General features: G+C 45.6%; 3 protein-coding genes and 2 long non-coding RNA genes across 25 annotated transcripts; 2 read left to right on the top strand and 3 right to left on the bottom strand.

The window, feature by feature from the left end:
- Positions 1 to 806: 806 nt before the first annotated feature.
- On the bottom strand, positions 807 to 85,192 carry Cuedc1 (CUE domain containing 1). 6 transcript variants are annotated; one of them, XM_074046148.1, is made up of 13 exons: positions 84,503 to 84,569; positions 27,191 to 27,829; positions 22,995 to 23,122; positions 17,444 to 17,570; positions 16,576 to 16,768; positions 15,586 to 15,669; positions 13,871 to 13,942; positions 12,922 to 13,015; positions 12,241 to 12,299; positions 11,426 to 11,496; positions 9,948 to 10,001; positions 7,129 to 9,288; positions 807 to 1,303 (listed from the first exon to the last, which is right to left on the bottom strand). In XM_074046148.1, exons 2-10 carry the CDS (start codon positions 27,542 to 27,544, stop codon positions 11,429 to 11,431), a joined length of 1,179 nt encoding a protein of 392 aa, XP_073902249.1. In that variant the 5' UTR covers positions 27,545 to 27,829; positions 84,503 to 84,569; the 3' UTR covers positions 807 to 1,303; positions 7,129 to 9,288; positions 9,948 to 10,001; positions 11,426 to 11,428. The 6 variants fall into 6 exon arrangements, with proteins under 6 accessions (XP_073902249.1, XP_020036149.2, XP_073902245.1 ...); XM_020180560.2 differs by lacking the exons at positions 9,948 to 10,001; positions 84,503 to 84,569 and adding an exon at positions 84,898 to 85,192; XM_074046144.1 differs by lacking the exon at positions 9,948 to 10,001.
- LOC141413764 (uncharacterized) lies at positions 46,222 to 50,744 on the top strand. The gene is made up of 3 exons (XR_012438639.1): positions 46,222 to 46,356; positions 46,840 to 46,960; positions 50,167 to 50,744. It is a non-coding gene; the product is annotated as an uncharacterized lncRNA (long non-coding RNA).
- A 14,069-nt stretch (positions 85,193 to 99,261) lies between the features above and the next one.
- On the bottom strand, positions 99,262 to 114,508 carry Vezf1 (vascular endothelial zinc finger 1). Of its 2 annotated transcripts, none has more exons than XM_020180563.2 (6): positions 114,324 to 114,508; positions 108,740 to 109,434; positions 107,916 to 107,979; positions 106,486 to 106,687; positions 104,892 to 105,047; positions 99,262 to 101,428 (listed from the first exon to the last, which is right to left on the bottom strand). In XM_020180563.2, exons 1-6 carry the CDS (start codon positions 114,354 to 114,356, stop codon positions 101,001 to 101,003), a joined length of 1,578 nt encoding a protein of 525 aa, XP_020036152.1. In that variant the 5' UTR covers positions 114,357 to 114,508; the 3' UTR covers positions 99,262 to 101,000. The 2 variants fall into 2 exon arrangements, with proteins under 2 accessions (XP_020036152.1, XP_020036153.1); XM_020180564.2 differs by having other exon boundaries at positions 106,486 to 106,669; positions 114,324 to 114,505.
- A 764-nt stretch (positions 114,509 to 115,272) lies between these two features.
- Positions 115,273 to 133,635, bottom strand: Srsf1 (serine and arginine rich splicing factor 1). Of its 15 annotated transcripts, none has more exons than XM_074046163.1 (7): positions 133,302 to 133,635; positions 132,702 to 132,886; positions 132,169 to 132,341; positions 131,286 to 131,968; positions 125,607 to 130,366; positions 115,820 to 117,264; positions 115,273 to 115,506 (listed from the first exon to the last, which is right to left on the bottom strand). In XM_074046163.1, exons 1-4 carry the CDS (start codon positions 133,493 to 133,495, stop codon positions 131,774 to 131,776), a joined length of 747 nt encoding a protein of 248 aa, XP_073902264.1. In that variant the 5' UTR covers positions 133,496 to 133,635; the 3' UTR covers positions 115,273 to 115,506; positions 115,820 to 117,264; positions 125,607 to 130,366; positions 131,286 to 131,773. The 15 variants fall into 15 exon arrangements, with proteins under 15 accessions (XP_073902264.1, XP_073902261.1, XP_073902263.1 ...); XM_074046160.1 differs by having other exon boundaries at positions 125,607 to 126,536; positions 128,189 to 131,968; XM_074046162.1 differs by having other exon boundaries at positions 115,820 to 115,964; positions 125,607 to 125,694; positions 126,397 to 131,968.
- A 58-nt stretch (positions 133,636 to 133,693) lies between these two features.
- LOC141413765 (uncharacterized) lies at positions 133,694 to 138,545 on the top strand. Its single transcript, XR_012438641.1, has 2 exons — positions 133,694 to 134,688; positions 137,996 to 138,545. It is a non-coding gene; the product is annotated as an uncharacterized lncRNA (long non-coding RNA).
- The last annotated feature ends 4,244 nt before the right edge of the window (positions 138,546 to 142,789 follow it).

The following is a 142,789-nucleotide window of genomic DNA, read 5'->3' on the forward strand; positions in this document are numbered from 1 at the left end:
CTCTCTCTTTGGCAGTACTAAGGTTTGAACTCAGGGCTTCCTGCTTGCTAGGAGGTTCTCTACTGCTTAAGCCACTGCACCAGCCCTTTTTGTGTTGGATATTTTCGAGATAGGGTCTCATGAACCATTTGCCTGGGCTGACTTCGAACCTCGATCCTCCTGATCTCTGCCTCCTGTGTAGCTAGGATTACAGGCATGAGCCACTGGCACCTGGCCCCTTTCTCTTTTGAGTCTTTTAAATTTCCCTGTCCAGCATCATATGTAATGCTTATGTAGGGAGAGCAGAATGTTGGTGGGCAGTGTGGGAAGAACTTGGAGCTGTGGGAGCATGGATTAATCAGAAGCCCTCTGAGCACCCCCACCAGGAAGTTCACACCCAAGAAATGTTTATTCTTAATATACAGGAGGAAGTTGTTGGGCAGCTGGGAAGAGAAAGAATGACCATTTTGTCTTCTTTGGTAGGGACTTCAACCTCTTGAGGCTGAAAGGAGCTGGGCACGTAATGCTGTGAGCAATAGTCACAACTTACAGCAGCACAGTTGCTATCCACCCATGGCCACCTGGGAATGCAGCATGTTAATGATGTTTCATAGACTGAGTTACTGTTTTATTTTCTTGAAAACTTATCCATTCTTTCCACAAGGATTTCAGTACCTGCCTGACTCTGCTGAGTCCTGGAGACATCAACTGTCCAAGTCAGGGAGATGGACAGGCAAATATGTAACTGATAATTGATGTGCTAAAGAGCTTGTTGAATACATTAGGTTTGTTGGGTCTGTTGCCATAACAACGCATCACACACCAGGTGGCTAAAACAACAGAAATTTATTTTCTCACAATCCTGGAGGCCAGAAGTCCAAAATCAAGTTGTTTATTGTAAGGCTGGTTATTTTTCAGGCCTTGCTCCTTGCCTTGTAGATAACTGTCTTCTCCCTGGGACTTCACATGGTCTTTCCATTGTGAGTGAAGGTATGTGCCCTAGTCTTTTATGAGGACACTGGTCATATTGGACTAGGGACCATCCTTCTGACCTCATTTCAATGTACTTACCTCTTTAAAGACCCCCATCTCCAAATACAGTCACAGTCTGAGGTACTAGGGGTTAAGACTTCAATATATGAAATTTGGAGGACACAGTTCAGTCCAGAACATTAAATAGCACCCATTTGCCCACAGATCCATGTCCACCGTCTTCCATTCTTCAGCTTTCTTTATGCCAGGGAGCCTGACTTCTGCAAGTGCATCCTCCAACCCATTAATTTCTGCTTCCAGCTGGATTCACTTGGTAGTGCAGTGGGAAGCACTGGCAGGGGAATAGAAGGAAGGAGGAAAGTGGAGTCAGTCTTCATCTCAACTCCCTCCCTGCACACTCCAAGAACATGAGGTCACAGCCCATGATGGGCAGCTCTTTATACAACATTGTCTCTCATACTAGATTCAGCTCACAAACTGTGCCCCTCTGTCACTAGCCTTAGGGTCTAAGCCACCTATCCCATGTAGCTTCCCTAAATTCTGCCCACATCTTTGTAAATTGTGTCCTTATTTAAATAGTGCATGGGAGTTTGTCAGGCAAAAGAGAAGAGCATCTCAGTAGTGGAACAGCTTTGGTAAGTGAAAATGCAAGCATATTGATGAAATCATGGGGACTGCTAATCATATATGGCAAAGAGCTAGGGACCAAACTAGGAACAATTAGCTAGTTGCTTTAAAAGGGAGGAAAGCAATAGCATATATTCAATACACAGTATAAGAATTATAGGGTTGGGCCTACTGAATCCCAGGACAAGAGGTTGATGGCAAGGAAGGAGGGGCTAAAGGAAGAAGCAGAGTGCCTTTTCTTTTCTCCAGGCAGTTGGGCCCTGGCTCCCTCTTCTGGCTGAGCACTGTCCTTAGGACACCCACACCTGCAGCTTTCTGCACATTCGGTCAGACTGGGTGAGTACCTTGACCTACTCTCCCCCTCCTGAAACTTCTCTCTCACACACAGCTCTGTTCTGTTTACTTGTCTGTGTCTGCCTAACTGGGCCTCTTTTATGGAAGGAACTGGGCCTCTTTTCTCTGCCTGCCCACATCCAGGGTGGTGCTTGGCCCACAGCTTGTTCTTAGAGTTTTCCAGTGAACAGCATGGATGAAGAGAAAGCCAAGATAGGACAAATGAGGTTGCAGGGACCGCAACAGTCTCTTGGCTGTCTGCCCACATCTGGCCCTCCTTCTTGGACCTAGCTTTCTCTTGAGGCCTTCCCCTTCCATGTCACCGGTAGGGACAGTGATGTGGTTGGGTGGAAATACTCCCCCACCCCACCATGTACTGGGCATCCTGGTCATTTCTGCCTCGGGCTGTCCTTTGTGTCTCACTGATGGACAGATATTTGTTATAATCTTCTGGGCCTTAACTTTGTCATCTATAAAATGGGATAATCAGGGCATCTAGCAGAAAGTCTTGTTGCTGGGTGTGATGGTGCATGCCTATAATTCCAGCACTTGGAATACAGAGGCAGAAGGCTCTTGAGTGAGTTCAAGGCCATATTGGGCTACACAGGGAGAGCCTGTCAAAAAAGAAAAAAGGAAGTGATAGGGTGCTTGTATGGCAATCTTGAGGCCCTGAGTTCAAACCTCAGTGCTGCCAAAAGATAAATTAATAAATACAAAGGGAAGGCTTGTGAGAAGTCAGTGTTTAACACCTACATAGTACTTAAAATTGTCCCTGTGTATCAACTTGTATAAAAACTTCATACTAAAAAATTTCCCCTAATGTAAATAATAAATATTTATGAAGTAGTTATTTTTAAAATTTTTATCGTGTTTAATTCTGGCTTCCTCTGAAGTCCACTGTGGTTTCAGCCATGTCTGTAATTACCGCTGTACATAAGCAAAGACGACTGGAGAAGAAGAGCCATAGTTGTGAGCAGTTTGCTGCAAGCTGACTGAACTGCAGTGCCCAAACGTGTGGGGAGAGAACCCTAGCAGTTGGAAGGAAAGCAAGGCAGTTTAACTAGAGTTTAGGATTGGAAGTTATTTGTTTGTTACCTATTTTGTTTCTGTAAATTTCTCTGACTTTTACTAAAAGGACATGTAGGTTCCATGAAAGTGAAAAAAAACATACTGTAGCATTTTGTGTTTATATTGTTTTATTTCTACAAATTGTTCATTGATATTGTGCTTTAAGGCTGAAATGAAGTATATTATGAATTTTTTTAAAGAAAACATCAAATTTCAGGGTATCACAAAACGTTATTATATTACTATACTGGCCACTATTTATTATATGTTATAGATATCTGAAAGGTAAACCAAATATTTTATTTTTAATGTAAAAAACATCAAATTTAACTTTATTAGCATATTTTAGTGACTTTGGAATAACTATGGACTTTTACTTGATTTTGAAGTCATCACAATTTGAGCCCATGCTATGGATATCTTGAATGCTAGAATATGGGCTTTGAACCCAGTTCAAATATATTAACAGAAAATGTGATTTTCTTTTACTGAGAAGCTAATTGACATTATGAATTTGTCATATTTTAAAAACATTATATGGTTACAGAAATGCAGTTTTCGGCCATGATGTTAGACTGAAAATCAGTGGAAATGGAGTGGACCTTTTTAAAGTGCAGGATATTATTACCCTCCTTGTTCTAGAGGCCAGAATTTTTCTATCCCTGCAAAAAAAAAATAATAACATCTGTGTTGAGATATGTGGTTTTTGTTTTACTAATTTGAGCTTATTCTAAAAACTTTATACAGTATTTTCACAAATACACCAATTAGTGCTTTTGGGAGAGGGATGAGGGATGGGGGAACTGCAAAATAAAGATTATTGGCTATTTCATAAAAAAAAAAAAAAAAATAACACCTACATAGTACTTAAAATTGTCCCTGTGTATAGTAACTGTTCAGTAAATACCGTGATAACAATTTCTGACCACTACACACTTAAGGGCAACAAGTCCTAGTTAAATCTTGTCTAACAATTTGCGAGACACTTTCACGTGCTGACCACTCTTTTTCACTAAACAGTGGATTGCCCCTAAGCAGACTCCAGTTCAGGCAGAGGAGACATCAACACTTTGTGCCCTGGGAGGTCTGTATACATTTTGACTCCTTTCTATAGCCAAGGAACAGGAGCCAGATGGGCCTCGAGCAACAATATGGCCTTTTACTGTTGGAATTGAAGGCCAGTTAGATTCACTCTGTGGGGTCTTGTGACCCAACAAAAATAAGACCCCTCCTAGACAGATATTTCAGGGCTGTATGGGCCCTTCTGTTCCTGAGGATGTCAGAGCAACTCCAAGATATAAACTGGATCCTCCTGGAGAGCTTGAGAAACAGATTCTGACTCAGTAAGTGGGATGAAGCCTGAAAATGTGTTTCCAATAAGCTTCTGGGTTGATGACAGTCAGTCTGCAAGTCTGTAGATAGAGTAATCAACTCACTCAAGTTTGCATTGAGAGTTTGAATGGACTTTCTTGGTTTTACCTTTGACATTTCTGCATCTGTGCCACATTTTGAATAGCGAGGTCATAATAAGGCAGGTTTGTGCTGACTTTATTCTGAGCTTCACAGCTTCCCACTCCAGAGTCCCTGGAAAATCCTCTCGACATGAAAAGAACAGTGACTCAGGACTGGAGGTGTAGCTCAGTAGAGCACTTGCCTAGCATGCATGAGGCCCTGAACTGGGGATGGCCCCAGTTCTGCCAAAAAAAAAATGATAAATAGACAAAACTTAGAAAAAATGAACAGTGACTCTACTCTCTAGAAATGACATCTGACTTCAGGCCTCATCTCTCTAGGCTTGGTAACATTTTTGGGGGGACCTGAAGCTTATATAGTCTTAGTCTTATATAGTCTTTAAGTTAAATAATCTTTGTTTTGAAAAACTTACAAAACATGACCACATGAACAAATTCCCTTCTGTCTGTCTGGCTTGTGGCCAAACAGGTGCTCACATCTTCCTTCTGGGAAAACGATGTTCTGTTTCTCTGTGGACAGTGACTACCAATTTTGCAAGATGACCACCAGGTGGTAGTAGATTCACACAGCCCCTTTCAATACCCCTCATCTCCAGAAATTTCCAGCTGGCCCAGCCCACTAACCCAACAAATTAATCTATGCTGTGATAATAGTCAAAAAAAGCTCATGTGCTTCTCTCTCAATAACATATTTGCCATTTAATGGGTAGGCTAAGAGATTGTTTTTAAAACCAGATAAAGAATGCTAATGGGGGAGTTTCAGGCACACTGCTGAATCACAAATCACTGTAGAGATAGTTTAGAGTAGGTGGACCCTTTCCGTTCTCTACAAATTGCATCCAGGCAAAGGTCCTGGGTCTTATCACCTGTTCCTCAACTAGCCACAACAGATAGCTTAGCATTTAGGCATCAGCTCTGGAATTCAAATCCAGGTACTTACTGCAGATGGATGTTGAATAAGGAGCTCAGCATCTCCATGCCTCCGTTTCCTGATATATGTGTGTGTGTATGTAAAATGGGAATAATACTGATTTCATATTGTTGTTGTGATTGGGTACAATAATGTATGTAAATCACAGCAGAAGAGAATTTGTATACAACGAAATCTCCATAAAAAGCTAGCATCCTCATCGTCCCATACTTTGCCTGCCTCCTCTGCTCTTTGGACCAAGTTCTCCTGTTATTTTCCAACCCCTACTTTCTACCCCCAAGCAGCTGCTTCAAAAGAACAGAGTTCAGACTCCAACCTGGCAATAATCAGGCCAGTTCTTTTTGTTTGTTTGTTTTGGCAATACTGGGGTTTGAACTCAGGGATCTGTGCTGGCTAGGCAGGTGCTCTACCACTTGAACCATACTTCCCATAGTTCTTCTGAGCAGTGTTTTCCAGACCCTATGATCTCCTCCCTTACAAGTAGAGGCCAAACCCCAAGGACACCAAAGTATATGAAAAGTCAGGGGCACTGGCAGGACCAGACTCCAGAGAATGTGGCCCCACATTTCTCAGGAGATTAATTTGTATCACCTTGTGGCTACCAGGAGCCACAAATGTTGATTTGCAAATAAGCATGATGTGTAAGGGTAGATGGCTAGGGCAGTGGTCGGGACCATCCACTCCTGGGTCCTGTCCACACTCTTAACCTGGTAATCTCCTCTTCTCTCTCCTCCCTCTCCCTTTCCCTCTCCTCTGTTCTGTTTAAAATCACCTCAGTCTCACCTACACAAATAGACTAAGTGGTGTCTGGTTCTCAAGTTTTGCTACATATTAGAACAACTGAGATTTTATAATCTAACTCCCAGGCTAAATACCAAGTCAATCAGACTGGGGTATCTGGGAATGGGATCCACTCATGAGAAATGATTCTAATGTACAGCAAGTCTGAGACGTGTTCTAGAGTTTCCCAAGCTGTGGTGTTATACAAGTTGTCTAGAGAGTTGTTGAAATACATATTCTGGGTTAGTAGCACTAGGGCAAAATCTGAGATTCTGTGTTTCTAACAAGCTCTTAGATCACACTGCTACTGTTGGATGCTAGACCAAATTTGAGTAGCCAGGTTGTGACTCTCAAATTTGTGCCATCTGCAAATGCTGTGGCTACATGGAGCACACTTTGAACAGGTGGGGAATAGAGGATGCAACAGGCCTGGGAGTCAGGCAGCCTGGGCCCCGTTTTTTGGCTTAATACAGTTCTATCTTTGTGATCTTGAGTAAGTTACTTAACCTCTCTGAATTGTCATTTCTGTAGCTGTCAGTGAATAACTGAAAAATGTGCAGAGCCAGGGTTGAAGGAGAATCTTGTTTTGCCTAGCACAGCAGACGTGGAGTATCACCAGCTGTCTCCGGTATGCCAATACACAAGCCCACCTGCCTACCCTGACGGATGGAGGACTCTCTTTGTAGGGAGAGCAAGAGGAACAGTTGTTTGTCCCAGAGCAGGAGAACGTGGCATCAGGGGAAAAGAGGGCAGCCTTGGCCCGGATGACCCAGAGCCCAAGAACAAGATGTGTCCTTGGAAGCCACAAGGAATAAATTTTAACCTTGAGAATTTCCCTGTCTGGAGATGGCATCCACTTCCTCTTTTGGCAGCCAGCTTCCTGTCCCGGGGAGGGGCGGGGAGGGCAGTCCAGCGGAGCTGGGGAGTAGGGGAAGCTAAAGATACCTTAACTGGAAGATCGCTGCTTTCCCTTTGAAGTCAGATAGCACATCCCTTTAGTCTCCACGCTGTTAATCCAGAAGCTTTCCGTTTATTTAGGGAGGTGTCGATCTGGAGCTTTAGCAACAGGCTGGCTTTCCCCATGTTGTTTCCTTCGCCTATCAGTAAGCAGGTAACTTTCCCCGGCACATAGGAAAGCATAGCATTGGGCAAAGCCAGCAGGTCAGCGAGGTCGCGGGAGCAGGTGTAACTTCGTGAGTGCAGCGAGGAATGTGCCAGAGCCCCTTGGGCCCTAGATATACCCTGCGGGTTAATGGGGGCGGACGAGGCAGGTGTCCCAAGGTATCTCCAGAAGCCAAACCCTGTCCCCGACCGAGAGGGAGAAGAAAAAGGGAGTCTCCAGCCTACGCCACCGGCCACATCTGAGCACCAAGAGAACACCAAGTCTTTATTACAGGAATTCCTATGAAACAGCTCCAAGAAAAAACCCACACATCGGAAGGGGAAAAAAAAAAAATTAACAAAGCAACACACAGACATGGGACTGGGGTTTTCCCGCGTGCGCCTGGCCCTGGCGCGGGGAGGGACCAGGGTCTTAGCCCAGGCCCTCTCCTTTGCCCCTCGGGGTCAGACCAGTCTGGAGCCCCGGCTAGCGGCCCAGGGGAGTCCCCCTCTCTGCAGGGTCCACCCGCCTGGCCTGAGATCAGTGGAGGGCGGCCGGCCTCTCTCAGCCGGCGGCAGGGCGCCAGAGCCCCAGCACAGCGCACGCTTCCAAACTTGGTCACGCTCCGCCGCGCGCGCCGCTCTCCCAAGCCAGGGGCAGCTCGGCCGCCCAGAGTCCGGATGGGGCCGCGGGGGGGGGTGCGTGGAATGGGAGAAGTAGACGCGATTGCGGTCTCGCTTCCGTCATGCAACCATTATGTCCCCGACCGTGGCTGCCACCAGCCCCCCCCCCGCCCCCAACCCGCGCCGAGAAGCTGGACTGGACCAGGCTAGGCTGGTCCCACTCTCCGGGAGCTCCCGTGCCTGCCCAGGATTCCGGGCTTCCCGGAAAGGTCAGCGCGTTCCCATGTCAGGCTCCCGCGGAAGAGACGCGCATGGCCTTCCTCCCATTGGCAGTGGTTGGTGCGGGTTAAGAGTTCGTAGAATCAGAGTTTTACTCCTTAGATCACCTGACTCTCCGCAAGGGGCATCCACCAAGCCCTTATCCCTGGCGCTACCACCCGGGATGGCAGCCTCTTCACCTTTGTCTTCGGCACTGCACTTCTCAATGGGGTCACTCCTGAGTCTCCCGCTGTCCTCCACCCTTAGAAGCCAGCAGGACTAGTCCAGCTAGACAGTCAGTGCTCCCAAGAGTCCCCATGTGGTGCGAACTCACAACTGGCTTTTGTCTTCTGCCATTCTAAAGACCCTATCTAAACAGAGTCCTCCAGCTCCAGGGAGCTGCCCTCCCCATCCCTGCTGGGTGAATGGAGGCTGCTGGGGACTCTCCCAGCTCCTAACAAGCAGCCTAATGAACCCGACAGGGCACGCAGCACATTCCTGCTTGTGGTGCCCAAGATTCTCCCTTCTGGAACTCTGCGACAGGTTGAGAAAAGGGTCAGCAGCGAGGGTGAGGAGTGGGTGCACGGATGGACATCGAGTTGCAGGACACCTTGGGAAGAAAGGGCATGGGGTGTCCAGGGGATGCTGGAGATGGGGTGAATTCAGGCAGTCTATGGCCCACTGGGAGAGGGGGGATGGGAGGCAGGCGTTCCTCTTTCAGGCCAAAGAGCTTCTGGTAGGATCATCCTGTCCTTTTCCCAAACGCCAACCTTTGCCTCTTTCTGGGACTTTTTTTTTTTTTTTTAAGAAGGGAGAGGGGTGGTTCCTGCATTTCTGCTCATTGCTCATTGCCCCTAGAAAAGCCTGGCTACAAAAGGGGATGTGACTGGCTGCTGCCTCTAGGGGCCCCAGGTTCCTCCTCCAATCACCAGATGGCAACTCTGAAGTCCTAAGTCCTGGAAAGTGGCAGTGGTTGGGCTGGACTGTGGCCGGAGAACCCTGGGCCCAGATATGCAAGCACCATCTGCCCGGCGCAGCTGGGCCCTTCAGCTGGTGCCGGTGTTGCTGTCCGGTTGCTCCCACCGGGTCAGAGCATCTCTGGCGAGGTGGAGCTGCTGGCATCTGTCAGTAAAAAGACAGGGGTAAAGTCTTTCAAAGGAGCCCCCTGGCCTTTTCTGCTCACTGGTTCTTGGAGAGATTTTGGGGTAGAAGCTACCAAAGAAAGAACTCCACCCTCCCTCCCTCCGGCCTTTCTCCAGGGGCTCTAGATCACTGTGGGAACTCCTGCTTGGGATCATCACCCCATCCAAGCTCCTAAAAACCTGCAGCAGGAGATGGGTGGGAGAATGGGATGGGGAGGAAGCACAGGAAGGGCTCACAAGTGGGAAACTGCCTGGTACACTCTGTAGTATGGCTGGTAGTTCAGATAAGGTAGACCAAGGGGAACTAGAAGGACAGAAAAGTAAATTGGGGCCAGAATTTGGTGGGCCCCAAGCTGAAGGATTCATAAGGCTTGCACTCGAAGAGCAAGGGAGAGGTGGGACTAACATGGTGTTTTGGTGAGGAGATGAAGAGAGGTGGAGCAGCAGAGATTAGGGCTACTAACTAAGGTGTCAGGTTGGTCGGTGTTGTGTTGAAGGAATAGGGAAGAGAAACAATGAGGAAGTCAGGAGGCGAGAGTGGCTGGCTTTCAGTGAACCCACATCCAGGTCTGGAAAGACAATCATGGGTGCAGCTGGGGATCTGGAGCCCATCTGGAGGAGTAACTGCTGGGGACTCACATTGGAGCCAACTGCTCAGAAGTATTGCTGATGCTGTGAAGGAAGATGCTGGTGCTGCCAAAGAGAGAGGAGGGAGAAGACAGAGAAGGTCAAGGGCAGAGCAATGAGTGGGTACTTAGGGAATGGAAGGAACAACAGGAGCCTGGGAGGGAGGAAGCAGAACCAGGGCTCCTAGTGTCACAGGAGCCAGGGGAGGGGTTTGAGGAAGGATATGGGGACATCTCATGTGGAAGGGAACACCAGAAGTCAGGACAGGATGGGGGCCTGGAGCTGGCGGATGATCTCCTTCAGACGGTCCCTCCTGGAAGCTGCCAGCTTGCAGCGGTTGGAGGAGGATATCAGTCTCGTTAGTTGGGTGGTAAAGGAACCATTAAAGACTCCTGGGTTTTACCACAGGGAGAAGGAGGAGGTAAACTTGAGGATCTGGGAAGGAAAAAGCTAGAGGACTCAGGAGAGAAAGAAATGAGCAAGGCTCTGAGATGGGTGGCTTGTGGTAGGATCAATCTTCCAGGGTACCAGTGGGAAAGAGGAGGGGGCTGGAGATGGCAGGGACAACGAGTGGAAGTGAAGGTGTTTCCTAGCTTTATTTGGATAGCCCAGACAAATGGGAGGGAGGTGCAACTTTGTGAGTGAGGAAAGCCTGGGGAGAATGGGAGGGGGATGGAAGCACCTGGGGAGGGATAGGGTAGAGGAACAGCTAGAGGGGAGGAAAGGGGTGGTTGTATTTATTGGCTGTACCCTCTACAACCTTCCTTTTCTCTCCTCCACTACAACTATCCTGAGGGAAGCAAGGATTTCTCCTGAAATCTGAAACAGGGCCACAGCTCAATAAAGCCTGGTAGATGCTGCACCTGGGGGCAGGGTAGGTAGCTTCCTGATGGCAGAAGAAGAGCTGGAAGAGGAACAGGTGTGTTTGGGTCCTGCAGAAGCTGTCAGCATTCCTTATCTGTCCTTCCCTCCATCCCCGAAAAAGTGCACAAGAAGACAGGAAGAAAGGTAGCCTAGTGCTGGGCACCAGCCAGAAGCAATCTTTCCCTTGTCTGCTGTGGCAGATCCCACCCAGACCACTCATCCTAAGCAGAGAACTGGACACAGGTTTGTGTGTGCATAGCCACTTCTGTTTTGTTTAAATTATCCTTAAGTGTGCTATATGTGTCCTGGACTATAGTATTCTCAACAGGGCTATAAACTTCTCAAGGTCAAAAGTTGATTTTGTTTTCCTTTTCCCAGAATCTGTCAAAGGCAGGTGTGATTATCTTTTCTCAAATGAATAAATAGCCAAATATAATAAATGCAAAAGACTGGTTTGCATGCAGAAGCCCACGTCCCTTGCCACAACCATAAGGGAAGAGACTCAGGATCTTCTCTATTCTGATGCCTGAGCCCAGCATTCTGCACCCTTGGGGAAGACACATAGGGTATGGCAGACCCTGCCCTGCTCTGGGCAGCCCTTGGGCAGCTGTGACTCTAAGCCTTACCTCTTACTGTCCTTCCCTTAGGGTTTCCTCCACCTTGGGCACCTCCTGCCGCCTTCCCCGGGAGTCTTCATCTGAAAGGCAGAGGGAAGCTGCTTCATCTTCCACCCTGCAGGGCTTTACTTAGGCATGTCCCCAGACTGGACAAAAGAGCTGCCCAACTTACTCCGCCCCTTCATTTGATGGGGGTACATACTGATCCTCAGGTGGCAATGCACAGGTCTGGTGAGAGAGGCAATGGAACCTGAATGCTGGCCTGGCTCCATCATTGAGCTCTGAGGCCTTGGACAAGCTCTTCTGTCTTGTTTGGGCCTCAATTTCCTTATCTATAAAGTGGGATGGGGATGTAGGGCTATGCAGGTGCCTTCCAAGACCCTCTAGTCCTTGTTTTTGGATTTCCTCTGATCCTAGAAGGACCCAGCTGTGTGTCCTCTAGTAAGGTGTAAGGCTGAGTCTTCTGGCCTCAGTGGCCTTTAGAAGGAACTGGGTGAAAGTTGAAAGCCCCTGGGCCCTCAGACTGAAGCTTCTCAGCATGTGGGAGGCCTGGGAACACTGCCCAGGAATGGTGCCTAGCCCTCTGTGCTACAGGTAGAGATCTGAGTGGAGGTGGGGCTCAGCCCCCTTTTGGGTACTGCAAGAAAGGGCAGGAACTGGGCACCAAGTGAGGAAAGTCCAAATTTCTTTGGGTTGCCTATCCCATCAACCATTGGTATGGCCCCCTAGTTGGGTGCCCTCTCCCTGACACAAAACACCTAGGACTTCCCCTTGGAGGGTCACCCACAGGCAAGCTGGAACTCAGGGTCCCCTCCCTGCCTCACCACAAGCATGGCCCTCTACGTCGTCCAGGAGGTTGGCTGTTGATGCTGCAGCCCCTAGCCTACACAGCCATTCAGGAAAACTGTGCCAGAGATGAACAGGCACTGTCACAGCCTGTCCCACTTCTGTCTCCCAAGCTCAGCCAGGCTCCTTTCTTGGGGACAGTTAAGCAGCCAGGCCCTAACCCCTTCATTTTTCCCTATCTCTGGGGACAGGAGAGTGACTTTCTCCCTTTGGCTGTTCAGCTTTTTAACAGCCTTGTCCCTGTTGGACAAGCACAGATGGGAGTTTGGGCACAAGTGTGGAAAACTGTCTTTGTACAAGGAACTGAAAGGGGAAGGCAGACCTCGACATAAGGCTGCAGAAGACCCATGGACCAGTTCAACTAGGGCCATTAGGGGAAATTTTGCTAATTTCAATGGAAGGACAAATTTTTCTCCCAAGATGCAGATTATCCCAGACCAAAAAAAAAAAAAAGAAAACCGTTGTAAGGACAATTTTACTTCCCACTCCCCATGCCTGGTCTCTGGTGTTCCTAGAGAGGATGGGCTGGCAGGCTAGTCTCACAGAACAGAGTGGAGGGAGCAGAACTGGGTTCCACTCGAACATTAGTAAATCCAGTTGGGGTCTTGATCCCGGCCCTTGGCATCCACCACCCCACCCAGTGCCAGGCGGAAGGATACGACTGATGCTTCGGCAAGTGCTTCCTCTTTGACTTCCTCATTTTGGTCTTCTCTGAGAAGGCCCGGGCCAGTTCAAATAGCTTCCTCCGGGTGGCTGGGGCAGAGAGACCTGTGAGCTCTTCATTCTCTTGACAGCCAGAGCACCAGATGGCTTCCCCCCCTCCCCCACCCAGGTCTGGCGTGGGAGCCAGGGAGAGGGAGGTGACAAGACCGGCACACCTCGGGAGGTAGGCTGCCATCCCACATCGGCCTGAAGGGGCAGCACAGGCCACAACTGCCAGGCCCAGGCCAGCAGCCCAAGATCCGGGTATTCCTTCCCCAGCTACGACAGACAGCCACACATCTTGGCTTGCTTTCCCGTCTGCCCGTCACCATATTCCCGCCCCTCCCCTGGCCACCTCCAGAGTTGGTCCTGGGATTTCCATGACTAATCCGAGATTTTCCCTGAAATGGAGCCTGAAAGGACTGCAGCCTCATTCACACTGGTTGTGGGTCTGTGTGGCGGGCAGCGGAAGGCAACGGGAAAGGGACAGTCCAGGCTGGCAGGACTTTGTAGGAAGAGATCCCCAACCCTGAAGGCCTCCCTCCTTTACAGAAAGTGAGGGCTTAGCAAGAATCTCCCAACATGGAACCAGCCAAGCCCTCAAGCCACAGAGAATGTGAACACTGACACTGGAGCAAGGGGATGCCCAAACATTATTTTTCTGCAGACAGCTGGCTTAAGAGGCTTTAAACTTAATTTGTATCCAGACTCCGCTGTAGAGGGAAGTGAGGCAGGAAGGTTGAGGGAGCCAGCCTGTGATTAAAATGTCACATTGGTTTACCAAGAGTCAGTGGCATTAAAACTTCTTGGCGGGTGGTGGAGGGGGTTGCTCCTTCCCTCCCATGAGGCCGCAGGGTCTATGATGCAGAAGAGCTGGGAAGGAGAGGGGACATGAGCTGGACTCACATTTTCCCATGTGTTTTAACTTGTCCCTGAATAAGGCATCTTCGGACACGGCAGGGTTGGGCTCGCTCGTTCCTGGAAAAAGGAGGCACCTGCTAAGGGACAGAACCGCTTGGATCTCTGAGGTCCCACTACAGAGGAAGAGCAAGCAGCTGCCACTCTTCGCATTTGAGCAAGAGTGAAGGCTTCTTCCCCAGCCAGAGGGAGTTTAAAACAAGAACGACACTGGGGTTCTAGGAACAGTTCTTTCCCATTGCAAGCCAAGTTTTTCTTTGTAAAAATGGGGACGTCTTAAGGTCTGTGTGAAGAGCCTGCTGGCATGGAGTCCCAACTGTCTTCTTCTCTGACCAAGTCCATGTTCTGCAAAGTCATCTTGGCCATTTAAAGTGAGCTGTGGTGGGGGTATTTACACCATGGAAGTCACCAGGCACCACAAATTGTTCTTCTCTCTCACCCAGAGCAGGTTGCTAACCATTTGCCAACACATCCCTCCCTGTATCCTGACATGGGTGAGTCAAAGCAGGAAAGGCACAGAGCAGGGAACACCAGAGAGATCCCCTTCTTCCTTCCAGGGTCAGCCCCTCCCACACTCCTTCTCAGACAATGAGCAGAAATAAGAATGGGCTAAGCCAAGAGTCAGAAAGCCAGCCAGCACCGCCTCCCAGCAACCTCTTCAGCACTGCTTGGGTCTCTCACTGCCCTTCTAAAGCTGCTGCTCTCCACCCTGCAACTTGGCTAATCCCGAGTCACCTTGCCTACTAAGTCCCCTTTGAGTCATTCTGATCCATCTCAGCAGCCCTGGTGTCTGATTAATTCGGGATCAAGGACAAGAGGCTCTGTGAAAACTCCCAGATGTGCATCTGGTGGGGCCTAAGCTCCCAACCCATTGCTTATGAATCAGTTCCGCAGGATTTTCTCTCTCCGAGCTGGGATCAGTGGGCTCTCCACCCTTCTGCTCCTGCATACCCAACTCTGCTGCAGATGGAGGGGCTGTTCCAGGCAAAGCTGCTGAGCCTCTCTGTGTTTGTGTGTGGGGGAGGGGGCAGTGGCTGACTAGAAGTGATATGCCCACACAGGCACAGGGCCTCTGCCCCACATTCCCAGCCCCACGTCAACCCTGTGGTCCATGCATCCCAATGGCACTCCGGCCCATGCCCTGACCCCGCCTCAGCCACTAGGGCTCCTGAGAGAAAGGGTCTGGTCCTCTTGAGGCAATTCTTGCTTCTCACCACTTCGTACTCAATGCTCCAAGTTTCTCTTCCTTCAATACACAGGGTAGAGCCTGGTATTCCCCAGTATTTAATACATGAGTGGAAGAATGCTTCCCAGATTCACCCTGTCCTCCCCCTCTCCATGCATTTGCTATAGTCAATGAGTGTGTTCTTGGCTTTGCTGATTTGCTCTACCCATTTCTTGCACATACCTCTTTACAATACCATAAGCTCCTCCAGGGCAGAGACCAAGCCAACAAGTCTCTGAGTCCTTCCCACCCCACATTTGTTACCAAGGGACATTATGTGGTGTAACGTGTGTTCTCTGGAAGCCTGAGTACCAGGCACAGGTTGGGAGTTCAGCCCAACCTGAACTCAGGGCTGCTCAGCGAAGGGCTATCTCACTCCACAAGACCCATCCCCTCCTCAAGCCCCCACCCTTAGTGTGTTTCTTCAGCCTATCCCAAACTCCAAATATGCAGGGTAAAGTTGGGAAGGCAAGGTTACCTGGGACAGAGGAGGAAAAGCCAAAGTCATTTCCGACAGCCACACTGCTGGATTTGGATTTCTGGGACTCATACTTCAATCGATCTGGAAAAGGAGCACATTTCTGTAAGGGGAATGGGCTCCTGGGCTGCTAGGGGCATGCTGCAGGTTGCTGAATGTTGAACCCTAGAATTCCACACAAATACACACATACACACAAAATATGCAAAGACACACTATCCATTAGCTCTTGAAGAACCAGTGGTAACAGAAATTACAGCCTGATAGCCATCTGGAATGTCAGAATGTCCAAGTTAAAGGTCCCTGAGAGACCATAAAGTCCAACTCCCTTACTTTAAAGGAGAAGACTAGCATCTTTGCTGTGCTGCACAGCGGGACTGGCCTGGATCCCTCGCCCTCTATTCTAGCATTCTCACTACACAGTTTGCTCATCCCTGACCAACACATACCAGTGTCTGTCTCTCTATCTGTCTCTCTCCCTTATAAACCAACCTCCCCAGCTCTCTCTCACCCCATACAGCACCCCATCCTGAAGGGGAAAGGCAGCCATGTGGGGAGTAGGGTACCCCATCCAAACACCACCCAAATACCTTGCCCCATTGTCCTCCATTCAGAGAGCCTCCCACTCTGGCACCTGTGGAGAGCCAGTCATTCTGTTCTGGGGTTTCGAGACACATGTCTGCCTTGTAGCTGGAGCTATGCTCTTATCCTTGTTGCCCCAGGGCCAAGGCCCATGCTGAGCACAGAGCAGATATGTAGGGGAAGAGAGAGGGCCTAAGTGGGCAAGCCCTCTCCCTCTGAGAGCAGAGGTGCCCCTGGTCCCCACCAGGAGAATTCCTAGGCTCCCCCAGGATAACCTGGTGAGGGCCATGCCTCAACAGGACAGATAGCACCTGGTACCTCAGCCTCCAGCAAAACCCTCTTCCGAGCCCTAAAAGCTAAAGCCCATGCCTTCCTCTTCTTCAGCCACAGGGCCTGCTGGGCGCCCACCTCTCTCCAGAGCAAGGAGAAAGTCACGGTTGCGCTGCAGTTCCTTCATGAACTCCTCATTCTGCAGAAAGAGTGCGATCCTCTCGTCCTCTAGGTATTGCTTCCAGCGGCTGTCCTGTTCGGGGGTCACGGGCCCCAGTGCAGGAGGTGGGCCTCCCTCTCCACTCAGAGGCTTGGAACTCCTGGGGTTACCCTGAGGAGAGGCAAGCATGCTGAAAGCCTTTCCCAGGATCTTCTAGCCCCACTTTGAACACCACACCTCCCGAAGGGACCCAGTCGTCAGCCAAAATCCACATTAACAGGTCAGAACCCTCTCTGCTGAGGAAGCAGCAAAGGTCTAAAAACTATTTTTCCTCCTAACCTTGGACCACCTCACTCCTTCATCTACGACCTCAATAGTCCTGAAAAGAGACTTGCAATGGGCTCAGTAGTGTGCATGTGAACTCCCAAACCCACACCTCTCCCTGTACCAGCTGCCTCAGGGTGAGACACACGCCCCAGAGGAGCACTTTGGGACATGGCAACATATGGGGAGAAGCTGCCCCTGGCCCTTTCCAAGGGAGAAGATGGAGGTACCCTTGCCCTCTGCCCTTGGCTGCCCCATGCCCTCTCCCTCCAGCCTGAGGTGATAATAGTGACTATAGAGCCTCCTCCAGTTGTCACCTTTCCTGGGTCAAACAGGAAACCTCCAGGTCCAGACAGGAAGTAAGGCTTTTGGTTCAGTGTTCTTTTCCTACAAACCCAGGGCACAGAAATAGCTCAGCCTTGGCTTATAAACTGGGAAGCAACACTGGGTGGCACCAATTGTGTGGGCAAAGAGAGATGCTGGACAGGCAGGTGGGCATGGAAGGTGGGGAACAGCCATTACCTGTATGCTGTCCAGCTGCTGGGGCAGGATGCGGAGAAAGTCATCAGGGAGCTTGCCCAGCAGGGGTGGGTTCCAGTTCCGATAGCGCCTCTGGTTTGCAAGGGGTCCAGAGCTCAGGACATCAGTCCTGAGGGTGGGAAGTGATGAGGAGATGATAGTCGGGCCCAACCACAGATCTGCTGGCCCATCACACCAGCTCCTTAGGCAAAGGCACAGCCCTCTCTCTCATCACCAGGGGCTCTTCTCAGTAAGTCTCTGCTAGCGCCCCAGTATTGACCTTGGGCTAGGTCTGACAGTCATTGCTCTCCCATCACTCAGGTCTCTAGAACTCTGCTCACAGTGTTAATGTTGATGTAATAGATCTTCACAGATGTTGTGAATATTCCCTACAGACAGGTAAGTCCCTGGCACCTAGCACTGTGCTGAGCTCGTGGTGCTGAGTAACAGATATAGTCCAAAGAAGAGACGCATAATCTGCCAACAGCCCCTCTTGTCTGCACATAGATTTGTTGATGAGGGGAGATGCCAGGGCTCCTAAAGAGAATAAAGGAGATCTGGGCTCCCATTCTGCCTCAGCCACAGCCAGGAGGGTGGTCTTGGGAAGGCCTTGTTCCCCTGCGGGACTCAGTTTCCTCTTCTACACTTTGCCACCTCCCTGTCAAGATGTGGGGAACCCCTCACGAGCTGCATCTTGGAACAGCCTTCTAACAAGGGGGCTGTCGTTCGGAAGGGTGCTCAGGGGCCAGTCTTCCCAGGCAAGGTGTGTGGTAAGAGGCCTGGGCCAAGGTAGAGGCCATCCTCAAGGCACAACCAAGAGAGGAAAAGCGGGGAGGCGGCTGCTCTGACACTTACAGGCTCCCCATTCCACACCCAAGCCTGAGGGCAGCCTGGAGCCCAGCCAAGAGCTCCCCACAGCTCCTCGGCAGCCTGCAGCGTGGCAACCGCAGGACACGTGTTCTGCTGAATCAGGGAAATGACACACTGAGAAGGCATCCAGGCTGGGGGCGGTGGGGGCCACTCTCGTGCTCAGCCTGGCTTTGATTTGGCCTCCAGCTCCAGGAATCCCGCCCGCCCCCTCACTGGAGGGGAGCTTTTCCCGGCTGCCGGCTGACTGTGGAAATAACTTCCTTTCCTTTTCTATTTTGGGCCAGAGGCTGGGTGGGGGCGAGGGGAGGCGGGGGCAGCAGCAGCCGGAAAACCATCTGTTAAGTGCACCCTGCATGGTGGGAGCTCAGCTCACAGCCTGGAGCCAAGGGAACCCCCCATGCACGTGGGCCACCCTGTGGCTATACAAACAAGGAACCATCGGAGAAGGACTCCTGCTTATAAGCCAGGTTTCCTTCACACTGCTCTGTGTCCCTGGGGGAGGCTTCCTTTTCTTCCCAAAGCCTGAGAGGCAGGGAAGAGGGTGCCCCCATCTCTTAGGGCCTCCAAGACAACCTCCAGCCACAGTGGGGAGAAATCCTCCCCAGCATCATTATTCTTCCTTGGGCCTAAGAGCCTTCATCTGGGACACAGGTACCACCTCTAACTCAGCTGCACCTTGGAGCCACCCAGGAAAGCTGGAGAGGGGGAGTCTAGGGAGCTTAGACTTGCACTTGGACCCCTCCAGCCACTTTATTCCTGAGATGTCCAAATGGGACAGCCAAGGTGGAGGGCATTTTTCTCCTCGGAGTTTCTCTTGACTCTGAGCTGGGGTCCTGGAGGAAAGACAGGCCCATCCCCCTGCAGGCCCTGGCCCTGGCAGAGATGAGGTCACTCACAGCTGCTGGAGCTGGAGGGGGTGGGGGCAGCCAAGCCCAGGCAACTCCATTGTGGTCAGAAAGGAATGTCAGAAATGAGGTGAGAGGCAAATAAAAAACTTCCAAGGCTGTAATTTCAACGGAAAAACAGCAGGCGGCCTGCACGTGTGGAGGGGTCCCCTGGGCTTCGGAGGCTCAGACAGATGGAGGGGAGGGAAGGGTGGAGGAGGAGAAGGAGATGGAAACTGGGAAGAAGCCCCAAGCCTGAGGCTTCTGGAACCGCAAACTAGAGCTTCAAGCTTCATCGGACCCCCAGATTTACTTGCAGAATGTCAGACCTGGCTGGAAAGCATTTCAGAGACAGGCTTTCCCGCAAGACTTTTGATGGAGATGGGACATTGAGGTCCAGGCCCTGTCCCAGGGCACACAGATAGATTATTCAGGCAACACCGGGGTGCAGGGAAGGCCCTGACTCTCTGGGCCCAGCAGGGAGATGTCGAATCTCTGAAACTCTGCCCCATCACAGGCTCTCAGATTCTCCAGTGACAAGGTGGCAGAAGGGGGTCAGCCATTGTTCCTATCAAATCTGACCTGCCTCAGCAGCAGAGGTAGATTCCTAAAACACTAACCTGATGGTGCCACTTTCCAGCTTAAAGCCCTTCAGCAGGGTGAGATGGATGCTCCTTGGAAGGCCAAGCGGCCCTGTGACCTCCTTACCTCTCCAGCATGAGGTCAGGAGCTCCCCTCAGTGCGCCCCCTTTCCTGCTGCCAGGCCTTTGCACATGGTGTTTCCTTTGCCCCAAACACCCCCATAATGTCAATGTGTGTGTCACAGCTTGGATAGCACCTTCCCTTCCCCACGTTTGTGGCTCCCCTGATGTCTGATCTCCAGGAGAAAAGGCAGTGCTGTTCGTCTCTGTACCATACGTATGGTTCAGCACCTGCCTGTATGCTGCAGGAGAATCAAGAAAGCTGAAAATGGATGTTCTGGATGCAGATATTAAGTGAGGCCCTGGAGATGGCCCAGGGGGTATCTGGGTCTAGCTGGGCATCAGGGGCAGACCCTATCTCTGGTGAATGCTGGCCTGGGAGGCCTCGTAACTGGTCTCAACATTCAGGGTCAGAGCTGAACCTGGAGGCCAGCCAGCCAGAGCAGCTGGGGGCAGGAAGGAGCAGTAAACCACTGATTATAGGTCTGCTCTTTCCCTGGCACTGTGCTAAGAGCTCCACATGCAGCATTTCATCCAGTCCTCATTATGGTGCTGAAATGCAAATTAGTGATTCCATTTCACAGATGAGGTAAACAAAGTTCAGAGAGGTTAAATAATAAGCCAAAGGCCACACAGCAAAGAATCCCACTCAATCAGAAGTGAGGCAGTTAGGGGTGGGGAAAGCAGTCTGCCCCGTCTGACTCCACAAGTCCAGTTCTCTGTAGTGTATCCACATGTCCACTCCCAGTCTAGCAAAGCCTGTATTTCCAACTCAGGCAAGGCCGACAACTTGACTGAGGTCCACAGAGTCTAAACAAAGTTTCCTGAGCCTTGGCCTAGTGTAGTGCTGAGGTCACCTTGTCTTCTAGTGGGGCTCCCATCAGTGGGATGCACTGCCCCTCCCCCACAGCCCCACCCCAGCCACAGCAAACTGAATACCACACTGGCCGGAGCTGGGGAGGAAGGATGAGGCTGGGTACCCGCACCACATCTGTGCCGGCACTCTCTCTCATAGCCTCAGCTCTCCCTTAGGCAGCACCACTCTGCTAAACAGAAACTGAAGGGATTTTCTTTGCAAAGCATCTTGAGATATTATAAAACAAACAAACAAAAAATCGAGGACAAAATCATCTATCCCCTGGCCATAAGAACCCTTCCAGGCTGCACATCCTGCCAGGTCTCACCCAATCCCACCCACTGATCTCCACCTCCAACTACAACACAGCCTGCACCCCCTGTACCACTCGGGATAGGCCTGTCCTGTTCTTTCCTGGGCAAAACTCAAGACACTGCCCACTCTCTAGAACTCTAACAGCTTTCTAAAACACAGTCAGATTTCTGGTTTAGCCAGGCACCGGTGGCTCATGCCTGTAATCCTAGCTACTCAGTAGACAGAGATCAGAAGGATCATGGTTTGAAGCCAGCCTGGGTAAATAGCTTGTAAGACCCTATTCTCAAAAAACCCTTCACAAAAATAGGGCTGGTAGAGTGGCTCAAGGTGAAGGCTGTGAGTTCAAGCCCCAGTACCACCAAAAAAAAAAAAAAAAAAAAAAAAGAACTTCTGTTTTTTTGGGTTTTTTTGGCAGTACTAGGGATTGAACCCAGGGCCTCCTTCATGCTAGGCAGATGCTCTACTGGTTGAGCCATGCCCTCAGTTTTTTGTTTTTATTTTGTTTTTGAGATAGGTTCTTGCTGACATTTCCTGGGCTGGCCATGAACTTGAGATCCTTCTGCTTCAGCCTTCCCAAGAGAGCATCTGGGATTACAAGGCATGGTTCACAGTCAGAGACTTCTAAGAAGGGAGGTAACAGGACAGGGAGTGAAGAGTAAGCAGCTCTGAAGTCAGAATGACCTGGGTTTAAATCCCAGCTCTTAGTCTTGGGGAGGTCATTAATGATGGGCCTCCTTGAGGCTCAGTTTCTTCATCTATAAGATGGGGCAGTGACAGTGCCCACCTCATAAATTGAGAACCTTGTCAATTTCTGGCATTTGAAGGGTGCTTGGTAAAAGGCAGGTGTTCTTCCTGGCTATCCCTGTATAATACAGTTCTCCATCACTGCTCCAGGTCTCCAGAGGGGAAGAGCCATTGGTGCAAGTCCCCCGTTTTACCATCACCCTACTCCACCTGAGTCATTCTAACGAACAGATGCTCAAGTTCAAAGAGACAACACTGGGGCTCCAACAGCCCACCACAAACATGGATCCCAGAAAAACAAGCACTTCACTGACCTATGGGACCCTGTAGACCGCCAGCTTCCTTTTAAGCTTCCAAATTACAGAGTCCCTAACCTGGAAAAAAAATCTTCAGAGACCTTATAGTCCACTCTCCTGCCTCCAGTTATCAAACTATCCCAATGGGAGACTTGCTCCCATTGCTTAAAATGGAGCAACAACAACCCAACAGGGCTGGGTGTGGTGGTTCACACCTGTAATCCCAGCTACTCAGGAGGTGGAGTTAGGAGGGTTACCATCTGAGGCCAGTCTGTGCAAAAGCACAAGACCCTATCTGAAAACAAAACTAAACCAAAAAGGGTTAGGGGTGTGGCTCAAGCAGTAGGACACCTGCCTAGTAACTGAGGGGCACTGAGTTCAAACCCCAGTACCGCCAAAAGAAAATCCCTCCAACATCCCTAGCTCAGAGATGACAAATAGATGACCATTTCATCAGTTACTGGTGACTCTCTGGGAGGGCTGCATTGAGGGGGATTCTGAGGTCTGGTCTTGACTCAGCAGAAAAGGGCACAGTGAGTAATTAGTAAGGCTTCTATGGACTCAGAAGAGGATGTGTTAGTACACATTCCATGTACTCATCCTTGCTACTGGGGTATCTCCATTGACTATTAGCTCCCAGAAAGCAAAGGCTGTGCCACACTTAACTGTGTGCCAGGTAGCATGGGACATACTACCCAGCCTAGAGTAGGAATTTTCTCTTATAATCCTTACATTTTCAAAGTTCTCTTTGGCATCTAGCTAAAATGTCTCTTGCTGCAATAGAAGCCTGTTCTTGGTGGAATAATATACTGAGATGCCCAGCCAAGTTTCCCCGTTTCTTTCCTACACCCCTGCACACCTGGGCTCTGCAACAAGATGGATTCTTACCTGGGAGGTGGAGTCGGGGGAGCCAGAGGATAAGGCCTATCAAACACGTGCATGTGGTAGGCTGGCGGCGAGTACACAGGCGGGGGCTCTTCATCGGAACTGTCAGGTTCTAAAGTCCTTTCCAAGATCTAGATCAGAGACAATAAAGGAATATCAATAATCTATCCTTGAATTTAAATGGCATGCAGACAAAACCCAGTGCAGATGAGCATGTGTAATAAGGAACTCTGGGCATTGCTGGTGAGAGTGTAAATTGATACAACCACTCCTTTGGAAAGCTGGTCTTATCTACTAACGCTAAACACAAGCTACCTCTGCCCCTGCTGTTCCAGTGTACCCAGCAGCCAGAGCGTGCATGTTCCCACAGGAATGCTCATAGCAGCCCTAGCCATCCAAGTAAGGTTCAAGAACAGGCCAAACAAACAGGGCCAGAAATCAGAGCAGTGTGGGCGCTGCAGGGTGGGTAAAGAAGGGAAGGGGCCCAGGAGACCCCAGGATGTTTCTTGATGTGGGTGTTGACAGAGTGGTGTGTTCACTCTGTGAGATTTCACTGGGCTATGAATTGTGTGCTTCCTTGCCACCCTCTTCAAATTACTTCCACATCTGTTATCTCAAACAGCCTGGCAAGGTAGAACATGGATCATCGCACTCGTTTTACAGATGAGGAAACTGAGGCCAAAGTTGATGAAGTGACGTGGCAAAGGTTATCTACTGGTTTTAGAACAGAGTATTCAACTTGGACTGTGATCTCCACAGCCAGGGACCCTCTTCCAGGTGCAATGCCTGCATACCCAGGTTGAATTCTCAGGGGGAATACAGCCTGCTGTCCCTTCTGGACTCTTCTCTTCACCCAGGAGAGGCCCAGGCTGGACAAAGGCAGGGTTCCTGTTACAGAGGTCTGCAGAGGCATCTGGGATTGGAAATCCCTCCTCACACACCTTAACTTCTTGCTCTTCTCCACTCCTCCCTAATGCTCTGCTTCCATCTCCTCCAAGACTGAAGAACAGGGCAGACCTTAAAAGCTATGAATTGGCCCCACATGTAATTCTGAATGAGTTTGTAGAAGCCATGGCTAAAGCTGCCTTTCTGCTTCTGCCTCTGCAAGTCTGGACTGAGAGCTGCACTGGCACATCTCTCTCTAGACCAGCCGTACCCAGCACTAGGGACACCTTGTCAGTGAGCACACACACACACACACACACACACCACACACACACACACACACACACACACACACACCACACACACACACACACACACACCACACACACACACACACACACACACACACACACACCACACACACACACACCACACACACACACACACACACCACACACACACACACACACACACCACACACACACACACACACACACACACACACACAAAATCCAGCCCGGCCCAAGGAGGCCTCCTGCTCTGGAATGCACTGACATTCTTTCCTTTGAGGCGGAAAGTATTTAAACAGATGCTTCTGCGGGAAAAGAAGAATGTAGCTGCTTTTCAGGCCACTGCTCTGCTTACCCTACATTTCCACAAGAAATGGGAAAGGCAGAGAGACAGAGAGAGCACTAAGTGCTATTCGTCTTCACTGGTGACTCCCTGATGATGCCTCATTTAGGGCAGCAATTCAACAAAAACCCGGGGCCACAGAGGACTGGCTGCTACCACTCACATACTCATAGCCCCATTTTCCAGACCCCTCTGCTCTGAAGGACAGGGTCCCAGGCTGGGGCTGGCCTGGTGAGATGGGAAGGAGAACTCAGGAGGACCTATTCCTAGAGGAACAGCTTGGGCTTCCTTTGACCGTGGCCTGAGGTGTCAGTTTCACAAACTCAGCCCTCCAAACCCCTTCCCTCCACAGCACGGCCTCCTGGGGTCAGCAAGCCCAGCTGTCCAGAGGCTTCTGCAGAGGAATGGGAAAATGGCAAGGGGGAGCAGAGTAGCAGGTGAGCTCCAGAAAGGCAGATCCCCAGTTCCAGGGAGAGGAAACCCAAGACTTGCCAGTCTCCCTGGCCTCTCCTCCCCCACCAGCCACAAGGAGCATGTGCTTCTGGCTCTACTCTAAAGGTGCTGGAGGTGCTGGAGGCTCTGTGGCCTCCTGGCTTACCTCACTGTGGGTGATGGATGCCTGCCAGGTGCTCTGGGGAGGGGGGGAAGGGTCTGAACCATTTATCTGCCAAGAGACATTTCTCTGTAGCAAGGATACCCCTCAGGCCAGCCCACCATCCATCAGTCCCCCAGAGAAGGGGCTTTTTCCAGTCAGCAGTTATTGTCATTCCAGCTGCTGCTCATAAATTTTCCGCTGGCTCAGGAGCTGTCTGCTGATGAGCCCAGGCAGGACTCCAAAAGTGGGGGGAGGGGAGGGCCAAGGGGGTGAAGGGTGCTGAGAAGGGTCCAACCCAGAGACCAAGATCCCTAGGCAAACAGGTGCATACACAGTGCAGGCAATCTAGGGCTGGGGAAGCCTTGCAGGGGCTCACGGGGTTGTGGGCACCATACATGAAGGAGAAAATATCCTACCTGCTGAGACTATAGAGACAAATGGGGCTATAGAAAGGGTTGGTGCTTGCAGGGAACTTCTCAGTTCACACTGAAAGAATGGATCTATGCACGCGCGCGTGTGTGTGTGCATGCACACCTTTCCAATGGCTAATACAGGCAGGTCAAAGGTATGATCCTGAAGAGAAAAGGGTGACATAAAACTGCAAAGACAGCCACACCATTTATTCAGTCAACAAGCATTCCCTGAGTGCCTGCTGTGCTGTAGGCAACACAGGGATGAGCCAGATTGTCATTGTCCACACAGCTTCTCTTCCACTGAAGAGAGAATTCGGGGGTGGCGGTGGGGGGGAGGCGGGGGAGGTTAGGAGGCTTTTTCCTGCAGGATGGCTGTGACTGGGTCTAAGTTTCTCACTGTAAAGGGGGAATAAGAATGTTTGTCACAAAGTGTGTGAAGAGCAAGGTATTTCTCAGGCACTTAGGATGGTGCCTGGCACAGACTGGGACTCAGGAAAGAATGGAGTTTAAGCCCACCTGCTGTCCTTGTGCCATCCATGGCTGAGTGTCTCAGAGGCTCTGCAGACAGTGACACTGTCATAGATAGACTGTATACTTTGCTCCTTCTGCACTGAGAACACAGGTCCTTCAGAGACTGGGGGCCAGATGTGCACTAAACTCTTGGGTGGGGCTGGAGAAGTCCAGCCCCACCCCTACAGGTGAGCCTTGATGCAGTGTGGCAGTCCTCTCTCCCCCACCTCTTTTCTGGAGAGCAGAATGGCTTGGGCATAGCTCACTACCACTCCCCACTCCTGACTCCTGTCTCAGAGCTAGGGCCTTGCCACCTTGCTGTTCTTTTCTACTCTAGGATTCTAACACAGGGTGCTGGGGCCAGTTCCCTAACACTCGTACACAACCTCTGAGGCTTTGCACAACCGTTCCTTGGACTGTTATCCTTTCTGAGCTCTTTGCTTCCTCTGGGTCTCAGCTTGAGAGGGCTATCCCCTCCTCCATCCTGCTTGCATCTCTCCCACTCTGGATGGCCAGTACCTAAACTCTTGCCTCCAGTCCACACTGCTCCAGATGGGCAAAAACCTTGTCAGACTTGACTAAGGTGGACACCATGAGGTTCAAGAGCCTTTCTTAACTAGAGGAGTCCAAGCCTGGAATTGGGACTCAGTGTGTGGGAGTGGAGCCTTGGCACTTTTTTTTTTTTTTTTGTGGGACTGGGATTTGATCTCAGAGCTTTGGGCAGGTGCTCTTCCACTTGAGCCACACACACCCAGGCCATTTTGCTCTGGTTATTATGGAGATGGGGGTCTCAAGAACTATTTGCCTGGGCTGGACTTGATCCTCCCAATCTCAACTTCCCAAGTATCTAGGATTACAGGTATGAGCCACTAGTACCAGGTGCACCTGAACTTTTAACAAGCACCTTGATTCTGATAACCCAGACTCAGGGTCTAGCTAGTACTTATGCCTGCCTGACACACCACTGAGTGAGTGCTCAGTGTTTGTTGAATGACTGCATAATTTCTGCCCATAACCTAAGGCCAGTGACAGATCATGCGTTTTCCTAGAGGCACAAGGGCTGCTTAACTGGTTAGAACCTAGTCAGCAGAGTAACCCAGAGCCTCCAAGAGGTCAACTGAGGTTTGAGCTCTTGGTGAATTGTAAGGGCCAAGCTCCCCTACCTCCGGTGGGATGCTGTCCTCGGAGTCCGAACTGTCCTCATAGGCGCTACCGCTTCCAGCCTCCAGGTTCATCTGCAAGAGCTGGTCAATGGTGGCATCCACCGCGCCGCTGTTGGCGCGCAGCACACACTCGATGATGTCGTAATCCATGTTGGGGAACATGGTTTTGAAGTCGTCCATGGCCTGGTTGAACTCGAGGCGTCGCACCTGGCGAGCTGGCCGGCTGTTGTTGAGTTCCTGCGGGGCGGCGCCGCCATCCCCGGCCCCTGTCCCGGTCCCGGTCCCGGCTCCACGTGCCCCGGCGGCGCCGCTCCCGCCGCTGCCGCTGCTGCTCCGGCGGAACAGGCTGGTCATTTTGCCGAGCCGCTTGGGGAAAATGGTTCCGAGCCGCCGCGAAGCGCCGTGCCCCGGGGCCCTGGCTTGCTCCGCGGCCTCGGGGAGCTCACCCCTGCGCCGCCCCAGCGCCCGGGTGGCCAGGCCGGGTCAGGACACTGTGCGCGCCGGGCCCCAGGCGGCCCTCCGGGAGCGGGTCTTGCGGGGCGGCGGCATGCGGACCTCCTCCGGCAATACTAGGGCTGGACCGCAGGTCATCCACACCCCCGGAGCATCCTGCCTCCGGCTCCAACGCACGGGTTCCACCTGAAACGAGGGATACTGAGTCAGGGTCCAGGCAAACAAACAGGAGCTCATGAAACATGGGCAGGAAGGGGAGACCCCCTACCCAGCCCCAGGGAGATCCACTTCTTTTTTTGCAGCTGTCATGCGTAGACAGCCAACCCCTCCCCAGTGCTGGGATTGAACCCAGGGTCTTGCACATGCTAAGCAAGCGCTCTACTTTACCATTTAGCTACCACGCCCCCTCCCCTAGCCAGTCAGTTCTTTACCAATAAGCCAAAGCTGAAGTTAGCAAAGATCTTCCTCTGTGCCAGATGCCACCCTAAGCAGTTGATGTGGACTGACTCATAACGCTCAGGAGGGAGCTACTACCCCCATTTTGCAGGTGGAAAAACTGAAACAGAGTCAAAGCACTCAAAGAAAATAGAAGAGCTAGGATTTGAACCCAGAAAGCATGCTCCCTCCCTACCCCAATACACACCCAGCCACTGGTCTCAACTGCTACACAGACTACACATACTGTCAAGGTCTCCTGAGGATGTGGTTGAGATAAAAGAGGCTCTGTACAGGTGTCCTGTCCCTCTAGTCACTAGCCCCATCCAGACCCTGCTTTGAACATCTTCCTATATGACTACATCACATTGTGATGTCCACCTTGTGCAGAGCCCCAGTGAATCCGGGACACTCCCCAATGTCACCAGGAACTTTCCAACTGAGAGAGGAAACACCCTGAAGGGCCATCCTTGAAGGACCTGTAACTGATGGGGAGGCCCAGCCCCCACTCTTGTAAAGCTCATGTCAGGCTCTAAAATAGAGAGGAAGCAGAGCACTTGCTTCATTTTCCCTAACCCAGTGTTAGGCTGACAAGTTATATTTATATCAGGACAAAGATTTGTTTTTATGGGACACTAAGTGCTCCTGCATATTTAAAAAAAAAGTCCTATTAGTTTCTTCTCAAAAGTGTCTTTTTGGCAGTACTAGAGTTTGAACTCAGAACCTTATGCTTTCTAGGCAGGTACTCTAGCACTTAAGCCACACCCCCAGGCCTCAAAGTTGTCTTAAAGAACCACTTACATCTTAAGTTCTGCTCTTATTCCCACCAAACCAGTCTCCCTGCCCCAGACAACCAGGCCCCATCCTCCAATGCCAGAACAGTGTCCCTGACGTTGTGCATAGATGAAATGGAAAATCAAGCAAGCACAATCGGGAGCTGAAATCTGTAACAGACAACGTGCAGCCCCCTCAGAGCCCGGTATGGAGATCACCACCAAGATTGCAGCTCTGTTAGAGCAGACAAGAAGGAGCAGAATGTGACTAAAAACACCAACTTGTGATTTTCCCTGGCCTACTCCAAGATTTATAGTAATTTTGTTAATTGCAGAAAAGTGACAGCTGTATTTTAAAGAACTGTTCATCAAAGGATATTTTTTCTTTCTTTTCTTTGGCATTACTGAGCTTTGAACTCAGGACCTCACACTTGCTTGGTAGGCGCTCTACCCGTTGAGCTATGGCCCCAGCCCAAGGATATTAAGTTTGATGAAACAAGTGGAAACCCTCTTTTCTAGGATTGGGCATGAAAGCTTAACAGCTGACGGACAAACATCCTGTGAGCAAATCAGTGGGGTTTTTCTTGTCTCCATCAGAGCAGTCAAATGCCTAATGGTGTGAGAAAGACAGGACCAGAAGTGTGTGGGGAGGTGCAGTGGAAGGGACTCCCCACCCAGGGTCATGATTCTCTGTCCCTTTACATCAGTCCCCTCATGGTTCATTGTGACTTCATACGCCCACAAGAGCTTCAAGTGCCACCATGCTGAGTTCCAACCCCCTTAGCACCTCTACCTCCTTGGAGGGATGTGGAAATTGTCAAGGATTCCCATTCTGGGACGTGCTGGCTGTCTGCCTAGTCCCAGAGAGGGGAGTTGGATTTGAAAGTGGGAAACTAGATGCACATGGGTTCTACATAGCCAGCGGACATCCCCTGGCTATTAGGACAGAGCTAACATCCCTTCCAGCCCTGGGAGAACTTATTAACATGATATTGTGTCTACGTGTAGACATGTGTTCTTTGCATATACTACTACAAGTGTGAATTAATTTTACTAAAATTACCATAAGTTCTCCTATGCCATTAGATTTTCTACTTAGCAGTATATTGTGGCCACCTTCCCATGTTCAGAACACAGAGACATACTTCCTCACATTTAATGCTTGAGTGTATTCTGTTGACTGGGTGAAGCATGATTTATTATCTAATTCCCTCTATTGCATCTCTGCCCAGAGAAGCAAGTCACAGCCCAGAGACCAAAGCCATTTCACAAGGAGAAACAGAGGGACAACCTTAAAATTCAGTCCAGTGATTTGGTTATGAGAATTGAACACAGGAAGGTAGCCAAGTATGTTACGGCAGGGCCAAAGCATACTTGCCATAACACCCTCCAAGCAGGGCTCCAATTTGGCAGCTGCTTTTGCCCTGGACCCTAGTATTGGCACACATAGGGTTCAGAGCCTGTGTTAAGGTTGTCTAGAATAAAGCCACCATCTCCCTGCCCCTCTGGTAATTCAGTAAGAACGATGGGAACCTGGCTCTTACCTTGCCATGAACAAGCCTGGGCCACCCCCCGGGGAGGAAGAAGAAAAATGGTGAGGCCTACGTTTTTCCCCCTGGACAGGTCCCTTGGGCTCTAGGCCTGAGGTCTGAGAGGGCCAAGAGGCATTCTGGGACTCCACCATGGACAGTGAACATGCACTGGGTCAGAACCAGGCTGTTGTTTAAGCTCTGCCCCTCCCCACCGGCAGGACCTGAGCAAGCCAAAGTCTCCTCTGCAGGTGTCCCTCGTGCAGGTCAGCGCAGCTGAAACAAGACGCCCCTCAGTGCAGTGCCTGGAATGTGGTTAGCTGCATTCTTGTTGGCTCCACCAGGGCCTGGTGAAGAGCTTGGAGCAGGGGGTGCACTGGCCAAGCTGCTCCTTGGGTGGATGGAAGGGATCTGGGGACTCTCTCCCAGCATCTGCATATGAGCCCCTGGGATTCCTTCAGCTCTCTAGAAGGAAATGAAACGCTGATGCTCCTACTCACAGGGGAAGCTGGCCTGCGCCACGGAGACAACCCAGCTCAAGTAGCCTCTTCCACCCCAGTGCAAAGCCTTGAACATCATTTCTTGTGTATGTCACGACATGAAACCATTTACATGTTATCCATTAACAAGGCTAATCCAGTGCCATCGCCTGCTCCACAGATGAAGAGGGAACTGTCCAAGAATACAGAGTGAAAATGACAAAGTCTAACCTTTCCACCAAAGGCAGTTCTGTGGATGAGAACAGTGGCTAAGAAACAGTGATGAGGAGTGGGGCATGGTTTCATGCCTATAATCCCAGCTACTCAGGAAGTGCAGATGGGACCATTGCCATTTGAGGCGAGCCCAAGCAAAAAGTTAGTGAGACCCCATCTCAACAAACAAGTTTGGTGTGGTGGTATGCACCTGTGGCCCCAGCTACTTGTAAGGCAGAAGAAGGAGGACTGGAAGCTGGGGGTGGGGAGACCCCATCTGAAAAACAAACTAAAAGCAAAAGGACTGGTGGTGTGCCTCAAGTGGGAGAGCATTTGCCTGGGAAGGAGGGAAGGGAGGGTGGAAAGGAAGACAGGAGGGAGGGACTTGGGGGACCCAGGGAGATAGAACTGATGTACAAAACCACCGTTTTCACAGGGCTCTACAAGGGCTGCGGGCTCCTGAAAACACCAGGTGGGGTTTTGAGGGCCCTCTGCTCTCAGAGGACTGTTCCCTTCCCTGCTGGCTACGCCTAAACTGAGGTATGGCCAGCAGTGGGGGAAGATCAGGCTGCCTTTTGCAACTACTATAAGGAAAAGCAGTTTAAAACCCCTGCAAGAATGAAGCATGTAGCTGACTTAGGTTTATGAGCATGTGCCACATTTAATCTTTATTACAACCCCTATGATCTTTCTTACAACTCCCCTGCCTATCTCCCCGTCTCCATTTTACAGCTGTGGAAACTGGTTCAGAGAAGTTAGGCTACTTGCCCAAAGTCACAGAGCTAGTGTGTAGAGAGATCAGAAGTAAGCAACCTACTTCCTAAGAGTCAAAAATGCCAAGTAAGGCTTGCAGGGCTAAGAGCCAAGGAGCCTGAGACATGCAGCCATGAGTGCCCCAGGCTGGGGACATTCCATCAGAGGAAACGTGACCCAGACAGCAGCGGGGAGGGGCGCCTGTTGGCATTGTCCCAGACCTGGCTCTGTGACCTTGGAGAAATCACACCCTCTCTCTGAACCCTACTGCTGAGCACTGGCAGAGAAACAGAGGGAGATAACCCCTGACTGGCATGGATAGAGGAAATGGATATAACCTGCTGAGCCCGTTAGACCTCTCCCTGAAAGCAGGGTATGGGTGACCTGAGGACCTGGAAGCGGAAACCCTATACCTGTTCTCCCCCAGGTCCCAGAGGGCCAGGCCCAGGGTGGGTCTCCACCCACCAACCCCAAAAGGAATCCAGGCTTGGGAGGGGGAGGCATGTAGCCAACCTCCTAGTGTTAGTAGCAGCCAAGGCCTGAGTCACTCTGAGCCTGGCCCAGGGAGGCAGGCAGGCTGCCCTAGTGTGGTCCACCCAGCCTTGTCCAAGCTCAACCCAGCTGGCCTCCTGCTTTAAGAATGGCTGTCCATCAAGGCCAGGACAGGTTTGCACAGCAGCTGGGAGAACCTGGGAGCAAGAGGCCTCAGTTTACATTCTGACCTTAGTAAGGCTGTGTGACTTAGGAAAATTATTTCACTTCTCTGATTCTCAGCTTCCTTGTTGGTAGAAAGAGGGAAAATACCTACCTGAAAGGAATGCTGTGATGGGTCTACCTGTGTCCCTGGAGCGGAGGAAGCACCTAATGAGACAGATTGAGGGGACTTGGGCACAAGCCTTGGACCATTTCCTAGGCTATACTCACTTCCTGAGTACGCATGTCTGTGTGCATGGCTTTACACACTGGCTCCCATACTTACTTCTCTTGCATTTTCTGATCTCTGCTGCTGGGGACCCTGCTCTCAACTCTGTAGCTGTGCAGCCAACCTGCTGCCTCCACATGAATGTCCAACAGCAGCTCCAACAAAGTGGGTCTGTCTGGCTCATGAAGTCCTCCACCCCTGCCTGCTGCTCCCTGTCTTCCTCCACTCTCTGTTCATGGCAGCTCCATGGCTCAGGCCAAAGCTCTGTAGTCATCATTGAGCATCCTCATGGTCTTACACCCTCCATCCAGTCCACAGCAAGTCCTATTTTCCCTGCCTTCAAAGTGACTTCAGGGCTAGGAGTCTGACTCTATGGTAAAGGGCCTGCCTAGCATGCACAGGCCCTGGCCTGGGTTCGATCCTCAGCACCAAAAAAAACCAGACTTCAGAACCCGGCTACTCCTCACCACCTGCAGGGCTACCACTCCTGCCATCTTCCTGCCTAACCCCTCACCTTCCTATAGACTATGTGCATGATGGCATTCCTCAGCTCCACACGCCCCCCCCACCATGTCCTCATAACACAATTCAGAGCTTTACTGAGGCCCACTAGACCCCCCATGGTCCTGTACCCACCTCCTCTTTGACTCTATCATCAAATATACATGAGTGCACACAAAGGTACACATGCAGACACGTACCCAGACAGAACTTCATTCTCTCCAACCACCCTGTGTCCTGCCAGGCCACCAACGAGTCAAGCATACTCCCATTGGGGGCTTCTGGCCCTACTCTGTCCAATGCCTGCTGGGTTCTTCTCATCTCCCAGCACTCCCTGGCCTTTGCTTGGCTTTGTTTTCCTCTGTTATAGACATTTCAGATGACACATTTGTCACTGACCATCTTCTCCAGTAGATGTGAGCTCCAGGATGGCAAGACTTTAGGGTATTCACTGGGAAATCCCAGAATGGCCAGCACCATCAGTAGATGGTCATCGAGTAGACTAGTAAAGGCAGGAAGGCAGTAGCTGTGGGTTTTCTAAGCCTTTTCTCCCCACTACACTCTCCTACACCCCACCACAAACTTGTAAGGTATAGAGGAGTACAAGTATCCCAGTCCCAAAGTGACTGAGGCCAAGGCAGTTCTACAACAGGGCTCAGCTCCCATGAGCTTTCTGCAGTTTGCCTCAGGGCCTCCTCCCTGACACATAGGCTGATGACAGGCTGGTCCCCTTTCTATACCAGCATCAGGTCTGGGGGCAGAAAACAGTCCTATTCCCAGAGCTGACCTAAGAAGGATGCCTGGAGAAGGAGAAGGATCAACCATGAGGGATGGGGATTGGCACAGGAGACCACAGAGGGAGATGAGTCCTCCTCTTTTTCTTTGGTGGGACTGGGGTTTGAACTCAGGGCTTCATACTTGCAAAGCAGGTACTCTACCACTTAAGCCACACCTCCAGCCCATTTTTCTCTGCCTATTTTGGAAATGGGGTCTCGTGAACAATTTGCCCAGGCTGCCTTGAACTGAGATCTTCCCAGTCTCAGCGTCTCAAATAGCTAGGATTATAGGCGTGAGCCCCTGGTGCCTGGTGAGTCCTCCTCTTGATGCACTCTGCCCCACCACTTGTCCTAATGGAGGCCAGTGCCATACCACCTCTGTCCCTGGCACGCCCACCCCATACTCCCCTTCTGACAATCTCAAAGAATAAACCCTAGATTCCCTGCTTCTCCGGAATCTGGGATCCCTGCCTTCAGGAGGACTCACTTCTTGCTTAAAATCTGGGACCAGCCCAGTGGCACCACCAGGCCAGGCCACTAGGTGGAGTTCTGTGGCTCTGGGTCCAGCTGTACCAGGGAAAGGACCTGCCCCAACCCCACCTTGGGACCCACAGAAGGAGAGAAGAACCACTTGACCACCCCAGGGTCTTAGAACACAAGGTGGAAACTATGGGACACTCATGCCACCAGTTTTTACCCTTCATCCTTGGCAGACATCACTAATCCATCAGGAGTTTTATCCCACACAACCCACCCAACCTCAGGACCTCTGCCACACAGAGCTCTGGGCAATCACAAGCCATTAGACCTGATGTGAGACAGCACTGCTGGCCCTTCCTTTCCTGTGGGGGAAGCTGAGGCCCAAGCTGACTTTGTCTCCTCTGGAGTCCAGGATGAAAAGCTGGGGTGGGGGGGCAGCACAGAATGAGGTCATATAACCCCTGGAAGCTTTGTGTAACCATGGTTAAGTCCCAGGAAACCTCAAGTGGGTAATGGCAGTGTGAACGGAGAGGCTGCTGGGCCTGGGCAGCTGTATCCTCTTCCCATTGTCACCTCAGGCACGATGGGGTGGGGTGCAGGGCAGTCTGCCAAGCCTCTTGGCTTCTGGGCTGAGGAGGCCCCAAAAAGGGGAGGAAGGGAAGGGAGAGAGCAAGAAGCAAAGAGAGGCTCTCAGGATCTGTGTGTGTGTGTGTGTGTGTGTGTGTGTGTGTGTGTGCCCAGGGGGAGGAGGAGGGACAGCTCTGACAGAGCTGCCTTGTCCTCCTGCCCCTGTACAGGCTTGTTTTCTTCCCAAGCTATTAATGTCGCTGCAGCTTCAAAAGCCGGGTGACCTTTAAATGCCGAGCCTTCTGCTCCTGCCCAAGGCACGGAAATGGCTTAATGGATACTTGGCCCAAGCAGCTGGGGCTGCCACAAAGCCAGTCTCATTCCTGAGGTCCCCAAAGCTGCTGGGCAGCCACACCTGTGCCCACCCCCAGAGCAGCAAGAAAGGACACTGAGGACCCTCAGTGTAATCATTGGAGAAAGAGCCATTGGCCCTCTCATAGTCATGAAAGGAGACGGAGAAGGAAAAACAGGAGAGACACAATTCTGCCATGCCCTGTCTTGTAACCTTGGGCTGGTCCCTTACCTCTCTAGACCTCTCATTATTCTTTTCTTTTCAGTACTGGGGTTTGAACATGGGGACTCACATTCACTTGTCTCTTCTTCAGCTGTTAATATGAGGATCTGATAAAAAGGACTCCCAATCTCTTTGTTAGGAAGAAGAGACACAGAAGCAGGACACATGGCTTCTGTGCCCATCCAGCCCAACAGCTGGCAGGGTGAGAGGTTGCAGGAGAGTACCTGCCTTCCCAGGGCTACCACAAGCAGCTGCATAGGCTGCGTACTTCACAACTCCCAGACACCGCCACCCCACCACCCCCTATCATTTAACCAGATTTGTAAGGCATTCAAAAAATTTAGGTTTTGCTAGGTGTGATGAGATGGTACACACACTTATAATCCTAACACTCAGGAGGCAGAGGCAGGGGGATTAAGAGTTTGAAGCCTACATTGCAAGTTCAAGCCCAGCATGAGCTATAGTAAGACCTTGTCTCGGAAAAAAAAAAAAAAAAAACCAAACAACAAAGGCTGGGGATATAGCTCAGTGGTAGAGCACTTGCCTGGCATGCACAAGCCCTGGGTTTAGTACTGTCAAAAACAATTCTTTTGTTCTAAATCCTTTTAAAAATCTGAAGGAAAGAACTTTTATTTCCTCCTGCACCAAACCTGTGGCCAGGTTTGTGCAGTAGGGACTAGGTTAAAAGGCTTCAAAGGTTAATGTTCCTCCCCCACAGGCAAATTGGCCCCAGATCCTCATCTGTGCACCTGAAGCTTGGCTACCATAAAAGATGCAGTCAGAAAGCCAATTGTGCCTTCCACTTGAAAAGGTCCAAGATGAAGCTCCTTGGGCATGTGTAACACAGGTCATTTGTGTAGTTGCTCTTGGTAAAACAATGGTGGCCCATGTCTGCAATCCCAGCACTTAGGGAGGGTGAGGCAGGAGGACTGCCAATGCAAGGCCAGCCTGAGCTACTTATTGAGACCCTGTCTCAAACAAACAAACAAAAAGACAACGGTAACACTAGTAATAATGATAAAGCTAACACAGTCTGCCTGCTTCCTTCCGTACCAGGCATTGCTAAATGCCTCCTATGCGTTAACCCTCTTCATTCTCTCTGTAGCCTGTGAGATACATATTACTGCTGTCCTTCCCACTTTGTAGGAAGAAAAAATGAGTCCCAGAGAGTAGAGTAACTTGTTCAAGGTCAGACAGCTAAGTGGAAAGCTGAAATTTGAACCCAGGCAGTTTGAGTCCAGATTAAACACTGCACCCACCAGGCTTGAGTGCAGCTCTGAGTTCCTGGGCATAGAGCACAGAGCAGGCCTACGGCAAGAGCTCTGTAACTGGAGGTTGCATGAAATTGTAAGGGGCAAGTTTCCCCTGAAAGGCTGGAGGGGTAGGGGTGTGGGGGAATCCCCCTCCAGTCCAGGAAGCAAGGGAGGAGGAGTCTGCAGTAAAGCCTTGTCCAGAAGAGAAACAGAAGCCTTACAAAAACCAGTTTTCCTTATAAAACCCTCTTCCCCACCCTGCCAAAGTTGTCAAGTTGCCTGAGCAACAAGCTGTTTAACAGCACAACCTACCGTTAGGGACTATTTCCACAGCAGTCCCTCCCTCCATCAAAGAACCCCGCCAGCTCAGCCAACAGTTCAACAGGAGGAGATCAAACCCCAGTGGGTGGAGAGATGCTGCTCCCCCACTGCCCTTCCCACCTAGGTGTCACAGCTCTAGGCGAGCCCCACTATTCTAACAGGACCATGTTTGTACCAGGACCACGTGAAACAGCCTAGGCTGAGGGAAGGGGACAGCAGCAGCTCAGGTGCAGTCCAGGAAGCTGGGCTGCCTCCAGGTGTAAACTCATGCTGGCCCAGGCCCAGGTGCTTGGGAACGAGGGGCTGGTTTCCCTCCCTGGGCCTCTGCTGCCGGCTGACAGGCAGGCCTAAGGCCCTTCCACTGCTGGGACCTGCAGGGTCTAGAGCTGAGCTCTGAAATCTGCACAGCGACAGGAGACACTTCTGGGTCCGTAGGGTTGGGTGGGCAGTTGACACCCCATAATTAAGGATCTGAGCATGCCTGGGGAATGTGGGCTAAGGAACCTAAGATCAGGAGTGTTGCTCGATGCGCAGAGGAAGTCCTGGGAACAGAAGTCCCCACCTCTGCCCCTCCCGGCACACTAACACACTCTGTGCTCCTACTCACTGACTTGGGAACTCTACTTTCATGGGGTTTACTTTCAGATCTATTTGCACACGTGCCCAGCATGTAAGTAGGATATGCCTTGCAATAATGTCACAGCAGAAGATTGGAAACACTATAAATACATGTCCACCAATAGGAGACTGGTGAAACTATGGAATATTATCATCTTCATAGATATAATGGAATATTATTTAACAGTCAACAAAAGTGAGGCATTTCAATATGTCTTTTTTTTTCAAGACCTAAAGTAATAATGCAAGGCACAAGACAGTAGAATCACTGCACTGTAGTGCACTTGGGGGTGGGTGGATGTTGGGGGTGTGTGTGTGTGTGTGTGTGTGTGTGTGTGTGTTTGCATACATACAGAGAGAACACTCTACTGAAAGGAATCATAAGAAAACTGGGCTGGGGGTGGGGTTCAAATGGTAGCTGGCTTGATTAGCAAGTGTAAAGCCCTGAGTTCCAACCCCAACACTGCAAAAGGCCAAATTAATTTTAAAAAATTGCAACCTTTAACCACCCCCTCCCCAAACCTCTCCTGCCTCAATTGCCCAGGCAGACTACCTTGCACTCCCTGCATTGCCTTTCGGAGGCTTGGCTACATATGCCCCTGCCTGCTTCTACCAGTTTTGTTGCAGGTCAGGTCAGCTTGACCCCACCAGCACTGTAAACACCATTACAGGCACAGAATGGGGTGAGAAAGGGAGGGATCTTGGGCCTCATGTGGCTCTGCTTTCAGCCTGGTGAAAGGAGAGGCTTTCAGGGTGGCTATCTGTCTTGTCAGTGTGCCCTCTGTGTGTGGGGTGGGGGAAGGCTGAGGGAGAGTGACTCTTTAAAACCCATTTTCAGAGTTGGTTGAGAAGAGGAGTGGATTGAGTACCTGGGCTGGATGGGAAGGTTCAGAAGAACCCTGAAGAAGGCATCAGTGTCTATGGCTGTGAGGGCTGGGATGAGCACGTAGCATGTATGAGTTAGCTGGTATCTGTGGCAGCATGGGAGCTTATAAGCACAGGCAGGCCCACAAGCTGTGTGGGAGAATGTGCTGGTGTGCACGCCCACACAGGGGTCTCAGGGTTTGGGTTTGAATCCTAGCTCTCCAGTCACTGCATGCTGTGACCTTTGGCTATCATCTGTAGCATCTAGAAATGAGGACATGAGGTTGTTCCCACCTCCCTAACCACAAGACTCTATAGTGCGTGTGTGGGCACGTGAGGATGTGGGTGAGTGAGGGCATAAGGTGAGGAGGGGACACCTGGCAGCTGGCCCCTGGGTACCCCTAGCTGTGGAAGAGGAGCACTCTGCTACAGGACCAGGGCAGGAGAGGAGGAGGAAGCAGTCATGGCTGGGGGCTAAATGCTTAAACAATCCCATCTGCTGTCTGTGCTGGGCCCTCTCACTCTGGGTGGAATTTCTGACAGTGTCCTGGCTGTGGATGGGGTGGCCCTCCCAGCTGCAGCTGCTGCTGCTCCTTTGAAACTCAGCCTTGGCCCAGCTACCCCCTCTCCTAGCTTCTGCTCCCCAGCCTCAGCCCACATTCCTCAACTGCCAGAGCAGCACTTCTAAGAGACTACTCTGCCTGTGTTCCTGCTCCCCAGGGCAGGGGTGCCCCTCTCAGGCCCAACTGGGAGCCACCTCCTGTCCCAGTAGGAGTGGGAGACTTGGCCTTCCCAGGCCCAGTAATAGTTCATCACATCTCTTGGAAAATTCACCCAGGACAGGTCAGAGGGGTTGTTGGCCCAGCTCCTTGCTCATCCTCAAGGACTCCAGAGCCCCCCAGCCTGAGGCCTTTGTGCTGTGCACTGTCCCCTGCAGGGCTGGATTCAGATCCCATCCTTGGCTTGACTCTACTCCTGACAACTGAAGGGCCTTTTGGGATGTGAAGGGCCTATGCCAGTCTTACAACTGCCCCCAGCTGTGGGGCAAGGTGCATGTCCTCGGGAGTCCCATTTGAGAGGGTATAAAGTGTTCTTGTTTTATAGACAAAGAAGCTTGCAGCAAGAAGCCCCAGTTTCCAGTTAGCTGCATAATCAGGAAGTCTGTCTGCCTGAGCCCCATTTTTTTTAAGGTACTGGGAACTGAACTCAGGGTGGCAAGCGCTCTACCACTTGAGCCATACCCCCAGTTCTTTTGCTTTTTAGTTTGTTATTCAGATAGGCTCTCAAGCTAACTTTGCCCAGGGTGACCTTGGGGCAAGGCCATAGGCCATCAACCCTGGTAGCCCTGGCCTTCAAATCTAACAGGAGAAGGGACAGGAGCTGCCAGGGCTCCCATACCAGCCTCAGTCTCCACCTCTAGAAAGTAGAGAGCAACCAGTCCCTATTTTGTCTGATCACTGAAATTCTCTGGGGATGTGTGGATGTGTGTGGGGTGGGGGATAGACCAGGGCCAGAGAAAGGCACCAGTGTGCTAGGTACAAACCACAATGACAACTCTGCAGAAGGTGGCTGCATCCCAGCTCCTCAGGGCTGGAAGGACCTGCACACTTTCTTAGCTACAGAACCAGACTCCATTCCCTCAAGTGAACCCCTCAGTGGAAGTCCATTATTAAAGGCATTATCAGAAACCTGCTCTTACTCACTCCCCGCCATTATGCATAATGGAGAACCTGGTATTGCCTGGGTGCTAGGCCAAGTGTCTTTTATGCCCCAGCTCATTTAATCCTCCTGATAGTGTAGTCCAGTAGATTATTACGTCCTACCATTATAATAGCCATTTTACAGATGGAACACTGAGTCATACATTATCTAGAGGTTGGTTGTCCCTCACTGTGCCAGATCAAGCCTCCAGACACACCAGAGTCACCTGGTTTTAACCCCTCCTGCTCTCCTAAAACATACATACTGCACACACACACACACACACACACACACACACACACACGATTAAATGAGAACCTCTGAGGGTAAGGCCGTATAATCTGTATTTTAACACGCTCTCCTAGTCATCCTGATGCACAGTAAAGTATGTGGACCACTATCTTATAGGTGGATGCAAGAGACCTGGATACTGGTTTTCGCTCTGCCACTAACCAGCCAAATGACCTTAGCCAAATCCATTTACCTCCTGGACCCTCAGGTTCCACTCTGGAAAATGGGCAAGGATGAATAAATGAGTTCCATGACTCCTCCACATCTTTGTGTCTGTTTTGAGTCCCCAGATAGTCCAACACATGTAGGAGCTGAGTTCCAAGGACCACTAGGTGAACATAGTCTGTAGGCACATTACAAAGAGTTCCTGTCTTGTTGATTTAGGAAAATTTGCAGAAATACCTTATCTCTGGCTCTAGGCCCTAAACAAATGGCTTTTGGATTATCCACGCCACCTCCCTCCTCCCCTGAACATCTATTTTCTTCATTTGAGCTTCAGCCCTGAGCCAACCAGGATTCTGTAAACACTGGGTCTGAACACCTGGGCTAAGTCAACAGTCATCAAACAAAGGCACTGCCAAATCACCTCACATGCCCCAACTTGCACCAGCTCTGTCTCTCACGGGAAGCAGCCAGCCTGGGATGTGTGGACAGTTAATTCCCTCCCACCTGGCACAAGATGAGCATGAGGGGCTGAGCCTGATAGAATGGTCCCAGCCTACAAAAGGGTTGCAAGTTTACCCAGATTGAAGAGAGGCAGAGACAGCACGAGCAGTCAGCAGTTGCTAGAAGCTTCGAGAAGCAGCTAGACATTTCTTAGTCCTTGGCTTCTTCCATGATCACTGTTACAACATGATGTATTCAGCTAGTACTCAAACATTGCCCGCTGGTGACAAACCTATGACTGACTCATCTTTCCAGGTCTATATATCCTTGACAGTGGAGCTGCGAAGATTATCAGTCCCACCACCTGGACATGAGGTGAATTCAGATTCACGCTGCCTTTGCCTATAGTGAACCTATACTCACAAAATAAAGGGAAGGACAAACAGGAAGAAGTTCCTAAGCCCTTTCCATCAGCCAGGCTCCAAGCCAGGCCTTTCTCTACACAGCATCTTAACTACCAACCGTGGAGGTACAAACAGTTACTCTGCTCATGGTGAAATGCAGGTGCATGTTTTAATAACTAGCCCAAGGTTTCACAGATAGGAAGTGACAGGACAGGACTCTACCCCAATGCCCACACTCCCAACACTCACCACACTGTCACCCCACTAATAATAGTGAACCTCTGTACCTCTGCCCGGAGCAAAGAGGGAGACTTACCCAGAAGGGCTGGACACATGAGTTAAGCCTATAAAGATCTCCTCTCCAGGGAACTGAGTGTGTGGTTGCAGTGAACAGAGAGATTAGGAAAGAAGGGTCCTGGAAGAGAAATCAGGGTGGGTGCCCCAGCTCAGAACTGAAGAGGCCAGCTCTGCCACAGAGGTTTGAGGCTCCACTGCTACCTCAGCAGGGCATCCGGTCCTTCTCTGGGCTCTCTTCATATATTTCTATCATAGCCACCCCAGCAGCCATCAGGGTGAGTCAGGCCAGGCAAGAGGAAGCGGCCACACTTGAAAATCATTAACATGCTGGGCTGAGCTTGCAGCCTTTGTTCTTAAGCAAGGACTGTAGCATTTCACTTTCAGGAAGGAGCTGGGAGGGTGGGGCAGGCTCAGAATTGTGCAACCAAAAGCACATGCTCTGACACATATAAGTTGCTTGTAGAAGTTCACTTGGACATGCCACCTCCAAAGTATCGGCAGGCCAGGCACAGTGGTTCATGTCTGTAATCTCAGTACTCAGGAATCGGAGGCAGGAAGATATGAGTTTAAGACCAGCCTGGGCTACACACCAGACCCTCTGTCTAAAAACCAAGGGGGGCGCTGGTGGAGTGGCTCAAGTGGTAGAGGGCTTGCCTAGCAAGCGTGAGGCCTTGAGTTTGAATCCCAATACCACCAAAAAAAAAAAAAATCTAAACACTAAGGGCTGGCGATGTAGCTTAATGGCAGAGTGCTTGCCTAGCATGCACAAGACCCTGAGTTCAATCCCCAGTACTGCAAAAATAAAGTGCAGGAAAACCATAGCCCCTCATATATAGCAGGTGTGGAAGGGTGTAAATCCTCCAAATCAGGGAGGCCAAGCCAGGGGGGTAGCACCCCCAGAGGGAGCCCTTCATCTGGGACAGGAGAACACTCCCTCATCTCCCAGCCCTAGGAAGACTGCCTGCCTGCACCCCAAAAGATAACCTCCCTCTTCCAATTATGCAGGTGTCACACATCCCCTACTCCAGTGCACCAAGTGAGTGGAAAACACCCACAACAGTCCTTACAGGCACCCCAACAGCCCTGGAGCACTGCAGCTAGGGCAACTTGTCAGGCTGTAGCTGCTCCTGAGTCACCTCTCAGACACCAAGAGTGGCGGGAGAGGCTATGAAGTGAATTAGTTAATTCTAGGGGAAGGAGGATGAAGGCTGGGGAGGTGAAAGGGAGGGAAGGGAATATGGTTACTAGGGGAGAAAAGCCAGTCACCAAGGAAAAAAAATCTGTTTCTAAAAATATAATGCAAACAGCAATAAAACAGGCTTTGAGCAAACCCTGTAAGTCCTTGGACTCAGAACTGTCCCCAGCTGGCAGGGAACAGCTACTCCTCTCCCTACCTCCCCACCCCATCTTGCAGGGGGTCCACAAGAGGCTAACATTTTACTCTGTCTCCCTCCAGCACCTCTTTAGGCCCTCTAGGAAATTAGGAGAAATGGGACTCTTGCTTTGTCAATCACAAAGTAAACAGTGCTCTAAAGGATTGCCTTCTTTTGTGGGGAGGGGGTGGGTCTCACTCTCAGACACCCCCTGGACTTGCTCCCACCCTTCCTGGCCTCTGCTGGATGGCAGCAAAGAGAGGTGGCAAGGAATGGGCTTGTTTAGGGACGTTGTTCCCTCCTTGCTCTGGGAGGCCTGGCCTGAGCAGGCCACCCACCAAATCCCACTCAGCCCTGTCAAAGTGGCTCTGTTTGTAAAGGGCTTTCGGGGACAGGAAGCAATAAACAGAGTCAAGCAGCCAAGACGCAGGGGCTGATTGTGCAGTTTATGGATTTTCCAGGCCTCTGTGTACTCTCCCACCAGCTGCCTGGGGCTTTGCAGAAAAGGTGCTGGCCAAAGACTGGCGGGCCCCTGGCTTCACAGGTGGCCTTTTGCCAGGCCTAACTGGGTCTTTGCGAGCATGTGAGGGGACTGTGGCCCTCCTTCAAAAGGAAGTTCATAGCTCAGTTTAGCTTCACTGCACCAGGAGTGGAGAGCAATTTGGAAAAAACTGAGACTGTGGGCAGGTGGTTCTGGGCTACTGGCATCCCTAGTGCAAGGCTCAGCTGGCACTGCATCCCCTAAACAGGCTGTGATCTACTGAAATGAGAGGTACCCAGGTGCACACCACTGTAAATACAGAGTGGTTTGGGAAACTCAAAAAGGCGAAATCACCCACTTATCTTTCAATGCCAGTAATCAATAAATAACACAGTGTACCTCCCCACGCAGCTGTAACCTGGCATTATTTCTATAGTTAAAATTAAGGATTTAAAAAAGCTAAGAGCATCGTTGGCAGGAATGTAAAATGGTTCAGCCACGGGGAAAAGGCTGGAGGTTCTTCAAAAAGTGAGACACAGAATTCTCATGTGATCTGGTAATTCCACTCATAAGTATGTGCCCAAAAGAACTGAAAGCAGAGGCTCAAACAGATAATCATGCACCAGTGTATCATACAGGACAGTCCACAACAGCCCACAGGTAGAAAGAAGGCAGGTGCCCATCAACAGGTGAGTGGATAGACAAAATGTAGTGCATATATTTGGAACAATGGAATATTAGTCACAAAAAGGAGTGACATTCTGATGCATGCTGTAATATGCATGAACCCTGAAAATATTATGAAAACATTATGCTAAGTAAAATAAGCCAGACCCCAAAGAGCAAATACTGTATGATTCCATTTATATGAAGTTATCTCCGATAAGCAAATTCATAAGGCCAAAAAGTAGAATAAAGGTTTCCAGGGGCTAGAGGAGCAGGGAACAGGGAGCTATTGTTTAATGAGCACAGAGTATTTCTTTGGAATGATAAAAAAAATGTTCTGGAAATGGATTTTGGTTATGGTTAATGTGAATGCTCTAATGTGGCATTTTAAAAAATGGTTAAAATGGTAGGTATTATATTGGGTACATTTTACAGGGAAGGGGAGGGAGGGAGGCAGAGGAAGAGTTAAGGAGGGAGAGGTAGAGGGAAGGAGGGAGAAGGGAGGAATAAAGGGAAGGAAGGGAGGGAAGGAGGGAGAGAGAAAGAAAGAAGGAAGGAAAGAAGGAAGGAAGGAAGGGAGAGAGGGAGGGAGGGAGGGAGGGAGGGAGAGGAAGGAAGCTGGACACATAATTAAGGCAGGATGAGGCACTGGATTGTAGAGGACACTGAGAACCATGGGCAGAAGAGGGCACTACTTGGGCAGTTCAGAGAGAGGCAGCCAGAGCACAGGAAATCCTGGCCTACACAGAAGGGCTCTGTCCCCATCTGCATGGAGTGGGTCGAGACACAATGACACCCCTGTTGATGAGGACTGTTCACATGGCCTGCAGAGTCACACATGTGACAGAGCTGGTGGAGATGACAGTGTAGAGACACTTTCTCAACATTTGGAATCATTGAGTTTTGATGCACTAGGAAATTTAAAGGGTTAGTGTGTTAGAAAAGAAGCATGCATCTGAGATCCTCAGATAGAGATAGGGGGAGCAAGATCTTGGGGTGTAGAGAAAAGGATAGGAGTTCCGTGTGAGAGGGAAAGCCGAGTCTGCCTAGAGGGACAGGTTCTGCAGACAAGGACAATGCTCCCGGGCCCTAGGCAGTGGGAAAGTGGGGAGTGGGAGAATAAGAGGACTAATCCATCTGATAAATATAGACGCACCTCACCTTACAGTGGGGTTATGTCCTAATAATCCTACTGCAACTTAAAAACATAGTAAGTCTAAAATGCAATTAGCCTACCAAACACCATAACTTGGCCCAGCTCTCCCTAAACATGCTCAGTACACTTACATTAGCCTATAATTGGGCAAAGCCATTAATACAAAGTCTGTTTTATAGCAAAGTGTAACTCATGTAACTCACTAAATACTGCACTGAAAGTGAAAAACAAAAGTTGTAGTATGCTTTCAGTCCATCATGAACTAGAAAAATCCTAAGTGGAGCTATCATAAACCAGGGACCATCTATACTTCTTCAGGACCCCCACAACTTTTCTTGTTCCAAAATATATACATATATAAAACCTGAAAGAGCTGCCCTCCCATCCCCACAGTCTTGCAGAAGGCCAAAGTCCCTCTAACTCGAGGCTAGACCATTGGATCCAGAATGAGAAATGAGATACAATTGGCAGTATTGCTGAGAACCCTTGTGCTGGACCTCACACAAGTGTGTATGTCACTGTTCGTCCTTCCCAGGGGTGGGGACAAACAAGAATGGATGCCAGGTTCTGAGGCCTGGGACTGCCCAATGCAGTTCTTGGAGCAGTTTCCTGAGTTTTTTTACCCTACTTATCTCCATCACACAAGGACAAAGAGAAGCAGTGTATGGGGCATGTCTGTGGTAAGTGGCAGCTCTGTCTCACGTGAGATGAGTTTCAATAGTGGACTTTCTACAAGAGGACATATCCAGGAGTTTCCTAAAACACACCAGGTATTATTCTTTCCTGTGTGTGAGTCTTTGTGTGTGTGTTACACACATAAGGACAAGGAGGGCAGGTAGTTCTGGAAGATCCTGACAGGACACACTTCTAGAACTGTACTGTCAGGGCTGGGGATGTAGTTCAGTAGTTGAGTGTTTGCCTAGCATGCACAAGATTCTGGGTTTGATCCCCAGTACTTTAAAATAAGTAAATAGAACTGTACTGTCCAAAAAGGCAACCACTAGTCAATAAAACTTTAATTTTAATTGAAATTAAATAAGACTAAAAATGCACTGTCTCAGTCAGACTACCACATTTCAAGTGTTCTCAGTTGCCATAGCCATCACGATGAACAGTGCAGACTGTAAAACATTCCCAGCATGGCTGGATGTTCTGTCTGATAGTTCTTTTCTAGAATCCTGAGGAGCACCCTCCTCCTACGAGGAGCGAAGCCTTGATTTACAGTACCTGCAAGTGCTTTATTATGATCATCAGAGGAAGATGAGGACTGTGGATAGACCCAAGGTGAGGTCTGTGCCCTTTCACCACTGGTGACCTCAGCCTCATCCCAGATCAAAGCATTGCCTGTTCCCTGTGAAACCTAACACCCTGGGGCAGTGGGAAGCAGAAGTCCAGCAGGGAGCCAGGGCCTCCCAGATAGCCGTGTGTGTGTGTGTGTGTGTGTGTGTGTGTGTGTGTGTGTGTGTGTGTGTGTGTGTGTGTGTGTTGGGGGTGGGGGTGTAGGGTGTTCTTATTTCTTATCTACTGTTCCCTCTCCTGGGTATGTTCATGTGTTACCCTGGAACTGCCTTTTGGGGCTTCTCCAGTGCAGTAGGAAGGAAGGAATCAGAGAAAAAGGGCAGCTGAGAAGGGGTATGGGGCATCAGGATCAGGTAAGTGCTTATTAGAATAAAAACCCTGTTTCAAGAAATCCATGATCAGGAGAAGGAAGTGAACATAAAGAGGTTTTCACAAGGCCAGACTAGAACTGATTGTTTGGCCCTGTATTTCTGAACTAAGCAAAGAGAAAAAGAGATGAGGCCACTCCCACCTAGGCAACATGCACACAACGTCCAGTGATGAACTGATGTCCTAGACACCATCGGCTGACTTAACAGTCTCCGCGAGATTTCCCCCATCTGATTCAAAGCGGCCTCACTATCATTCCCTAATTTGTCCCTGTTTGGCCCTGAATATCAACCAAAATGACCTGGAAATCTGCAAATTGAGGGATGGGGGCCAAGCAGACAACACTCAGTGTGGGCATGACTGGAATGGAGGCCCTGAGGGGGAACCCTGTGAGTCTGGCTCTGCTCATGGATCCTGAAGCAGTTTCCTTTTTCAATTCAACGTTTTTAAAATTAAACAAAATAGATACAGAAAACATGTCAGCTTAATGAATTCTCCTAAGGCAAACTTTTTAACCCTTTCTCCCTCCCTCCCTTCTTTCTCTTTCCTTTTTTTTTTTTCTTTTGGCAGTACTGAGATTTGAACTCAGGGCCTCACACTTGCTAGGCAGGTGCTCTACCACTCCTTTTCTTTTTTGACAATATATGTTAATCTTGCCCATTGCTTGTCTTTTAAATATATGTCAATCTGCATCATCCTCTCCATCCCTTTTGTTTTGTTTTAAAATAGTCTTGTCATGTAACCTCCAACTTGCAATCCTCCTGCCTCAGTCTCCTGACTACTAGGATTATAGTATACACCACCACATCCAGCTCCCCTCCATCCCTTTTTGTCCTTAGAATTTATAAATTGAAGTACCCAGGCTGTTTTACTATAGCTTTCCCCCAAGTCTGAAAGTCATGAAGCAAATTTCCTGTACTGAACCTCAGTTACCTGCCTTGCCATCTCACAAGGCTCCTGTGACAATAAAAAGAGACAGCGAAACTGGGCTCCAGTGGCTCACACCTATAATCCTAGCTACTTGGGAGGCTGAGATCAGGAGGATCACAGTTTGAGGCCAGCCTAGGCAAAAGTTCTTGAGAACACATCTTAACCCATACTTGGGTGTCGCAGCTCATGCTTGTCATCCCAGCTACAGAGGAGGCTGAGATGGGGAGGATTGTGGTCCCAGACTAGCAAGGGGTGGGGGGAGGGGGTTGTTTTAGGAAGGTGGTGAGACTCCATCTCAACAGAGAAAATCTGTGTGTGGTGGCCCAGCCTGTCATCCCAGCAAAAGCAGAAATCTTAAATCCAAGTTGGTCTAGACAGAAGGCATCATCATATTGTCAAAATAATCAGAGCAAAAAGGACTGGAGGCATGGACTCAAGTGGTAGAGCCCCTGCCTCACAAGCATGAAGCTATGAGTTCACACCCCAGTACCACCAAAAAAAAAAAAAAAAAGAAAGAAAGAAAACAGTGAGCCTGAAATCACATAGGAAAAATGTTTAACATATTTTGTTAAGCAGAGAATGAAGGATGCAAATTGATATAAATGGCATGCTTTCAATCACATAAAGAAAAAAACAGAAGGAAAAGAGACCAGAAAGACATGTGTCAACATATCAATAATTGATATGAATTCTACCACCCAGGTGGAATTCTATATAGAAATCATGTTTTTCCACAAGTAGCATATTATAGAGTGATCCAGAGAGTCCAAGTCATTTTTAAGTATCCTAAAGAAAGGATGCCAAATAACCCAAGCATTGCATGCACATATGAATAATAAAAAAAGAAAGAAAGGATGCCAGGTGTGTTCTTTTTTTGTGACGGGACTGTCACCTTGCACTCTTTTGTTTATTTTACTTTTATTTGTTTATTTTTGGTGAGACTGAGGTTTGAACTCAGGGCTTCACACTTGCAAAGCAGGTGCTCTACTGATTGAGCCACACCTCCAGTCCACCAGGTGTGTTCTTAAAGTGTGGCACAGAGCTAATGTGTTACCATGCTTGCCCATTCTCCCTTCACAGTACCTCCCATTCTGCTCTGGGTTTCCACAGTCACCAAGAATTCAGCCATGTCCCTTGGCATCTCAAGCCTGCTTCTTTGATGCCTCCTTGGAGACCTCCCTGCCCCCTCCCCTCCCATCACTTCCCATCATCCCTTCCTATACATCACCCTCAGGGCTTATTAAACATGCATTGCTAGGTTCTATCCTCAGGGCTCTGATTCCCCAAGTTTGGGGTGGGGCTCAAGAATGTGCACATCTAACAAGTTCTCAGGGGCTGCTGCCACCACTGGCCCAGGGTCTACCTCTTGAGAACACTTGATTGAGCCTCTGCTGCCTTCCTAAACAAGCTCTGTCCAAGTTGGGCCAGTTTTGGTCTCTCTGCACCCCTCCTCCATCCCAGCACTGAGAGGTGGTCTGATGGAGGGAGCGAGCCCTAAGGGGAGGGAAGGAGTGAGCACTTGATCGCCATTGTCTTACAGGGTGGGTTCCACTTCTATCAGCTCCTAAGGGCCAAGACTGGGACAGATACTTCTTCAGTGGCCCCACCTCATCCTAGATGCATTCCTCAGGTTCTGAGGGGAAGTAAATTCTGTCTCCCACACAGGCTCCCAGTGACATCGCACACTGACTTCTAATTATTCCACTTACTCAGAACCTCCTGTATGCCAAAACTAAAATCTCTTTTTGGACTTGGGATGTAGCACAGTGGTAGAGCACTTACTGGAAGCACAAGACCCTGAGTTTCATGCCCAGCACCACAAAAAAATAAATAAAAAGTAATTTAAAAATTTTTAAATACATTTTTTAAAAAAAATTCTCTTTTCTTCACAGAGACCAGGTTTACAGCATGAGTTCTGGCACGAGTCTACAGAAAGCACATGGTGAAAAATCCTTCCAACAGCAGTCCACCAGTCCCCACCCTCTGCCCCAGAGACTGCAATGCACACACCACCCTGGCCCCAGATGCAGGTGTTGGTGCCCACCAACAAGCGCACACAATATGGCCACACCCTCGGGTAACCATGGTGAGGATTTGGGCACCCATTGTTTGCCTAGCTAAACCGCCCTGGACTGCAGGACAGGATTTACAGGCAGACATTGTTAGCAGAAAGATATCCAGGCAAGCAGGCAGTGCAACTGGGAACAATGGCTGTGAATGCAGAGGCCTGGAACCCACTGAAGGAAGGCAGGGAGACGCTGACCCTTAATAAAAAAAGTGGTGACTGTCTAGAAGTAGATCCTGTCCCATTTCTTCACACATCTGGGGGTTTAGACTTAAGCCTGTGGCCCAAAAAGGCATTTTGAGCAGGCTGAAGAGATTATGAATTCTGGAAAGTAGAGATTAGTTTCTTCTTGACTTTGGACAACTTTCACTTTCTGTGCATAAGTTTTACTATTTATTACTAATATTTACTGCTAAAGGAAAAAAATGAGATGATAAAGATTCCCTTTGGTAGAATAAAAGGAGAGATTAAAAGAACAAACAATAATACCGTTGTATAAAAGTAAAAGAAACTACAAAACAGCCTCGGTAGGAAAGTTCTATCAATGTCTCTTAGGGGAAGCCCTACCATGTACGGGCCTTCCTGGAGTAGTGTTTCCCAACTGTGGGGTGCATCAGGATCTCTGGGGACCCCCATAGCTCCCTCCAGAATCAGAATCTCCTGAGGTATACCTGATCCCTGACCCCCAAACTGCAAACAAGTCAAAAAGGCTCTGGGGTATTCTAGGGTGCTCTACTGAAGAAATATCACCCCAGAAGTAAGGTCTATTAGGTAGCAGGTCCTCATCTAAGAACAGTGCAAAGGATACAGGGGCAGTAAAACATGGATAGAGCCCAGAGGCCAGCTGGGGAGAAGCAATGTCAATACTGAGAGACCCCTTATTTCTGCCCCTGATCCCATATCTGTTTCTAGACAGGAAATAGCGTCCTCCCCATATAAGTTAACCAGTTCTCTTAGGACCTGCTGCTCTAGTCAATGCATGCTTGAGTCCCAGGCCATAACTACTTCTGGCCACTGGCCCATCCTAGCATGTTGGCCTGGTCCTAAGCCCTAACTCCTCAGCTGGTAGCCTCACCCTAACTGAGACTCTTTATTTCAAGATGTAATCATCCACCTTCTCCTCCAGGAAGTCTTCCCTCATGTACTCTTGGCTCATTCCCACACAGCCTTGGCCTGTTAGACCCCTCTCCTCTGCCATCATACACATGGCATCGCGAGAGTCAGTGGCCATAACAGATAGTTTTCTACCTAGAAAGTGGTCTCCTTCAACTCCCTGTCCCCAGCGCCCAGCTCAGAGCAGACAAATAATATGTGTATTTACGTTGATCCAAAGAAAGACAGCAGAAGAAATTTAAAATCAAGCATCTCCACTAGACACATTTTTTTGAAACTAGGGAAATTATTTTATTAGCACTTCTTGTGTATCAGACTGAAGACGGGGTAAAAGTGTCACGTGGCATTCCTGGTTCAAAGGAAAAAAGAGTAAAACCTGGGAAAACATGGCTACCTCAAATCCCTATACTCTGTGGCTTAGTGGTCACAGTAACCCCATAACTTCACCCTTTGGATGAAGTACAGATCCAGGTTGCTGACACAGAAGTAGGAGTGATTTGTCTCTGCGGAAAGTCCTCTGGATGAGGTAGCAGGGATACTGGTACATGCATCTGGGAGGCTTGGGAGTCAGCATTCCCCACTGGGAGCTCCAAGAAGTCAATCTAGAAATAGGGGCAGGGATAATGCTATGCCAGCCTTGGTGGGAGAGGACTTTTCTCTCCAGACAAAGACTCCCAGGGGAAGAAGAAGTGTTCTAGACTCCTAGCCCAGGTTGGGGACAGCAGAGGGCTGAGGGGTAAGGCCTGCACCTGCCCTATCTGGCCTCTGTAGACCCAGGGATAGTCCAGTGAAGAGGACATCCCACTAGCCCAGGTGCCTTACTCAAGAGAGGCCATGAAGAAAAACAGGAGCCCTGAATGGCATAAAAGTAGGCAGGAAATAAAATTTACACACACTCAACAGGAGTAATTGAAAATGAACCATATGCCAGCACTTGGCAAGGTGCATCCACACAGTCTTTATTTGATTTTCACACCAACTCAATGAGGCAGCTACTATTCTCCTTGTTTTACCAACAGGAAGCTCAGACATTGTTCTGCTAGGAGGGAAGGCAGCCCTCAAACATTGGGTATGTTTGGTCTAGGCTGAAGAGAGATTTAAGTATCTTTGAGTAAAGTATTACAGGTACTTGTTCTTTGTTGCCCATCTTTCTTGAAGACAGAACAAAATAAAAGGGCATTTAGGTTAGATTCCAGAAGAAACATTTTGACTGTAAAGAAGTGTTACGGAGGTAAGTTCACTTCACAGGATAGATCTGTGAAAGCTGCAGCTGTATCAAGTGGCTATTCTGCAGACAGAGGACTGGACAACTTGGTCTTTACCATCATGTGGGTACCACCTACCATGCTCAGAGCTCTTTTTAGGCAATGTGGCTCTACCTCCAGTTTCAAGGGAGGCTTTTGGACAATGCAAAATCTGAGGTCACACACATCCTTTGCTAAACTTAACAAGTAGATGGGCCAAGAATTTAGATATTAAAATGAAGCCTTTTTTTTTTTAAGGGTTTGGTGTTTGCTAATGTCACACTAATGGGGTTAGTGTGACTACATTAAAGTTAGCACATGTATTATTGCTGAAAGCTGACCGTTGTCCCTGTTGGGTAGTGAAGATCATCAAACTAGTAGTGACAGAGATGACAGGCAGGCAAACAGCTCAAGCAGAAAGCTGCTGGCTGCTTTAAGAAGCCCCTCCCTGCCTGCTGTCCTCCCCACTCCTGATGAGCAGGGAGGACCTCTGGTCACAAAGCAGATCTGCTGCTGCCAGGGGCTGCTTAGGCCAGCATTTGTGCTTTGGCCCAGAACAGAGAGCTCCTGATATGTTGTCATTAGCTAGGAAGGCAGAACACCCTGGGGGGAGAAAGGGGCTGCATTATAAGTAAGACCTCCTCCTGAATGTTTCATTTCCAACTGGTAGCTCACTGGTTTGAATCTAACACAGAATTTACTATCGATCTATAGAATTATAGAGCAACCATAGGACACTACAGTGTTTACCCACATGTGGATTTTCCTTAAGGTAAAAGGAGTCCCATCACCAAAGCCTGTTCTAAACCTCTCCAATCTCTCAGGAGAAGCTAGGTCTTGGAAAGGTCAAAGGCCTTGCCCTCAAGGTTGTGCCAAAGAAGCAGAGTTGGTGCTAGTTCACTGACCCCTACCAAGCAACCATCCCAGGTGGCCAGCAGCTGCCTCTGAGAATACAGTGGGCAGAGGGGGGTTGCAGGCATTTATAAATCACTGCACACCCTGCTCCATCCCAATGACCTCATGATGTGGAGGCAAGACCACAAAGGGCATGCCAGGTCAGGAGCCACGCTGTGGGATCCTAGCCTAGAGGACTAAGCCCCACCTCCCAGGCCACCACAAGGCCTCCTGTCAGTCTCTGTGATGAACCCACCTCCCCCTTTGGATCCCAAAGGGGAGGGGGTAGGGAGCACCGATTTGCCCAGAGCAAAGGCAACACAAAGGCTGCACCTGTTGCCATGGAGACACATTGGGGAAAGCAAAGGAACAAAACAGAGGAAGAAACACAAGCCTGTCACCACCTTCCGGGCCAGAGTGATCGATGTTGGCGGGCCAGAGCCCCGACAGGAAGACAGCGGAAGGATGAAAGGTAATCAGCAGATCTAGAAGCCACACGGGGAGCCCTTTCAGTTGGCAGAAAGGAGACAGGCTTGGCCTCACTCTGCCAGCAGGCCTACAAACTCTCCTGCAGGGCCCCACTCTTGAGAAAAATCTTGAACAAAAAATTCCTGAACAGAAATCCAAAGTGACTGATTATTCATATCACAGGGATTCTTTGCTTGACAAAGGGATTCCTGGAAGTACCCCAGGGTGGTTTGAAGCTTTTGTTTTGTCTCATTACTTCTCTGAGGCTGAGGAGAGAGCCAAGAGAGTAACTTCCAGAGGCAAGTTTGTAAGAAAAGTCCACAAAACACCCAAGGGAAAGGGATGGAGGAGGGGGGATAGGACTCTGCTTATAAAACATCTGCTGGGAGAGGCCCACAAGAAAACTGGGAGGGTATGGCCTTGAAACAGAAGGGTAAGTGATGGAGGTCATCTGACAGAAAGGACACAGGGACCAAAGAAAGAACAGGGGAAATTGGTCAGCAACAGGTGTCCACCAAGGACCCTCGGGTGACCACAGAGGGGGTCATGGACACTTTCCAAGCCATTAGGCTGAGAGAAAATGTGAAGAGCAGCCCTAAGCTCCCAAGGGGCCACAAGAAAGCAAGAGGCTTGAAATGTCTCCGAGTGAAGGCCAGCAGAAGATGCCAACAGAATGTTCAGCAGATGGCAGGGACTTAAGGGCAGTCATAAGAGCCTCTTGGCTTGCTCTTGACATTCATCAGGTGACACGTATTAAGCACCTCTTCACACATGTCATCTTGGAAAGAGGACAAGGCCAGGCACAAGCACACTCTGCCCTTGGAGTCTCACCAGGACTTCAATGCACTGGGTCTTTTCCTGCATATAATTCCTACAGAGAGTAAAAACCAAGGAGAGCAACAGTTATATTTACACAGCATGCTGTGTGGGCCAGACACTAAGATATCATAGTCTCCTTCATCCTTTAGGCCACCCCAGGAAGAAGATACCATTCTTTTCTCACGAACCGGGAGATGGGCGCAGGGAAGTAGTAACTCGTCCAAGGTTATGCAATTGGCAAGTAGCAAAGCCTGGCTTCAAACACAGCTCTGCCCAGCTTCAAAGCCTGTGAACACTACGCCAAACACCTGCCATGTGAGCCCCACTTAACAGACAGAGGATGAGACAGTGCAAGTGAAGAGTACAGAGGGAGAGGTTGAGGATGGATCCCGAAGGGCAGCTCTCCTAACCCTCCTCAAGGTATTTTTGTCTTATGATGCCTTCCCTGGGAAAGCCAGCTGGTTAGGGCACATGAACTGCTCTGTGGCCACAAAGCACTCTCCCATTCTGAACCTCAGTTTGCCCCTCTGTAACATGGAGGCGTGATTCTAGGGTAAACCCACTCTAGGACAAGCTCTAGAATGAGCAGTGGAATATATACAGGACAAAGCCCTGAGCAGCATCTCCAGGCCTGTCATTCAATGGTTTTCCCACCAGGTACATTTGGAGAACTTGGTGACTTCCAGAGGTATTCAGACCTAGATGGCTTTCAGGAAATCAATTTCTACCTGAACTCTTTCCTAAAACTGATCTATCTGCTGGATACCCCCTGGGTCTGCAGGTTCTTTCTCTCTTCACAACAGCCCTCTAAAACGTCCCAAAAGAGGGCTGGTGAGTGGCTCAAGTGGTAGAGTACCTGCCTAGCAAGCATGAGGCCCTATGTTCAAACCCCAGTGCCACCAAAACAAAAAAGCTTCCCAAAAGAAGCGCCCACTCCAGCCACCCAACTTTATGCCATTCCTTGCCCTGAGGGGTAAAAGCCACCAAAGAGCCAACCAGAGAATGCTGTCCTCTAGGGAAAGTCCCAAGAGGACAAAGGGTTTCCTTATGTCACTGAGAAGGCTGCTGGCTTTATTTTTGTCTCTATTTTATCTAGCCATCTGCTAAGGATTAGACTTAGGAAGCATGGACTCTAATACAGCGATACCCATTTAACACAATTCCTTGAGTAAAAAAAATGGAGTCAGTTTTTCTGACCCAAAGTATGACTGACTGACTGGTTTCACCACAAGATCCATTTTTTCCCACTAGGCTAGGAATTATGGCAGACAATTTCCATCACTACCTGGGCTGAGTCTGTAGTGCTAAGGCTTTGACAAGAATATATTTCAAGCAAGTATAGGACATATAACAAGCCTGGAAATAGTCTACTTAAAGTTATGATAAAAAATGTGTATGTCAGTCTTAAAATGTATGAAGGAATCCATGGTTTTTCAAAATTCTTTTGATGGGGTAGGAGCAAAAGAAGTTTGAGTCTGTTGCTTTACCTCCCTGGAGTTATGCTCAAGGGCTCTAGCCCCCTCTCTGACAGACCTGCTGCACATGAACACAGTAGGTTCTTGAGAGGAGACAGCTGCTGTGCATACAACAAACACCAGACCTTCATCCTAGATGTATTTTCACTTCTGCTGCTTCTTAGCTATGTGGACCTAAGTCACCAAACCTCTCCGGGTACATGGGTAGAATGCCATACAAGGCATTTTCAAAATCCTGATGATGATGATGATGACAACGATGATATCAATGACATTAAATGAATAATAGAGGAGTCTATCATCACAAACAGCCCCAAACAGTAGCCAAGCAACGAGCATTTTCTGTTTGGCTTAGACCACTTTATGCTATTTGTCTCTAGATAATAACAGTAGCTAATATTTATGTTGCCCAGCACTGGACTGAATACTTCATAGGCCCCAGCTCCTTTTGTTTTTATAGCAATCCCATGTGTCAGGTGCCATTCTTATCCCTGACTCACAAGCAGAGAAAGCTGGTGTACTGAGCTAGCAACTACTGGCCCAGTGGGTGTGTTTTATTCTACAGCCCAATTTCTCAAAACCCTCCCTCCTCATAGTGCAACCTTCGAACAGCAGCATCCGTATCAACTCATTAGCAAAAGCAGGATCCCAGGACCTGGTCCAAACCTACTGAATTAGAACTTGCATTTTAGTAAAATCTATGAAGGATCCATATGTACATCTGGGTTTGAGAATCACTGCTCTAAACCACCAGTCTGGCTCTTTAATCATCCTGATTTTATCCGGCTGAAGGTAGTATTAGAATATTTGCTTTCTCCCATGCACACATACATAGCTGGCAATTAAAGCAAGCAAGATGGTTAGGGATTATAATAATCCATAATACATATGCAAAATGCAGTTTTAAAAAAGGGCTAGGAGAATTCGCATCAACTGCTATTAGTGGTCTCCTCTGAGGAGTATGGGGGTGGGGGCAAAAGGGCCTTAATATTATTTAAAATTTTAATAAAAAGGATGCGACTATATCTTCATTATATAATTAAAAAAGGAAAGCATGTTTTAAAATATAAGCACACATCACTGGAAATTATATTTTATGAGTTCCATCTATCCAAGGCTACTAACAGCAACTAGCTTCAGACCCTAGAAAGCCAAGGTAGTCAATAGGGAGTGCTAGTGAAATAAAAAGAGGCTCTGGACTATGCTCAGAGCCAGGAGACCCAGAGTCAAGCCCAGGCTCTACCTCCAATTTTCTATGGGCCTCACAGCTCTCATCAGTCGGCCTGTTTCCTCTGTTAAAGAATAGGGGTGACCTATACCCCTTCTCAGCCCCATAGTGTGGATAAAGGGATCAACAATGCAGTGAAATGCATAAAAGGCCTTTGGGAACTTCAAGGTACTGTATGATGCATGGGGCAAGTGTTTTCTTGAAAAGAAGAGAGATGAGAGAAAAAAAAAAAAGCAGTGAAAGGTTTACCGTCACTCATTCCATTCTCTAAACACAGATATTCCATGACTTTATAAGGAAGATATACCAGAGTAACCTGGAATTAGATTCCGTGGGAGCCTTAGGCTGATTCTCAAATCCTTATTCAAACTTAGAAGTTAGGTTTGGACATGATTCAAAAACAGGAAAAGAAAGGGCTATTTCTCAATGTGTAGCCCATTTTATTTTGTATTTCTTGTCTTATTTCTCTGCAGGCTCAAAGGTCCTCAGAAGGGTCTGTGCCCCTTCTGGCTGGGCCCCGTGGCTGCATTGCTGTCTGTGACTCCTGACCAGTCATTCTCACCAGCCCTGCTTCCCAGCCGCCTGCCACAGGAGCAAGAGACTTACATGGGGCTTGTGGTTCTGCTCAATTCCGGCTGATGCCTCATTTCCCACTTTTTTTTATAACTCAGATTGCAGAACTGGAATCGAGAGTTACCCTTAGTTCATCTGGAAGTTGTGAAGTTTTGGTGCAAAAGGTAAAGACACTTGCTCAAACCCATACAATTAGCTTCAAATAAATAGAGTTCGGTCAGGTTATCTGACCCCAAAGTCTATGTTTTCTGTATGACCTTTAGAAATACTTTCTTTCCTTAAGACTTCTTTGTCATTCACTTGCAACTTGTCTGACCTCATCCCCTAGCCCTTCATTCTGGGAGACATGAACCTGAGGATTAAAAACCACTGTACTTTTCCTCAAACTGAATGATCCTGAAGCTACAGACTGAAAATACCATTGCAACTGAAAGAATCCCCAGCCAGATGCTCCAGGCAGAACAAGACATGTCTAAACCGTTAGAATGTGAGTTACACTAAAGTAATGACAAAAGAAATCCCCAGGGCAGACAATTCCAGCCTTACTACCTGTGGGGCCTTAGACCACTCAGTTCATTTCCCTGAGCTCAGTTTTTCCCTGAAGACAGGGAGAACACCAGCGACTTTCAGGTTTAGAATCAAGATGACGGACAAGAAACAGGCTGGCAGAGTGGCTGAAGCAGTATAATGCGTGCCTAGCAAGTGTGAAGCCCTGAGTTCAAACCCCAGTAACCACCAAAAAAAGAAAAGATGACAGACAAGGATAAAGCTCTTCATGCACATTAGGAGATCCATAAACGACAACTACTACCATCATGGTCACCCTGATTTGGAACCACCTTGCCCAAAGACCTGGGTCTAAATCAGTTCTCCTGTCTAGGTGCACATCAGAATCACCTAAGGAATTGTTTTTCTCTTGTTTGTTTATTTGTGACAGGATCTCACTATGTAGCCCAGGCTGGCTTTGAACTCTTCGTCCTGCTGCTCAGCCTTCAGGGTGCTGGGATTACAGGCATGTACCATCATGACCAGCTATTTTTCTCTTTTTAATACCCAATGCCCAGATCTTATTTTCAGGGATTCTGATTCATTGGTCTGGAGGTTGGTCCTAAGGACCAGGACTTTTTTTTTTTAATTTTTATTTTTTTATTATTCATATGTGCATACAATGCTTGGGTCATTTCTCCCCCTTGCCCCCACCCTCTCCCTTTCTACCCACTCCGCCCCCTCCCTCTCTCCCCCACACCCTCACTACCCGGCAGAAACTATTTTGCCCTTATCTCTAATTTTGTTGTAGAGAGAGTATAAGCACTAATAGGAAGGAACAAGGGTTTTTGCTAGTTGAGATAAGGATAGCTATACAGGGAGTTGAAGGACCAGGACATTTTTAAAAAGCTCTGCAGGTAATTCTAATGTGCACCTGAGGCTGAGAATCGTCAAAAATCAGCGCTTCTCAACCTTTAATGTTCACATGAATTTCCTAGGGATCTTCCCAAAATGTAGGTTGAGACTAAGTAGGTTTGGAGTGCGATTTTTATTTCCAATGAGTGACTAGGTGATGCTAATGCCAGTTGCTCCATGGCCTCAGGAAGAATGGGCAGATGGGTGGAAAGTTATAGGAGTCTTCTTCCCTTTTAGTCTTATAGGCCAGCTCTGTCCAGCCAGGGTAGACTGCCCTGCCTGCCGTAAGCACTGTCAACAATGTAATCTCATATTGGGGCAGAAACCCAGAACCAAAGCCTGTCCCCACATGACTCTCTCTTTGGCTTCCTGTTGGGGTTTTGGCCACAAGTGTGGTCACAAAGACACACCAGCAAATGAATGGTGGCTCCACACCCTGCATTCATTTAGAGCTGACTTCTCAAGATCAGCCAAGGAAGAAGTTAGAAGTAAGGCTCCTAGTTACTTCCACTTGGGTGAGCAGGAGGCTTTAGGAGACTATGGACTGACTTGGCAGGATGTCCCAGCCACAAGGAGCTGGAACAGGAGCAGCTCTGGCCAGCCAGACTCTTCTGATCACCCAAGCAGGAAAACTTCCTGCCTAGAGCTGGCCTGGCAAAGACGCATTGAAGGGGCTCTGGGAAAACGTGAGCAGGAAAGGGACTGGGTGGCCAAGCCCCCCTGCCTTTCAGGTTGGTACATTTTGTGAACCTGAACATCTGACTGGGCACCTACTATGTACCAGGCAGTTTTACAGAAATACTTTCATTTGATTTTCACATTAACTTTGCTAATCTAGAATTTCTTTTCATTGTACACATGAGGAAACTGAAACTCAAGGGGTAAGTGACAAGCTGGATTGGAATCCAGCACTGCCCAATTCTTCCTACTCCTTTATATTGCCACTCAAAGACTCTTAAATCACTCAGCAAGGGTAAAATGTATATAAACCAACAGAACTGCAAGTGGCTTTAGGTCTTTAAGATGAAGGAAAATCCTTATTAAAATAATTATTAATCATTAGTATTATCAAGTGTAATTAAGAGATACCAAGAGAAAAAGTTGGTGTCTATCTTACGTTCAGGGTGGCTAGCAAGAGCCTGGCCTCAAGTTGTTGCTAGCAGCCCAATGCCTCTGGAAAGGTGAACAGTACTTGGTGTCTGCAGGGCGAATTCCCAAGAACCCCTGGGGGAAGAGCCTAGCTGTAGGGTAGCAAGAGGCCAACAGCTCAAGGAAAGAGATCAAGCAAGTCAGAGCACCATGTTCCTGGCACCTAGGCCACTGTGCCTGGCCAACGCTAGAAATAAGGCTCAGTTAACATGCTGATGGGCCTGAGAGCCAACCTAAACCTGTGTCCATTCCCCTACCCCTGCATCAGCCACAAGAAGCTTCCTAAAGCAATCAGAGGGCACTCAAATAAGTGTCCCACTCTAAGGACTATAGAGAGGAGGGATAAAGAAGCCATGCCAGCAGCCTCTGTGCTACCAAGGCCCCAGCCCTATACTTTTTTTTTTTTTTTTGTGGTACTGGGGCTTAAATTCAGGGCTTTCACCTTGAGCCAATCCAGCCCTATTTTTGTGAAGGGTTTTTTGAGATAGGGTCTCTTGAACTATTTGCCTGGGCTGGCTTCAAACCGCAATCCTAATCTCTGCCTCCTGAGTAACTAGGATTACAGGCGTGAGCCACTGGCACCTGGCAATAAATGGCTCTTGACTTTCATGCTCCATGAAGTTCTGAGGCTTGAAATAAAGATGAGTGAGGGAAGGAAATCCTAAGCAATGGTATAGCCACAGGACGAAATATTTCACAGCCACTTAAAACCATACTGTTTCATTTTAAATGTTGCATGTAGTACATGATAAAACTAGATTCAAAGTACATAATCGGTAAGATCACAGCTAGTTTTTCAAATCTACACAGCCGGGTGCCGGTGGCTCACACCTGTAATCCTAGCTACTCAGGAGGCAGAGATCAGGAGGATCATGGTTGGAAGCCAGTATGGGCATAGTTTTTGAGACCCTATTTTGAAAAAAAGCCCCATCACAAAAAAGGAATGGGTCAAGATGTAGGCCCTGAGTTCAAACCCCAGAACTATAAATAAATAAATAAAATCTATACACAGTTTTAAAAAATAACAGAGGGACATACAACCAAATGTTATCAGCAGCAGTATTTAAATGATCAGTATAATGATTTTTATTGAGAGTGAAGCATTTTCCAGTTTTTCTTTAATAAGCATGTAAACCCAGGGGAAAGAGGCTCACTCACATTCTGACCCAATTTAGCACATCTGAGAACTGCTAGGGTGCCACAAACCCACAGGCAGCCCACAGCAATGAGCTGAGGTGGACACAGCTGCAGTCCAGAGGCCCTCTGCACTATCGTGGTCACATGTGGACAAGCAAGCCTGGGGGTGCCTTCCCAAAGAGTTGAAATTCTCCAGGGAACAAAATGAAAGACCCATTTGCCTTTCAAGTGCTCTAAAGGAGTTTGGCAAAAGACACCAAACTGAAACAGTGCAGACAGGTGCTCTGCCCTAGGCGGAGGCAGAGGACAGCTGCCCAGTGGGATTCAACATCCTTCTGAGATCCCCAGCACAGGGGTAGTCCCTCCTGCGCTGCCACCGCCAGGCAGGGACATAAAAGACAAGCCTCCCGGGGGCACCTATGTGAGGGAGAATGGCAGGTCCCTATGCTATGTGCAAATGTGAGCAAGGGAGTTAAAAGGCAGGAGCTGCAGCAGCTGCGTCCAAAGAATGCTAAGTGCAGGAGCTGTGGCACCTGAATGAGGCCTGATCCTGCTGGGAGGTAGATATGCCAGGTGCCCCATTAACAACCCCCCAAGCCCAATTACTCCCCTAAAACAGGTGTAACTCCTACTCTAGCTACCTCATCAATACATTTACAGATCAGTGAGAAAGCTATGGGATAGCGCTTCTAAAAACTAGCAAACTCTGACCAAATGGAAGGTGTTGGTAGGATTTGTGGGATGTTATTTTAAAGTGGGGCATCTTACTTCCCTTCCAAGCACATTTGTTATTTTTCCAAAGCACTCAGGCATATGCCGGAAACAGGGTTGGAAGGGGCTGCTTTAGGAGGGAAGGAAATGGACTGGGAGTCTGCTGCCTCCATGGCAAGGAAAGGAAGACACAAAACCAATCAAACTAGGAAGAGGTAAGGAGGTTAGGGCCTCACGTCCCTGGGAACGAGGCCAAGACGAGAGAGAAGCACAGCTGGGGGAAACAGGCCATGAAAACAGACCTGCAATTGTTCCTGGGACAGCCGGCCACGATGCACCCGGCACTGGCCTTGCCGCTTTGTGCATTAATGTAATTAAGGCCCAGTGGGGGCCAATGTTTGGAATCCTTTAACTCAGGCCATTCTCACAGCACAGTGGAGAGGGTGTAGGGCTGTAAAGATGTGGCAGTGGTTTTCTGGACAGCTCAGCTAAAAGTGGGCAGCAAGGGGCAGGTGGGTGTGGACAGCAGGAGATCAAGCCCTCATTCCTGGGTGCCTCAGAGGCACTTCTTCCTCCTCTGTGCAGCCCCAAAAGCCCCCCTGCAGGCTGGCCACTGCCCTGACCCCACTTAACACTCACCCTAATCTCTGGGGATACAGAGAGCCTGAAAGCTTGGATAGCAAAAGAGCCAGAGTTAATTAAGGAAAGCAAAAAACTGTCTGGTCCTCATTGAGGTTTCCCTCCTCCCCATACTCTCTGGGTTGGTCTGGTTTCAGGGAAGTTCCCAAGGCAGGGAACTCCATGCCTGGAGCCCAAAGCAACCACAGCACATAGACTTATTGGACAGAAGCAGTGGTCTAGAGGGCTTCTAGAAACCTCACTCCAAAGCTCCCTGACCCTCTCATATTTCCCAGAGCCATGTCAAGGGATCCCCCCTACCCATATGAAGAAGAGCCTCACATTTACCTACGAAGTACTTGTTGCTATGCCACAAAGGCAGTACAAGCTCTGCCTATCAAGGTGGAACATTCTATTTGCTAAACAACTCATGCAACCCAAGCATTAACAAACCTTACCTCATCTAACCTTCCAACTACCATAGCTGGAGGTACAATTCTTATTCCCACTTTAAAGATGGGGAACCTGGGCTGGAGGCATGGCTCAGGCTAAGTACCTGCCTAGCAAGCAGGAAGTCCTGAGTTCAAACCTCAGTACTGCCAAAACTAAAAATAAAAGATGGGGAACCTGTGGCTTAGAGAGGATAAGTAACTACACAAGTTCAACAAGCCAGCAAGCAGTAGAGGAAGGATACAGACCCCGGCATCCAGGTCCTAAACCTGTGCATTTAGGTCCTGTTCTCTCTGGATGGCCTCTTAGATATGCACTGGACAGGTGAAACAAGCCACATGGAGTTTGTAACCCGGTAGGAAGTTCTTAGTCAAGGCTCTGTGAGGTTTCTGTGAGGCCCATGGACCTGCTGCAAAACCGAACACACAATTTTGTATGTCTACATGTGCATGCACTTTTTAGAAGGGGTATCAAAGTTCTATCTAGATTATCAAAGGGTCTGAGACAAAAAACAAGGGTAAGGACCAATGATGTCTTGTTAGGTTGATTCCAGAAAACAGATTTTTTTTTTTTTTTTTGAGGTACTGAGAATTAGACAGAGCCTCTAGGCAATTACTCTACTCCTTGAGCTATACCTGCAACCCTTTGGTGCTTAGTTTATTTTTCAAATGAGTTATTGCACTCTTTCCTAGCCTGGCCTTGGACTTTGCTCCTTCTACCTCCTGAGTTGTTGGGATTACAGGCACGTGTAACTATACTTGGCCCCCGGAACACAGATCTTCTGACTTGAGTTGAATCCTCTACTTTTTCACTTCACTTCTGTGCTCTAAAGAAATAACCAAGAGGGCAATCGCAATTTCCCTAGAAAAGAAGAATGTACCAGCAGCCTGAGAGTTATAGGCAACCTGGCACTGAAAACATCCAGCAAGCCTGCTTGGGAGACGGTATCCAGTACATACACTGGGTGGGGAAAGGGAAAGAGTTAACAGCTGGGCCCTGTGGAATTAAAGGATTTTCTACACAGTGTTTATTACTTCTTACCAGCACTTAAAAACAAGTTCCAACACTGTCTCAATTTTGATCCTGGATTTTGCTTGGATCCACATAGAGAAAAACCCATTACCAGTACCCCCAAATGACCAGAATTAGCAGGGAAGGAAAAGTTGCTGTTCTAAATTAATTTGCTACAGTTTTAAAGACCACTGTCTGTCTAAAAACAAGGGTGTCTCTTAGCTAAGGCCATTGTCCTTATTTCAGATGCCCTAAGACAGTAAACAGTAACAATGCTGTTGACAATATGTGACACCCAATTATTTAGCAGATATTCTGACCACACGACCACTGAGCTCTGTACTTTAACCACTCTTCTTTCTTTCTTTCTTTCTTTTTGGTAGTACTAAGGTTTGAATGCAGGGCTTCATGTTTGCAAAGCAGTCACTCTACTACTTGAGCCACACCTCCAGTCCATTTTGCTCTGGTTATTTTGGAGATGGGGTCTCACAAATTATTTGCCAAGGCTGGCCTTGAACTACAATCCTCCAAATCTCAGCCTCCTGAGTAGCTAGGATGACAGGTAGGTGCCTGGCTCACTCTTATTTCATTTAATCATCACCCCAACCCTACAAGCTGGGAGCATTATCATTGCCAATTTAGAGATGATGAAATTAAGGATTAGACAGGCTCACTAGCAGCTCAGGAATACACAGCAAGTGCATGGCAGTGCCAGGATTCAAACTTGGATCTATTTAACCCCCCAAGTCAGGGCTCTAGACCATGGCCACTAAAAAGCAAATCTGCAGACCACCTACAAACAGCTAGTTAGAAATCCTTGGCAAGAGAAGCACAGAAAAGGAAAGTAGAAAAGGTTTTAAAACCCTTTCTGGCAAGTTGGTATTAGCACAACATCCAAGCATGTGATCTGTGGACTTGCATCTCTGAACAGGGAATAGAGAAGCTTGGATGTTGTCAGACTTGTGCAGACTGGTTATGCTCATGGATCCCTGAACAAGTGAAAAAAAAAAATGTCCTTCAACTCAGATCATTTGAGAAGGACTGTTTTAAAGCACTCTGCAAAGCCTTGGGCCATATAAGATGTTCAAAGGAGGCCTCCAGCCATCCCCAAAATCAGCCCTCAGCCACCAAGGCCTTTTCAGACTCTAATGTGCACACATACCACCTTGTTAAATTGCAGATGACTCAGAAGTCCTCAGTGGGGCCTGGGACTCTCCATTTCTAACCAGGTAATGTTGGTGCCACCTGTCTGGGACCTGGCTTTGAGTAGCAAGGCTCTACCTAAACAAGCCCACAGGGCCACTAGACTGATAGGGAACTCTCCTTGACAGAGCAAGTCAATGCAGCAAAGGGACCCATGCCAGGCTCGTCACTCAGACTGTCTGCAAGAGACACTGAGCATTGAGCTTGCCTCATAGGCAGTTTTTGCAAAACATCTCTTCCCTACTCCAGGCTGACCCTGGGACACACCGGGGGCCTTTTTTCCTAATTACAGAATCAGCAGCCCTTCTGTCTCAAGGGCTTGAGGGAAGGCAGAAAAAAGCAACACAGAAGCATCTGCAAACATTCAGAGGAATGCTAGCCATAAGTGTACCCCACTAGGAGGAGGCCTTGTGAGAACACTGTGCCTACTTCCTTACTCTGATCATGCCAAACTGCAGCTGGGCCTCAGACAGTGATGCCCTGGAGAGTACACAGGCACATTAGGCAGTACTTTTTACTTCTTAAAAAAAAAAAAAAAAAAAAAAGGATAACATCTACTTAAGAAATTTCTTAAGAAATTTAAGAGTTAGAAACCTCAGAAGAAAGGGCATGTTGTGGTCAACCCAGAAGGGTGGAAACCACCACTCTGTGGCCCCTCCTACAGCCAAGAACCACAAGCAACTTAACTCCAAACAGGAACGGTCCCCTCTTTCTCAGGTAACCCTCACAGCACTTGTACTTCCTGGAAATTCCTGTGACTAACTTCAGTCTCTCACTCAATTTACAGCCCAAGGAATGAAGGACTTACTAAGGGGACAATTTGCAGTGAAAGCCTCATATCTCTCATTCATTCAGAAGATTCACTGACTTATTCACAGCATAAATGAAGCAACTGCAAGTGCCAGGCACTGTCAGGCAGCACCTACCACAGGGACTCAGTAGAATAGGGCCCTTTCCTTCACCTTCCTCTAAGGAAGCAGCGGACAGAGGATGGGAGGGTCATGCAGCTGTTGACTAAGTCCAAGGTCCTGGACTGGGATAAAGTGAGTAGCTCTCATATGTGTGGACATAGACAACATCAGCCAGAGAGGGACTAGGCATTTGGAGTGGGTGGTGTCTAACAGGGGCTCCTTCACTAGACTCACAGAGGGTGAGAAAATGCTTGAGGGTTACTAACACACAAAGCACCCAGTAGAGGGCAACCAAAGGTATCAGGACAAGACACAAATCTAGGTCCAGGGAGCAACAGGCTGAAAAAAAAATCTCTGGATCTTAGGTGACTCCCATCAAGCCAGGGACCTCTTTCTCCTCTGCAAAACCAAATCACCTTGTCCTACCTCAAGCCCTGCTGCATGCATCACAAATCCCTACACGATGCCCCCACTGCAGTCCTCTCCATCTCACCACATTCCTCCCTCTCTTAAATACTGCTGGAAACACCTCCAGAAGGTCTGGTCCAGGCACTAGAGCAAGGGTTCTTGACATTGGGCACTATCAGCATTTTGAGCCTCCTCTGTTGGCGGGGAGGGAGGCTGTCTTTTGTACTGGAGGATGTTTAATAGCATCCCTGTCCCCTACCTACACTGCAGCACCATCACCTACAGTTGTAACAACCAAAAATGACTCTAGACACTGCCAATGCTTCCTCAGAGGCAAAACTGTCCCCCTTCATGACCCACTGCATGCAGGATTCTCAACCCTGCGTGCATAACAGAAACACTTATAAAACTCATACACTTCTGAACCCCATCCTATGAAGGCAGAATCAGATGTGCGGTGAGGTGGAAAACCGCTGAATGGGGCCACTCTCCAGACATTTCAGACCTCTCAGCCTGATCTGAGATTCTACAAGTCAAAGGAATGTCTGTCACTTCATATGCCCCAATGTTCTTCTAATGTTCTAGTGGGTCACTCCAGTATACCATGTCTCCCCAGAGGTAGGAACTGTATCTGCTTCTTCCCACTCTCCACAAAACCCCAAGCCAGTGTCTCTTATTTTATGCTTATCAAAAAAGTTTGGAAAGTTTATGAGTGCCCTTCACCTCAACTGCAGATGAAGAACCCGCTTTAAATAGCACCAAGTCACCCAAATTTCAGCATATACAAGAATTAATTACATAGGGAGAAGCCAACAGAAAAGATGGGTATGCAGGAGAACCTAGCTACTGGATTTTGGTTCCAGGGTCCAACCCCTGAATGAGACTCTTCATGTTCTCCTTCTGCTGTGACTGGCCTGAGTCCCAGCCTGTGAACCTACAAACACACCAGAATGGAGGGCAGGAGGCTAGGTTGCAGCAATGAGCTCGAACCTACACTACTGGACGCCGCTTCCTCAGGCTGACAGTGACTTGAGAACAAATGAACCCAGACCCAGGAGGGGTCTTTCAGGGCCCCACTTCAGGTTTGGGATTTTTTCCCATACCTCCCTCAAGGATTCCTAGGAGTATCTGGGGACCAGACAGTCCAGCCCAGCATTCACAGATGTATGCCTCCTGCGTCCCCAACCCACCCAGCCACATTTAAGGCTGCCCTTGCCTGCTACCCCCTCAGACAAGGCTTAAGAGGAATGCAGCATCAAAGGAGGGTATCTGGATAAGGACCCTGATCTTCTCAAAGAAGTGGCAGCACATTCACCACTCATTTACTCACTCACTCACAGACACATGTGATCTAGGAGCTTAGAGAACAAACATAGCATCCTTCCTGGTTTATGTATGTGGGTAGTTTAAAGACAAAATGCAGGGAGAGGAATCCTGGGACCAAAGACAGCAGAATATCCCAGCACCCATGATCAGCTTTCTAAAATTTACTTGCTAATTCATAAGAATGAAAATTGCCACTATGGTCACCTTTCATTTCATCAACACTTTTGTATTCGCTGTAAGATGTTACAGATGTGATATTCGGTGCCTGTGGGATGAGCCATCCTTAAAGATCTGCTTCTGGTGACCCTGGTCGGCTTGGGAAATCAGTGTAAGGCATGGGGCCTTCCACTCTGAGGTGGCCAACATGACCGTGACCTTTCTTCACTCACCTCCATCGTACACACAGCCTGCTGCCTAGAGACTGAAGCACTCCACTGCTTACTCTTCATTCTCCAGAAACTCTGGAAACTGGGGCCTCCAGGAAATATTCCCTGGGACCAGGGCAAAGGGGAAAGTAGGCATGACATTTCCTCACAGACAGGCCAACTCCATCCCCACTGCCCTCCCTCCTTCCCTCCCCAGGTTTGAAAAACCCCAGCAAGCTGGAACCAACCGAAGGGCTCCCACAGGGAACAAGGCCCCCTTTGAAAGCCTGCGTTTGCCCCAGCTGCCTGAGGCCAGAGGTTGTCATGGACACGGTGCACCATTGCCAGCCAAGCCTAGGCAGGCCTAGTAGAACAGCCTCAGAACCCAGACACCCCACTCCAAATCTATTCTAGGGGTGCTACTGATCTCCAAGTACCTCCATCCTGGGCCCCCCCACCCTGCTGTTAGAAGTCCTGATGTTCACCCAATCCCCAAACTGAAAACTTAACCCTGGAGGGGATGAAAAAGGACTAAGGCCCCTCCTCAACAGGACAAGGGGAAAAACGAGGGATTGCAGTAGCCTTGCTGGTGAGCAGCTGCTGGCCACGTCCACACAGCCTCCCAGCCTGCAGAGGAACTGCTCTGCCTCCTGGGCCAGCCACTGGCCCGGCTGCTAATGGGAATGACTTATTTATGTAATTCATTATCACTGTGTCCTGGAGCCAAGCAGGATCAGGCAGAGGGAGTCCTCAGCCATGGAAGGAGGAAAGGGAGGGGCTCTCCTCTGGCCTCAACCTGAACCTAGCAGCCAGCGGGTTGCGGGAAACTGCAGGGACACAAGGACAAAGGTGGCAAAAACAAGGACCAGGTCTGACAGTGTGGGCTCTGTAGGGTTCCAGAGTGCAGGTAGCCTTGGACTGGCCCTCCTTGGCTCCACAGGCCTTCCTAGGCCCTGTCCGCAGAGAAGGGAGAAGGAGCTGAGGCTCTGAATAATTCAGTCCTCAAACTGCTCTGTGGCCAGAATGGTTTCTTCGTTTATTTTTTTACTCTGAGCTCTGCAGTTTCAGGATGAGAAGTACTCTAATCCCAAACCAGAGACTGGTTGTAGAGCCCACGCCTCTGAAGTGCCCGGCCTCAGATGGAAGGGCAGGAGTCTCGAAACGTCCAGGGTTCTGCAGAGTCATCCCTAAGGTCCACCACAGGGGCCTAGCTAAACAACAGGGAAACAAATATAGGGAGTATAGGAGAAGTGGTCTGTGCTGGCTCCTTGTTCCTGGGCTGTGTCGCCACCTGAGCCAGATAGCCCTAGCAAATTAACAGGAAGACCTGAGAGGCAGTCTGGGTGAGTTTGGACCCACATCTGTCACAGTATCCACATTCTTCCCCACTCTCCCTCCAGCTTCCATCCTCTCTCAGAGCTTCTTCCTCCACCCCCATCCCACCACCACACCTCCACAGCCATTCCCACTCATAACAGGCCCAAACACTCACTATCACTACACGTGACCGTAGAGCCCTAGAATTGGCCTGTGCTTGGTTCTAACAATTATATTAGTTCATGTTTTGCTGAGTGTTCATTTCATGAGATCCTCGCAATACACCTATATGAGGTAGGTGAGGAAAAAGACTCAGGGATGATAAGAAATCTGCCCAGTCACACAGTTAGCAGGGGAACAACAAGGATTTAAACCTAGGATCTAATTCCAGACTCCATGTCTTCACCTCCATTTCTATGAAAATATGCTCCATGCACAGAGTCTTCAAACAGCTGAACTCTCTAAGCCCCAGAGAGGTGAGGCAACTTGCTCATAGGTATACAGCCAGTTGGGGAAGTGTGGGGACGAGGACCAAAGTGCTAAACCCAGGCTAATATCCTTTCCATATACATAGTTTCAAGTGTAGAGGCATCCATATTTATGCAGGTAAAAGATATATATTTACTCTTTTTTTTTTAAACAATGGTATGGTCTAAAGGCCTATAAACTTGGTTTACCCCCTGGCAATGGCCTGTGCTGACCCTGACATCACTGTTCCATTGACCTAACAAAGGTCCCCTATCTCTACCAACACTTTTCAATTCTACCTTCAGCATTATAATCCTTCCCATTCCTCTTCGGGCAGTACAATCTCCAAAATTCCTAAGGAGAGATCTCCCCGCACATACCAGTTCATATTTATGCAGTAAAAGCTCTCTTACAGCATTATCCAACCAACCTGACAACCCTTGGGCCAGGCAAGTCTGCACACGTTTCTGAGGTATCTGCCCAGCATGCATCCTTCTGAGGACTGCCTCCACCCCTATTCACAGGGGAAGGCCCCCAATGTCACAGCTGATTGAACTAGCAGTAGACAGCTGACCCAAATGAGCCAATCAGATTCCCCAGGATTTTGAGTCAAAGTTCAGATACTGTTTGGTTTCTTATGGTTACTAGAAAGAGGGTGTGTATATATGGGAGCTGAGGGACCATGACAGCTGACATTCATTCACAAAAGCACCAGCATCCTGCAGGTGCACCAAGCAGAAGCACTGAGAGCAGCTGCCTTCGTTCCAGGCACTTGGGAGACCAGCTGTGTTTTCTGCTCTTGATTCAATTCCCCCAGGACTTCAAATAGCTCAATCTGATTTTTGTTCCTTGAACTCAGTGGAGTCTGAACTGAGATGGGCTGGTCTTACTGTCCCCCTTTTACAGATGAGGCAATGTATAAATGAATGTCACATGATCGATATGTCATTATGAAGTGGGTAAAAACCATGCCATGTGACTTTCCTTGGGTACCACCTCATGTCTCCTTTCTGGGGTTAAAGGAAGTGGCCGGTATTCTCTTCCTGTCTATGTAAAAACATGACAGGGTAAGTGAGTTTAGCCAGAGGCATTCCAGTGGACTAACACCAATGACAAGAAAGAATATAAAAGCCTCTCCTGTGGAACCATGAAAGATAGCCCTCTGCTCCTCTACCTCAACCAGCCTTCCTTACATGGAGGCCCATACCACGTGACCAGCTCTGGTCAACAAAGTGAGAATGGAAGTAACAACCTGGACATGGTGGTGAACATTCATAATCCCAGAACTCAGGAGGCCGAGGCAGGAAGATAGTGAGTTGAAGGCCAGCTGGGACTACATAATGAGTTTCAGCTCAGCCTAGGCTACATAGCAAGTCCCTATCTCAATTAAAAAAAAAAAAAAAGGGGAAGAATGGAAATAACAGGTTCTGGCACCTCTCTCTTCCCCTCTTGCAATCACTTTGAAGGTTCCAGATTCCAGACAGCATGGTCACAGATGGAAGAGGACTGCCTAAGTCACATCAAACTTTCCATGAGCAAAAAACAGACTGTGTCAAGTCATTGGTTGTCAAGGTATGGTTATCCCTGCAGCATGGTCTAGTCTGTCCTGACTGAGGCACAAAAAGTATTCAACCTGGGCCCTTCAGCACATCACTCTGGTTTGTGGAATTCTGCATCCAGTTGTTCATCTGTTTAACAAATTTTGGAGCACCAATGCCAGGCTCTGTGACAAGTACAACCAAGAGCACAGTAGTTAACAAAACGATCCAGTAGCTACCCTGAAGAAGTTTCCCATTTGGTGATCTACAGGCCCCACTTGGGACAAAAAGACACAGTTCTACAGGTGCAAAAGCAAAGCTCCCACACAGCTCCTGACTAACTGGAGGCCTGAGATGAGCTAAGCCACCAGTAGGCCAAGACAATGTGTCCCAGAGACTCTGCAAGGGTGGCAGCCAAGAGTGAGTTCACACCAGGTTTTTGTACCCTGGGCTCCACCTACTCCCCTCTGCCAACCTCTTAGTCACAGACTAGTGCTTCTCTTGCCCTGGGCACAGAAGGGAGGGGGAGTCACTGGGAGGAGAAGTCATGGAGAGAGCAGAAGGCTGTAGAAAACAGGAGTAGAAAAGACACAGCTTTTCTGTCCCCACCCTCCTCTGCAGCAGAAGTAATTTCCTCTGGGAATGACCTCCCTGCTGAATTTTAGCTATATAATAAGTCCTCAGTTTATGAGACTCCCCGCACCCCACCCCAAATAGCCAAGGACCAGACAAATCATCTCTCCATCAGGTGTCTGGCTAAGTCTCCTTTTTTTCATGCTAAAAGTTGGTTAAGAAGAGAGAAAGGAGGCAGGCAAGGTCGCTGTATACAGTTACACAGGCTGTTCACTACACCAGATGCTCATCCCGTAGGGCAAACAGAGCTGGAATCCAGCACACACTCTGCTTACCAGACTGTAGACCCTGGAGGAAGGCACGGTCTCCTAACTCACCCAAAGCTACCTGCCAGGGTTTCTTAAGCACTAGAGAAGACTGGCGATAGACACAAGGGAACTTCCTATCTTAGTCTCTCTACTTTTGTGTATGTTTGAAATTTATCACAGTAAAAGGTTAAAACAAAAACAAACAGAACAATTCCATCCCTGAAGGGGGTATGTTACTTGGACAAGTTCCTTTACCCTCAGCCTCAGTTCTTACATCCAAAAAGACAATCCCTGGACCACAGGGCTGGCATAAATAAATTACATTAAGTAAAGTATTTGGTCCAGAGTAAGCCCTTTTCCAAAGAGGGGCTAGTAACAGTAGCTGCTGCTGATTGCTGGGGACAGGAAGGAAACCAAGACAAATGGGGACAGAGGGACACTGTCAAGAACAGCAAGCACTTGGGGAAATGTGTGACCAGAAGCCAAAGACTGAAAATATGAGCACCCTATCAGTGTTCCTAAACATCTGAGGGTTCTCAAGTGCCCCCTCCCTCTTTGACACTATTCACATTCTCCTGGGGACCTCAACCCAGAATCCACAGTAAGGTCATTGATCCACAGAAAGTTCATAAAGAGTAGCTCAGCAAAGGATATGCTCTCTAGGGAAGGGCTGGCCAGGCTGGGAGTACTGACACTTGGAAGGCTCACAGCTGGAGTCCTAGGAGACAACTAGATGTCCCCAAAAGTATCCCAAGAGACCAGTCAGTAGCCCAGAGAGGACTCTACTGCTTTCACAGGGTATAAGTGTCTCAAAACTATTTCCTCATTGTTTAGTTTTATGAAGTGAATTTTTATGCTAATGTCTTCAAAATGATTGTTGCTGTGCATTAATTTCACCATCTGTATACTTTTTTAGGGTGGGGGCCACTGCTGGGCTTTGCACATGCTAGGCAAGTGATCTGCCATAAGCTATACCCCTAATCACCCCACCTTTTTTTTGGACACAGGGTCTCACGATGTAGCCCAGGCTGGCTTCAAATTTCATCCTTCTACCTCTGCCTCTCAAGTGCTGGGATTACAGTGCGTGCCACCACACCCAGCTGCCATAAGTATACCTTTAATGACATACTGCCTATTTGTTTCCCTTCAAGAAATATGGTTCCAGAACCTCACCAGAATAAGAGGGATGAAGATGGCAAGGACAGGAAGCTGGGAGCTCTTCCAAAAGCCTCTGGAGGGATCTTACCCTGGTGCTTGCTTAGGAGATCAACACAGAAGGCTTCTGACTTCAGTCAAACACTCCTTTCTTTTTTCTTTTCTAGGATGAAAACTAATAGGATGATTCATTCTCTTATTAAATCAATTCCTGAGAAAAAGGGAAGTCACCCAAATCCCCAGTCCTCTGTCCACTAAACACAAGCTTCCCTGAGGCTCATCCCCACATGCACTTAACAGAAACTGCACTACACATCACACCCTTCACCTTTCCTTCCATGTTCAAGAATTCACTATTGACAGGCATGGTGACATACACTTGTGATCCCAGCAGTCGAGAGGGTAAGGTGGATGATCTCAAGCAAAGCCAACCTGGATTATATATCAAGACCCTGTCTCAGAAAACAAGCAAACAAAATTAACTGTCCTTGACAGTTTGCTAAGTTCCTATGGCCACCACATCTGGGACCAGTGGTAGTTTAACCATAGGTTTTCAAATAAAATATGAGAGGAAGGGAAGGCAACACATGGCTCTTAAATCCAGAGGTGTGCAACCCCTCTCAGCAAATGGTAAAAATCCATCCAGAAAATGTCCTCTGTCCCTGTCCCAAACTTAGAAACAGCTGTTTCCCCAGAACTCCAAAACAAGCTCTCATTGCTCTGTCTCCTCATTCTTTCCAGCACTATGATCTGTACACTTAATCTGCCTTGAGGCTCAGTTTATCCCTCTCAGCGTGTCAAAGAAGACTAAGAGTCAAGGCAGAATCACAATACTGCTATGTTATAAAGCACTGGGACAAACTCATGTACAGACCAAGATGCTCAGCTTTTTAACTTCAGACTTCATCTCCTCGACTACCTGGCAGTGTGATGTTGAGCAAGTAAACTTCTGTCTGTCTCCTCTATGTAAAGTAGAGATAATACTATGTCCCATAGGGTTGATTAAATACATTAATCTTCCTACATGCTTAGAAAGGTCACAGGTATACAGTAAACATGCAATAAATGTTAGTTATTATGATTAGACCACCACAACAATCCTGTGTGGTAGGGATTATTTCCAGCTCTGTTTAACAGATGGGTTCCATAGCCAGTTGTGTTGTGTGATAAAATAATAGCTTAGCCTCAAAAAAAGTACAAGCTAAAAAGTTAAATGACTTGCTTAGGATGACACAGTCCACAGCATGGCAGAACTGAGACTGGCGCTCTGGCCAAGGATTCTAATTTGCATACTCAGAAATTTCATGCTTTAACATGCTCCCTCCTTCAGGCATGCAAATTTAAGAAGTCCCCTGGATCAGCATCAAATGCAAATTTTGACTCTGAACTCCCTAGAGAAAGGCAACACCTCCAGGGAATGATGCAGGACTTGCCAAACAAAATCAATTGCCATTCTTTTTCATATTCCAAGAAAGTGCTCCAAAGTATCCGTAGGGAGAGGGTGCCACCCCACCAAAGGTGTCAAAGACCACTCAGGGCCAGGGATCCATGGTGCGTCCATGTTTCTGACTGAAATGTCTCCCTTGGGAGGCTCCTAGGCTGTCAGCGATTTTGCAAAAGGTCAGTGCAAATCATTTGGGAAAGCATTTGTGTAGGCATGGCCTGAGATGTGTCGACTTCTGCCAAGCCCATATATTTTTAAAAACATCTGCACTGTCTTCACCCTTGATAGAGAGCAGACAAGCTACAGGAATATTTCCATTACACTCAAAGGCTGTTTTGCCACCTCTACTCATTGCAATAGATGCTTCCAATTTGGGAAAACAAAAACATCTAGAAACACTCAAAACTTTCCAGCAGAGGCAATGAATCTGGCATTTAGCAAACCTCTAACTGCTAGTAAATGATGCATGTGAGAACAAATTATTTGGTAATCACACGCTTTCGTGTTCAAAGTCTACCTATATCTAGCAAAGAGGACAAGTCCCACTCCTTCTGGGTCTGTGATGAACATTCACTACAAGTCTTCTGCCCAAATTCTTTCATAAGGCTCTTCACGTATTTCAAGACTGCGAGGAAATCATCTTATGGCCATGCTGGAAAGAACTAGGAGTAAGAAAGAGTTCAGCATGGTAGCCCTGGCTTTCCCACTGAGTAGCTGTGTGGTTTCATGAAATAATAAAATAATAATAACAATAATAATAATAGCAGCTAACATTTATTGAGAACTTACAATAAGCCCTTATACCAACAGCTTAATAAATATTTGATTCTCATTAACAGTATTTTTACTTCCATCATATGGATTAGTGAAACTCATACAGATTGAGTAACTTGGCTCTCAAAACACAGCATAGACTAGCAGAGGTTGGAGTCAAGCACAGGCAGTCTGCTGTGTGTGTGTGTGTGTGTGTGTGTGTGTGTGTGTGTGTGTGTGTGTGTGTGTGTGTGTGTTGTACTGGGGTTTGAACCTAGGGTCTCATGCTTGCTAGGCAGGAGCTCTACCTCTTGAGCCACTCTGCCAGCCCTTAACACAGGCAGTCTGATTCAGTGTTCTTAATAACATACCATCTGTCCTTTCACGGTACTTGACTACCAGTATCCTCCAGGAGATGACTGAGTAGTCTTCAAAATCCTTTCTGGCTTTAAAATTCAGGGATTTTCTCTTTTAGAACTAAAATGAACTTATGACTTTGAGAAATCAAATGCAGTGGTGCTCTGTAAATGCCTCCCCCAGAACCAACCAGCCAGAGGAGGAAAACCGCTGATTTTCTGGAGGTAATGATGCCTTATGAAGCAACCAGACTGGCCCCAAACCGTCTCAGGAAAAATGACAACTTCAAGTTCTTAGAGGGATGCATCAATACACAAAGGTCTTCAAGTTTGCAAAACTAACAGTTCTCAAGGTTTCATTTGACTTTTTTTCTTTTTTTTTTTTTAAGGAAAGTCAAATGCAAGAAAATACTGCACAACAGGGACTAGTTTGTTTCCTTGGGTTTCTTGTTTTGTTTTGGTTTGTTTTTTTTAGAGACAGTGTCTTGCTGGCCTGGGACTCACTATCCTCCTGCTCAGCCTCCTGAGTGCTGGGATTACAGGGACGTGCCACTATGCCCTGTTGAAGGGGCTAGTCTTAAGGATGCCAACATAAGATATATTTGACCATGTAACATGCTTAGTTTGCTTTCTACACTTGCTGGTGGAAAATACACCTCATCCAGGTATGTGTGTGTTAAGACTTCCCTATGCCCTCCTAGCCTGTGGCCCAGTAGTTTTGTAACTGTGTGGGTTCTGTCCTATGCACATCTGATATTTTCATTTGCCCTTGTCCACCCACCTTGCCACTTGTAGACACAGTCAATGGTGAAAATCCCTCCCAGCTAGCCCCTCCCCTGGCTCTCATCAGCTCCCAAGCTCCTGGTACAGCCTGAAACCGAAACTAACTCGGACTTGAACAAAGTGAAATTATTTCCTGAGCCTGATCACCCTACACAGCACAAAGTATCTTCTCTCAGCAGAGCACCAAATCCAGCTTGGGGAAGAAACAAAGCTCTGCAGGCACCCTCCTGGAATGGAGTGCTTTTTCAGTGGTGGTAGAGAGGAAGCAAGAGCTCTTGCCATGGAGTTTTCTGCTGCTTCTCTTTAATTTGTACAAGTCAACTGAAATCCATCCCAGGAGCTAGCATCTGCCATTCAATATTTTAAATTCATTGTCCAGCATATGTTCTTTTTAAATTTTAATTTGTGTGTGTGTGTGTGTGTGGTGCTGGGGATCAAACCCAGGGCCTCCACACATGCCAGACAAGCAATCTACCCCTGAACTACATTTCCAGCCCCTGGTTCACTTTTTTTATTTTTGAGATGGGGGTCTCGCTATAAAGCCCAGGCTGGCCTGGAGCTCACAATCCTCCTGCCCCAGCCTCCTGAATACAGGGATTATAGAAGTATACCACCATGCCCAGATAGATTCATTCTTAATCAGAGTCCCTTCTGAAAGCAAGCTTGTTTTCTTCTGAGAGCTTTGCAGCCATCATGTTGAATCAACTGAGATTGGTACATTATGTTTTCCCTACATTTTGGAGAATTTTACTTTTTTTTTATTTTCAAAGACTTTTACTTTTATCTTGGGAAAAAAAAAAGAAAGGAAATGACAATATAAATAAATCATCAGGGCTGGCAGAGTGACTTGAGATAAGAGTGGCTCAAGGTAAAAGTGCCTGCCTAGCAAATGGGAGACCCTGAGTTCAAACCCCAATGCAGCCAAAACCAATATAAATAAATAAATAAATAAATCAGCTCTTGATGATCTTTTCAAAGAACTGTAAACTTGGGAAGGGTCCTCAACTGTGTTTTGTCAACCTTGCCTCTCAGCATAACTATGAGCCCCTGTCCCTATTGCTGGGTGATGGGGCATTCTGAAATGATGTACTGTTGGTTTAAGCAAAACAGAGGAAGAAGGACAAGTGCATTGGCCCACCAAGTACACGGCTGAAGAGAAATTACTTGCTGTTCGCTCATTTATTTAACAGCTTACTGAATTCCCTGAATATCACCCAAAGCTCTTCCAGGTGCTGGGCCAACAGGGTGAATGAGACAACCCACCAACTCCAACTGGCTCTACCTCATCTTCCTGTCTCCAGACATAGTTTTTTTTAATTTTTTTTTCTTTTTTTTTTAGCAGTATTGGGGATTGAACTCAGGGTCTGCTGTTTGCTAGGCAGGCACTCTACCACTTGAGCCACTCCACCAGCTCATTTTGCATTTTTTTTCCGTGGTACTGGGATTTGAACTCAGGGACTACAAGTTGAGTCATTTCACCAGCCATTGTTTGTGAAGGGTTTTTTCAAGATAGGGTCTCATGAACTATTTGCCTGGGGCTGGCTTCGATCCGTGATCCTCCTGATCTCTGCCTCCTGAGTAGCTAGGGTTATAGGCGTGAGCCATCAGTGCCTTAGCATTGATATTTAAGATTTATGCCCAGGCTGCCTGGACTGGGATGCTCCTATTTGTGCTTCCCAGTGTAGCTGAGATGACAAGTGAGTACCACCGTCCCCAGCCATTGGTGGAGATGGAGTCTCAAAAACTTTTTGCCCAGACTTCCCTTGAGCCTCAATGGTCTTGATCTTTGCCTCCCAAGTACCTGGAATTATGAGCCACAGCACCCAGCCTATCAGGCAAAAACCTCTTAAACCACAAAGACAAATGAAACTTGTTCCCATTTCTAAAGCCCTTCTGGGGAGACCAGTCCTCTGCACTCCTATGAGTCACTTTTCTTACATCTCACATCCTATCTGGAACATACTCCTCATATCTAACGCCTTTCTCCACAGTTTAAACTTATTTGCCTCTGGTTCTATGTCTAGGTGTGGGGAGACAAGAATGAATCACTGCATCCTGAGCGGCAACCCTTATGAGACTTCTGTCACTTCTCCACTACATCCATTGCAGGCATTACAGGAGGTGACGGTGTTGCTTGACTTTTAAAACCCATAAAGACATTGAGGAAACTGACCATATTGTCCAGATCCTGCCTCACTGTGGGAAGGGCATTTGCAGAATCCCAAGCCCTGACTCTCCTTACACTCACACGCTGAGCACAGCTCTAAGAGTTCACACAGAAGGAGAGTAACGTCCTCTGGGGCCAGATCAAGAGCCCAGGAGACAGCTGCCACCTTTATATCCTCACTCTGCTCAGTGTCCCCTCCTCTAGGAAGCCTTGTATATGCCAGCTCTTCTGGTTGGCAAAGTGTTCCCTTCTTCAGCGTTTCATCTTAGGTTTTGTTGTTGTTTCATGGAAGTGGAACTCAGGTCTTCACACATGCTTGGCAAGCACTCTCCTCTGAGCTACACCACAAGCCCCAGCACTTCATCTTGTCACAACACTTGCCATGATGACTGGAATTCTAGGCTACCAAGAGGGGTGATGAAATGTAGGGGTGGCAGGGCACCTAGTAAGGGTGGGGCAGGGTGAGGCAGTCAGTGGAAGGTGCACATGGGCTGCCTATGAAGGAATACATGGAAAACCACAATCTCAACACTTTCTGAAAGGTCAGATCACTCGCTGTGGTTGCATGTGTCCTTAGTCTCTGTGTGGCTAAGCTTGTGTAATCCTCACAAGAACCTGTGTGATATTACATCCATTTTTTTTCAGGTGAAGAAACAGACATAGAGATACCAAGAAGTTAAATTACTTGCCCAAGACCATGTATCTAGAAAGTGGCAGAGCTAGACCTGGAGTTCAAGAAGACTGGCTGCAGGCTCATACCTTGGAGACATCCTCAGAGGGGCCCCTGCCGAGGTGGGGTGGGGCTCAGAGTGAGGGGGACTGTGCTCTGCTAAAAGGCTGGACTGGAGGCCTCTTGAGGGCAGGGTCATTGTTTGGTGACCTTAGTATCTAGTCAGGCTTGGCCAGTGGTTCTCAGCAGACTGTGTTAAGTGGAATTTTCCAGGCCTGTTCCAGCCTTGCCTGGCCACTGCCTTGTCAGCCTTTTAGCAGAGCACCCTTAACCTGTCCCTCTGAACCAACACTAGTATTAATATGAAAAGCTATAAAAAGCTATTCAACACCCTCTCCCCCGGCTTATTGGGCAAACTTTCCCCGAGAAGGGTAAGAGTTGGTTCCATGACAGGACTACAAATGCTGTCATTCTGCTCCTACTATGCTTAATTGTCACCTCCACATATCCTCACCCTCCACTGTTTGGTCTCCTCTGCTCACAGTTCCCCCACCCCCTTTCTCCAAAGCTAGCCTCGGCTCTACAGTATTGACCAAAGGTCTCCTTAATAATGAGCTTCAGAACTTCTACACACATGTGTAGAAATAATAATAGCAAGAGCTTCTATCAAATGAACACTTTCTCTGCCTGGCACACACATTAGATCTCTTTTGATCCCTTCTAAACATGAGACACTGAGGCTTAGAGTAAGATAGAGAGCTTGGATTCTATCTGGGGATGTTTAACTTCAGATCCACTAAGCTGTGGGGCTGGAGGTGTACTCAGTAGTAGAGCATGTGCTTATCATGTGCGGAGCTTCAATCTCTAGCACCACAAAACAAAACAAAAACCATGAAGTCCTGGTAGAAATGGTTACAAAATGACTGTATTGCTTCCTAGGGGGTTCAGGTTACACTAGCAGAGTTGGAACTTTGGTATCCCACAAAGAATTCCTTGAAGACCCTTGATGCTGCCATAATAGAAATGCAATGGTCACGTTTTATGAGAAGGGGTGATGTTTCCCAGCATTGTCAGTGCACCTATTGTTTATGACTGGTTTTAAAGATAAGCGTGTTAGCCACATCATTAGGAGTTATGGTATGCCAGAGGTGCTCCTGGGAGGCTGGAAGCAGAGGGGATCTGAGAAACAAAGTGAGCCAATGCAACCAACATCCAGAACTCCCCAACCTGTGGCAACCAGGGTTGCAGCAGACAGACAAGTCCTGGCTTTTGGGGAAGGTGAATTCTCAATCACGGCACACAGGACTCTTGCATGCCACCAAGAGGTCTTACAAGTTCCAAGTGAGGGACTACTGGACCACAGCCCTTTAGGGTCTCCATAGGGTCCCTTATGGCTCTTACTTGCCTTAAGCATAGGAGCCGGCAAGCCAGAAGTACCACCTGCTCCAGGTCACCTTGTACAGTCAGAAATGATCCCTATGCCCGAGGCTCTAGAAAACTCTCAGCTGTGTTACTTAGTGCTAGAGCAGAGCAACTGTAGGAAACTCTGAAGGAAGAAACAGGTGTGAGTGGTACCACATGCCAGAAACAGAAAAATCCCTGTGAGCTGGACTGCTTCCTAGGGGCTGAGGGTTAGGCCAGTGGCGTTGGAATTTTGGAACTTTTAGAGATTCTTGGTGCTGCCATAATAGAAATGCCATTGTCACATTTTATGAGAATTGTTTATGGCTGGTTTTAAAGATAAGAACCTTAGCCACGTCGTTAGGAGTCTCTTATACTGCTCTGGAACATCAGAGGTGACTTGAGCCTAAGGAGGACTTCTCAGTACCAAGGTGAAGTCATACATGGCAGACCATCCTTAGCAAGTGTAAATGCCACCAACACCTGTGCAGCAGCCCAGAGTCCAGAGAACTACAGGGAAGAAAGGAAAGGCAGGCCAGGCATCCTTGGGGCTGCCCTGAGGGTGGGGACAGCCAGCTCCTCTAGCCTGCACTTGCCTTCTGAAGTCCCAAGGGATAGAAGGAACCTACAATACCCAAATTCTGTTATAGGACAATCTTCCTCAGGTCTCCTCAAGAGAAGTCTTTCACACTTAGCATTCTCCTCTAAGGCCCCTCCACCCCATTTCCCCAAGATAAGCAGGAGCTCCAAAAAGGACTGGCTGCTAACACAGCTGAAACCCCAGAATATCCACTCCTATCCTAGTCCTTTTGTTTTTCTCTAAGAAAGACTGGTCCCAGCCCAGTCTCCAGAGCCTCCCCACCACACAGATAACAAACTCAGCCCCTAGAGAAGGGCCACCTCAGCTGCCCCTGTCCTCTAGCTAGCTAGAGAACTGGGATCTGGTCCAGAGCTTTCAGGTCTCCATGGCCTCCAGCCCAAAGTGGCATAGGAGGGTCATGAGAAAAGACCTCATAACAGTTCTTGGGGGGGTGGCTCAAGTGGTAGAACAACTGGCTAGAAAACATCAGGCACTGAGTTCAAACCCCAGAATCACCAAAAGAGAGAAAGTTCTGCTCTTTACTCCCTACAATTATTCACTGACCAGCACAAAGAAGGATCTGTAACCAGCCACAAAGGAAGGATCTGTTCTGAATGGCCTAGGCTAGACCACATACTCTAGGTCTTATTTGGGGGTCCTAAACCCAAGGGGGTATGTTAACTCTCTGATATTGAACACAGTTGTGTTCCTGTATGTGTGTGTGTAGAGAGAGCCCATGACTCCACCTCTGGCCCCAACTCCTCCTCCCCATTTCCCTTCCTTCAGTCATATCACTATTCCAGGTCTCTATTCAAGCATGTACCTTGATCCCTTGTCTACTGCTCCTTTCAGCCACAGAAAGTGGACAGGAGGGTTCAAACCCAAGCCTGCTGCATACGCTCTCCAGCTTCCTAGAAACCTAGCCAGATTTCTCCCAGCAGCATGTCTCTATCTCAGAGATGCCATCCCCCATTCAAGTGAAGGTTCCAACTTCACAGAAGCCAAACCTCATGGTGAGATGACCTCCTCTCCAAAATAACTCCCAGTGTCCCTCAACTTACAAGGAGGCCTAGCTAACTCCATCAGGTGTAAAGAAAAGGGGTAAGAGGCTCAGAATACTTTCAGGAGTCCTTGCTCCTGGGACAGGTGCTGCAATATAAAGAAGGAAAGGTTTATTCCCCTCACTCCGAGATGCTAAGGGACACACATGATCTTCTACCCAGTATCACCCCGTTTCTAAACTCACACTCAGCCTTCAACCTCCATTCTCACCCCAATAAAAGGAAAATCCAAGACCTCCCTCCTTTTAAAACAAATTCTCAAGAAATTAATTCCAGTATAAATTTCCTGGAGCTGAAACTGTTTTAAGGGGAAAAGAAACGGACAAGCCAGTGCTGGGTGCGAGGCAACCATGCACAGGAGAAAATGACGAACAGACAGAGGGAATAAAGGCAAACATCAAGCCCCTAAGCTTAGCACCCGGGCACTTAGAGCCGGAGGGGCGGGGACAGCACGTTCTGAACTTTCCCTAGCCGAGTAGCCGGGAGATGCAGCTCCCAGGGGACGGGGTGGGACCAGAAAGGCTGAGCCGACCTGTGACATTGGCGTGGGCAGGAAGCGAGCCTCCCCTCCCCCTAAAAGGAGTTCAGCTCCCAGCCTGGGTCCCCGCCCGCCATCGCCCGCCCAGCCTGCGCCCCCCAGGCCAGGGCAAAGCGGGGAGGGGCGTCCACACAAAAGGGGGAGCGGCGGGAGAGAGGACTCAGGAGGCTGCGGCTCCGGCTCCGAGAGGCCTCGCTTCCCTTCCCCAAGGCGCCGGCCGGCGACCACCCCTCTAATCGCGCGCCCGGCTCCCAGTCCTAAGTGCCCACACGCCCCCTGCGCCCAGGGCCTGGGATGAGGTGGGGGCTCGGGAGGGTGGGGAAAGCGGGCAGGGACCTGCCTGCCGCACGCGGCTGGGGCGGCGCGGGTTCCCGGGAAGCCTGGCGACAGCATCGGGAATCAAACTCGCGACGGCCCGGCCCTCCCGGCAGCGCCTCGGCGAGGGGTCCCGGGAAGGTGGGGCCGCCCAGCCGGGATTGCGCGCGGCGCCGGCGGGGTCCGCGCCCGGGCTCGGGCAGCAGGCGGCGGGAGCGAGGGAGGGTCTTACCGAGCACCGCACGCGCGTCCGCTCCCCGCGGGCGGGCGGGTGGGGCGGCCGGCGGCGGGAGGGGGAGGGGCGGCGATCTCGCGGCGGCGGCGGCGGGCCCGGTTCGGCGGCGCGGTGGCGCGGCTGGGCGCGGGGAGGCGGAGAAAGCGAGGCGAGGCCAGCTTCCTAGCGGCGGGCGGCGAGAAATGCAGCTGTCCCTGCGCGGCTGCCGGCGGGGCCACAAGTGGGGCTGCGTGGGGAGGAGCGGGGCTGCGGCCGGGGCGGGGGCCAGGCTGCGGCGCCCCCAGACCCTCTTGGGTGCCCGAGCCCTGTCCAGAGAGAAGGGAAGCAGGAATGGGGGGTGGGGCGGGGGGAGGCAGAAACCGATGCGGGTGTAGGGGCGGAGAGGGGAGCACCTGGTGAAGAGTAGGACCGTCCCCTCGGTGTCACTCCGCACCAGCTGCAGAGACTCCCCGGCTTGCGGGCAGGGAGGAGTGAGTGAGTGGGGAGCCTCGGTGTCCCCGGCAGAGCGGGGTGCGGAGCGTCCTGCCCCTCCGGGCTCTAGGAGCAATGTCGAGAACTGGCGGGGCGGCGAGACCCGAACGCTCGGAGACTTGGACGGGAGGGGACCTAAGAGCAGGGCTCGCCCGAGAGATTTTAGGTATCTATCAGGAACTCAGGGTGAGGGTGCAGAATGTGGACGGACATCTGGGGCTTGGGACAGCAGGAGTATGGGGGAAGGGCCGCACCCTGGGAGTTACAGCCCAGGAGAGGAAACAAAATCCAATGCTGAGGTCAGAGGGAATGGTGCGGTGGGGGCAGGAAATCAAAGCTATGACACATTCGCACTAACAGGTACCACCTGCCATCTCCCCAGCTCCTCTTCTGTCCTCCTCCCCTGCATACTCCACCACTTTGAGCCCCAGGAAAGTTTTCCATTGAACAAGTTGTTTAATAAATAGAAAATCGACTTTGGCTGTTTTGCCACATGATTTATTTTGAGATTCCAGTTTGGGAATAGGTTAGGGTGGGACAGGACCTGACCACCAAGGCCCCTGCCTTGGAAAGGAGCTACTTACTGAATCTGGGAATGGTGAAGGTCATATCATTTCCAGTTCTGCCCCCAACAGCTTGCAAAGGACCTGAAATCCTTCTGCTGGAAAAGCCTGCCTTAGCGACCCACTTGCTCATCTGGTGGGGACCCCTGGGAATAACCCCCTTCCTTCCTCTGAAGGCTTGCAGTCCGCTAGCCTTGCTGAGAAGAATCAGTATGCTCAGCCACAGAGTCACCTGATGGTAAAAACCACAAACCAAAGCACCCCAATGTGTTTCCATCATTTGCATGTCAAGGGTAAATTTCATCAGCAAGTTGGGAACATAGGTGCATAGGGAGGAGGACTTCAGAGTCCCAGTGTTAGGATAACATGTTGGGCTGAGCTCCAGAACTGGGTGCCCAACCCCCCCCCCCCCCCAGGATCTCCTGTTCTCTCTGCCCATCTCTCCATGGTACATTTGATTTCTGGGGCCTCACAATCCCAGGAGATGATTCCTAGACTCTAGGTTAAAGATTCTGAATCTAGGGGGGCAGTGACCCATGCCCCTATGCTACAGGCTCCTTTTCCAAGTCATAACTGAGAGATCATGACTTATCCTCCTGGTCAGTACTGTCTAGATGATGCTACTAAGTGTGTCACCTACCATGCAGTTCATCTGCCATTTTTCTGCTTATTGGCAAGATCCTCCTGTAATTCATCCCTGTTACTTTGGCATTTCAGGACTAGAAAAATGTATCTGCAAACTTGGAGATTTCCCTGTTTGTACTCACCTCTGGATTGCTCATAAAATATTTAAATATATTATCATTGTAGTCATTAATAAAACCAGTCACTGCGATGGGGCCTTGCAAACACACTCCTCCTTTTGGGTCTGTCCTGGAATCTTTTCCTCAGACCGCTTTCCTGCATCTCACACCCGCTGGACAACATGCCCACTCCTTTTGAGTCTCAGGATCGAGGTCAAATTTTCCCCTTGTGACCCAGCCCTCATACACACTGCCTACCCAGGGTCTCCACCTGTGGGTTACTTGGATGCCTCACATTCAAAGAGGTTAGCAGCAAACTTGGAGACATTCCCTCCCCAGGCCTCCTATCTGAATGCTACTCTGGCTCAGAGGCTGGAAACCTCAGTACCTCATTCCATACCCCTCCCCAAGCATTCTGTTGATTATCAAGTCCCGTTCCTTCCTCTCACCCTCTTCCCTTCCTCAAGTCCCCGGCTTCTGCCTGGCTTAGGCCCTTATGAACTCAGCTCTACCTGAGGGTGAGATGTCCTCTTTGCTTTCCCACCAAACCTCCTGCCTGCTTCAGAAGACTCTCCTAGCTCTTTCTTCTCCCAGTCTCTCTACTTTAAACTACCAACACTTCAAGATACCCCTTCTAAAAAAAAAAAAAATACATTGCCCCATTCTGCTCTGCCCTCAAGTAATTGCCCTATTTCTGTCTTCCCCATTCATAATAGACTTCCTCTGAGATGTGACCATACACAGTCCTGCTTCCTCAAGCCTCATTCTATTCACAGCTTCCTGCAATCAGAACTTCTTCCTCATTGTCCCAAGGGCTGCTCTTGATAGGAGGCACTTCAACCCATGGGCCTCCTGCTTACCCCGCTCCTTGGCTCTGTTGCAGCCCTGAGTGCTATTAATGTCCCCTTAAAATTATTCCCACCTCCATGACTTCCTAGTTTCTTGGTTTTCGTACTCATTCCCTCATTTCCTCAGCAACGTCTTCCCAGGGTCTTCTCCAGGACTCAGCCTTTTCATTGTCCCTCCCACAATACCCCTCTTCAAGCCAGGATGTGCACAGAGGTTAATAGAAAGGAGCAGGTACCAGCACCTCAGGGTTTGCATGCTACAGGACTTCAGGCCAGTTACTTAACTCTGTCTGTGCCTCAGTTTTCTCATCTGTATTTGGGGTTAAAGGTAATACCTACCTCCAAAGATTGTGCTGAGAATGAAACAAGTCCATACACGTGAAGTGCACAGAACAGTGCCTTGCATGTTACATGTTTCAGAACTGCAAGGTTGTTACTAGTATTTATATTCTTGCTTCTGCTCTCAGTGGAGTGTACTGATGACCTGTTCCTGCACCCCCTTCCCTCTTGAGTTCCCTGACTAGGAAACACTGCTGCTGTTGGACAGGCTCTCCAGGACCACCTCACCTTTATTATGACAAGCCACCATCTCCACAATCTCCTTTGCCAGAATCTCCGTCCTGGACAAGGACATTTCCCGTTCACCCACCTAGACCTCACATGCTGCCTTCCTCCTCTCCCACATGCAAACTGTGCAGTAAACGCAGGGGTTTCTACTCCCTGGATTTCTCTGGAATCTGCTTCCTCTCTATTCTCACACTCTGCCCTGATTCAGGCCCTGCCACCAGGGCCCTGCCTACCAACCTATCCTCCCCAGTGCTAGCAGTTGTTTTCCTGAAGGATAGGCGTGATGAATCTACCCTGTTGAATAGAGTGGACGGCTCCCCATTGCTTGGAGAGTAATATTTAAACTCTGCTGTAGTTTGGATCTGGAATGTTCCCAAAAGGCACGTGTGTTAAAGATTCAGTTCCCAGCTTTGATGCCATTAGGAAGTGGTGGAGCCTTTAGGAGGTGGGGCCTAGTGAGAAGTCTTTAGGTTATAGGGTGCATGCACTTGAAGGGGATACTGGGACCGCAGCCCCTCCCTCTTCCTCTGTTTTTTACTTCCCATCCTTGAAATGAGCAGTTTTTCTTTGCCACACACCCCTGCTGTGACAATAGCCTTAGCACAGGCCAGAAAGCTATGGGGACAGTTGATCATGGACTGAAACCACTGAAATCATGAGCCAAAATAAACCTTTCTTTATAAGCAGATTATCTCAGGTATTTGTTACAGTAATGGAAAATGGGCTAACACAAACTCTTTAGAGAGTCTGTTCCCAGTCTGCCCTCAACCTCCCTTAACCAATGTTCCTGTTCCTCTCCTTTCCTGTCCTCATCCCACTACCTACCTGTGCCAGAGCCTGCTGGGAATACTTGTGGTTTCCAGAGGAAATGGGAAAGAGATGGGAGGCTTTTGATGAGTCTCTGCCTAACTCGGCTCATTGAGCGCATATGTCATTATTTACTGTGAACATGATGCTGATGGAGAGCTGTTGGAGTCAGGCTAGAAAAAGGTGGGCTCCAGCTGGACCCTAGGGAAGACAGGATGTTTCCTTTCTGGGATTTCCCTAGCTCAGGGCAAGTGCTAGGGCATGAATGGTAGATGACAGCAAGCAGCTGTGACTTTGGAACTATCTGGATTTTCCCTGCCATCATTAGACCCACTCCTCCTTCTAGCACCACCAAAGGCAGTTTAACAAGGCCCAAGGTAGAAAAGCAAGGGGTGTGGTAACTTGGGTAGTCCTGCCCCTTGCTCCATCTTGCCTGATTTAACCAAAGAAACTCAGGAAATACTTAAGGAATCAATAAAAAAAAAAAAAGGAAACAACCCCTCTTGGGAAAATGACTAAGGTAGATGCTTATGGGGTTGCCAATTCCATGCTCATCCTGGAGGAATCCTGGTAACCTCACTCCTTCCCCAGCGGGTCAGCACCAATGGCTTGCTGGGGTCCTTTCCATGAACCTTCCCCTGCCCCAACCCCTCTTCATGTCAAATTGCTCTCTGGAAGGCAGGCAGCCTAGACAGAGCCCATGATAGTACAGGTGGTTTCTGCAGAGCTTCTGAGAGGTAGGGGCTGTCTCTACCTCGTGTCTGCACCTCCCAGCCCAAGGCCTAGCAGACCCCCAAGAGTAAGTAAATATTTGCTAAAGGACCAACTTCTACCTAAGTGAAGACTTGCCTGTTGATCCTTACAAAAATCATATCTTTTCCCCTTTATTGCCAACAATTTCTAAGGCCCTAGGGACCCTGCTGTCTTTCCCCTAGGCTGCCTGGCCGATTCGCTGTATACAAGGCATGGGGTGGAAATTAGGCATAGACAAGTGGGACCTTGGTAACCATTAAAATTGATTTCAAAGTGTATTTAATGTCTGTAAAAACAGTCCTGAGAAAGGAATTCTTACAAAAGAGTCTATGTAAGATGATCCCATTTATATGTTTTTAGTTAGTAAATTTTATAAACATAGAAGACAAGAAGAAAATACATTAACATTTAACAAACTGTTAACAATTGTTGATCAGTGCTTTATAGATAATTTTATTATTCATACTTTTCTAGATTTTACAAATTTTCTACATTAAACGTTTTTAAATAATCATATGTGTGTCTACATTTAGCTTTCAAAATCCTTATGAATAGGAGGAAAGTTAAACAGAAGTAACTTTCTCCATAATTATGTTTGAGGCAATTTCAATCTGGTTCCATGACCATTTGGTTCACCTCTTGTGTATCCACACTGCAGACCCCAAAGATGAAAAATATGTCCAGTTTTCTTTCTCCCGCTCTTCCAGTTTAAGGGGAAGGTAGATTCAGGACAACTGGCAACTAATACAAAGTATCCTGTGATACTTGCTAACATGTGACTTGAGTTGCTCTGGGGCTGCACCAGGAGGAAGTGGTTAGTTCTGGTGGGGGAGGGGTCAAAGAGGGCACCTTAGAAGAGCTGGCATTTGAGCTGTGCCTTGAAAGGTAAAAATGACTTTAACCGGGGACAAGGGCATTCCAATCCCGGGCACACCATAAGCAAAAGAATGGAGGTGGAGATTTCAAGTCATGTTTAGATGGAAGTAAATACCTACGATGACCAGAGTGTTGGGTAGATGGCAACTGTGGGGGCAGAGAGGGTGCATGTCAGTGAAATGAATCTGGAAGGGTAAGGAGGGTGACAGTGAATGACCTGGAACATGGAGCTAAGGAATCTGCCATGAGTGTGTGTGTGGAGGGGTAGACATCCAGGACTTTTTGAAAGGAAGAGTAATTATAAATTTACATAAAAATTTACTGTGGTTTTTCTGACACCAGCAAGAGTGAGATTCCCCCAGCCCCTCGTTGGAACAGTTGCTGTGTGAAGCCAACCTGGAGTTAAGCACGGAGGGGAGAGCAGAGCTGGTGGTCCTCTGGTCAGGAGGTTTGGACTGGCTTGTATCTCCTGAACCCTCACAGTATAGTGAAGTGGCTAATTGCCCAGACCTCCGTGCCAGTCAGATGAGGGCACAAATAAATCCTTGCTGCCCCATTTCCTAGCTGGGCCCTCTGAGTCTCATTTCCTTTGTCTGTAACATGGCAAGAATATCACCACCCCTTGACTAGATTACAAAGAGTAAAGGGAGATGATAAAGTTCCTTAAACATTTACAATGAATCTGGCCCTGTCTTAAGTACTTTTTGCATGTCTTATTTCATCTTCAAAAAAACCTTAAGAGCCACACATTTCAGGTGTGGAACAGAAGAAATAGACAGGTCAAATAAGTCACCTAATAAGTAACAAAAGCAAGACACAAACACAGCCCTGACTCCCAAGTCCAGAACAAATGCAATAATTTTTTTAAAAAGCAAATATATAAAGCCTAGGTATCAATTAATACATATATTAATTCATTTATTCTTCGATGACTACCTTTAGCCCCAGTTTATACACAAAGAAACTGGGCACAGAGAAAGCAAATCACTTGCCTGTTTCTTGGCAGAACTGGCATAAGAACACAGGTGGTCTGGCTCCGGAGTCTTTTCCTCACCGTCCAAGAATGATGCCTGTTTTTCTTGTCAGTCTTGTAATTCCAAGGAGAAATACTTGAGAGCAATTTAATCCAGATGTTTAGCTCTGGTTGTTCCTAACAATGAATATCCAAGAAGGAGTTTGGGGGTGGGACAGGATGAACATTGCCAAGTGGGACTTGAGGAGCAAGTGCCATACGTATCTGGGAGTCCTGGAGAGGGTCCTTCCTGCTTGGAGGGGTCTGTTGGTCCACTAAATGGCCAGGGAAGGAAGTAGAGGAAGATGGTGCTACCTCATTGACTCCTGAGTGGGCCTCAGGGCACTCGTGGAAATGGCAAAGGTCTTTTACTCTTTTGTGGAAGAGCTTTCTTCAGGTTGCACAATGTCGTTCCAAAGTGGTGGGGGGAGAGCTCCTCAGACGATTGAGCGATGACTTTGTGGGAGATCTTACCTACCCAGTGCTTCTTTCAAAGAAAAAACAGAGGGCTGGAGGCATAGCTCAAGCAGTAGAGCACCTAGCAAGCTAGAGGCCGCGGTACCACAAAAGAGAAAACAGATACCCCTTCTTGCGATAGGACTGAGTCCCTTGGGGAGAAGGGGACCCCTAGGCTATTGTAGGTCTGGGTTCCTGGGGGCCAGCTTCTCAGCCTCAGGTTCCACACTGTAGTCTGCAGGGTCTGCTCCCTTTGGGGCAGAAGGAGGAGTTTTATTCCCTAGCCAGGCAAGTGTCACATTATTGTGGCAGGTTAGAGGGGAGGCACAGTTAGGGATAGCAGTATAAGAGGGTTTCATCTCAATCTGTGGAGCTGCTTCCCAGGAAGGCTGAACAGAGATTTAAAGGAGCAGGAGGTCTTATTCATGTAGGGATTCATGGGTTATCACTTTCCTTCAATAACAATATATTATCAACATTACTTATTTTGATGCTTAGATTGTTCTGCATTGGACCATTTGCTGACTCCTGATATTCTTCTAATGTGTTCCCATTTTCTTTGAGAACTTCCTTACAGATGCAGAGATGCTTGCCATCATGGTAAATATCAAATCAGACTAATGGATGCTAAATCTAGGGGAAAATCTTGAGGAGAAGGATATTTGGATGGCTGTAAATTGTCTCCCTTCAGACAGTTTATTAGTGTGTGTGTGTGTGTGTGTGTGTGTGTGTGTGTGCATGCTATATGGTGGAGAAACTAGGCAACACTTTATCAAAATTAACATCATCTATGAGGGACAGAGGGTCCGTAGACCTCCCAATGTGATACCTTGAGGACATGTTGCCTGTGCAGTGTAGTATAACATCTGACCATGCATAAATTCATGAGAAAATGTCAGATGAACATGAAATGAGGAATGTTCTAATAAAGAAAAGTGGGCATTTGTATCTTTAAAAATGCCAGCCATGGCTGGGTACCAGTGGATCATGCCTATAATTCTAAGTACTTAGGAGGCTGAGATCGAGAGGATCACAGTTCAAGGCCAGCCCAGGGAAATAGTTCATGAGGTGTCCCATTTCCAAAATAACCAGAACAAAATGGGCTGAAGGTATGGATCAAGTGGTAGCGTACCTACTTTACAAGCATGAAGCCCTGAGTTCAAACTCTAGTCTTTCCCTCACTCCCCCCAAAAAAGCCAACCACGTAAATGTTCCAGAGTTCAGGAAGCTAAAGAGACATGACAACTAAATGTGATATATCTCTAACCCTAGACAAGATCTTATACTGAAGAGGAGAAAATGCTAATAAAATTAGAATATGGATGGTAGATTAAAGTATTACATAAATATATAAAGTTAATAACTGGGCTGTGATATTAAGAGTGTATCTCTATTTTTAGGAAATACGGATGTATTTAGGGGTAAGGGTTATGATGTATGAACCCCTGGACAGTTCAGAAAAAAATTAGATTGATCCACAAGAGGTTAATCAAGGAATAAAATATTAATTCAATGAATCTGAGTAAAGGGTATACAGGTGTTTATTGCACTATTTTCATGTTTGCAAATTTGAAAACATTTTATTTTTAATGTTTTCCCTGCTTAAGCTGTGCAATCAGCTCTTTCTCTGGGGCAATAGGGTGGGGATGGAAGTAATCCTAGTGCGCAGTGTATTTTTCTTATTTTAATTAAAAATTCGCGTGTGTGTGTGCGCGGAACTGGGGTTTGAACTCAATACTTTGCATTTGCAAAGCAGGCACTCTACCACTTGAGCCACACCTTCAGTCAATTTTGTTCTGATTATTTTGGAGATTGAGTCTCACGAACTATTTGCTAAGGCTGGCCTCAAACCTCAATCCTCCCAAGTAACTATGATTAACAGGAGTGAGTTACCAGCGCCCGGAGGAGCGGTAGTATTTAATCACATTTTAAAAGTAGGTGAATGAGGAGGAAAATTATTCTTAGCATATGGAACAGCGTGATCAAAAGCAAGGAAACGTGACATACCGTAAATTGTAGAAAGGACTGATGCCAGCAAAAAGGTTGAAAGGCGGCTGGTGGAGTGGTTCAAGTGGTAGGATGAATACCTACCCAACAAGCGTGATGCCCTGAGTTCAAACCCCAGTACCGCCCCCCAAAAAGTGTGTGTGTATGGCGTGGTCGTGGTGGTGGGGTTGTGGTGAAAGGGTAGCCAGGCAAACGGCCTCCCAGGATAAACCGTGGCTTCACTTGGGTGAACAAAACGCAGCCCTCTACGGCTTCCCACACGCCCCTTCATAATCACTCGCACATGTGTGATTTGTGTGTAAGATACAGAAAACTGACACATCCAGGCATCCTCGAGGGAGCCAACACTGTCTTTGAGGACACGTCGTCTGTGAACGTCACATGACTGAATTTTACCCGCTTTCATAGAATGAATATAACTACTGAGTCGAATGTAGAAAGTTAAGCGGCATTCGGGATAGGCTGCAGATGCCGTAGCAAAACTCTGAGAATGAGCACCTTGACCGATACCTGACCAATCAGAACCAGGAGATGTCAGCCAATCCCAGCTCAGCGATGCTCTAGTTGGGGCGGGGCTGACACGCCCAAGGGTTGTTTGTCTGCCTGGGCTGCAACTCCAGCCCTCGTTCCAGCTGTAAGGGGAAAGATAAAGCAGACTCAGAGGCCAGCAAAGTAGCTTAGGCCAGAAGGTGGAGGCAGTGAATGCTAGGCCTAGACTGATCCAGCATCGCAACACCCGCATTTGCCTTACACGCTGCGGGGCTTCTCTCTGATCCTGAGGCCAGGACGCCCAAGTCGAGGAGTGAAACTGAGAGCGGCCATCCTACCTGGGTAGGTGGTGTGGTGCTTCCCTTCCCCTTGAAAAGGAAAGAGGAGACTTGCAGAACTATACAAAACTGACTCCTTGATTTTCAGGACAGTGAAATTGTAGGGGGTGCTGTACAGGTGCCTCCTTTGGATGAGGAAGGTGAAGCAGAATGCTTTATCACCAGAAAAGCATTAAGTCGGGTCTCCCAGCCTGGTGGTTCTTCCCTGGGTCTAACCTGAACCCTTCCTGCCACATCTCAGGCCAGCCTACACTAGCTGCTTTTCAAATGTGTCTCACATCTAATTTTCTCACTCATGGGATGAAACTTTTGTTCCCATGCTGGATGACAGCCCCACAAATCTCCAGGCAGAAGAGAAGAAGTAATGCAGGATGGCATCCAGCTTCTTGCCAGATCTTTGAGAGGATGAAGTTGGCACCTCTGAACAAATTGATGTTGCCATGACTGAGGCAGGAAATAGGATCCTGGACCAGGGACTGAGGGTGTAGCTCAGTGGTAGAGCTAGCATGTACAAGGCCCTGGGTTCAATGCTTGTTGATTTAAAAGAAAAAAAAAAAAAAAAGCAAAATAGGAGAACCAGGTGGAGAGGGGGTGCACTGAATTTGGGGTTCTACACTCTATATCAGGCTCTGTGCTAGGTACTTTATATGAATTAGACCAAAACTGTACTAGGTTGGAGCTATTTTCAGCCTTATTTTATAACTGAGGAAACAGGCCAGAGAGGTTATATATCTTGCCCAAGATCACATAGCTCCAAGTGGCATAGTTTAGATTTGCTACACTCAGGCTGTCGGAGTCCAAGACTCTCCCGTGTTGATTGCAATCTGTATTATGACCCCCCTGCCCTCTAATCTGTCCCTTATGCTAAGTCTCCCTCTGCTCTGGATCCTTGGAGGCCCTTCTCGGTCACCCTGGTGCAAGCTCCTCTTTCTGGTGGTTGTATTTCAGGCCTGATAAACATTGGGACTTATTTATATAGAGCACAATCAACAAAAATAACAGGCTGCCATGGCCCTACTATTTTGGCACCAAAGACTTTAGGAATATGGCAACATTTTTGGAACCTACAATCCAGTTTAGGAATTTGCTTCCCTTTTCAGGGTAGTAGGCTACTTCTACTTTTAATATCTTCTAACTTCTCCTGATACCAAGGAGGACAAACTGCCTAAAGTTTCAGAGGGAGAAATGTTTAGAATGGACTTTCCAGGATGACTAGAATTCACAGTGGAGGATGTATGTTGGAGGGTTTGTTAAAGGGAGGACATTTTAGGCAGAGGGAACAGCATAGCAATTGCTCTATCTCCTTTTTCTCTCTTCCCAAAGACTACCCCCCAGTACCACCTCATACTTCTCCCTCAGAGAGCTGTGATGACACAGAACCTCTGGTGTGTTGAGGTGACAGAACTTCGTGTTGGACAGCAGTGCCCTGGAATCAAGGCTTACATTTTTGGCATAGGGTTCTGGGATTTCAGGAAGGCATGAGTCCACCTCTACCAGTAAGATGCAGCTCTCAAGTACCTACTGCAGAATTCCCTCCTAATTGCTTGAATCTTGCCTTTTTCTTCAGCTACTGACTTTGTCCTTTATCTGGCCAAGCAAAGTACATCTTTTTTGCATGTTGACAGAAGCTGAAATTGTCACAGCTGGCTTATACTAGCAGTCTGATTCAGTCCTCTGAATAGTCATGCCCAGCCCATGGCAGGGGCATGGCAGGGTTGGGAGAGGGGTGATGCTAAAGGACATTGTCTCCAAATTCTGTCTCTTCCCTTAGCCTCTTGCAACTTCCCAGACTTCCTTTTCTCCTTCCCCACACATATGCAAACTGATTTCTCTCTGGCTCTTTTCTCACCACTAACAAAGGTAGGAATGTCTTGGCTCCAGAGCAGGATCCAAGTCAGATCTTTGGATCTGGCTGACTCTGTAGTAACCCTGGCAGAGAAGGCTCTGGGTATAGCTTCCCACCTAGTCTCTGAGGCTGGCTGTTCTCAGAGAGCAACTTCAAAAATGGGCATATTTGCCCCAGCTGTGGTCCTGGAACACTGACTGCCAGACTTAACTGTTGGACCAGTTACTGAAAGGAAATGTCCCTTCCCTTCTCCTTGGTCTCCTCAAACTCTTCAGCTGTCATGCCAAACAGCTCACTGGCAGAATATAACACTTTCTCCAAATGTCCATCTTTAGCCTAGGCTGACAGTCAAATGTAGGTGGATCTTACTTTGAAGAAATCCCATGAACAATGAGAATTTATAAAAACTCCCTAGAAAATTCTTCCTGCATGGTTAACAGTTAACAGTTAAACTAGAAAGGATTTACTCCAATAATAGTGGGTTTAAGTTCTTACTGTATTTACTCTTCAGAGATAATTAGGGTTTAGGAGGGAGATGGGATGCAAACTTTGGGTAGTTAGGGATGAGAAAAATATCTGATAATATTATGCAAGTAAGTGGTGATACAGAATCTGGAGCATGAAAATTCATTCCATTACTACGACAGGATAGTTTCTGCAGTGATTTGTATGTTACCCTCATGTCCCAGGGCCAAGATCCAAGTCAAGTGCTCATTTTGGGAAGAAGGCTAAGTAGGTCCAGGGAAAGAGCTAGACAAAGATCCAAGGCTCTTGCCCTTCGTTCCTTTCTCAGGAAAACTAAATGGGCTTTTGACTGCCCAAAGGTGGCTGCCAAGAGAAGCTGGAATCTGGACTACTACACAAACTCAGTTAGCACTCAGTCCTGGATCATTGCTCTGAGCTGTCTGCATCTTTGGAGAAGGAGATGATCAGTTACCTGCCAAGGATAGACCAGCAGTTGGATGCAGACATCCAAATGTGAATAAATTGTTATTATTTCAGGCTACAAGACTCTAAAGGAAGAAATAAAAAGAGTGCAAGACTGAGGGCTAGATGTGTTAGGGCAGGGAGGGGAAGATTCTTACCAGAATTGACTTTCTGTCCAGTGGTCTTTAAGGATACTAAAGTAAAAACCTCTTCTATCCCCTGTATATTCCAAACCTAGGTCACTCCAGAGAGAACCAAATTACAGGGACCCTGAAGAGTGTACATATCTTGACAACTGGGACTGTAAAGATTAACCAGCAACTCATCAAAATAAAACTTCCTTTGTTCACACGACAAAAACATGACAAGGGACTTTTCCTTCAGTTGTATTCATTAAGTCAATAGACTAAGCAATTATCACAGGAAGTTCAGAAAGCCTCAATTCTATATAAAACATGCAGATATCCAAAACTTCTCCATTAAATGAAGTGTCTAGATTCATTTTTGTTTGCAGTCTAGTGATACTGTCATTTCGATACACGTTAGATCTCCCTTAACAGCCTCTTTGGAGGCAGCAACGATGTCTCAATCACCTTTACGTGCCCTTTAGTGCCTACCATTGCCTGGCACATTTTTGGTCCCCAGTGGAGTTGTATGACAGGGGTACTTCCCCTTCTACAATCTGGTGCCTTACCACCCACCCACAGATACCAAACAGCCCAGCACTGTCCCTCTCCCCTTCTCCAGTCCAATACTGAGAAGTGTACACCCGAAGTAAGTAGTGCTTCAATCATTTTTCTAGCATCATAATGAACTGATGAAGCTTCTGAGGTATTAAGCAATCCATCATAACATTTGTGACTGGTTAACTTTAATTTGTCAAAATAAATCTGTAGTATTTTGCATGTTAGTAATACAGTGCTGGTATTGACAAGTAAAATCATCTGCTTACATAGAAACCTTCATTTTTAGGAGCACACCTTAGGAAGGAAATGGATACACAATAAAAGGCAAATGCAGGCCAAGCAGCAAGCCCTAGAGCATAACAGGCTGGATGTCAGATTTGAGGATTATCTAATACAACTGTTTAGCTGCCAATCTGATAAAGGGGTCACTCTCAACCAGGTTACAACCAGAAGGGAAAAACATACTCTTTCTGTAGAGCGGTGGCCGTCATGCCTTCCACACCTGGTTGAGTCAGTTCATCAGCATCACGACTCAATTCCAGTTCCAAGATACCAGGAGAGTTTCATCATGCAACCTGTTTGCCCCCTTTGCATTGGCCTGCCCTCACCCCCATCCTGCCATCAACTCTCCCTCCCACAAGAAGACACGACTTGGCTTTATTATTGCAGACAATCTTAAGTGAATAAAGAATGCATACAAAACAGCATTTAACTGAAATCATACAATGAAGTCTCACTCCTGTTTATTATACAATGAATTCATAAAACAATCATTTCTAGTATATATCTTTTTTCTTTTTCTCTTTTTCTTTTTTTTAAAGAACTAATACTTTCAGGATTTTGATGACCATATTCTCACCTAGGGTAGAGCCCACACCTGCCCCCATTGAGGATTGCTTCTTGAACCACTGTGGAGGAAGACTGGGCTGTCTGGATCATGACTGCCAGCCCACCAGAAAGATGACAGGTCCCAGCAGGCAGAGCCAGAGCTCAGTCTTGGATCTGCATGCCAGGAAATGTGGGCTTCCTCCAAATGTGGCCACTGCCCTCCCAATCCAGGCCTTAAAAGGGCCACTGCTGGGCCTTCTCTACGTAAGTCCTTCCAGTAGTCCACATATAATGCTCTACAGATTAAAAACAAACCATTTTGTACTGTGGATAGAACAGTTATAACAAAGTCATAGCTACATATTTTTCTCTACATTTTGTTTATTGAGACAAACTAATTAAAAGGCACAAACATAGGGCTTGTTTACATGGACATTATAACAAACATATACATTAAAAGTGTAGGAATGTGTTGCCTTCCTGCTAAACAGAAAGTTCCTAAGCTTTTATATATACAAAAGTTGTACAATTTAATGTCCTAAAGTACAAAAGATCATTTATAAAATTATTTTACACTAGGTACTATTTAATTTTTTTTTTTTTTTTTTTTTACTATGTAGTTCAACCCCCTAGAACTGTTTTGTAAATGACACACAGATACCTGTCCCTGATGTAGGAAGTCTGCCTCAGATGCAAGGTATTTTGATGTTTGAACTGACACAGTGGGGTACAAATGGAAGTCATCCAGTTTGATAGTCAGTCCTGCAAACATCCTGCAGGATTAACACAACTAATTTCCATTTCTCTTAACTGCAAGACTAAAAAATGAAAAAAACAAAATGAAACAAAAAACCCCCAAAACATATTGAAACTTAAAAAAAAAAAAAATCACAGCATCTTGGTTTTAGTTAGCTCTTTTTAAACATAATGCTCTAAAAAACATTACTGTGTGGCATGATCATTTAAAGAGTATCTGTTTCCCTAGCTTTTGGTTTCTATCTTATGTACAGAGATAAAACATCCTGCTAAGAAATAAAAAGCCCATGTTTCAACATGCACAATCATTGCTGAGTTTCCACAGAGAGTGCAGACAGCCCTCTCCCTGAAAACACTACAAAGCTGATACAAGTGTTTTCTCAAAAGAAAAAAAAAATGATGTCTATATTTACAAAGTTGAACAAATCTGCACAATACTTGATTAAACAGAAGGAGAAAAAAAAAAAGATACACTCTGCTTGTTCTGAAGGGGCATACTACCTAGTTAGTGGTTAGAATAAAAACTGTATACAATTTAATATAAGACATAAACTCTAGTGAGCATCTAACACATCTGTCCCTGTTGCAACATCAACAGGCTTTGATTGGGAGAGAGAGGGGCTTATCACATCCCAGTGCCTCCAGCGTCTTCCAATTTAAAGCAATATATGTGAACTGTTCCAAAGTACTCCTCGGCTCCTGAACAGGAGTCCCACTGGCCTCCATTTGTTAGGAGCCTGTCTGTCCGCAAACTTGACTTTTCCTTTGTCAGTTGCGGCCTTTTATCAAAACACAATTTTTTTTTAAAAGTCAACTACAATGCTATATTTCATCAGGATTAATATGCTGAGCAATATTTACATCTCCAAATATCAGGTCACAATCCCTATTATATGTTGAAGTTAGAATGATAAATTATCATATGCTTTGCATATCAGAGCTGGTATCACCTTTCCCATAGGGAATGCTGCCTGAAATTAACATATTCCCAAAGGTAAAATGCATATACTCTGAAATGCATTTTATTATGACAATGCATGTACTTACTCATAAAAACAATAAACACAGACAATTCTTCACTAGCTTTCAATCTGTGGACTTAGAATTCAGGGTTAAAATCAGTCATCCATCTTGTATAGGGGGAGAAGAGTTCTGCTAGTGTTTAGAATAAAATGATTTCTTGGGATTAGAAACAGTAATGCAGTAATGTTTTTTTTTTTTAAATGGGTTTTGCTTTTTTATGATTGGTTTTAATTTTGGCATTTCATCTTGCCAACTACTATCCTGTTTAAGCAATGCTGTCAGCTAAAAGGATTTTCTGATTAAGCTAATGTGGTCCAGTGATAAAGTTACATATATACCCTACTTTGAACAATCCCAACCCAATTGGAGGAAAATGCTACTACGTTCTTATTAACTAATGTAATAAAATCTCCCAATTTCATGGTTTGCTTTTTGCTTTAATCAACTAAATTAAGTTGCTGGTAAATATTTACTTTAACCCATTTTTTTATAATACTGCTTACCAAGGTGGTGATGTAGGCAAAGCTTGGGGCAAGAAAGGCATGCTTTCTACAGGCCTCATTGCTATATTGAGAGGGGCAGCTAATGTCATAGGTGTGGGCAGGTTCATTGGAGATGTGATTGTGACAGGGTGTGCTATATTCACTGGGGCAGTGACAGGGGTGGGAAGGTTGACTGGGGTAGTGAGTGTTAAAGGAGAGGTCATGGATAATGGACTGGTTATAGTTACAGGATGCCCTATGTTCATTGGGCTGGTTATGTTAACTGCACTTGAAACATTTACTGGACTTCTCATGCTCATCGCAGCTGCCACTGTGACTGGGTTTGACATAGTCCCAGATGACACAGAGGATGTTATATTGAATGGAGTAGTGAGAGTCACAGGTGTCGTAGCAGCGGTGGAGGTTTGGCACAGGTTAGCAGCTTCTAAAATGAGAAGACAAAAGAGCCTTTAGACTCTCAAAACAGTGAACAAAATTCACAAACAGTTTCTGAATCAACTTCTTTTAATTAAGAAGGACAAACATTTAATAAATCAAATTACAGTTTTCTACCAAGTGGTGAATAGGAAGAGAGGATTCTTCTGAGCACAAGCCTGGGGGATGGGGATTCCAGTGTACAAATCTCTTCTCTGATGCTGTACCTCCTGTGAGGATTTAGGCAACTTATTTAGCCTTCTGCTTTTGGTTTCAAGTTCAGATTTACTTACCTACCTCACAGTGATGTTGGGAGAACCAGTTAATTTCTGCAAAATTGGGGTGGGGGGGGCAGAGATACCAAGTAGAGCTAAGTGTCATCACTAACACTTGATGCAATTCTTCGGAGTTCTAAAGACCTTCCTGGGAACAGCCAAAAACCAGCAGGCCAGGCAAAAAGAGCTTGTTTACACAGAGCTGGGCCAAGGGTTACACAAGCAGAAAAATCTTCTGGTGGAGGGGAGGTGGCCCAAACAATGTACACACATGTAAGTAAATGTAAAAATGATAAAATAAAAAATAATAAAAAAAATAGAAAGAAAAAATAAAAAAAGAAAAATCTCATAAGGCACATTGTTACTAGCAAAGAGAGAGAGAGAGGTGTGTGTACTCAGTGATACGTTAAAACCTTCTTAGCAGTGAAGCCATATTTACTTAAGGTTTTAAAAATGCATAATTAGAAAATGATAAACAAGCTACTTTGGTATCATCTACTTATTTGAGCCATAGGAAAATTCTTCTAAATAAATAATCTTGTAGTTTCTCATTATGTTTCTTTCTTTCTTTTTTTTTTCTTCTTTTTTTTTTTGATGGGACTGGGATTTGAACTCAGGAATTAAAACTTGCAATGCAGGTGCTTTGCAAGGTGGCCTGAGCCACTCCAGTCCCTGATTATGTTTCTTAATTATATTCAGCAAGAAAAAAAATACTACTCAGTAGGTTTGAGTTCTCTTTGCACTTCCTCTTCTTTCTAATGTTGATATAATCACCAACTTTTTCTTAGCATCATTTAATTGCACGTATTACATACACCATCAAGCATAACAAGGAAGATAAGGCAAGGAAACCCAGCAGTGAGTTGGAGTACCCTGGTTCTTGGAATCCAGCAATGCCTGAATACTTCTTAAAGAAAACTTCCCTTGAAGGTGACACCCGCAATCCATTCCTCAACAAAATTCATCACCACATGCTGGTGTGCCATAAAATGGCAATAAGGGGACAGAGGGTGGCTGGTGTTAACATGGTTGTCAAAACAGACAAACCCATTCAATTAAATCTGGAGGTCTGCATGTGGACCACAAGGGGATTATACCACCTCAAGTGGATCCTTGAGTCAGTAAGCAGCTGTTCTTTGATCGATATAACTTTGACATACTCCATGCCAAGAATTCTCAAACTTGGATTATTATCAAAATCATCTATCTAGGGAGCTTAAAAAAATAAAAACAGAAAAGGATTTCCAGGATAGTCAATAGTGAAATTTAAATGGAACCTGGGAAATCCATGTTTTTTTGTTTTAAAAGCTCCCCATTGATGATCTGATTTTCATTGAGGTTTCGAACTACATCAGTTTATTTAGGTGTAATATTTAAAGGTACATTGCTGATTCAAGTTTAGGTTTTCAATTCAGTAGTGTCCTCTCCCCCAAACATGAAATTTACTAACAAGAATACAGAGGTTTCTAACACTAGGGTCATTTCCAGAGAGATTCATGGGAACACAATAGCATTTTGTTTCAGGAAAAGTCAGAAGATGAGCTATACAATAACGTCTTATTATGCAAAGCAAACTGAAATACAATACCAAACAGAACAGTGCAGAAACAGAGAGAATGGGTGAGAAGGCCAACTCACTTCTGAGATAATGGTGGAATTGCTAAGGTTACTCTCCTGCTTTTCTCAAAAGAAGGAATTTTTATTTTAGGCAGTAAGTAGTGAGAATCAAACCCATAGCACAGCACATGCTAGTCAAGTGCTCTACCACTGAGCTGTGCCTCCATCCCTAACAGTGTCCCTTCATTATGACTTAAAACACTTTTACTCCTCTAAGTAAAATATCTTTCATAATAAAATTTTAACCCACTCCATAATGATAGCACTACAGTTTTTGTTCCCTACTGCAAGTTCCTATCTTTGTCCTTATCTTCTACCTCTTCACAAAACATTTTATCAAAATAACAAATCTTTATTTAGAAGATCGGAGCAAGATGCACTCTTTTCCTTCAATGTTATTAGATACTATGCCTTTTATTTTATCCAAGTACAAGATATTTAGAAGGGATCTGATGAAGGGAAAGCAACATGGTGGAAGAAACTATACAGCAATGGAATTACAAACAGAGGAGCCTATATGTAGAGGATTCCTTAGAATTTAAAATAAAGCAGGGCTGGGAGTATGGTTCAAGTGGTAGAGCACCTGCCTGTCTAATACTGAAAAAAAAAAAAAAAAAAAAAAGAATTTAAAATAAAGCAGTAAGACATGGCAGAGGAAGAGAAGGAGGGAAGGAATTTAGAAATCTGTCCTATGGTTGATAGTAAAGAGACAAAATTATTTATTTAAAATGCCTACACAATAGCCCAGAAGTCAAAGTTGTTGTTAGTAAGTCAAAAAATATGTTGAGACTTATTCTTTGTAAGATATACAAAGAGAGAGGATGAGGGGGAGAAATGATGGGGATGATGTAACTAATGTGCAATATAACTCTAACTGGAATTGTCAACATGAATCCCCCTCTGTATAATGAATATATCCTAATTTAAAGAAAACCTTATATATATATATATGCATATATATAAAAAAGATACAGAGAAAAGCAAACCATTCTCCACTTTTATGCTAATTATGATAAAGTCCCTAACAACAGAAGTGCAGACAAGAAGTGTAGCTAAGGTCAGCCTCTGGGATAAACTGAGGGAGAGCAAGGATAAGACCAAGAGAAAATGGCAGGACTAGAGGCCGAATCATGTACTAAATAATTCAATGCAGAAAGAATGCTAAAAAGGAGAAAATAATAGTTATAAGGAAATGAACTTATGTACAAATAGCATATTTCATTCATGTCTGTAAGTGGGAATATTAGGGAAAAAAAAAGGAGTCCATAATGCATGGAAGATGACATCAAAATGAACATAAAATGGAACTCATAACAAACATAACAAAGGACTTTTTTTTTTTAAACAAGTAAATCAAAAGAACATGATAGGAAATACTGAGAATTTTAATAGTAGTAATAAACACTTATCTAGAAGTTTTGTGCCAACAACTAAACTTTATAGCTATTTCCTTGCAGGTAGTAGCTACATGCTTCCATAAAGTTAGATTCCTAAGCCGTTGTTTCTCTCCTTTGATCACTTGGCATACTAAATAAAAACACTTCTAGAGCTACACTTAGAACACTGGAAGCCCCATCTTACCTTTCTTCCTTGCTTTGACAGCTTCTTCCCACAGTCTCAGTGTCTCTACCTGCTTCCCTGGCCAGCTTGTCACATGCTGCTGCTGTTGTTGTTGCTGTTGCTGCTGCTGCTGCTGCTGCTGCTGCTTCTGATTGCTAGACTCTTCACTCATGCATGCTAGTACAAAACCAAACCAGAAATAGTGTTTACCTTGAAAAAGTGTGGCCATTTTTTCAAAATCCCACCCCTTGCCCCAAAAAACTTAGATACTTGGACTCCTCAGACCTGTGACCTTTACCATTTAATAGTTCTTACTACAATGCAGGTTTTTTTTTTTTTTTTTGCTGCTTATGTCTCTATTGATCAAAATAATTAAACTCATTTAAAAAGTTAAGACACCTAGGGAAAACCAAAATAAAGGAGAAAAGAATTCTTTGATACATTAAAAAACAAGTGTCTTTAAAAATGGAAAATGGATAATATTAGCATGGACTCAATGTTCACTAAATTACCTAATATATTTGCTTATTTAATCACAATGACATACACTAAAAGTAAATTTTGAAAAGTTAAAGTACAACATGATAGATAATAAACTCAATGTTCTTACAAAAGTGGATGAGATTAAAACATACTAAGGTTTCTTTTTTTTTTGCGGTACTAGGGCTTGAACTCAGGGCCTTCACCTTGAGCCACTCCACCAGCCCTTTTTTGTGAAGGGTATTTTTGAAATAGGGTCTCCCGAACTATTTGCCTGGGCTGGCTTTGAACCACGATCCTCCTAATCTCTGCCTCCTGAGTAGCTAGGATTATAGGCGTGAGCCACTGGCACCTGGCCATACTAAGCTTTCTTTCCCATTCACTTAAGCCATCCATCTATTTTTTTGAGAATGACATTTTTGCTTCATGCAGTATCTAATATAATACAGAACTAGAAATATGCTTTCTACTTTCTTCTAGTAATTAGGGCAATCTGTTTTTTTAAAAAACCTGGGTAAATCCAATTATTAAAATTTACCCATAAGTCTCTGATATAGTCTATCTTCATCTCTCAACTTAAGGAAAGCAAAGTATTTAAATCTTCAAATGGATATATCTCATTTCTCTAAAGGTTTGGGTTCAAAAAACAAGCTTAACATTATCTTCACCTTGAAGGTTATCATTAAGGACATTTTATTAATAAAATCAGGAATCAGAATATTTGAGAATTTTCCTAACTTTAACAGATAAAATTACTAGTATATGACACAGCTTTCTAGTGTGGCTTCTGCTGCCTCATTCTAACATACTAGAGCATTTTATTCAAACCAGAGGAAAAAAGAACACACTGAAAAGTAGCTGTGGTGAAATTCTGCTCTGTAGGTGTTATTAGGCAAGCACAGGACTGAAAGCTTATTAATGCTGTCTGAATACATATATGTAAAGCATAGTTCCGACACTAACATGCTCTCTTCATTAATGCCTGCATTCCTGTTTCGGTGACAGGAAGAAACATGTAAGGTGAACTTTAATACAGTCCTAAAGAGCACAGTGAAGTATCTTTAAGATATTAAAAAAAAAAAAATCTAGATTTCATCAATATGAAATGTAAAAGACAATCTAAAGTATAACCTACTTTTACTGATGCCTTGTTTACATGTGTTACAGTTGATACTTTGGCTCTGCCCATGTGTCTTTAAGTGGCTGGTGATATATGCTGCACTCAGGAGCTTCCCACAGATGTTGCATGATACCTTGCCTTCGTGGCGTACCATGTGTGTCCGTAATCTGTCTTTGGTGGCAAAGGCAGCAGTGCACGTCTGCATGAGGGAGGAAAACTTTTTTTAAATATAGACTATCCTGTTCTACTCATTTTAAAGTACGTTATATTCTATGCATTAGCCTAGCCATGTCAGCAAGCTGACAGAACTAGTTAAATTTTCACTGCATGTGTTACTTAGAATTATAATCATACTAAAACATTTGGTGAATTTCAGACTCTTTCATTTTGGGAGAAAATGAACATAGAGTAATGAAAAGATGTGAAGCTTAGGATTTAGGGCTTGGGTGTAGCTCAAGTGGTAAAGTATTTGTCTCATGGATTTGATCCCCAGCACTGCAAAAACAAAAACAAAAAAACCCCAAAAAACTCAAAAACCAAAAAACCCCCCCAATAACAACCAAAACCCTGAATTTATTTAAACTGATCTTCACAATTCACTAAACAGTATAATGTTAAACAAATTAGTTATCCTATGCTGTTTCTTTGTCTGTAGAATGGTAATAATAAAATTACTATCTATCACAAAATTACTGGTGGATTAAGAGCCTGGCACACATACCAAGCACTCACTCAATGATACTCGCTTCCTTCCTCCAATTAGATTTTTCTTAGAATTCAAATCATTTACTTTATAAAATCAGTCATTAACAAACTTAACTGAAAGCACTTCCAGTAACAAACTAGGATTAGTGATTCCTAAAATAATCATTTGATTTGGCAACATTCTAAACCTTTTCATTATCACAACTTATGTCAAATAAAATTAGCCTGAACATATTTTCAAATAACTAGAAAAGTTTTCAATTTGGTAACAGCAGATGGAAATCTAGTCAATGATAACAGCTGGGAGAAAAAGTCATATTTTCTTCTATTATAGTCAAAACATTCTTATCAATCAACCCAGAAATTAATTTAAAATTCTATACTTTTTCTTTTTTTTTTTTGAGGCAGGGTCTCACTTGTAGCCCAGGCTTAAATTCTATTCTTTTATACTTTCAAATACACAAAAACCTGTGCATGACTATAAATATTTTCCTCTTATACCAAAAAATGCTGTTGCCCAAAGAAAGGGAATTGTAACTTAAGAAAAATAATGCACATTTTTAAATGATTTTGTCTCATACAAACAGAAGCTGTCATTTATATTTTATAAAACTAGAATCAAATAGACCACATTTACTCAAGTCAGTTATTTGAAAACTGTTTGAGAACTGTGAAGATCTGACTGGCTCAGACCTTTTGGATAATGTGATACACTAAGGATAAGTCATTTTAACTCTTACTTGGCATTTGAAGGGTCTTTCTGTTGAATGGACATGTTTTACGTGACAGCTTAAGTGGTCAGGCCTGTGAAAGAGAGAGTTTCAAACAAAAGCTGTAATGGAACACACATAGAGAAATTCTACTTATGTGATGCTTACATACTTGGCAGACCAGAAGGGGACATTTAAGGAAAACTAATGGAATTATCAACTTTCTTCAAACACCCCTCAGTGCAAGTCTCCTTACCTCTCTTATGATAAATAAAAGTCTTAGTCCTTCTGCTGTTAATATTCTCCTAGTCAACATTGAATCATACAAGTCTTGATTCTTTATCATAACAAAATACCCCAAATTTTAGTCCTAACATTTACCAGGAATAGTTACTAAATTAACTCAAAAAACTTTTAAAAATGAAGATTAATAAAATGTTAATGACCATAAAAAATGGGAAAACATGCTCCTAAAAGTTGCACTAAAAGTATCCAAGGTCATCTCAAGTTCCAGTAAATACATCCCTTTGATTTGCATAGAGAACCTCATTGCTAGTTCCCTAACTGAATTGGAAACTTGTGGTTTTTCAGTGATAAGTATTCATTCATATGCCAAATGAAGGCCTGAGTCCACCAAGGCACTTCTTAGATAACTAACAGGTTAATCACTATGTCACTACTTGTCAACCACACCAACCTAGAATCAGACCTGAAGGTATATTATTTATGAATCACCAATCTCCTCTAATAACACAGGTGTGTCCAAATCTATTCTCATATAACCCTAGATCCCAAAGAGACAAAACTGAAGTTCACTGAAACCATAATGAAAAAAGCAAGGCAAAATGCAGTACCTCGAGAAGCCTTTCCCACAAACACTGCAAGTATAGGGTTTGGTGATGCCTCCTTCATGAGACCTCACATGGTAAGTCATCCGGTCCTTCCTCTTGAAGCGCTGATTACAAATAGGACACTCAAAGGGCTTTTCGTCCGAATGAGAAAGCTTGTGCCGATTGAGGTGGTACACATCTCGAAAGGCCTTCCCACACATCTCACAAGCATGGTTCTTCTTGACAGGCTTACTAGGTTTCTTGACAGACTGGGTCACGGGCATAGCCGTGGTGCTGGCACTGCTACTGGGGTTGGTTCCCGAGGAAGATGTAGTGACTGTTGACAAGATGCCTGCAATGGTTGAGACCAACGAAGTTCGGCTGCTGTCCCCAGCGATGGTTGAGATAAGGGGAACCACCGTGGTGGGGGTTTTCTTTGACCTGGACACCAACTTGATCCCTGTGTGGCAGGATACATGGCGCCTCAGGTGATAGCTGTCCCTGAATGCTTTACTGCAGTAAGTGCACACAAATGAAGTTTTAGGTTTTTCTTTTTTAATCCCAATGGCATCCTTCAATGTTTCTGGTGCAGCCTGAGGTTTCTGAGTTATTGGTATTGGAAGCAATGGTTTCTGATCAGGGGGCTCCACAGCAGAGCTCAGGAGGGGTAGCAAGCTGTTCTGTGCTGCCTGCTGTTGGTGATGGGAGGCTTCATGGGCCTAAAACCAAACATTTACACTTGAGAATTTCAGCCTCTCACAATGACTTTCAAAATTCAAAGTTCTCCAGACAATTCAGACCAGAAGAAACAGTCCAAAAGCTACTCTCTGCAGCAGACATCCAGCAACCACCTAGTCACTCTTAGAGCTTCCAATACAAAGCACTGAAAATCACTGTGCAGACACAAAACTTTTGCAACTAAGTTGCTGACTGTCATCTTGCTTTCAAACAGCTGACTGAACTACACAATACCCTCCTTCATAAGGGACATACCATACCAGCTGATGAAATCAGTTGCATTAGTCTCTCAGTGCTGAAACTAACTTGTCAAAAAAATTGCACTCCACACTTAAGTATTTAACAGTACTTTACTGCAACAACACACAAACACACATGACATAATCATCTACTTGTCTATTACCTAGGAAAGGAAAAGCATCATGTTGCTCCATTTCTCAGAAGAAAACTCTTAGTGACTGTAAAAGGGGCTGTTGCTAACTGATTAAAGGACTCTAGTTATCTGAATACATAAGCTAGTTAAGTTTATTTTAAAAGTTTTCACTTCACTCTGCTAAAAGAGTTGGTTGAAATGAATCCCATTAGTCAATCTGGAAGGCACCTGTGAAGGTAGTCCGTAGCAAAACACCTATCAATCGTTTCTCAGGTCTTTTAATCTTCTACCCCATTTGCATTCTTTAGCAACATTAGTTGTTCAGACCCTAAACTTACAAAGACAGATTAGTAAGAGAAAAACCAAACAAACTATAATCAAACACTTAAATTCCTTTCATGTTCATCTTCTTCCAACAGTTTTAGGGTTTTTATTTTATTTTTGGTGGTGATACGGGAGTTTGACCTCAGGGCCCTGTGCTTGCCAAGCAGGTGCTCTACTACTTGAGCTATATTCTAGCCCTAGTTTTAGGTTTTGATAAAGTATTTATTAGACATTTGCTATTATGATGTGCTCTTCCACTCCCAAACCGGGGGCTGGGCCATTGTCTAGAAAGTTTCTTTAGCTTCACTGAAACCAAAATTTCATTATGGCTTGGGTTCTTGGTATTTATGAATAGTTATTCTCTTGGCTTTGATTCTTTCAAAGTTCTCCATACCCCCATATTTATTAACATTTAGGAAATGATGGGGAGGGGGATCCTGAAATAGTTCTTTCTAATGTTATTCTGTCACCGATTATTTTTTTAAAACTCTTTTGACAGTGAGCAAAAGCCTCTATGCTTGAGTTTTGTAATCCTAAAAGGACACATACACTCAAAGGTAAAAGTTCCAAATATTTTAAGAACACAATGTCCTAGAAGAGTGCACTCCATCATCTTAGACACTTTAGACAATTATTTACCCTTTTCACTCTATAATCACTCGAGTAGCTAGCTTGATTAAAGAAAGGGGGTTAAAAAAAGGAAACACACATACACACAAAGCTCCTCCCCTAATAGATAAGAACATCTACCACACATTGCTGCATGTGTGACAACATTTAATGACAGTACAACAGCTAAGCCTGGAACTACTCTCCCCCAAATGATTATTAATAGGTGTGCTATCCAACCAAAGTCATCAGTTTTGACTGGAGGTGTGGCAGAGTGCCTGCTTTGCAAGTGCAAAGCCTTGAGTTCAAACCTCAGTTCCACCAAAACAAAAACAAAGTCATCAGTTTCAATTTAACAATTTTGATTTAAATACCGATAGGGTCCTAGAAGCACACTCAGAAATGGTGTGATCATCTTTCTAGTACAAATATCTTCCTAGACTTAATGCTCATCTAAATTATAGTCCACTTTTAATCTAATTTGTAGAGCTCCTGTAACTGTTGGGGTCTACCTCCCCTAGTGACATCAGTAGAAACATTACAGAATTGGGACTCTAAACTTACCATTTTCCAACTTGGCTATAAGATACCCAAGTTTCCATAGGGTATACAAACAGTTAATAGTTGAAGATGGCTCAAGATATACAATTTCAAAAGCTAACAGATCAGATAGTACGGAATGCAAATCTTCTGGACAAAGTTCAAACTTTTAACATTTTCAGGCATTTTTCAATTCTAAACAACCGTTAGTACCATAGTAAAAAGCACTTTGCCATTTTACCAATTCAGATCTCTGTGGCAACATAAAGTATTTTGACAGCATTACTATGCTTACTCTCATACAAGAGTCATACCAGGTCCCAGTTTCTTGAATGAAATACTGTAGAACCACTACAAGAATCTCTCTGAGGATTCCTCAGATCCCCATACTTTTACATGATTGATGCTTTCTAAGAGGGAAACTGAGTTTTCCCAACTTGTCTCTGTGGAAGAGACAGAGCAAAGTAACAACCATGGCTTGCCTTTAGCTAACTGATGTTATAGAAATATAACTTCTAAATGTGCTTTGGACTAACATAATAAAATCAAAGTTATAATTTTATTTCTTATCTCTTTCAAGTGTAAGGATTTTTAGTCTTGCCCAAGCCTTTTTTTTCTAGGGCTGGCAAAAAACAAAATAGAAATGTTACTTCATCACCCAGGGTGGTAGGATATGGCACCTTGAAATCTCCAGCGCCAGAGGGTAAAAGATTTTGTACTGAAGCAAATTAGCATCAATGAGTCATATCTTGAATGTCCTGTTAGGAGAATCATCCATCAAATATTTTAACACCTATGACTTTCACTTTCTGCTAGGTTATCTGGAAAGCAAGCAGGTATTAAGTTGTTTTAAACTATAAATTCAACAGGATGTTCCAGGAAACAAATAAGAGAGTTTACTTCTCCATTTCCCCAGTGAAAATTACTTAAAGCTGGAGCTAATTGTCCATTCATATTTTTCCATAGTAAAGACGGAAATATTCTCTACCCACTCAATTGTCCTCGGCTCTAAATTATGAGTTTTCCAACAATTTTCACTACACACAGTATAAGCTCAGGATCAAATATTAGCTTTCACGCTTGTCCATCAGGTGGGGAAGAAAAAAAAAGACTTTAATAGTTTGGCATTTGCTCCATCCAGGGAAAGAATACTAATTTAAAAAAAGTATTCCAAATGATCTTTCAACTAGCTTCCCAAAGATGAGTTGAGGATTTTCCCTGTACATAAATAACTTGTTTTCTCTAATCTCCATTAAGTTTACAGACACCAGGTTTAATGTGGTTTTAATGATGTGAAAAATCACTTTTATGACCCATCAATCCTTTATTTTAAAAAGACCATTTTGTAGTTTCTTCAAGAAAAGAAGGTATTTGCCACCTTTACACCCCATATGTCAGCCAGTCATGTAGTTTCTTTTTCAATGCATTCTTAAATCATTACATTATCAAGATCAAAGCACAATAAAATACTAGATCAGAATGAGAAAAGGAGGAAGTTCATGAGTTCCATAATTTTAAGAATTTTCTTTCAATTTTATGAAGTCGGAATATAATCCAACAATTTCTTAAAAATCAAATTGCCCACATTACAATAAGCCAGGTCTACAGAATAGATAACTTTGAATTCTCCAATTCTCTTTAACAACTTCTTTGGGATGAGGCCAGATGCCGATAGGATAATCTTTTGAAAATTCTGCATCCGTTCCTGGTTAGTTCCCAAAGGTCTCAAGCGCCCAAACTGCGCGTTTGGGATTTCACGAAGTGTTCAAAGAGGTTAAATAACTTAAAGGCGGGAAGGATGCACTTAAAAGCTACAAGCTTCCCTAACCTCCTCCGGTTCCGAAGTTTCCCCGTGAGCTCATAGCTACTGCCCACTAAATGCTTCGTTCGCAAACAGAAACGAAGGGGGGGGAGAGAGAGAGAGAGAGAGAGAGAGAGAGAGAGAGAGAGAGAGAGAGAGAGAGAGAGAGAGAGAGAGAGAGAGAGAGAGAGAGAGAGAGATATTACAGTTTATCTTCAATCTTCCAAACAAGGGTATCCCACCTAAAGTGGCAGGGCTAGAGGATGGCCGACGTATCGGTACAGTCACTTTTAAGTTTCTTACAAAAAGCGAAAACCAACACCCCGAGTGACTCATCTGGGGGCTTTGTAAGCGGACTTTGTTTGCGCTTTGCACTCTTGGTCGCCCGCTAGGCTGCAAGTACCCTTGGAGCGGGCCGCGAGAAAAGCGCTCCGGGGGAAGGTCGGGCCTCCAGGAGTCCCGGCCCAGCCCGGCCCGGCTGGGGGATTCCCCGGACTGAATGGGACGGCGGGAGAGCTGGACAGAGGAGAGGGTGCCGGCTGCAGGGGCTCGGCCAAAGAAAATGAAAACCCAGTAAAAAAAAGTTTGGGGAGGGGAGACGCACTCACAACACCCCCCAATCCAATACGAGGAGGGGGGCGGCGGGAAGGGGGAGTGGCGGGGAACCAGGGATACCCGCTATTCGCGGGACGAGGGTCAGAAAGTCAACACGCAGGCATACACACAAAAAGAGAAGAGGGAGGTGAAGAGAACAGAGGGCGAGCGAAAGATGGATGAAGTGTCGGGGGGGAGACTCGGAGCACGACCAGGGGACCCCCTCACCCCACAGTGCGGCCCTGCCCGGCGCGCAGTAGCCGAGCGGCCCGCGTTATCCAGCGGTCCGGCGCCCTGCTTTCTCTGGGCCGCGAGGTGGTGACAGCGCCCGGCCTCCTCCCTTCCCCTTCAGGGCGGGAGGGAAGGGTGTGTGTGTGTGCGGGTGTGCTGGGGGGGGGCCCGGGGTTCACCCCGAGGCCTGCTCTCTCCCCCGCACCCCGTGAGGCCGCCTCCTTTCACCTCAGCAGCCGGGCTCAACCGGGGCGGGCGGGCGGAAAAACAAAGGGGGATTAAGGCCGGGCCGGAGAGCGGAGCCGGGAGGGAGGGGAGGAGGAGCGCCCGCCCGCCCGCCAGCCCGGGGCCCGGCCCCCCTGTCCCCCCCGGGTCCCCCCCGGGGGGGCCCCCAGTACCTGGAACAGGAACGCGGTCCAGTTGGCCTCCATGGCTGCGGCGGCCGACCCCCCTCCTCCCCACTCCCCCCGCTCGGGGAGCCTCCTCAGCCGGAGGAGGCGACAACAAAGCGGCGGCGGCGGCGGCGGCAGCGGCAGCGGCGGCTCCTCAACATGGCAGCGCCGAGCGCGGCCACTTCCGGTAACCTCCGGGACGCACCACCGCGGCGGCGAGCGCGGGCGGGGGGGGAGCCCCGGCCCGGCCGCCGCCGCCCCCAGTTGCCCGGACCCCCTCTGGGCGTCCGCGCTGCCGGCCCGCCGCCTCGGAGCTCAGCCAGTGCCCGCCGGCTGTGGGGTCAGGGCCCCCGCGGGGGGGCTGGGGTGGGGCCGGGGGCGGGGATGGGGCGCGGCGTCCCCCCCCGCGGGGGTGTGTGGTGCTGCGGTCCGTGGCTCAGGCAGCTGGAGCAGGGGGAGCTCAGGAGAGAAGATGGAGGACGCCAGGGTCTGGCGCTGGCCCGCTGGGCACAGCTGGGTCGCCTCTCGTGACTCGGACTCAGTGCCCAGCAGCGTCGCGTCCGTGTGAGAACCTCAGCAGAGGGCACCGAGGCGGCGGCCGCCTGGCTCTTGTCACTCCTGCACAGCACAGCCCCCGCCTCCAGATTGGGACGCTCGCTTCCAGCCTCTCCCCTCTAGCATTTCATTCCCGGCCCGCTAAGCCCTCAGCGCTCTTGCTGATACGCCATCGCCCTCAGGTCGGCCTTCCAAGTCGAGCAGGGAATCCCACTGGGGTGCAGCCTCAGATCCTCCCAGTGTGGAGGGAAACACTTCCCACGCTTAGAGATGTCATTACTAGGTTATATTTGGGTGAAGGGCTGAGCTTTCCACCCTCCTCTTCACTCCAGATAGGATGTGAAATTCTACCCGAAAACCCCTCCTCTCCCGCCAAAAAAAAAGACAAAAACAAATAAAGTATAGATATGAAATTATTTTAGTCCTTTAGTACAGTTTGCTTCCCTCTTCATCCCCCCAAAACAAAAAACAAACTTCTGGTTGGACAGCGTCAGATGTCAGTGAGATGACCCCAGCCTGTTTGCAGTTCCAAGTCTTCTGTGTAGGCGTCACTGCTACTGGAACTTGGTAGATCAGGAGCCTGTATGATGATGTCCTGAACGTTTTCTATTCTTTCCTCACATAGAGGTAGCTACTGGGAATATCAGAGACAAGCTATTATTAAACAAGCGTCTCCAGTCCAAAAAGTCTGTGTTGGGGAAAGGGCAGGCTATATCAGTGGTATTTTTACAAACTGGTTTTAAAAAATCCCTCAGATGGGCACAATATTTCAAGACTTCAATGTCTTTAAAAACCAACTGACTCCTAGGTCACCTCCATTTATTCTCCTCCAGTCACTTCTAATAAAAATGACATCTCCAAACTTCCCCCATACACGATACATATGGTAGCAGATCTATCCACTAGTGTACAAGTGTATCCCCCCCTCCCACTCTTCCATCAATCACCAGAATGAAGGGGCTGGAAAACGTTGATCTGGTTCCTTTTAGAGCAGATTCCCCATTGGACATTGCCTGGAGGCCTTGGGGATGAAGGAGATGTTCTGCAGTTTGGATCAGTAGCAGAAGCAGGTGCACCAGGGAACAGGCTAGCCTAAGACAGGAGGGGACAGAAGATGATGGAAGAGTTTTGTCATGGTGGGCCCCGTCTCTTACAAATATCCATTAGCCCCACCTTTGGAAAGAAAAAAGATGGTTCAGAAAGCCTAAGTTGATATATACATGCAAGCTTAAGGAGGCAACACAGATGCAAATTTAAGGAACTAAGGAGGTAAACTAAACTCTTATGTTCTTTCTCTCACCTTGGACACTGCATGTCCTCCTTGTATTTTTTATTCAGTGGGTAACAGACTTTGCTTCTTCCTTGCCTTAACACATTCAGGTTGAGGTCTCTAAAAATGCATTCCCTCAGTTTCCCTCCTTTCCTGTATAGCCTCTCCTTCCTAGCAGTTGTCTTTCAAACTGTGGTGAAAATGAAACTTCAGGATTAGGAAAATTGTATCTAATGAAATCATGACTCTAATGACAATATTGTGGATTCTCTTGCAGTTCTTATCCTGAGATCTAGAATCCCTTTCCCCAGCAATTTTTCTCACACCACCGTTAAAGGGCTTTCCCCCACCAACAGCAAGTAGAGATCAAGTGAAAACAATCTAGTTCTCATTGAGGAGTTCAGATACAGAAGTTTTTTTTTTTTTTTAAGAGAACAGCTAATTTCTGTCCCTAAGACAAAACCAAAATTACTGATTTTTTTCCCCCCAACCTCTCCCATTAAAAGAAAATTAACCTTTTAAATTATTATTTTTTTTTGCAGTACTATGGGTTGAACTCAGGACTTCTCAAAAGCCCTCTAACACATGAGACCTACCAGATCCCCAGATGAAATTTTAAATATTGGAATATTTTCCAGAAGGAAAATACCTAAAAACAAAGGGGAACATAATCAGCTCCAACTGTTAAAAGGAATATTATCAAACCAGTAAGATCAAAGACTCCATCCCTTGAAAGGACATTTCTACCTTTGGGACAATATTTTTAACCACAAAATGAGCCACTCTCAGGCCTGCTTTTACAGACTTTACACTGGTGTCCAGTTAAAAGACTACAAATGTCTACAGACAATAAATTTGTCTCAGTTATTCAATTATTAAAATCAGCTTTCAGTGAGTGACTCAATGGTGTTACCTTTAGACATATTTGAAATGTTCAGTGTCTAAGTAAAAACTATATTGTACCTACATCCACCCCAACAAAAGTCAGATTCTCAATTCGCTCTGTTCAGATTCTTCTCACACCAAGCTGTATGACCTGTCACTTAAAACTTTCAGGACCTCACAGTTTCTTCATCTTAAAAATGAAAGCAAAGTACCAATCCCACAAAGACAACCTGTGGACTAAATGAGAAATGCATGTAAAATTCTTAGAACATTTGTGAAATATAACAGGTGCTAAGTAAATTATTTTTATTGGTGTTGAGTGGCTCTGGATTATCTTTGGGGCTGAGACTAACATAGCTAGCTCTAAGCCTGTGTTAGTCCTCAAACTTTCTCTCAAAGTGACATGTTTTTCCCTATCCCTCTCTCATTCAAAGAGCCCTAAGGTAAATGGCCAAAGGACTAATGACATATGACAAAGAAAGATTTAAGATTTGCTTTTCTAAAACCAACTTTTAACAAGTATTAGAAAGTAACAGGATATTTTCTTCTTTGTTAGGAGAGGATTTTAAAGTCCTGAGAATACAGACTTAGAATCCTAGGAATAGAAAGCAATTTTGCTATTGTCGATTGTTTGTCGTTGGGGACTGTTCAACAAACCAAAGCCTAATCAAATCCAAAACTTGAGTAGAGAATGTCTAGTTGAAAGAAACTTTAAATTGGCAAGTTAATAAACTAACTCTTCCCGTAAAAAAGCCAGAACTGACAATTAACAAACTTGCTAATAAAAACCAAGACTGTAATATTTAAAAATACTAAAAAACATTAGCCAGAAAGAAACGTTACCTTTTGCTATCACCCTCAACACAACTGGGGACAAGCACACCAATAATCAGATCAAATGAACTCCTCTCCCCATCTCCCTGCCAGGTCAGAAAATCCCCCAGATTTCTTTGGGAGGAAAGCACAAGTACTCTCATCCCCTTCTACAAGTCCCCAAGATGGATAACCAGCTAAGAGCTTAAAGCCACTTGCCTATGACATATGTGATCAGATACCATATTTGTGTTTTAATTCTACCACTTAAAGCGTTATCACTAGTTACATCTGTCTTAACTGGCAAAGTGAGGAAGAGAAATAATGAAGAATTCCCCGTCCCCCAAATACCTATGTTAGTTCCTTGACAGCTAGAACATAGTCACAGGGAACAAAAGAACAGAGAACAAATCTACTCATATTCCTAGTAAACAGAGTTCAACTAGTACTTAAGGACTCTTGATTTAAAAAAAAAAACAAAAACGCTCTATTGTTTATAAGAAAGGTCATATACCCAAGACTCCAAAAATAAGTCCAAAGTCACAAAAACACATTTATCACCTTAAGTCTTCTTGACTGGCAAAAATCAAAACTAAAATACTAAAACATAAATACTAATTTCCATTTTACAATCCTTAAACGAACGACAGAATATCCAACAAATAGTAAGCAAAATAGCATAGGCTATAAACAGGAAAGAAACTAAGAGAGGTCAAAAATACACCAAGAAATTCAATACATTTGGAAAACACTCTCAGGCACCAACATTTCTCCTTTGGACACCTGTTCCTCACTGCCCTCAGATACCCCAGGCCTAGGGTAATGGCTGAGCTTGAAGGAAAACAACAACAAAAAAACAACCTGACACTTAACAGTCACATAAACTTGGTGGTCCTGAACAAAACTGCAAAGCTTAGCCTCAGTTACAACATTATGCTAATAGTCAAAAACATAAACTAAATCTTCACATAAAGTTGCTCATATATAGAGATGGACTTCTTCTCAGTGGCTATAGCCTCCACCCCAAATACACTGATCTATAATGACATTAAATAGCATTGTTTTTCTCAGCTAAACTGAAAATGCTATTCATGTACAAAAAAAACTTACCAATTTTAATACCTGTCCAAAGGTTATTGCAAAGAGTAGGGCATGGCAAAAACTCATCTAGTGAATACCTGCTACCTCAACTCCAACAGAAACATTTACTCTTCAGTTTCTTCTCTGCTGAGACAATTTGATGTTCAGCTGGGTGTCCCTCTATTCTTGGCAATGAAGAGAACAGGGAAGAGTGAAACAGGTGATGAGAAACCTATGCAGTAGGTTCCCTGGGTGAAGGAAGAAAGCAATAGCAAACTAAAACACTGATGGTCAGAATGACCTTTGGGAAAGCTGCTCCATTCCAGAAAGCAATGCCAACAGATTGTAATGTAAGGCCAGGACAGTGTAAGATCTCGCTAAGATTCTGAAGAGGAAAAACTCTTTTGAGGATGTTTATTGACCAGGATCCTCTTAACTAGAAGTGACCTAAAGTTCTACATTCAGTTACCCAGTCCAGGCATAAAGGATGTGAAGAGATCAGATGAGCTAGTTGTTTAAAGCTCCTAACAGGGACAAAAGCCATACTCAGCATTTACTCTTTAGAGTTGTCAACAATACATTGTTTATCTCTGCTGTCCAAATACTTCACCTGTGGTGCCTGAGTACTGGCAGCAAAGTCTTTGTTAGGTCTGAAGAAATAAGACTAGAATTCCAGGACAGCACAATAGATTTTGATGTAATGAACAAATTACATGGGAAACAATCTAGATTTTTTTCCTATAACACAGTATACAAGGCTCTACTCAACTGGCGGAAGTTGATTTGCTCTCTACTCCCAGGGTCTGACCCTGCCCATGGCTTTCTATTATCCTACCTCTTCAGCTTCCAGCTGTTTCCTCTCATTTCTCCAGTTTCTTGTTTCTCCCCACCTCTCCTTTCACTTTTTCTCCCCATTTAATACTCAGGGAACAGATGGTAAGTAGTCAACCCAAACCAGTGAAAATGCTTCCTGTGCATCAGGTATAAAGCAAGCCCAGAAACAAGACACTGCTAGGGTTGATAATACACATTATTTCCACTTTTCATAGTTTTCATTTTAGGCTGGAAAGTCACAATATACTTACCTTTCACATATGAAAGAATATTTTAATAGCAAGTTATTAAACTAGAAAGATAATATGGGATGAAAAAAATCCTAGTAATACTTCTTAGAGACGGGGGGTTGTTGTATCAGAATTGTTAATGTCCTGTTATAGAAATTCACCCATCATCTCCTACACAGTACACTTCATAAAACTAATGCTGATGCCTAAGGAAGCCCCATGTATGTACTACACTCAAATTTAGCTGAGGCAGTTACTCTGATCGCTTAAGAAAAACATATGGCGGTAAAGTGCAAGTTCATAATACAACCTGTAATCTGATGTGATTAGTCCTATCACCACAAAAGAGAAACTGTAAAAATTCAAAGGTAAACCTACTAGGAGGGTAGACTAAGGGCTAGAGATACAGCTCAGTGATACAGCACTTTTTAAGCATGTAGCTAGTAGGTCCTGGGTTAGAACATCTCCAACAGAGCAAAACAAACAAACAAAAAAACCTCATCTGAGAAAGCAGGGAGAGAGGGAAAGGGACATCTCAAGTCCAATTATCTTATATCACTAGTTAACTGTCAAGTCTCTTTTGGTGGCTTGAAGAACTCAGGTAAACACCCAGTCCTAGAGAGACCACATAGATGTCACCTAAGAGAAACAGCTTAGACACAATCCCAAACTGAGGTCATGAGAATTCCAACACAGAACAATGCATTGAACATTTTGAAAGGCCAGCCAGGACATTCTAGGCACTAGCTTTCCAGTTCACCTTGAATTTTAATCAGCTTGAAGACAAAACAAAGACCGTTCTCCTTAGAAAAATGGCTCACATAGAACTCTCAGAATTATTATGGAAGTATTGCTATCTCGGTAAGCAAATATTTACTGAGCACTTACTAAATACTAGGTGCTATATTAGGCATTGGAAATACTTTTAAGGATCTTCTCCAATAGAGAAATTGAGACTTAAAAACCAGTAACACATTTGTATAAAGTAATTAAGGAGCACTGGGAAGGAGGCAAAAAATTTAAAGGGGTTATTTGCTCCCTATGTAATACCAAATCTAAGACTTCAACTTATTGGCTCTCACATAAGTGATGGCTTTGACACTGTAGACTACCTCAGGCTGAATATAAAAACTGGTCCTATAAGGCTGCAAATATTTTTATTAAAAACTGGAAAATGGGAAGTCACCACACACTGGCTTTTGAAACTCACCTAAGCATGATTCAATCTGTTTGCTTTTGTGGCTCTTTCACTGATACAAATTTTACTTGGCTATCAAAATAAATGCAGTTATATAGGCATCTACCCATTCAGATTCTTTTGTATCCTGTTATCTTTTATAGGTTGCTGCTGAGTTACTGGGTGGCTAGCTAAGCCCTGACCTCTACGTGACCTGCTGTCCTTTCATGGGGCCAGTTTGACTAGTAGGGGCCAAAAAAGGGCAAAGGCTTCTCTGAGATCTGGCTGTGTACTGCACACTAGGAAGCCAGGGAGTCAAGCATTCTACTGTCTTGGGGCTGGGCTCTGGGCAGTAGCCAATCTAATTACATGAACTGGTCTGAAGAGCCCTCAGCTCTTCCTGGGTCAAAGACAGCACCATGGGACACCCTGGTGGCATCAGGTCGCTATTACAGCTGGTATTCACCAAGTCAAGACTTTTCTCCCCTTAAAGAGCCTCCCAACTAGAAAAGGCAGACTGGCTAAAAAAGCAGTGAGGGCTGGCGGAGGAGTGAGTGGCTCAAGCGGTAAGAGCTGAACAAGTTTGAGGTCCTGAGTTCAAACCCCATTAAGATCTGGGTTCAAGTTTTGATCTTGCCACTTCAGCATCTCTAAAGCTGTTTCCTTAAACAGCAAAATAAGGCTAATAGTATTTGAGGATTAAAATATATCAATGTATATGAAGAGTCAGTCATTACTTTAAGAAACATCATGGCTTTGCTACTTGGGGGGCAGAGATTAAGAGGACCGTGGTCTGAGACTGGCCCTCAGCAAAAGCAAGAGACCCTAAAAAGGGCTTAAGTGCTACAGCTCTTGCCTAACAAGTGCAAGGTTCTGAGTTCAAACCTCAGTACTACCAAAAACCAAAACAATAACAAAAACACCAGAAACATCAGGTATTCATTTTCCCTCAGAGTTTTTCCATTAAAAAAAAAATAGCAAGATTAAAGAGCATAAATCCTTGAGATTCTACTCTGGGAATAAGCCAGTTCTGGTCAGAGGAGCACACTGAATTTCAGATCTAAGCCAAGGCACCATACTTGCCTTGGATTTCATTTAATGTATTTATTCCCAAACACTAAGGTGTGTGCACTAGCATACTGGGCATCTTGAAAGAAAAGTTGGAAGTTAAATAACCATAGTTTTCAGAGTTTACTATGTAGCTAGGGGAAACAAAACACACGAAACTATAGACATTTTTAAGGAGACAGGTAAGTGCATGCATATATGACACACTATTATATAAACATGCTGAAGAAAAGCAAAGCAGAAATAGAATGCAATCACTTCAAGAATGCTTCAGGTATTAGCTGATCAAGGGGTGGAAAAACTTTTAACTGAAGGAATGGGGCTACTTGTGGGATTTGAGGCATGGAGAGTTGAAATATATGTATGCTAGACTTCTACTTGAGAAATGCTTCAGCTAGTTGGTCTTTTATCAGCCTAAAGACTAGGGTCTGGGTCCTGAAGTTTAACTTCAGTTAAGCTTTTTCCTCATCCAACAAAGTAACATACTATCCATCTCTTCAGTAAATAATTATGTATGCAGGGTATGGTGGTGCAGACTGTAATACCAGTCCCTGGGAAGGTAAGGCAGGAGGATCTAAGGGCTATATAGAGACCCTGACTCAAAAATAAACCCTTTAATGTATGGATTCCTCTTAACACTTACTGATCAAAAAAAAAAGATAATTTTAATTTCAACCCCTATGAGAAGTCTGAAGTCTGCAGGGGATTCTCACTGAGGCAGGATCACCTATGTTCAGAGGTGATTTAGGTTTCTTCTCTAAGAATCAAGCTCAAGAAAGATATGGAAAGGAGATCTATGAGGAAGCAAAAGAAATGCTTATTAGCTTTTATGTTTGTTTTTCCTTGAGACAGGGTCTTGTGGTAATTCGCCTGCCTTAACCTCCCAAGTGCTGAGATTACAGATGTAAGCCACCATGCCAAGCTGACGCCATCAATTCATATTTACTTATTTTGAAGAGACTGAGGTTTGAACTCAGGGATTTATGCTTGCAAAGCAGGTGCTCTACCACGTGAGTCACATTTTTGCTTTGGTTATTTTGAAGATGGGGTCTCACAAACTATTTGCCAAGGATGGCCTCAAATGGAGATACTCCACCCTATCTGTCTCCCAAGTAGTTAGGATTACAGGCGAGAGCCACCAGTGCCTGTCTGTTTTGTTTTCTTGAGACGGGGTCTTGATGGGTAGCCCAGGCTTGCCTCAAACTCACAATCCTGTCTCAGCCACTCCAATGCTGGGAGGCTAGGATTACAGCATGTCACCAGTCCTGGCTTAATGATACCAATTTTTATGGTCTATATTATCTATCTTACAAGACTTTTTTACTTTGCAAGACTAATTTTTGGGAGCAACATTTACTTTTCCAATTGTACTTGGGCTTATGCTAGCATTTGAATTTCCTGGCTTCAAATCTGAAGAATTACCTAATCTAAGGTTAGGATTAAAATACTTTCTCCAATAATCCACTCACAGTTAACCAGTAAGTTGTGAAATACAGACTTCGATAGCTTTTAGGGAATACCAAGTTATTCCCATCTCCTTTCAATCAATTCTTATTAACCTGGGTCAGCAATGCATTTAGTTCACTAGGAAAATGAGTGTTACAAAAGTTCTATTAAATTAGTACATGCAAAACATTCAATAGTTAAGGTAAATTGTGAGGGGACTAAATGCATTTGGAGAAAATCGCTATTAAAGTATTTTAGCAGCTTGCTTCTTATATATTTTTCAATGAAGTACGACTTGAGTTGAACCTTTGAGAATTAAGATTGAAGCAAGATCGCTAAAGTGAGAGTGTGTTAGGGGTGTAAGGAGGGGAAGAGCCTGAACCTATAACCAGAAACACAGAAGCAAAACCAAACATGATCAGTATTTACCAGTCAAGGAGATGTGATAGTGATACACTGAAAGGCAGAATATTCACTGATTCACATTAAGAGTCAGATTTGACAGTGTTAGTCAGGACTAACACTGAACCAGTTAAAACACTTTAGTAATGAATTTGGGTATATAGACTGGATGGCAAATGGAGATGGATGACAAATCCAAGCAGCAAATTCTGGAAAAAAAAAAAAAAAAGATACCCACACATTGGCAAACACCTATAATCTCAGCACTATGGGAGGCTGGAAGATTGAGTTTGAGGCCAACCTGGATTACACAGTGTGACTGACTGTGTCTCAAAACCACCTGCCAAGTAAGCAAGACTTCTACTTTGGCCTCAGTTATAGATGCAATGGCACTGGGGCTAAGACACAGAACTTTACTATTGCTATAATTTACTACCTGGTCTGGTTTCTTTTTATAGTATCCGTGCTGTACAGCTTATCAACATTCTACATTTTCTTTTTGGTGGTACTGGGGCTTGAACCTAAGGCCTCGGCACTTGGCAGGCAGGTGCTCTACCATTTGCTCTACATCACTCTTAGTATTTTGTGACTCAAATTTCTAGGCATGCCACTGTTAAGGGTAAGATATTTAGCTTAGGCGTTTCAGTTCCACTTAAAGGCTGTAAAGTTCTTATTTGAGATGCTGCAGTCCATGCCTATGTATTAAATTTTAAACCTTAATTATTGCTACAAACTGAAAGCATGTCCCAAACTTAAAGGCTCTCTAAAGCCCAACACCCTGTGGACCAATTTCATCATGCCTTCTGGCATTTTAACAATCTAAGTTTAGCCCCTCTCTTTTACAAAGGAAATTCTGAATTTTTGTTTGTGGTTCTTTCTCCAGTGCATTTTTGCAGAAACTTTACTTTGGGGGAAAAAAATGTTTGCTTCTAGTAAATAAAGGTAAATTATATAATAAAGCTTGACTCTTTTTAAAGATGGGGATATTAAAAAAGAAAGAAAGAAAGAAAGAAAAAAGTCCCTGATGACAGTCTTCATCCCAAGGTGCCTCCTTCTGGTGGGAGTGTGAGTGGAATTAGCAGGTGGGGGCCTACATTTTTTTTTTAACAGGATCCATTAGAAGCTACATGGTTTCTGCAGAAATCAAAGGCCCCTTGTGGTTTGTTTTAAACTACACTGTATCTAAAGTCTTTATCTTATTTTTTTCTTGCTTTTTCTTTTGACATATATAAAAGTTGTGGGAAATTTGGTTTATTGGTATCTATGTAAAAGACAATCTGGTTAGATGTTAGTTTGGGTCTATCTTTCTCAAGTTAAATGATTAAAAGGACACCAGAATCAGCATTTTTTTTTGAGCAATCTATGTAGCCTAGGCTGGCCTCAAACTCACAATCCTCCTGCTTCAGCTTCTCCAAGTGCTAGGATTACTAGAGTGCGCCACCACACCAAGGTAAGTTTTTTTTTTTTTTTTTTTTAAATTAAAGACAGGCGCAACCCAACTTGCAGCAAATCTACTAGTGAGCAACTACCTTTTTTTTGTAGCCTCCCTTGCTGAATATTAGCTCATCAGGTAGGGAAATTCTTCCTATTGTGTAAACTTGGTCAATTTCTTCTCCCCTGCCAAAAAAACAAAGACAAAAACCTAATTTCTTTGTCTACTTTTATTTTTCAAAACAGACAAGTTTCTAATACTGTTTTAACGCCAGTATTCCTATACCCACCTTCTAGATAACTAATTCCCATCAAGTGGGTTTAAAACTTTTAACATAGTATTATTAGTGATAATTTAATACTTTAAACAGGAAGTATGTTTGTGTCCCTTCCATTTTTATAATACAAACTTGGGGGCAGGGGGAACTAGAATGACAAACACTAAAACTTTTACTTTCAATTTCTAGCTCTTAAAATGCCATTAAACATGTCAAGAGATCTGTACTAATATTCTGATTACAAAATACAAAACCTAGGAAATAAAAATGCTATCTTATTCAGCAACAAAAAGGAGTTATATACACACACACACATATACAAAAGGCACATTTTTCCTTGTACATAACCATGATTATGCCTAGATCTTTTCATTTTTGTAGCACAATGGGCCTTGCTACTCCCAATTCTTACATTCCTGGCCTTGCCTAGAGGTAAGAAGGTAGACAGAAATATAAGCAGATGTATATCCATGAGCACATCTTCTGATTTACAGAAGTTGGGTACCTCTAAAGCACTATTCAAAACCTAAAATGATCAAGCTGTTGAAAGAGAAAGGGTATCACTCAACAGACAAAAAGGCAATAGTAAAGCTATAGTAAGGAAACTTACCCAAACCATCTAATTTTATTGCTGATCCAGATCAAGGTAATTGGTCTCCTCACTCCTGTAAGGATTCTTTACAGTAGGGATAATTTCCTGGCTTGTGTCAAAGCTCCCTCTAGTGGCTATATGATTTTTCCTATCATATACTCCAATGGAGAATGAAAGACAACATTGTAAAAATTTACTCATCTGACATCCCTACATTTGTTCAAAGTATACACGGTAGAGCTGAGCAGTGCCCTACAGCTCTGTATTGATACACTTCTAATCAGTAACTGACAGATGATACTTAGTAGTACTTAGTAGTACTGCTAAGACATTTAACCTGGTGCTTCAACTATTTGTACTAAGATGATAAAGGCACAGCTAAGCTCTTATTTCATATTTTACTTACCTAAATGGTGATCTGCTTATGAAACAGCATGTATAACTTCTCTCCCTTTGATAACTCAACCTAACACGTATTAAAATGTACTATAAACTGAGGATGCACCTCAGTGGTAGAACACTTGCCTAACAGGTGAAGGCCTGGGTTCAAATGTCCAGCACAGCCACCCCCAACCCCAAAAAAACTGTAAACCAAGGTTATTTCTACAATTAACTTTCATATGACAAAAACTAATCTATTTACCTTATTTTCCAAGTACCAAGTAGAAGCACCATGTGATTTTTATTAGAGAAAAAAAAGCCTTTCCTTGATCTTACAAACATAACTACCTTCAGGGTTATCAGGCATACAGCTTTCAAAGATAGCAAGCACTCCAAAATTCTCCATCACAGAAATAAGTGCTGGCTTGAAACCCTGTAACTTTATGGGTTTAGGTCTAAGGCACAAATTATCTTGCCACGATTACTATCTGTTCACTAATCACAATAGACATAAGCAATCCTTTCCTTCTCTTTACCTTCCTTTTAATTCTAGCCTTTCTCCCACAGGATCAGATTAATGTTTATATGAAGCAGAAACAATCCCTCGAAACAGAGTATTGTACTACAGTCTGGGTAGATGAACGTTTCCTATGAAGTGTAACTGAGTCTACTGTAGTAACAGGATACAATGTGGGTCATACTTTTTCTTCTAGCAGCAGAATGGCCTAAAAGATGGAGAACTTAAATCTTAAATATAAAGTAACAGGCTTGTTTTTACTCACACCCACAATCACACACAGCATTAAGCCTGCATGTTCTAGTACAGTTCTACAATCCCTTATGTGAACTCTTGAGGGCAGATGTATTTGGGGTTCATGGTGCTCTCAGTGTGTAATGAAAGTGAAGGGATCAATTCTAGTCAGCTTTTACATTCAACTGGCATTAATGAACAAATCTATCCAGGGTTTTTGAAGACTTCAAAATTGTGAAGAGATTGTGAATCTGCTTTTGCTCTTCATATTGTTATCGTAATAAGCCACAGGTGGTTAAGTAACAACTTCAGTCTGATACATTCTCTTCTTTTAATACTATTTATATAGTAAATACATACATTTCATTTGTAATTTCTTACAAATTTCATATACAAAGCAAAAAAGGCAAACGTAAAAATTCACCACAGAAACCTAAAAATTACACCAGCCCTAAGGAGCAAAACATGGTTCATAGATAAATTAGAAAAGCTAATTCTAGAACTAATTATATTGAACTAAGCACTAAGATGGGTGGACTTATGGACACTTGAAATTAAAGAATAAAACTTAAGAGAAAAACATTGAAGTAAGGGGAATTACATTCCATACATTTAAAAAATTTAGTCTTCTAAGATTCAGATCCCAAACAATTAGGAATCAGAAAAAGGGTTTCTTACCTTTTATCTCCAGGAGGATGTGGGCTGAACAGCAAGATGAATTATTCAATCAGATGTTATGAAAAGTAATTGCTTCTTAGAAACTTAAGTGCTTTCTTGGTTAGAAAATAAACTAATCATAGGTTCCCTACAATATTCTAATGGGACATAGAAAGGAAAAATTCAAGAAGGCTTTTTAGTTCCAAGACTGTGACTTTCTTCTACTAATTGCCAATATGGGTAGAGGTCCATTTCCTAAGACTAAAAAAGAACAGGCTTTATTCTCCTGTCTCAATTTTAGCTGCCTGATCATCTTAACTATAAGAATCTACACCTCTCTACCTTTCATAAGCAAGAAGTCCTCTCTATAATCTTCAAACTCAAATTCTACACAGCAGATACTACTTTCTCATTTCAACCTGGGGTTAGAACTATTACAACTTTTAGGACACATTTAACTTAGCTTAAATAGACAACTTTCAGTAAAAGTCATTTCCATTTTGGTCCCCTTTGCAAAATATTCAATAAACCCAGGTTTGATTAAATCTAGCTTGCATTAATCTTTCTTAATCAGTCATTTTGTAGTTTCCCTTTAATAAGCTGATGTATCTAAAAATATTCTACACATGAAAAACTTAACTTCAAGCACATTATATAAACCTTCAGAATTAAGAGAGCAAGTTTCTTGGTCATTGTACTTTGAATTCCTAACTACTACAACTACTTAACATTAATGAACCTACACTAACTGCTTTACAATGAAAACCTAGTTTTCTATTCCTCCTGCCATTCTAGAAAGCTCATTAAAATATACTGGCTAGGTGATCTTATGCAAATCTCGCCTGGACCCCATTCTCCCACTATAAAGATTGCTAGCTTTCTCTAGATTTTAAATTATGTCACCTGAACAATCATCTTAAATTCAGCTTGCAACTGTGATTAGCACCCAAGGGCAAAGTTAAAGATTTAGTTATTTCTGTTGGATACAGAAATTAGTAATTTGTTCATTTTAACTAGCTATGAGGAAATGAGAAGACTGGGAATTTTAAATAAAGCTCCTGTTGTACAACTTAAGCAAGATGTCAGTAAAAAGATGTAAGCATTTGTAGAGTACAAGATATAATTACTGCTTTTGAACATAACAACCTGATGGTTGAGAAGGCTTAAAAGCCAAGACTCACCCAAATAGCCCATCTTCTGACATACTGCTAACATTTCAAAAAGCAAATGTGATTGAGTTCTAATACATGTATGCTAAAGTTAACATTCAATACGTAATTTTTGAGTTTCACTGAGCATATCAAAGGCTATCTCCAAGTTAATACTAATTTATTAGCTATCAACTAATTCTGCACAAGTCTACCCAAAAAATCACCAAGATAGGAAGTATCTGTTAAGTTTTAATCACTCTTTTAGCAAGTATGGAAAGTTTCTTTCAGACTCAATCATCTCGCATTGCCATTACTACATATGGAACTGCCTTTTAAGGCATTCTTAATCATCCCTTTAGGATTTTCACAATTAACAGTAAGAGATGGTTAATACCACTTATTAGATTGCCTTTTAAGAATGTTTAATTTACTAACAAACACAAGTCAGAATCTTATCAATTTAAAGAATTAACTGATAAGACTAGTTACCCAGTTACAATCTTACATGAAGAGGAAAAAGGACAACCATGCATAGTTTTTTAAAAAAATGTTTATTTTTTCAAAGAAAAACGGCAATAGCCAATTGGAAACCTACTTATTCTTCAACTCCAATTTTGTTTTAAATTTAGAAGTGACTTACTGATTTACTATTTTAAACAAACCCCCCCTTTCCCCTTTAAATGTTTACCATCTACTCGTGCTGAATCCTTCCAAGGAGATTGCTCCAGCGTATTATCTCCAGGTCCTCGCTTTGCTCCTTTTACCAAAAAATGCAAAATACAATTCCATCGTGCATCTTAAGGGCTCCAATCGTCAAAAATAGGAAAAAAAAAAAATCTTTGGAATAGCCAATTAAGTTGAATAAAAAAAAAAAAATCCACACGAATGCGGTTTGGTTGGGGCAGGAATCCACTCCTATGTTCCTGGTAATCTGATCCCGCTCCATGAATCCTTGTAATTCATCCTCCCTATCCTATCCACATTATGATTTGAATCCAATGATCCAGCTCCAAGGATTGGGATCCAGTGAGCCCTCTCCAATCCAAACCTTTATAACCAGCAAAACCAAAAAAGAGGAGGCAAAATGTTAGATACTGTAATCAAAAAAGGTTTCTGGGGAATGATGAGTTATGTCTGTCATCAGTTTTACAGATGTACATCAATAACTATCAAATTCCCCAAAACAAGTTTCTGTATGGTGTTCAGATAAACTTTAGAAACTTAATCATCATAGAGACTAATTGGAAGAAGCATTTTATATTTACAGTTCAACTGATAATGTCAACACTTGTTACTGTACAGCGTATTACAGGTTTTGTGGATGCAAAAAGTTATGTAGCTGAGAAGTTTACTGGTATTTGCTACCCACCTAAGTCTAAACTAAATCTAATGCTCCCATTTGCAATTTAATTTGTAAATTAAAGTGTTTTAAACATGAGTCAATTATGAATATTAGTTTAAAGGGGAAGGTGAGACTTAAAAGTACTCCCCACTATATTATCTACACCAATACATTGGAATTCTATATTTTGCTGTCATTTTGTCTTAAAAAATGAAAAAGCAACGCTCTATCAGTCACACAGAGGACATGCAGATTTAGCAGTATTGATATTATACTCTATCTGGTTGGAATTAAAGACACCCTGTACCCACATGTACACCAACAGCAGGTCACACATTAACAGTTGTAACTAAGCATTGTGACAAATTAGCCAGTTCTTCCCACATTAGTCCCTATTAAAACAAAAAAGGGGGAAGGGAGCAAAATAACTTGTTACAAAATGGGCAAGGTAATTTTGCCACAATTGCCAAGGTTTAAAGAGCAAAGCAATTGTAGCTAAAGTTAACTGCATGTTTGCACGTGTTTTAAGGTAGATCTACATATAATCATTTTTTAAATCTTTGCCTTTTTAGTATAAGGTCAATACTGCCAATTTCATCTGTGACAATAGCACTTGGAGTCATACCATTGCCTCCATTATTGATCTGATCCTCCTCAATCCTCCTTTTGACAATCCTAAAATGATTGAAATGTGCTCCACAATCCTTAATCCAAAGCATTCTTAATCCATCTCTTCAGATATGTCTACAGAAAGACACATGAAAAGCAAGATAAACATAAGAACTTCCCCAGGTAAGATAACCACAAACACCCCCAACATCCCAGTTCACACAAACCAGAGCAGAATAGACAATTACACAATATCACAGTCTGAAGAGCATGGAGAGTTAACTAAATTTAAACAATCCTGTCTATGACATCACTTAAAATACAATTTATCAAAGACATGAGGGGAATGTAGATGTTAGGAGCAAGGGGATATTACACAAGAATGCAGTTCAACACTTTAGCCCATTCTGAACAAAACAGTTTGAATTAAAAAATGAAAAGATTGTACTGAGTAAAGGAAAACTGTATACAACATGGGTTCTACAAAAAGTGTCACCAATCATCTTATGTACGAGAGCGAGATCTGCTATGACGGGGAGAATAGCGTGGTGATCCTCTGCTTCTCCTTGGGGAGTAACTGCGACTCCTGCTGTTGCTTCTGCTACGGCTTCTGCTACGACTACGGCTTCGAGATCGAGATCTTCCATAACTTGGACTTCTGGGCCCATCAACTTTAACCCGGATGTAGGCAGTTTCTCCCTATTGGATAGACAGAACTTTCCATTGAAAGATCTAAGCTTTCACCTGTCTTCAGGCATGCTGAATGAACACAAAGTAACTAAAACCAGGTATCTGGCATTTACTTGGACACCCTTGCCTGAATTCTTACCTTCGCACTTCACTGTTAAGACCACTGTATCCAATTCTGGCCAAAGAAAAGAATTAAGTGTATAACCTACCTCGTGAGATCTAAACTTAGTGTTATCCAGTTTTCGAACTGCATAGGTCATATCTTCTTTCCGTACAAACTCCACGACACCAGTGCCATCTCGGTAAACATCAGCATAACATACATCACCTGCTTCACGCATGTGATCCTTTAAGTCCTGCCAGCTTCCACTTGGAGGCAGTCCTGAAAAAGTGATTATTTCCCCCCCCCTTAATATTGATTCTCCTCAATTTCACGTGAGATTTACAATGCACATGAGAACAAAGATTACTTTAAAATACTTGATTGTACTTAAGTGCTTCCAGGTAAAGAGCTGGTAAGATTCTGAGATCCAGAGTCCAAATTTATTTGTAAAGGACCTTCATACTCTAGTACCGAAACCTAATCTGGGGCAAATCACCACCACAGAAATATTTATTTATTTTTTTTAATTGACTTGAATTCAGCACCCCGCCACCTGAAGTAATTTAAATAAACATCTAGCACTTAGGCACCGGCTATGTTAAGGACACACTAGAAACTCACAAGAGGGGGAAGACTCACCAGAGACAACTACTCTGTTTTCAGATCGCCTGGATGGGGGGCCATAGCGGCCTCGGGGAGCTCCACCACCTCCACCCCCGCCGCCGCCTCGGCCTGTACCGCGGCCGCTCCGGGGAAACTCCACCCGCAGACGGTACCCGTCGTAATCATAGCCGTCGCGACCGTACACCGCGTCTTCCGCGTCCCTGCGTGATCACAGAAGGCGGAGGGGATGAGAGGAGAGAGGGACCCGCGGGAGAAGTCAGCTCGGCCGCCCCGCACATGCGCACCCAGGGCGGACGGGCCCACATGCGCTGCATAATGGGGCGGCCCCTCCCCCACCCGGAGACACGCCAGGCTGGTCACTACCTAGCCAGCCCTCCGCGCCTCAGTTTCCCGCTACGGACCTGCGCGTGGGCTCCGCGGGGACGTGCAAGGCACCCGACCACCCCAGACGCCCCACCGACTCGGCTCCTTACCCGATTCCTGCAGGGGCGAGAGCGCCTCGCCCCCAGCCTAAAGAGCCCCTCCTTCCCCATTATGTTAAGGCCTCGGAGCCTTCCCCAACTACCAGTACTCCAGCCTATTTCCTCAAGGCCCCCAAGCCCCATGCTGCCTCACCGCGGGTCCTCGAACTCAACGAAGGCGAAGGGCGGTCCCCCGCGGCGATTCTTGAGGTCGATGTCACGGATAGCGCCGTATTTGTAAAACACGTCCTCAATGTCCTTGGTTCGGATATCTGGAGGTAAGTTACCCACGTAGATGCGGCAGTCGTTGTTCCCTGCTGGGCCACGAATCACACCACCTCCCGACATGGCGGCGACGAAAAGCGCGGACTCGAAAAAGAGGCCTTCCCACCAAGCCTAGCGCACGGCAGAGCGAGCCGCAGCGGCACCACGTCTCCCGCGGCCCCTCCAAAATGGCGCCTTTATCAGCTCGGCGCACGGATATGGGGGGAGGGAGGAAGAGAAGCGGGAGGAAGCAGCTATTCGACCTCAATACGCACGCGCAAGAGCGTAACGGGTGTCGAGAGAAGCACGCTCGCGCACGCGCGGCGTCACCCTCCGCATGAAGGGGAAAAAGTCCCTCGTAACCCCGGCTTATGGAGTGATTGACTAGGGAAGCGACCAGCCCTTTTTTTTTTTTTTTTTAAAACTTACATAATCTCGTGAAAGAGGTTATGAAACCCACTTGTGTCTTCAAGGGTAGTTTCGCCAGTTATGAGCCTTTTTGAAAGCAACTCGGCGCCTAGGAAGAATCTGGTAAAAACCTACCCTAGAATCTTGTCCCACCATGCTCCGCGGCGTTAACAGCCTTTGGCGGGAAAGCCTCGGGGGCGGGGCCAAAGGGGGAGGCCGGGCGTTGCTCCGGAAACCAGGATATCTTCTGAGCTTGCAGCTTGTCCTGGAGAGAAGACTTGCAGGTGATTAGATTAAAATCCGGGGTTTAGCTGTATTTTCTTTTCCCGTCTGCGAACAGGCGGTGACTGCTTACGCAATTTGACAAGTGTCTAATTTAGAAGGACCCAGTTTAGATTTCTTAATAAATACATCAAGAACTATTCAACCTTCAAACTATTCAACTCGGGGTATTTTGGTCCAGTTCCCCACCATCCCCGTATTGGGAATTGAACCTTGGGCGTCGCACAGGCTTGGAAGCACTCGACCAGTTGAGCCACGCCTCCAGCGAGAATTTAACTATGTACAGCTCAACTGTCGTTTTAGTGGTGGTGAGTCATATCCCGCCAACCAAGAGGTATAGCCTTCAGGACGCAGATCTCTGTTTCTTTGCCTATTTCTGGGCCTGGCGCAGAGCAGCGGCTTACGGAATGCTTGCCGGATGAATTGTGCCCTTGTTCTTCTTCCTGCTTTCCAAGAAGGAGAAAGAAAAGGAAATACAGAAAATGGATGAGAGAACCGTAACCACTGGAGACCACAGTTGCTGCTCAGTACTCAGCTCCCACCTGCATGCTGACCAAATAAGAACGTTTTACCTTTTTTCCGGAGAGGTCTGGATTTTTATGTGAAATGGGATTTGGTGGAGGTGGCGAGGTTGCGCTGGGGTGGGTCCTAGGGATGGAATCTAGGGCTTTGTGTATGAAATCATGGGATTTTTCAGTGTTGTCAACTTAAATTAAAAATAAAACCAAGCCCTGTAATTATAAATATGTTAAAACATCTGCACCCTGAGTTTGAGAAGAGTTTTCTTCCTATTCTGTATTTGCAACTGTCCTCCCCAAGGATGTAAGGCTGCTTACAGATACCATAAGATATTAAAACTGGATGAAGAAATCAGGGGGAATGGGAAAACAAGGGTTGGTGGATTGAGATGAAGTGGTGTATAAGATTACTTCACAAAATGCCTGCAGTGAGAGCCTGTTGCATACCTGGGAGATGGACTGCAAATTTGACTGCAGCCTTTCCAGAAGTCACAGTACGGAAGGGAACACAAATACATTGAAAATCCAGTACCATATATTTGATATACTGTAAGAACGTTTGTAAATGCCACAGTGTATCCCTACCCAGCACAATTTAAAAAAAAAACAATGAAAATCCAAAATGACTTTGAAATAAAAATAGGTTGTTCAGGAGGACATATTTTCTTAATCATAAAGCTAATTAAAATGTATTTTACAACTAGGTGTGGTAACACATGCCTGTAATTTCCAGCACCCAGAAGGATGAAGCAGGAGGATCACAAATTCCAGACCAATCTAGGCTACATGGTGAAACACTGTCTCACCATGTAGAATATATTCTACAACTGCCTCCCAGTGACCCCCCAAATACAAATTCAATCAGAACTGAGCAGGGATGATTGGGTGCTGTTGCACAAATTACTCCCAAGGCTGAGATCAGAAGGATCATTGTTCAAGGCCAAATTTAGTGAAACCCACCCTACCTCTCTATCTCAACCAATAGCTGGGCAAGTCAACCCAGCTACTGGGGAAGCATAAATAGGGGGATCTTGGTCCAGGCCCTCTAGGACATAAAGCAAGACCCTAATCCTAAAAAAAAAAAAAAAAAAAAAAAAAAGCAGCTGGGCATGGTGGCTCACACCTATAATCCTAGCTATTCAGGAGGCAGAGATCAGGAGGATCGCAGTTAAAAGCCAGCCTGGGCAAATAGTTTGAGAGACCCTACATCAAAAAAAAAAAAAAAAAAAATTCGCGAAAAAAAGGGCTGGTGGCATGGCTCAAGGTGTAGGCCATGAGTTCAAACCTCAGTATCATAATAAATAAGTAAAGCAAAAAGGACTGATGGTGGGGCACAAGTGATAGAGTGGATAGATTGCCTGCCTAGCAAGTTCGAAGGCTTGAGTTCAACCTTAGTCTCCCCACACCCTCTCAAAAAAAGAAAAAGAAAATGAACAGGAATGCTTTTTGAAATTTGAAATTTTTGTTAACTCCTTAATAGAGTCTGTAGATTCCCAAAGGGAAATGGACCTTTGAAAATTTTAGAGGTAAGGATAGATTATCTGCCATCCTTCAGTGATTTTTTTTTGAAACAAAACTTTTCATTAAAGATGAAATAAGATGCTATTTCAATAAATTTATTCAGTTTCTAGCACTGTTCCACTCAGTGGCAGAAAATGTGAGGTTTTGGGTTTTTTTTAAATAATTTTCAGCAAATTTGTGTGTTGATTCCACAGTTATTTACTGAGCATGTTTTCTTTCTGTTCTAGCTTATCCATTAATTTAGATTTTTTTTCAGGCTCATCTGTTTGTGTGTTTTAAGACAAGGTTTTGCTATGTAGCCCAGGCTGGTCTAGAACTATCCTCCTGCCTCAGCCTCCTGGTTGGTTTTAATTTAAAGACATTTGCATTCCAGAAAAATATGAAAACTATGAATTTTCACTTTGATTTATTTTTGTCTGATTTAATGCAGTCATTTTTTATTTTGCTCAGTTCAAAGGAATACAAGACAGAACTTAATATAGTGACAGGACATTTAAAAAAAAATACTCTTGGCGGAGTGACTCAAGTGGTAGAGTACCTGCTTAGCAAGCGTGAGGTCCTGAGTTCAAACCCCAATGCTGCCAAAAAAAAATTAAAGTATTTATATTGTTGTGATACTGGGGATTGAACTAAGGGCCTCATGCTTGCTAGGCAATCACTCTTATCACTTGAGCCACACCTCCAATCTGTGATAGGACATTGTTGTTTTCTACTTCTTTACATTTCTCTTCTTATATTTGAATCCAGGACATCCCCAGATAGGTGTCCTGGGGTTGATGATGAGTCAGTGTGTGGTGGGGATAGTCTAGATGGCCATTTATGGAGGAAGGGATTAGCTTGGTGATTATTATAGTTAAGAATGTGATGCTAACTGTTTTCAGTGCACCAGAATTAGTGAACATAATGGTCAGGAGTACTTGATTCCTGTATGTACAGCAGTTTACTTCCAGGAAGAATTCACTTGCAGGATTCTCTGTTCCCTTACTCCATTTGTTTCAGTGATAAATATTCCCAGAAAATGAAAATAGTATATATTTTTAATTTCATTTATATGTCTCATTTTCCCTAGTAAGTTATGTTGAGAATATGTTTCTACTGTAACTTCTATTATTACCAGTAAATTCTCTGTTAAAATGAATAATATTGACTATTTACTGACTATTCTTTGGATAAGGTGAGACAGTAGATGAACAGAATGTTTCTATGGAAACTTCTTCATGTTGCTGTCAGTGAATAGAGACAAGGGGTACAAGGATTGTTTTTCAGTTCACAGTATAATAAAAGACAGCTACTTTTAAAGCCCAATTAAGTCATCTAATAATATAGGCTTGGTTACTGTATTTTAAGAATGGCCTCCCTCATTCTTTGATTATTCTTGCCTATTTTTTGGCTAATTCCCATCTTTATTATCCCATTATTGATGGCAGTAGGATATGGTTTTGCCAGAAAACAGCTTTTAAAATGATCAAATGACCTGCTACTACATATATGTAGATATAGACATAGACATAGATATATACACCACCTTCCTGTTAGTACCATTGCTCCCTTTCTCCTCTTCCAGCTTGGTTCTTTCTCTTAAAAAGTTAAAACACTAATTCATATTGTACTAATTGGACTTAAGGTATTATATAAAACATGTGGAAGATAGCTTTATTTGCCAAAATGCTACCTGTTTTTTGAGGGAGGAAGCAGTACTGGGGTTTTGAACTCAGTGCTTTGCACTTGCTAGGCAGGTGCTCTATCACTTGAGTCATACCTCCAGCCCTTTTTGCTATGGTTATTTTTGATAGGGTCTTGATTTTTGCCCAGGCCAGCCTTAACTGATTCCTCATATTTGTGCTTCTTCCCACAGTAGCTGGGATGACAGTCTTGCACCACTATTCCCAGTTTTTTCCATTGAGATGGGGGTCTTACTATTTTCCTCGACTGGCGTTGAACCATGATCCTCCCAATCTCAGCCTCCCAAGTAGGTAAGATTACAGGCATGAGCCACTGGTGCCTAGCTCACAATTCTTTTTTGTCTGGAAAAATTTTCAGATTTTGATGAGTTTGGCTTTCTGTGGTGTTAACATAGCATGTCTTTTTCTGTCTCTTTCAACCTATATTTTTATATTTATTGTACTTTTTTTTCTGATGGGGTCTCATGTTGCACAGACTGGTCTAAAACTCATAGACTTAAGTGATCCTACTACTTCAGCTTCCTAAGTACAAGAGTCTGCCACCTACTGCTTCAGCCTCCTGGGACTACAAGAGCCTGCCACCATACATGGTTGCAATTTATTCTTACAGTGTGAGTCCAAATAAATGTTAGCTGTTTTTACTACTACTAGTACTGGAGGTATATGCTTATACTGCTGCAAAAATATGTTAGAGAATTAATTACAATAAAAATTTTATTTGAAGTTTTGAAATTTTGACTTTTCTTCCTTATTTTATTTTTATTAAGTTTTACAGTGCTAGATTACTCCCAGCACCTCTTTCTGTTTTAAAAAGTTATCCTAGATTAGCTGAGCTAAAAACTCTCAGAATTACTTACCTAAATTTGCTTGCAAAGATGACTCCAGAGTTTATATATAATTGCCTAGAACATGAAGTCAGCCGACTATAGGCATCTGGTCAAATCTATCCCATGGACTTCTTTTTATACCCATGAATTAAAAAGTTCACATTTTTCAATGATTGGAAAAAATTCAAAAAATTGTATTTTGTGATGTGAAAATCAAATTTCGTTGTCTATAGATAAGTTTTATTGGGGTGCAGCCATGCCCCTTGTTTATGTATTGTTCAGGGCTGGTTTCAAGCAACAAAGACAGAGTTGAGTAGTGGTAACATAGACTGCATGGTCCATGGACTAAAATATTAAGTACCTGACTTTTTTACGGGTACTAATTTTGGCTTAACCTAATTCAAATATTCAGTTTTGTCATGTCCTCTCCTCCTTATAGATGTTCCTATCATGGGTAATGTGCTGTTACTATTTGTAAGCATAAATAGTTCACTTTTTTCAAGTTATACGTTGCTTACTTGTGCTTCACCAGCCATCACCACAGGTTAGTCATCAGCACTGAAAGCTGGTGGAAATAAACTCTCCTGCTGTCTGCCTAGCCCGGAAGTGGAGGTGTTGCTCTATTCCAATTGCTTGCATTTTTTTGTAGTCAAGTTAATTCAAAATTGTCCAACATTTGTAAGACTAGGTTTCTATGACCATTCTCTCACATTGGAGTGATATTGCCCAAAATAGTCCATAACAATTTTTGTTCTACATAAATATCTATAAATGTTCATCTACAATAGAATTTGCAGATAAAATTTCCAAAATTCACAGACTATTTTTCTAAAGCTCTGGGATCATTTACATTCTGGCTAGTGCTGTCACATTGGCCCCAGGGGGCTACTAGACGTGCATACCCAGTGCAGTCTATAGTCCAGATCCATGACCCAGGCTTCGTTTGTTTGGCTCCCTTCTGCCTCCATGTAGCCCAGTGCTACTCTGCCTCATCAGCTGCAATTCCCTCCATGTTAATTTCTGCTTTTTGTATAATACCAACTCTGAGGGAGAAAAAAATCTTTCCCTTCATCTGAATTTCCATTTCCTGTCTTAAGATCTACCTTGTCATAGGATGATTGAGAACATTTGCCTTTATAGGATTTTCCTCTCTCTCTGCAGAGCTATAACCTCTTCCTCTACCCCCAAAAGAACAATTTCATCAGGTCATAATGGGCCAACATTGACATATTTTCCAAAGTCTGCATTGTTCACTATTATAAATAGGATTATCAGTACATAGTCAAGGTTGAACTCTGCCAGTCAAACATGGTCTGGTACTGTTTTTCCTTTTCCAGCTCCAGTTCTAGGTTAGTGGTGAGAAACAAATCTGAACATCCTTTTATGTGGGCTTCTGGATCTCAGTTTCTGATACAGTGCAAGCAACAGCTTAAGCAAGACTGTACATATTACCGCAAAAACATATCTACATAAAAAGAAAGGAGATATTTCTATCTGTGCATTCCCAGTCTCTCAAGTAATTCTGCAGAGGCAAAGCATTTCTTTATCCCAAACAATTTATATGCCCAAGTAATAGACTTGGCTTTGCAATCTAGAATACCTTCATTCAGAAAAATTTTCCCCAGGTTTCGTTTCTTTCTCTATAATTTGCCTCAAGATGGGTAAGTGCTGCTTTAAATTTGTGCAAAGAAAATACTCTATATAAACTACCTACCTCAAAGGAAACAGTCTGCTCTAAAGCATCACTCAGATCTTTACCCTCTATAGATACAATAACTGCTTCTCATCATAATTCACATTTTCTTCACTTCAGCTAAATCCAGGTTTTAAAAATAATAGGCATCTCTTCCTGGGTTCTCTGTCAATGTTTCATTATGTCACAATTCTAAAAAGTTTTTCTAAAATAAATTCTGAATTATTTTACAACTATATATGAGTATCTGGGGCTTTAGTTATGTTTCCTACCTGACACTGTAGTCCTAAAATTCTCTAGTTGTGCCTAGCTAGTGGCTCAAGCCTATAATCCTAGCTTCTCTGGGGGCAGAGAGCAGGAGAATCACAGTTCTAAGCCAGCCTGGAAAAATAGTTTTCGAAACCCTATTTCGAAAAAACCCATTACAAAAAAGGACTGGTGTAGTAGATCAAATGGTAGAGTGCCTGCCTAGCAAATATGAGGCCCTGAGTTCAAATCCCAGTACTGCCAAAAAAAATTCTCTAGTTGCCCTTAAGAAAATACATTTCTAAAGATATTTAAGTAAGAATTTGTGTTCAACTATTAGAATGCCAAAGCTATGCCCCAACAGACTTACTGTCTTTGTAGAGCTTCAATCATTTTTTGTGCCTTTGCTTAATATAAGTATAATAAATAATAAAATATATAATAAATATACTATAATATATAAAGCATAATATAAATAAACTTGCTTAAATGAAAGTAGACACTTTTTGGGGGGGTGGAGTAAATTAATAGAGGTTCTTGCCAAGCATGGTTTGCACTGTACTAATTTATTAAAACATTTTCCAAGATTTGTACCACTATAAATGCTACTGTCAGCTAGTTTCTGTTAGGTAAGGCTGAAATAATAACCTCTAAGACCTCAGTGGCTTAACAAAATAATCAAGGTTTATTTCTTGCTTATGTTACATATTGGCACCCATGGGTTGGCAAAGAGGCACTGCTGTATGTATCTTACTACTAAAAGACATATAATAGTGTAGTGGAAAGATGGACTTTGAACAAGAAGGATTTGGGTTTAAGTTCTCTTAAACCATTTCCTAGTTAATGCTATTTTAAACAACTCCCCTAACTGCTGAAGCCTTTGTCTCTCCATCTATAAATTGGGGATATAACAACATTTCCAAGGCTGTTGTGAAGATAAATGAAATAATGTGGAAATCAACTATTGTACAGTGCCCTGCACGTAGAGGTTCTCAGTAATTAGCAGTGATTATTATCCAAACTCTGAAAACTTTGCCCTTGGTTTTCCAACATTTGTGGGTTAGACTTTGTTCTACTACATCACTCTTCTCTGAAGGAAGAAATAAGAAGTGAAACTCTAGTGTGTTTGTCCTATGACTAATTTGATATTGTGGATAAAAAGCTTAGTGGAAAAGAAGTTTGAAATTCTTGCCTGAATTAAGATTATTGTTTTATTTTTATTTTTAAGGGGCTAAATATAGCCTGTGCTAAAAAAAAATTCCCCTATGTGTTTCCTAGAGAAATAGAAGTATCCTGACCATGACGGACATAGCTTCTAATGCTACCTGAATATATACCCGCAGGAAATGTGATGTAGCTCTTTTGCTTTTCTCAGCTTCCAAAGACTATCTTCATAGTACAAAAGCTGACAGGATGTTGAAACCTCCTGGTTAATTCCTTTCTCTGTTGCTTTGGGGCTTGTCTAGGTGTTTTTATTTCATTTTGTTTTTAACAATTATCTATTTGGAAAGACAATTCAGGTTTCCTTCCCCTGCTTATCTATTTGGTGTGCTGAGCAGCACCTATTCTTGAAAAAGTATAAATTTTGGAGTCAAAACAGATCTAATTTGAATCCTGACACCTCCACTTACTGGTTGTATTATCCTGGACATCTAAATTAATATCCTTTTAGTCATCAGTTTTTCACTCTCATTCAAGACATTTATTAAGTGTTCTCTGCATACCTGGCCTGGGCTAGACTTAGGCATACAAAATTACAACATATCTGCCCAGGACAGCATGCCGGTGGTCTACCATAGATGGTGTCCTACAAACATTCCTGAGCACTCACACAAATAAAACATCTTTTCTTAGCACAAACCCTTCATACACATAACTTTTACCTATTATACACTTGAACTTCTACATTATTATATTGTGTACATAAGACTTTTTTTTCGAGACAGAGTTTCACTCTGTAGCCAGAATGATTAGAATAGAACTCTCTCTGTAGCCCAGCCTGGACTTGAACTTGAGATCCTCCTCCCTCAGCTTCCCAAATGCTGAGATTAGAGATGTGGGCCAACATGCCAGTCCCTCAGTAAAAATTTTGGAGGAGATATAGACATGCAAACCATGGCAATATTATTGCTCATTCATGCACTTAAAAATGCTATTAAGTAGCTGGGTGCCAGTGGCTCATGCCTGTGATCCTAGCTACT

Source organism: Castor canadensis, chromosome 11 (genome assembly GCF_047511655.1).
Source record: "Castor canadensis chromosome 11, mCasCan1.hap1v2, whole genome shotgun sequence".
Classification (NCBI taxonomy): domain Eukaryota; kingdom Metazoa; phylum Chordata; class Mammalia; order Rodentia; family Castoridae; genus Castor; species Castor canadensis.

What these genes read in the sequence shown, in the direction of transcription:
- Cuedc1 (XM_020180560.2), bottom strand. Translation starts at nt 27,544, where the DNA reads ATGACCAGCCTGTTCCGCCGGAGCAGCAGCGGCAGCGGCGGGAGCGGC. An exon ending in AGCAGCTGGACAGCATACAG is followed by an intron (nt 16,769 to 17,443) that starts GTAATGGCTGTT and finishes GCCTCTCCTCAG; the next exon opens with GGTAACCCCAGGAGTTCCAA. An exon ending in CACTTGCCGAAGCATCAGTC is followed by an intron (nt 12,300 to 12,921) that starts GTATCCTTCCGC and finishes ATGGCTGTGTAG; the next exon opens with GCTAGGGGCTGCAGCATCAA.
- Srsf1 (XM_074046163.1), bottom strand. Translation starts at nt 133,495, where the DNA reads ATGTCGGGAGGTGGTGTGATTCGTGGCCCAGCAGGGAACAACGACTGC. An exon ending in GTTGAGTTCGAGGACCCGCG is followed by an intron (nt 132,887 to 133,301) that starts GTGAGGCAGCAT and finishes GTGATCACGCAG; the next exon opens with GGACGCGGAAGACGCGGTGT. An exon ending in CTAAGTTTAGATCTCACGAG is followed by an intron (nt 131,969 to 132,168) that starts GTAGGTTATACA and finishes TCTATCCAATAG; the next exon opens with GGAGAAACTGCCTACATCCG.
- Vezf1 (XM_020180563.2), bottom strand. Translation starts at nt 114,356, where the DNA reads ATGGAGGCCAACTGGACCGCGTTCCTGTTCCAG. An exon ending in AAAGACCCTTCAAATGCCAA is followed by an intron (nt 106,688 to 107,915) that starts GTAAGAGTTAAA and finishes ATTTAAAAAAAG; the next exon opens with TTTTCCTCCCTCATGCAGAC. An exon ending in TGTCAAAGCAAGGAAGAAAG is followed by an intron (nt 101,429 to 104,891) that starts GTAAGATGGGGC and finishes TTCTCATTTTAG; the next exon opens with AAGCTGCTAACCTGTGCCAA.